A 129,784-nucleotide genomic window follows, 5' to 3' on the forward strand; every position below is an offset into this window, starting at 1 on the left:
ACAGGAGAGATAGCAGTACAGTAATGCCTAATGGATCCTAACGTAGATCTCCTTTTAATTCAAATTTGTGGCACTACCATGTAGTTTTGCTCTCATCAATGAATCAGTTTGACCCCTGTGAAGCATAATTTTGTTTACAACTATGCCCACAGTCTAGCTCTAATGACGCTGTGATTATTTTCAGGACCAGCCCAGTGACAGCTGAATCAATCATTGACACAATTACTTTCCCCATGCGGTGGAGGTAGTGGCGTTGGAAGGTGCTTACCCCGGGTGAAACATTTTCAAAAAAAGTGTATCAGTGTATGTATCTACAGATATTTATTTTTTCTCTTGTATGATCCATTTTGGTTTCTCGGAGATGCTTATGTCAAATAACTCAGTTTCACCAATCCATAGTGGCGTTTGACACCATTTCACCAATCAAACATGACCACACATAGTCTCTGCAGCTCCACACAGAAGCAAAGTTTTCAAAGTGACCTATGTACATGAAACTTGGCAGAAATCTATATTTACATTGCCCACGATTTGAGCAAATACAAGCAGTACAGGAACTTGGAACTGGAGAAAAAAATAAAGAGGCTGTCTTGGCCCGCATTTGCAAAATATAATGCTCTGTGGAATAAAACCAGCAAGTCAACCACAGCATGTGAATACAAATTGCAGTTCATCCGACCCAATCTGTTTGCACTCTTTGTTCCTCACTGTAGAAAGTTTGAGGCCACTCAAAAGGAGAAAGGAGAAAAGTGATTTGCAACGTATGCACCATACTGAAGATGAACAGAAAAGATTTAAGATGGCAGATATCAGGTTGCTTTTGAATAATGAAACATGGTCATTTCTATCATTTCCTCAACTCAATCGTTTAAGACGAAGAAGGTTTATGTTTTTCTTATCCTAGGACATATCTGAAAAATGGTACTAGAGCATTCACATCTATTGGCTTAGCCTCTGACCATGTCTTCTGATATCTTCAGTGAAAAGGTCAATTTATTATGGCTGCTTAAAATAGTAATAGAGTAAAATGCTGCCCTCCAAGCGGCCATAAAGGAGAACAGCGCAGCAATGCCAGCATGCTGAGGTGGACAAAACACTTTACAGTACAATGAAAAAGGAACTAGTGATCTATTAAAATATGGGTGGACACATTCCACTAAAGTATGAGCATTTTGCTCAGGAAAAGTCTGCAGTATCACATCGGAACTCTCAGAAATTTATAGGGAGGAAAAATGAACAGAGAAAGTTGAAAAAAAATAAAAATGGAGCAATTGTAATAGGGGAATCGCTCACATGCAAGGAAGAAGGAAGAAAGCCGTAGAGTGAGCATGCAAGCATCCCCAGCCAAATGGGATTGACGCGCTATGGCGTCACACAAAGGCTACCCCTCTTTTGGCACCACAACAGTGAACAATGTTTGGCAGGCATAGCTGTAATCATGGATACCAGTCACGCAAACACAACACACACACACACTCCTGCTACCAAAACGCAAGACACACAATGATTACTCTGCTCTTGTACACAACTATACCGAATAATAACACACAGAACTACATAGACAAGAAGTCGTCTCCTCTTATAGGTTGCCATTGCCACTATATACTGTAGCTTCACCTCCGCAAAGCCTGTTTTCTGGTTCACACATAACCAGCTTAGATTTGCATCAATAATTCAGCTTGCATTATCTTTACATGATGATTAATATGGCTGCATTTACCACCGCAGTCATGATAGTTCTGTCTTGTATCTTCCTAACCGCCATTAAAATTGCATTAATGTACTCTATACATCTATGCGGATGATTGAATTACAAAGTCTGGGCCAGAATGGTTGATACAGATGATGCTCAATGGATGTTTTACTGTGCCAGCAGCCAGAAGACGTAGGTGTGTGCATTGATGAAGATATGGTGGAGGTTGCAGAAGATTGCCTTTAATGTTTAGTTCATCTTTTGACAAATTCCTTCGATTCATTTTCATCTGTCCTTTACCTTGTGTTATTATATTACCGTATAACTTCCTTGTCTCTTCAGCAAGACTACTTTGGCGATTCTTGACGATGAATGAAAAAAAATTCTTTTTTTAATTACTTTGCCTGTACAATTTGTTCTTACATCAGTAATTTGTTTGTCATCTCTATCAATTATACATGAAAAGCCAGAGGTAATGCTAATTTAATAACTTTGTCATTCCCTGGGTGAGACTCAATCATTTCCCAGGTCAGATCAGCTGTAATGTGTCCATCTTTCTCTGGGTCAGGGCCAGCTGGATGCTCCTGGAACACCTCCAACGAGAGGTATCCGAGGGCTTCACCTGAATCAGATGCCTTTAGCACCTCAGCTGACACCTCTTAGCATGATGGAGCAGCATCTGTACTCCAAGCAAGCCTGAAATGGCTTTTTTCCCAGAGTCAAGCTAGTGCCGTCCAATCTTAGATTCTGCAGAAACAATTTATTGCTCTGTAACAGAGAAACACCGCTTTGGATTCAGCGGTGCGGATCCTCGTACCGGCTACTGGCAGTAAATCACCAGATCGCCTGTTACAGTTCACTGATGAGGCGAGAAAAGCCCTCCACATCGATACAAAATTATCCAAGCTATGCCTTGAGGTCCTATACATCCATCTCTGACATGCTGCATTTTTTTCCATACTGTACAGGCTACCACCATGTTTGTGTGAGATAAGCAGTATTTTGCCCAATTGTAAAACGCCGCCCACTTCATTTTTTTTCTTTACTTTTACACGTTTGCAATTAAAGACAACGAAAGTACACTTTCTCTCAAGTGTCTTCATCCAACCCCAAGTGCTACATTTGCAATTTTGCTTCATCAAACAAACTTTCAGAGATTCTTTCGCACCCAGTTTGATAACCTGCCAGGGCCTCTTTCAAGCGATAAGATTCCCCTGTGATTCTGAACAATGTGATCCCTACGTAGTTGGAGCATGAAATCTGGCCAACACTAATAAGACCAGTTTACAAATCCAAGTTCTAGTTTTAATATGATTGGACAGAGAGTTGTCATTTCAATTGAACCATGTCAGTTCACCGTATCAGGATAAGAACTACCACTTAAGAAATGTACAGTTAGTCTACTTTACTGTACAAATGGGTAATCAACCATTACAGACAGATACTGTGAAACCAATAATTTGGTCATTACCAGTGACGTGCGGTCAGGATAGGCAAGGTAGGTACTGCCTACCCCAGGCTGAAATGAAAGTTGAAACCGTTTGGCTTTTTCTATTTATTTTAATTATTTCTTTCATTTCAGAAAGCCTACAATACCGATAGGTTCAAAAGTGACATTTGTTGATTTGCATACCTCAATTAAAAATGACTCATTACTTAAAACGCCATCTTTTGAAGGATGGGAAACCAACGCCTTAGCTACCGGATCTTCAGCAAAGTAAGGGACAAAGAATTATTCGTACTTTTCACAAAGAATGGTGCAAAAGGAAAGATTGGCCTTGTGGATGTGCTTCGATTAAATGACTGTTTCACTTGACATGATGTTTGGAAATGCGATTGCTATTGCCAGCTTGATTTTGTGAGGAATTAGGCTGTTTTACAGGGAGATATTCACTTTATTACACTCTTACTGGGCGTCCAGGTGGGTTTGAAATTGTCCGTGTTTCGTTGTGCGGCAAATGGGAGGCACTGCAACGTTTACTGTGGCTGGCAGACTGCGCACTGGCTGACCTTGGCACAGAACTTTAGCTAAGTGACAAATGTTGAGCTGCCGCACTGGAGGCGATGGGTACGAACCCCGCTCAAAGTAAAATTAAAATTAAAATAAAGATTGCGTAGCAAAAAATGTAAGACTTTAAAAGAGAGTAAGGTTTTTTTGTTTTATTTTCTACCCATACAGAGGAGGCATATGCTAAATAGTATCAAGTATCTCGAGGTCAGGCTGAGTGTCCTCTTTTTTTGGAAATGAAAATATGGTCACCCTAGGATACGTTGCACACTCGCCTGCCGACACACAAATTTGTAATTGGTGTGTGCGTCTCAATTTGCGACTGCCTGCCGACCCAAACCTAGAGCTCAATGCACGGCACTGGTCATTAACAATGCTTTTTGGGCAGATGTGGCATACACCTTACACATTTTTAGTGCAGATGTTGCTCTAATAAATATGTGAAGTTTTGGATAAAAGGCATGCGCAGTGGGCAGACATGTTGAGGCCTAACAGACAATTACTTCCGCTGGGCTTCTCATGGGTGCTAATGCACGTTGCACAGAGCAGATGGCAGAGAAGAGAATGCAGGCAACAGAAGAAAGACGTTCAATTACAACACATGCACATTAGATGCTAAGGTTTGTGGTCGTTAAAATGAGCATCTTCTTACACCATCAGTTCATTAGTTTAATCTGAAAGTATTTTACTTTAGTGTAGTAATGGCACTGCGATGAAAAAACATGGTAACTGTGCTAGTTGCATTACATGAAGAAAACCAAGTAAGCTTTCTTTGATAAATGTTTCTGGTTTGTCTATGGGCCATCTGTACTTTGAACTGATGACTGCTTATGCTGTGCTTTGATGGTAGAATAGTGGGAGATTTTCAACGCGATGACAATACTTTAAATGGGAAATCCTTTTTCAGCAAAATAAAACAGTCTAACAAGTCTCGGAGGAGAGTTTCATCTAACTGACTGTAATCTAATTCAAAATGGCCGCAAGGAAGACAATTTGATTGCCTTCTTTAATTAGTTTTCAGTTGGGACAAGGGTTTCAAATGATTAATTAGCCACTAAAAACATATTGGTTTAACACAATTAACACAAAAGGCAGTTTGGACCATTGATGTGATGATTCTATTGTATACAGTTTGCAGTTGAAGCAGTTAGTTGCTTCCTCACAATTTCAGTCATTTTCAGGAAACATTAGCATTTAAGCAACATGTGCGTACTTCCATCCAGATCTTCATTTACTGTTAATCCTTTGCATGGTCAGGGGGCTTGCCACATGCAGGTTACATACTGGATACATCTCAGTCAATCACAAGAGTGACACGCAGAAAGACAACAATTCACACCCGCGGGCAACTTCACAGTCCAGGCATCAGTTAACTTAAACTATTGTACAAGTTTTTCCTGGATGGGAGGAGGATGGAGGACTACACAAACAAACACAGGGACAACATGTAAATTCTACATAGAGAGACAAAAATTGTGTGTAGGCTATTATTTATGACTACAGTATCAGAAAAAAAATGTTTATTAAAAACAAATAATTAAAAGACATCAATAGCTAACAAACTAACACAATTTTGTGTTTGCTTCATGCTCATGTGCATTCATGTCAGATAGAAGCTTTTCTAATTAAGCGTTTAGCATTTTATCTACATCGACATGATGTTTACAGGCAGGCTATTTTTAATCTCTCCGCCTTGCTTTGGGTATAGTGGGCAATAAATTATGCCGCAGTGTTCCTTTGCCAAAAAGAGAAGCAATTGTTTCTTTCCAGAGTGCTTTGTGAGGGCCAGGCTCTCAGGTTACTACACCATTTATTCATCCATGAACATTAATAACAAAAATATATGGAACGCAGTAACTACTTCATCCCCTGTGTAGCCTAGAAAGCACTTGATTGATGGAATTAGTGTTCTTCAACCGAATTATTTGCCACTTCATATTATATAGATTTTGATTTCTGATGAAATTCCATCACATTTAAGCTTCTCAAACTCTACTTTTTTCTCAGGTACGCGGCAAAAGCAAAAGGCAAAAGGCTTTGGCGTTGGCCTCAATCTACATGGGGGAGGTGGGTTAATACTTTATTTCCTTTTTCTGTCAAAGAAATATGGATTGGCCCTCCATGGGCTGCAGCTGACGCCTTTCCAGAGAGGGAGGAGGAGAGAACTGCGCTTCAACAACGTGACTAGAGCCCGAGAACAGGGGAGAGGAGGGAGGTTCAATTCGGTTCAATGAGGCCAACACAATACAAGAACGACCCCTACTGGTTAATAGCGGGACTGCCTCCTGCTTCCGCGGCAATTAGGACTCATCTGTAGACTTCAAATGTCATTTTTGAAGCCCCATATAGGATTAGATCACGGTCCATAGAGTTAAAAAAAAACATGTCGGAAGTAAAAATGTGCTTTTAGAATAGAATGTAAGAAAAAAATGACATTACTGAATTTCTTGGGATGGGACGTGCACAAATCAAAAGTTGTTCCAGAACGGTCTAATGATCTCATTTAGGTGGAAACTGAAGAAATAGGCTATATCCTTCTCTTATTTTCCACCAGTTGTTAATTTAGATGAGTGCTTTGGATTTGACATTTTCACTTTGGCTAAAGGTGCTAATGATTTTAGGAGACAATAGGAGTGCGGGTAGCCTACAAGGGCTGTTACATTGATGTGCCTCAAAGCAGCCTGCGTTCTCCTCACTGCGCAACTGGATGAAATATGAGCTAATTAGAGCGTATACCAGCGCCATGCAGAGAGCTTTTTATTTGTTTCATTTGCACCATTGATTGGATTGTTTTCCATTCGGTTGAATTCAAATTAGGCTGATGTGGTATGGTGCGGTGTGAGTGCCGCACTTTGGCTCGGGGACGCCTGTGGGGAACCCGCAGAGCGCATCGGCAACGCGGGGAGAAGGTGTTGGAACCCCACCATGCAACATTGAGAGAAAAATGGCAACTACTTACAACATCTCCCTTCCACAGAGCTCCAAAATAGTAGCGTGAGATGACATTGCAACAGTCCCCTCTTTCCTCTGAGAAAGCGTGCAGCCTCGGATGGTGCTCACTCTCCAACACCGCACAGCAGGGGGGGAAACAAACCGCCCGATATCTGGAAAGCGATAATTTCCAGCGTGTCCCCCCAAAAATGGCAAGAATGGAGTGAAATCCCACGCTTTTCTCACTTTGTGACGGCGCTGCTGCAAAGAACATCAATGTTGTAGTAATCCAGTCTTCATTGTGCGTGCGCCTGCGGCTGATTCTCCACTGCAATCTCTGCCGGCCCCGCGCATGGTGGGGGCTCAAGCAGCCTCTATGAGATCACAGCTCTCGGTATCCTGTCATTGCCGTCCCGGGGCTGAGGAGAAGAGGCAGGCTGGACGCGCACGTTCATGGACCAGCAGAGCTCCTGCAGCCTGCAGAGCGTGCATGCATGGGACCCGCGCTTGCTCTCGCTATCTCGCGCTCTCAATACCCCCCACTCTCCCCCTCCCGTATTCCCTCCCTTGCTCGCTCACAACCTCGTCGAGCACGTTTGTGTTTATGTGATGTGTGCACTGAATGTGCTCTGGTGCGTGGGTCTATTCCTCCATGCGCGCTCACTGCAGATACGCAGGCAGCTGGACTCTTGGTGGCTCTCTCCTCTCTTCTCCCAAAGCTCCTTCAGGACGAGGAGAGTTGGGGAAATCGCACAACCTTCATTCTCTTTTCTGTTGAGCAGCCTTTCTTCTTAGGTGAAGGGAAAAGACGCCGCTTCTTTGGGGAATTTTTATAGAGTGAATTCAGCTGGAAAGTGGATAAATGGTGCAAAGATGCAATGGTGCATAGAAAAGGGATCAATGCTGATGAAACTCCATCTTGAGCCATGAATAGCCTATTGAGCATAGAAGGGCTTGGGTGTTGCGTTGGCTTTTCCCCCTCCAAATCCCTGAACATTTATTCCACCCCATATCACTAATTATTGTTGCAGTGTTTGCTCGGCCATGGGAACCAGTGCCAGTGAGCTACACATAACAACTCCATTAGACCACTGTCACTATTTGTCTCAGAGAGCATCCAGCATTTTATTTTCACTGAGCTCTCAGTTTTAAGAGGGTTAATAATGCACAACATTCAACTCAAATCAAATCAAAGTAGCCTACCATTGCAAAATTAATTAAAAGTGGCACATGGTTTCGACAGATGACAGGAGCTCATTACAGAGGATCACTAAACAAATTATAGCTTGGCATTGCAAAAACATTACAGCCTCACCATTCAAACAGAATTGCAGTGCTGTAAAGGTCATATACCGAATCTTAATATAAGTGGGCCACCACACACAGTTACACAAATGGTCTCTTAAAATGGATCCAAAATATTGCAAAAAAAGCTGTGTTCTGTGATTTCTTTGCAAAATGCACCAAATGCACAAAGCCGATTTACCATTGGATATTTTTTCTTTTTTCTTTTTCTTTTGAGAGAGCTCAGAATTGTTAATTCGGTAATCTTACCAAGTCGACATGTCATCATCATTGGTGTCTCTCTCTTTTTTTCTTTTTTTTGTATGTGCGTGAGTATGTTTATGTTTAGGGTGTGTGTGCATATGTGTATTCATCTAACACTTATTAAAAATCACATACCGTTCACCAAAACCGAATACTTCAGAATCCAGCTAGAGTCGTGAAGTCGAGGAAGGATCAAAGAAAAGAAAGAAAAGTGAAATCCAGCACCGACCAACACCTAGTACCAACCAGAATCTTTCACCAATTCCAGAAACATTTAAATTCCAAAAAATTAGGTAGACCTCAAGAGACCAAAGGAAAGACTGAGGGAAGGAAGGAAGGATAGATGAAGCAGAGTGACATCCACAGACATCAGCCTCCCCGATTCAAAGACTAGAGGAAGAAGCAGATTGTGTTTGAATTTCGGTAGATGCTGGTGTGGTGGATCTGGCATACATGAAAACCTCCACCAAAGAGGGGAGCCGTCGATCTAGGCCAGGACAGAGCAAGCACAACCCCCCAGGGTCCCCCAGGCCGCGGCAGTGCCAAGGCACAACCCCTGGGCCCCGCAGGAGCCACCGGCCGGAGAGCGAACCCAGGAGCCAGGAGCGCCCCCCACCCCAACACGGCCCGCGCCCCAAGCCCATCGCAGCAGAACGGGGCACGGCAGGCCCACCCGGCACCCCACCGACCCACAGCCGCCCCGGATACCGGGGAGAGCACGCCCCAAGAGACCCGGGAAACGGCCAAGGCGCAGCTACCACCCAGCAGCCAACACAGAGGCAGAGCCACCCATGCTCAGCCAGGAAGGACAGCACCTATAAAGTTAACCCACTGGCATGCAGTGATTACAAATATATTAACCCTTGGTGACTGTATGGTGTCATTTAATGTGGTCTGCTCGATCCTGCTGGCAGCAACTGGGTTCCTGACTATAAAAACACAACCTGTTACGGTGTGGTCATGGAGCGGCGTGGTGTCTGTCGGCGTGTGAAGTGGAGGACCCAAAATGTTGGGAGGCAGGAGAACCACAGCAGGAGTGCGGGCGAAACTGGCGTCCTTTATTTTACAGAAAACACTAACCAGGGTACTGGTTAATGCTAACTAAACAACAAACTGAAAAGCTACAAAATCAAAATGACAGACAGAACTAAAATAAAACGATTGGTTGTCAAGTTGAAAGTCGGGGTTATGCCATAGGGGAGAAAGCCCAAAGGGCTCCAATTGGGCTTTTGTAATTTCTAGTGCCTTCCACCAGGCAGTCAGGGTGGCGGAAATCATTGGATTTTTAAAGCAGTTATGTCGCTTAATCGATGTTGTAATAAAGAGTAAATCTAGAAGTCTGAGGTTGTTACAATCCTTCTGTTCTAGTTCCAACCAACAGTTGGTATCTCTGTTGGGTTGTGTCCATATAATTATATATTGTAGCTGGTTAGCTATATAGTAGTGCATACAATTTGGTGCCTCTAGACCTCCTTTGGATTTATTCTTCTGAAGAGTAGATAGACTAATCTTTGCTTTTTTTTTATTCCAGTAAAATTTTGTAACGGCTGAGTCCAACAACTGGAACCAGTTGGCCGTAGGTTTAAATGGAATCATTGAGAACAAATTGTTTATTTTGGGTAAAACTTTCATTTTAATAGTGGCTATTCATCCTATTAGAGAAATAGGAAGATTATTCCAGCACTCCAGGTCACTGTGAATGCTATCCAGATGTGGAGTGAAGTTTAAATGAATTAAATCAGTTAATTTAGGTGAGATTCTTATGCCTAAGTATTTTAAATTACCTATAGGAAAAGAGTGGGTCCTGGCTTGCAGGGTTCCATGAATTTTCTGTAATAGGTAGTAGTGTTGATTTTGTCCAGTTAATAGAATAATCTGATAAATGTGAGAATTTAGTTAATAAGTTAAATACTAACGAGATAGCAGGTTCTTCTAAATAAAGTAAAATATCACCATTACCATAGGATAATTACAACATTATGTTTTAGCAACTGCCATTTTCTCATCCAACATGGAGCTGGCTAAAGCGACTTCTTACCAAAGAATGCATCCTGAATGCTATATGGAGAAGAGTGAAAGCCAGAGACTGGGACATGAGATTTGAACCATTACCTTCCATTGAGCACTATGAGAAATGTGAGGGCACTCACCAATGATCAAAGTAACGGCTGCTAGAAAACAGAAGTTGTTTGTTTACATTCAACCATCATCAGCTGCAGCCAGCATGAAATATGTCATCAACACTGTGATCGTGAGAATACATTTACAGCATCCCTGTGCCTTCACACTGGTCAAAAGAGTCCTCCAATAATATGACCTTATTTGTCCCTAATGAATCATTAGAAAGACTTGCATGCATTGTTCCTGAAACTTTCATCAGTCTTCTATTCTTATTATTGCTAATTTCTAGTTCCTGATCGTAAAGACCTCACAAGAGGGCAGTCGATATATCGGCCACTATTGCGAGTACCAATACCTCCATATTTTCCACCTGTGATTGTTATATATATATATATTTAGGGCTAAATGTAAAATTAAGTTGAGTAATAATAACTAGCAATGGCTAATTTGCATGATATAAGACTCCCTAATTTCAGCAGGGCCAATAAAAGAGGGCAGAATGTTATGAGGTATTCCAATGCCTCTTTACTGGACTGGACTCTTTCCAGAACTTTCTGATGCACATTGAGAAACATCATAAAGATGAGGTGTGGGGTTCACTGACACGAGACCAAAAAAAGAGAAAGAAATAGGGTGAAACAATTTGAGTGGATTTTCATCGCACATCTTCAATTGTGACTGTATTCTCCATAAAAGTTGTCCAATTGAACAGCTGCTCCAATAAGCTCAGCAAGTTTCCATTGATTTGTTTGAATTGCTTTTGTCTGCATGCACCCCGATCACCCACAACATTATGACCAATTATGCAATCTGATGAAATGCAATACTTGACCCAAAGGACACATTGCAAAGCTTCTGTGTCCATCACATTGAGGTTGCCTCAACGGCAGCTCACACCCTGCAGGAATGTCCACTGCTGACATTGACATTGACAACCAGCGTGTGTGTATGCCACTGCATTTGTTTGCATTTAACAATGCTCGGGGTGTCTGTCTGTGACACTCGTAAATGTGTATGTGTGTGCATGTGTAACATAAGGTAGCAGTGGGAGTGCGGGTGTTCCCAGGTCACCAAACAGCTGTCTAGTAGACAAAATGGCCGTAAGGGCTTTGCAATAACTGAGTACACACGCACTCCCACGCAGAGTTCCAGGCACTTTTCTCCAAAGATTTATTTGTATTTGTTTTTAGAAGAATTACTATTTATCACTCGCGTTCATACACAAATGATAACATAAATAAATAAATAAATAAATAAATAAATAAATAAATAAATAAATATACTTTACGTGTGTTCATGATAAGTGGTCCCCAACCACCGGGCAGCCGACCGGTACCGGGCCGTGGGCCACTTTGGACCGGGCCGCAGCGGGCCGCACAGTAGAAAGAATAAAAAACGTACTATACTTCAGGTTAATTGATTAGCCAAGGCTTCAAAATGTTTTATTTTAAAAAGTGACCGGATTCTCTCTGTTTACGACGGACTCTTGACGCATGTTAAGATGCTAATGATCTCAGTCGCGTAGCCCTCATGCTAATCGACAAGTTAGCAAAATGAGTAAAAAACGGACCTATTTGGAAAGTTTCTTTGCAACGGAGAAAAGGCACAGTGATGAGACAACACAGGAGCTTATGACCAAGAAGAAAAAGAAAGTTGCATGGACTTACAGCTACAGGTGATTCCCACGCATGATGGGTTCTGCGGCGAGCGGCTCTTAATTTAGCGTTATGGTGAGTTACTTATGGACTTTAGATTTGTTCTGTGGTGACTTGTTATATTGGAGGCGCCAACATATTGTAACGAACTAAGTGTGTTGTGTGTTCCGGGGTTGCCATTTCTGTTTAGCACTCCATCCGACTGTTAGTACCCACTGAGCAAGCCGACGTAGAAACTTATTTTCTACGTAATGGGCATGCGTAGAAAAGACGTCACATTAAGGTGCAGATTGCAATATCAGATTAGTGACATATATAGAACGTCTGTGCAAAGTTGAAATTGAGTCCAAAACAGGTCGTGTGAGCGTCATTTTGGCGCTTTATATAGACCAAATTATAGGCCTATATTCATCATTTTAAATGACTGAAATAATAGTGGGAAATCATGCATGAAAATGCCCAATAAAGAAATAAAAATATAGCGTACTAATCCAGTTTGTAACAATAGGTTGATTGTTTTAAAGTTGCTTTGAAACGTGTCCATTGGATGGTTCGGTGCAGATGAATGGCACCGTGCCCTCCTTCTCCCACATTGCTTTAGCATACATCTGAAAAGGAGAACATATGAAGCGGTGAATAACTACTTGACCAAAGTATCTTGAAACATGTAAACAGTAGCAACGAGCGGTGGCGTCTGTGCGTGGCTAGCTGTAACTCCTAGCACCTAGCATAACGCCCAGCAGAAACGTGCACTATTTCTCAACTGCATGGCTAAAGAAATAACAACAAAAAACGTAGCTCAGCTGGTCTTCCTGCCATTGATAATGCTAGTGACAGATCCCGATACAGCATTGAAATGAAAAGTATAAATGAGGCTATAAGAAAATAAAAGGGGCATCTTAATGCAACGTACCTTGAGCAGATCAGCAGGACTACTTCCTGAATGCACATACGGGAGAGTCTAGAGTAGAGAGGTGGAGCCTATATACACACCAAACGCAGGATAGAATGAATTTCCACATATGCACCATATGTGGCTTTACATTTTTAGTTATATCATTCATAAGCATTACCATAGTGACCTAACCATATTAGAGCGTTGTTGTTACCCTTGTTATGGTGTTTGTGCTGCTAGTACAGGTACATAAAAATGTGTGCTGCCAAAGTTAAAGCATTAACTGATTAATCACAAAAAAATAGCGCATTAATGATAAATTAGCACAGATTAATCGCAATAATAATTTTGAACAAAGATTATCCTTTAGCGTGACTGCGGATGGCTACGTTTAAGGTAGCACAGGTTGTGTTTGAGCAATAAACATAATTACATGCATTAAAGTAAACCATTTAATAAATGTTTGCATATCACATTTAGAATATATATATGTCAAAATATTGGGGTCATTTTTTTCCATTTTAAATTATGCAAGTAATTAACTGATTAGAAAAAATATTGTGGTCATTTTTTTCCCATTTTAAATTATGCAAGTAATTAACTGATTAGAAAAAATGAGGATGAGCATGTGCAGTGGATCAAAAAATGTTGAAGACGTCCTCATAACATTAAATGTCAAAATAATTAATACATAACCTGGTGCTCTTCAAATTTAGCAGGAAACATTTTTGATTAAAAGAAGCCTTTTTTGTTAAGCAATTAATCGTGATGAATCAAAATTATAAAATGTGATTAATCTGATTAAAAAATTGAATCGTTTGACAGCTCTAATAAAAATACATAGTGGATTTGCGTTTGTTGTTGTAGCCTTTTAATAACCAGCCGCCGCACAGGTGAGCATCCCCCTCAACCCACTTGGTTGCTGGTCCACAAAAGTTGTGGACTTGTTGAACCGGTCCGTGGTGGAAAAAAGGTTGGGGACCACTGTTTATGACAATGAAAGCACACATTCACATGAGCCTAATAAACCACAACGAACATTTCCAGCTTGCCTCATATCTGGAATTGAAGTTTCAGCACCGGACAGCGACTCCTCCTCCCTACCTGAGGACGAAGCGCAGATAAATGCTTGTCATCCCAGACAGCATCCCCAAGCAATATAGCATCACTCATTGGGGGCTACTACATAAGGCAGACTTGGTATTTACAATCCAAGCGGTGCACCACAAAAACAAAAAAGATATAAAATAGCGATTTTGGACTGTGTGCCTCTTTACTCCTAACTTAACCCCCTCCTGTTAGGTTGGTTTCTCAGAAACAGCAATAATATTCCCGCGTCAATTTGACCCAGGATCTTGACGCATTCCAGTAAATATTATTTACTTCTTTCATTGCAAATATTTCAAATGAACCGTTTTTAACAAATTTCACTACAATATTTGTAGTTATTTAACTTTGAAATGGGTCAGTTTGACCAGGGCAATGTTTAATGTTTCAAAAGCGCTCTGATAATGAATTATAGCTGATGATCACCAGTTTTCAATGTAAATATGTCAAAATGAACCATTTTAATTATCTGTTGATAAAAAGTTTCAAATTTTAAAATGGTTCAATTCGACCCGGGCTAATATTAAACAGAATATATTTTGGAAAATGTGCTTTTTTAATAACTATTAATACAGTTGTGCCTTGACTTATGAGTTCAATTTGTTCTGTGATCATACCCATAACTCAAAACACTTATCTCAAATCATCTTTCTCCTTTGAAATTTATGAAAATGCTGTCATGTCTAAAAAGTAAAGTTGAATGTCTCTTGTTTCCTTCCAGTTTTATTTGTGTAAATGTTTTCCTCCTCCTTTCAGACAACTTGCCCTTCCTGTGTTTCCTAATTACCTTGCCCGCCCTGATTGTTTCCACCGGTTCCACATTAATGTGTGTTTTATATATAGGCCCCGTCCACACAAAAGCCAGTTTCAATGTATCCTCACAAGTTTCTTACTGTTTAGGCCATAGGTGTCAAACTCAGGTCGTGGAGGGCCGCAGTCCTGCAGGTTTTGGATGTTTCCATTCTCCAACACAGCTAATATATGATCAGCTCATCAGCAAGCTCTGCATAAGACGGATAACGATCCCGCTGATTGGAATCAGCTTGTGTTGGAAGAGGGAAACCTCCAAAACCTGCAGGGCTGAGTTTGACACCTATGGTTTAGGCCATTCGTCCACATGACGGCGCAGTTTCGGAGCTTGAAACCGATCACTTTTGAAACCGGGCTACAGAGTGGAAAGATTTCAAAACGCGCCACGTACACGCGTTCGTCTGGATGTAATGGTCGCAGCTCGATGACGTATGCGCCAATTCTCGCGTGACTGCGCGTGAACCGTCAGTCTGTCAACAACATTGGCGGATAGCCGTGTCGTAGTCGTTTTGCGCAGCCTCCTTAGCTTGCTTATGCTTTTGCAGCAAAATGTTTTGCTTCTTTGTTCCCACGTTTAAGAAGCGGTGTTGTACTTGAATCACCCGCCATTGTCACTTCTCCTGTGTTCGTCTTTTTCATGTTGTTTTGATGCATGCAAAGCCATGTTTGTTCTGTAGATTGCAATTAAGTTAGAAAAAAAAAGTGCTCTTTTAAGAAAAAAAAAAGTGCTCGTCTTCTTCGTTGATTCTTCTTCTACGCTTTCCGCTAACTCCCTGTGGCTGCGCTACAGCGCCACTCCAGACTTGGCATATAAATTGCTGCCACTAAACGTCCTCAGCGTCTTCTTTTGGACACACGCAAGTCTTGAAAAGCTTCTGTGTGTACGACATTTGTTTGAGGAACGAAGCTGGCTTTGCTTCCGTCTGGATGGGGCCATAGTCTGTGTCTCCATTTGTCCTGTGGTAGGTGGTTGGTCTTGTCCGTTGTGCCAAAGTTCTAAGCCTTTCCCAAGCCACAGTCCAAGTAAGTTTTTGTTTTGATACTTGTGTGCATTTTTTATCACAGTTTGTCCTCTAACGAGTGTTTTTGTTGTACTTCGTCCATTGTCCATTCTCCTCTGATGAGTGACTTTTTGTTGAATCATTAAACACAGGATATGATGGTAAAGCATCCATTGTGCCAATAGATGGTATTCACATGAGGTACGCTTTGAAAGTATTATTTTTTTTTGGACACATCATCAGTAGTGTTCCTTTGAATCAGTGGGTATTTCGGCCTTTCAACACTAGACACCCTCATCAAAGGTGGCCAGCTACAGGGCGATCACGCCTGAGCTTGTGTCTTATACCCAATCAAAAGAGTTACCCAATTTTAAGAGGTGGTGGGTTTTAGCGAGCGGACAGTACCGCCCACTCTTTTGAGCCCAGTCAGGATCTTTCCGCTTTGCCCATATTCACCTGCTGCTTCTCACGGCTGCTTCAGAGACTGATCTTATTGTCTGCCGCAGATCCTGTCCATGAATCCCAAGGCGCTTCAACAGGCTAATGGTGGAAAAAGCCACAAACCCTCTGCATCCTACTTCAGCCGGATAGACTTTTGTATTCCACCCAGGATGTGTTGCAGAGTTGCTGGAGTTGAGCAGAGGGCGCAGGTTGGGTCCTCTCCATACCACTGGTGGAGTTTTTTTGGAAATGGGAGCACATCGTAAGTTGCTCTAAGCTGATGTAGCTTGCTTCCATTTCCCAGAGCTCGCTACAGCTGAGTTTTCTTCCTTCCAGGCCCTCCCACCTCATCCATTGTCCTTGTTTGGCAAGCGAGACAGCAGTGGTGCTTCTTTCCACCTCCTCTTGACGGCGCACCTCTTCCACCACCATTTTGTTACTCTCTGATGTTGAGGCCTTACGCCAAGTTGGTTTACTTAAAGCAAGGCCAAGGCCTCATCTTCCCTGGTGGACAAGCCCCACAATGTCGTTGTGCCTCAGGGCTGATGTAGCTTGCAGCACCGCATTAGATGGTGACCATTTTGTACTTAGTGCATTAAACATTTTGAGAACATCTTTTTTTCTGAGTTTAAATCGTGTGTTTGGGTTCACCCCTATTTCCGCCGTGATAAATGCCACCAGAGCACCAACAGAAAAGTGTTTTAATGAGATAAAATAGCACTCTAGCAATTTACTTTACTGTATTTAATATAACATACATTAATAACAGAATTAAATAGCATGTAAAGTATTAACTAGTTAAGCAACATCAATACCGATTGGTATGCATGCTTGGCCACCAAGGCACAGTGAAATATAGACAAAGAAGAGTTTCACAACTAAGTGAATCAGTAAGCTTTGTTAGAATTGTTAGTTGTTTTTCACTGACTGTAAAAATCATATATTGCATGCTCGTGAGTATTGTTATATTTTCTGACTAATATATACATGTTCAGCATGTAGCTTTAAGGTGTAATAGTTTCAGTCTAGAAAATGGATGGATGGATTTCTGCCATTATTAATTCAAATTTCAATGCTAGTAGAAAATTAGAATTCATATTGGATGCATGCACACACATAATTTTGTGGTTTGTGGCGAGCATATGCGATGATGGTGTTCAGAGCATCATACAGGTGGCAAAAATGTGCGGTTGAAGTGCAAGTGCAGGCTGGAAGTGCGGTAGGTGAAAGGCTTGTGTGAGGAGATAAGGATGCAGACGCCAGACACTATGGAGATGGGCATGAGCCAATCTTTTTAAGTCACACTTCAAAGAAAGTTTAAGCCCAAAAGACTTTAATGGACACTGCTGAAGTCAGCCTCATCAGTTTAGCTCTGACTAATGTCAGATATGGGGAGCAGAGCTGCATCTCAAATCAGCACTTTGCCTTTTAGCAAGAACCGATGTCTGTCATGAAATCAGAACGTGTTTGTTAAAAAAAAAAAAGATTTTACTTGACTCAGTCTGATCCAGTCAAGTCAATAAAATTACTATTAGCTGTTAAAAATAAAAGCCAAACAACTAATGCAGACTTAACGATCATTGAAGACACATGTTGGTTGACATGCCTCAATAAATGTCATGAAATTCAACTCTATATTCTATATACTCTCAATATATTAATTTGTAAAAGCAAACTAACTATAACCTTCCTCCTTCGCCTGCCATGCAATAAAAAAGAAGACAAAACTGAGAGAAACTATAATAAATCATAAATGTGTGCTAATTGTATATATCTATATATATATATATATATATATATATATATATTATTTTATTATGTAAAAAAAAAAAAAAATTCGACACCATACATGAAGGCAGACATGTTAACCATGAAAACTACACCATTGCTGAAATATAAATACTGGATTGTGATTTCTCGTCATGTTGTTTTCACCAGGTTCCTTACTTGATTAAATATTGCCATCTAGCGTTCAAAAACTTACCTGCAGTGGAATAATGACCCAATTTCACAAATGCTGTGATACTACTATACTGACAATAATAATAATAATAATAATAATAATAATAATAATAATACAAATAATAAATGACATGTGAATTGCATTTGAAACATTTGAAGAAAAAAAAAATTGTTCCTGTAGTTTGTTTGTTTACTTTATTATTTTTTCCTGTGCTTTCTGCCACATTTTAACATTTCACTGTCCTTATTGCTTTAAAGCTACAGCTGCATCATGTTGTGAAGTGTTTCTATTTACTTTATGTATTAATTTGAAATGCTATGTCACTAACCATCAATTTAACTAATGACTTGTTTTCTAATAATTTAACAGTACTCTCTAATTGACTCTTAGTGTGTTGTAATTGTGTGAGCTGATGCCATATTTAACAGCTGCATTTCACATAATTATCCGTGGAAATGAGAGTGGATGCACTTTCTACAATTCATGTTCATTTGTTCTGCATATACACAAGCTAAAGTAAATCTTGATGAAAAGACAAAGCAGACAACGTGTTTCATTTATGAAATGTTTATTTTATTAATTTTTTCTTGAACTGATAGGGAAACATCGTCCAGGACGATGAGGCCGTCACACAATAATCGTCAAAGATACAACATGGAGCGTGCCTCCCCTTTGCCTTCCTCTCTCGCTCTCTCAGGGGTGGAAAGAACTTTATTGCAGACTTTCTCAAGACACCAACTCCCCTTGTTATAAGGCCTGGGGGTTTACGGGTGCCTGGGCCAGCCACTCAAGGGGTTCGATGGGGAGAAGAGACAACAAGACTTCTGGTTCGTCCCATTCGGATTTGCAAAATTTCAGCGTATCTGAAACATTGTTGTATTGAAGATGGTCAGATTCACATTGAGGCTGAGTCATTGTCAAGAACAACGTACCGTAACCGTAACGTATCTATTGGCTGTCACAAAGCGTAAGGGCTTAGGCTATTCCTACGTCAAATATATATTGTATCAAGTCACCAGTTTGCAAAGTTCTAATATGTTGAGAGTATTAGGAGGAAAAGCTAAAGTGAAAAATATGTTCACCTTAACAATTAAAGAATGTTGGTTCTGAACAACAGGACCAACAGATTTCCATGTCTTGCTATAAAAGTGTATAATGACGACGAGGTGTCCTCATACAGCAACCACCCAGTATTGCATTGGACAACAAACAACGGGGTCTTTTTTTTTTTTTATTAGTACTATATCAGATACCAATTAATTAGAGCCCAGTGCTTAGGTAGTCAGTCTACATATGGAACCAGTTGCAGTTGAAAATGCAAATACTGTATTAAAAGCTCTAAAACATCCAGATAAGTCTTTTCCAAAAGTTTTTTTTTCTTTCTAAATTAGAACATGCAATGGTCCTAAAATGCTTCCTCAAAAACAGGAGTTAAATACTGAGATCCAAAGATCTGTAAATTGTAAAAAAAAAAAAATACAAATAATAAAATAAAGATGCAGTCGCTCTACCAAACTAAGAAGTTGCTTATGGCAAAAACGTAGATTAGACTGGACTGCATTAGGTCCAACAAAAGACAAAGACCTCGGCTGACCCACAATCGGTGCAAGAAGACATGAAAACAAAAGAAAATTCGGCAGAAAGTGTTTGGGCAACTAGTCGGAATCCATCATTTAGCAACAACATCTTCTTGTTATCATATTCCAATAGTCCAGGAGCCATTTTTCTTGACACATCACATAAACACGACAGAAATTATTTCAGGAACAAATAATCCAAGACTAACAAATATATCTTCTTTCCTTCCTTCCTTCCTTCCTTCTTTAAACCTACATCATCATTTGAGTTCAGAACACAATAGAACAGCAATGGAAAAACGGAAGGTACATGAAGATCTCATAATCATATATCATACTTAAATTTCCAAAAGATGCACCCAATTGATTTTCAATTTTTAAGGCATTGTTTGAAATTGTTCTTAATTTCGAAGCAAATAACACATGGGTCCAAATGACAAAATCCAGACGTACTTTATGATGGTGATATTGAAAATCATTGCTAACACAATTATCATTACTTCTATTTATAAATCTAACATTTAATTGTCTGCTAAAGACTTGTTTTCTTACTCAAATGAACTTTATAAATATTCTTCTTGCTTATGTGACTCTGGACAAAATGAAATATATATACAGTATATACATATTGTGCTTTGCCATGTTCTGTATGGCTTGGGATTGTGTTTGTCATACGACGTCCTCCACACTTTTTGACTGCCGGTTTAGTTTGTGGCCATTACATCCAAATGTTGGTGCAATGTGTTCTCACAAGTAGAAGATTGAACAAAAAGGTCGACAAAAATGACGATTATGATGTTGAAATTTTGCAGCAACATGAGCATCATTGCGGCTGTGTGAGTCCTGCTCTCACATACTCCACAAACACTGAAAATGCTGTATTTTGCCACAAATAAAGTTCATTATTTCAAAGCCAATTTCAGTTGAATCAATAAATACATTTTCAAGTAAACAAACAAAATGTGACTACTACTAATTCAAGTTGCATTCTCATCAAATATTTCTTGCTAATGTTGTGTTGTGCAGCAGATCTAGAAATGTTTCTCAGTCGCTCTCTCTGCTTCCAATAAAACAATTAGTAGTTAAGCCTGAGCGTTTAGAGAAAAAAATCTGAAGGTTATGCTGCCGCCAGCCACTCTGCATGCAAAAGGCCAGAAAGTATCATCAACTCATCAAATCCTCATATTTGAAAAAAATGACGTTATAATTCTGACGCTATGTATGAACATAACAGTGTGGTTGATCAATGTAGTGCGGATTACCATATTGTCCATATATATATATATGTATAGCGTTATTATTGCACTCTGGCTACACATCTAGTAAGTAAGTTTGGTTGTCTTTAGATATACAGAAACACTCGATGGGGTCACAGCTGATTCAGCAGGAAGGCTCAGTGATGCAACAGACGAGTTCACACTTGAAACTTGCTCAACAGCTTGACTAATTGGGTTAGGGTTAGTTAGTTAGCTGTAATACATCCCCATAAGGAAATAATGTACAATATTTAATTTGGTTTCGTCAAAAGTAGAGTGTCAATTCTCAGCGAGCATGTAACGGGTGTGTTTTGGGTTTTCTTTGGTTTGTTTTTATTTTGCGGTCCGTGCGACACCAGCACAGAAATGTAGTACCAATGATGGCAAGGGGAACATGTGATGCTGAACATGGAACCGGAAGCCATTGCAACCTGCAATGAGTATTCAATTGAATTATTTTTAGGTTGACATTTGCATGGCAGTTAGGGTTGTTGCAATGTCGCTTCAAACTGCCGTTGACGATTTTTTTATGATGATCACTGAGCCCACTCCTGAAGACTGCAATCAAGACACCAAATTTGAGACAAAACTACAGAAACACATCACACACTTACATATGGTTCTCTTATTCTTAAAAATAGAAAAATAAAATCCAATCCTCTCCGTCATCTTGTTGAGGAGAATTTGCCTCCTTCATTCTTGTCCCTCTCTAGCTTTTGAAAGGAAACATACATTCACAAGAGGATAACCGAGGAAATATACTTGAAAGTCAAACGTGTGTGCAAAAACACTTTCGATCTCTATAAAAATATGTGCATATGGATAGAGCTATTTTAATCTGACCAAATAAAGTACTTTCTTTATTTACACTGCACAGATACACAGATAAACGTACACTACAGCTCGGTCCTGCTCCCCCTCTCGGTCAAGAAAGAAGTGTAAGAAAAACATGGCGACACAACAACGATAGATGTAGGAAAACATACAAACACTCATTCGGACGAGGTACGAACACAAACACACCTGCTCGGATCAATGTGATCAAGGAGCAGAGGAGGGGCAAGCAGAACTTCTGTAGAAAACCTGAAGTTGCATATCCCACAATCCCGCCCCACGCTTGCACTTCATTAACCACTTCCTGTAAAGGTCAGAGGTTGTCAGCCAGACGCTGCTTCCTGATTGGCTCGCGTGGGTTGTAGACAGTGCATCAAAAAAACAACAAAACTTTGGCTACAGAGTTAGGTGGCTTTAGTCCTCAACTGTTGGGTGCCGCCCAAGTGGAGCTGGATCGATCCATCGTCTGGGATTCTGTGATGGCTCGGTGCCGGTGTTCATCCGTCCGTCTTCTGAATCCATAAAAACAGAATCCATCGGTCAAAAAACGCTCGCCAAGAATCCTGAGGTCAGCATGTTCTCCAGCTCGGGAGAATTTCGGACCAGTGAATTCACTTTGTCTCCCTGATGTTCATTGGGCGGTCCTCCGGTTCTTTGCGGTGAATCCTGCACCGGTTCCCAGTTTGTTGTCAAAAGGTGATGCGCACGGTGCAGGATCGGCGTCCGACAAGCATCTGGACTGCGGTTGGTCGAACGTGAATTGCGGTAAGGGGATGCATTCCCTCGTGAGGGCGGTGTGCCGGGCGCCGGCGGAGACGGGGCGCGTCTGTGCGAAAGGCCTCGGGATGAGTGGGGCGTGAGGCTGAATGAAAATATTGGGGCTGATCGGGATGGGCGGGTGCGTCGGCGAGGGTGTGAGCGTTTGCGTGGGCGAGTGTGTTTGTAGCGGTACAAGAACGGGCGTGAGCGCCCGATGGATCGGCGAGTGCGCCTCGGCATCTTGTTTGTTTGTGTGTGCGGCCAAGTCGTAAGATGGCGTCCTTCGTCTTAGCATCATGCTGCAGTCGGCCAGTTTCGGGGGCGAGGGCGGGTGCTCCCTCTCCAAAGGGGGGTGGATGGATATGCACGGTGGGCTCGTCTTCTTCTTCCGGTGTCCACCTCCAACTGACTGCACCCTCATTGGGAAATTGCTCTTCCCTTTGTGGAGCTCCGCTTTAAAGTCTTGGTCGTCACTGGCAATGCCGTCTTGTGGCAGGCACACCTCAATGGAGTGGCGCCGATGGTCGTCAAGGTAACCGGCAGACAATAAGGACGGCTTGTGCGGGAACACTTGGGGATCGTCGCTGAAGCCCCTCCTAAAGTCCCGGTCCTTCAATTCCGCCCCAAGGAGGCTCCTGGAGGACGGCCGCGGTATTGAAGCGGTAGGGGGTGACGAGGTGGAGTCTGTGTATGGAGAGAGGGAGTGGCTTCGACCTGCTTTCGCTCGGCTCTCCTGTACGCCTCCCAGTTCGGCAATCTGTCTGTGGCGGGCCAAGCTGGTGATGTGACACACCTCCTCGTCAGCCGGGTCAAAGAGGGAGGCGGCAGAGGGCGGCCTGGGCCGGTGGAGGCTGGCGCTGCGCAATGGGAAGCGCGGAGAACGAGGCGGAGGGAGGAGAAGCAAGGGGGAGGGCGGTGGAGGAGCGAGGGAAGCCGGGGAGGACGGTAAAGGAGGGAGAGGGGATGGAGAGAGGGAAGGGAGGGGAACTGGAGAGGGGGAGCAGGGTGGGAGGGAAAGAGCTGAGGGGGAGGAGGGAGGGGCAGGAGGCAGAGGAGAGGGGGCGGGGTTAAGAGGAGAACGTGATGCAGGTGAGGGCAGAGGACGATGGATGGGGTTCGGCCTCTCTTGCTGCTCACAAGTTTGGACTTCTACAGAATCCACTTTAACTGCCACCTGCAAAATCAGATTGATTCATTTAATGTCAATGCTAACAACAAGACAAGTTTACAGTTTCCTCAAAACTGGCATAATGCCACAAATGGATCATTTGACGTGATGATTTTCCCAACAGCAAATTCAGCTATTTGGGGAAATGTTTTTAACTAATCGTACACTCACAGAAATATTTTAAGCCAAACTTAAGATTTGTGTAATATTTTTACATTCCCATTTACTTTTTTATATACATAATTTTAACACAAACCTACCAAATAAACCTTATATAATACATTATTATTATTAGTATTATTATGTATTTAGTATTAATAAAGTATAATTAGTCTAAATTAATAGTAAAGAGAGGTGTTCTGGGCATGTCCCACCGGCAGGAGGCCCCGGGGACGACCCAGGACACACTGGAGAGACTATGTCTCTCGGCTGGCCTGGGACCGCCTTGGGATCCCAACGGAAATGTGGTTGAAGTGGCTGGGTAGAGGGAAGCCTGGACTTCCCTGCTAAAGCTGCTGCCCCCGCAACCCGACCCCCGGATAAACGGTAGATGATGGATGGATGAATGAATGGATGAGAGTATTTATTTAAAATACATGAAGTATATTGCTTGAATTGCATAATAATCAGGTTACATATAAACGATAAATATACTGCGATGTGCAAAACGCTTTCCATTAACTGTCCATTTTTATTTATTTATTTTTACATTTTTATGTTTTTGGGATGAAACTGAATGCAGACATCCCAAAAATGTAAAAGACAAAAAAGTTATTATACTTTATTAATACTAAATACATAAACCTAAGGATTATGCATTTCAAATAAATAGGCTAATGACTAATGAATATGTATCATATATGGTTTATTTGGTATTGTTAAAATGATCCCCCAAAAAAGTAAAAGGGAATTTGTCATGTAAAAAAAACCACATAAATCTTAAATTAGGCTTGAAATATTTCTGTGAGTGATACTGAATGCTTGTCTCACCTGTCTGTGCAGGGCTCGAGGAGAGGGGTGGGGCGTGGGTGGGGCGATGCGGGGCAGGTTGACGGAAGGTAGCGGACGCGGGTGAACGGGGGAAGCATCGGGAACCTGCAGCAGAGTGCGACTCTCACACGGCTGCGAATGGACCGACGTCAGCGAGCCTGAAGGTGCACATGAAGCAGGTTTGGAATACAGTACTCCAAATCAGAAAAAGGGTCCATCTGAAAAAACACTTGAACCTGTCCACTGTCTTAAATCATCATTGCTAATTGCTTTCAAGGAGACATGTTTAGTTATTATGAAGCTTTGGCTATGTCCATTTTAGTCGAGTAGTCAGCCTTTCCACAGATGAGCAGATGAGCCTATGCACTCTAAAATTAGAATTGTTTATCCAATTTAAGATTACAAATTGAATTGTTGACAAATTTAAAAAAAATAGTTCAATTGGTAACACACGGTTGAATTAAATTAATCCAAAGTGACCCTATTAACTTTAATTAATTATGAGTTTATTAAACTTAATATAGTCACTTGAATTAAGATAATCCAAAATTCATTAAATTTAACATATTCACTTTGGATTACCTTTGGATTAAGTTAATCAATTAATTCAAGTGACTGTAGTACGTTTAATAAATTCATAATCCAAGATAATCCAAAATGAAGATGTTAAATTTAATGAATTTTGGATTAATTTAATTCAATTGACTATATTAAGTTTAATAAACTCATAATTATTATTATTATATACTATTAACTTTATTAATCATGAGTAACTCATAATTATTATTATTATGATATGCTATTAACTTTAATTAATTATGAGTTTATTAAACTTAATATAGTCACCTGAGTTAAATTAATCCAAAATTCATTAAACTTGATATGTTCACTTTGGATTACTTTTGGATTGATTTAATTCAAGTGACTATATTAAATTTAATAAATTCATAATTAATTAAAGTTAATAGGTTCACTTTGGATTAATTTAATTCAACTGTGTGTTACCAATTAAATTAATCCAAAATTAATCCAAAATTAATATATTAAATGTAATGAATTTTGGATTAACTTAATTCAATCGTGTGTTATTAATTGAAGCATTTTTTTAAAATTGGTCAATAATTCAATTTGTAATCTTAAATTGGTTAAACAGTTCTCTTTTTAGAGTGTGTGACAAATGGAATGGCTCAGCAGCAAGCGCCTTTCGACAGAGCTGGACCTGCCCACAGCCTGGCTACAACATACCATTAGAGTCCAACTGTAGATGATTACAGTTCTCAGGAAGACATGGTGCGATGGCGAGACCTCAGGGAACATGTTTTTTGTTGTTGTTGTTTTTTTTGCTGTACTAGAATAATGTGTAGTAACTTGCACATCCTTCCTTAACAGTAGGGGGCAGTGGTCCTCTAATTGTGAGTGTGCACAGGGAGTATAATAACCAATGTTAAGTTATTCAGCAGATTTATATTTTTGTTATATTTTTATGCAGACGTGTGTGTTTTTTTTTCTTTTCTTTTTTTTTTTTTAAAGACAATTGATACTTTTTCAGTCATGGCAGAGTGTTGGGGGGCATATTTTCTTCTTCCTTGGGGGGCATAACAGAAACTAATTGAAAAGTACTATATTAGACGAATTAGCAAAAAAGTAAATTATCATCCTGTCACACTGACAACGCAAAAGTGCTAAAGATTGTTTTTGTTTTTTTGTTTTTGTTTTTAATTTAGCGTCTGTATGGCTTCTCAGTCATCCAGTTCCTGTCAAGCCACAAAAGTTGAATCAAGGCAAATGGACTCAAAACATTACATAGGGAATTGTGTTATTAAATTAATAATTTAAGTTAATAATTTAATCAACATGATTTATTTAATTGAACTGTTATGTATTTTTGTCAGGTTATTAAAGAAACATCGATTTTGAACTGCTCCAAATGATGTATAGCTCTATTCATATTGTGTTTTGTTACATTTTGTATTGCTGGTTTCTATAATTATGATGCTGTAAGGGCAGTATTAAAAGGTAGAATCAATCTCCACTGAACAGCCAGGTACCCAATGCACCACCTTTCGTTGATTTGACATTATTTTCTCATGTCACAGGACAACTCTTCTACCTGATTGTTGGTCGTGAGCACTGACGTCCACCTCCTCCAGAGGGTAAGGAGCGCTTGCAGGTCTCACAGGTCGGAACATGTAGCTGTCGTTGGGCAGAGAGTGCATCCTGGATACGGACATCTTCTCAGATACTTGCTCTGCATCCTCACTACACTTCACCTCTTCCTCCTTTAGGGGGAGACAGAGACCAGTCACTAAAAACAATACTGGTCAACCGCAACTATAATCGATTAGAAACACTTTCCCACCGTTTTAGTCCCAACCCGCTTTATATGACCATACCTGTCAATTGTTTGCTAACAGAGAGTAATAAATAAATGAGAGGTGGCTGCTACCTGTCCAGGTGAATGTGGACATGGCCCAACAAAGGTCCCTGCTCCTAAACTGTTGCTGGAAGTGGTGCTCAATCTGCGTTGCTGCTCCATCGCCATTTCCATGGCAATTTCTGCATCCATTTCTGCATCCTCTTTCGCTTCCTATAAACATAAACATGCCTTGATTGTACTCGCAAAGTATGAGTGTGTCAAAAGGGCGTGTTCAGAAGCGTACCTTGTTGCTCTCTTCTAGATGCTTCATCAGCACAGCCACCACCACGTTAACCAGCACAAACTGGGCCATGAGCACGAAGGTGACAAAGTATATGGGAGAGACCAACGGCAGGTAGGAGAGACAGTGACGCTCCTCAGGTTGACATTCTCGTAATGTGTCCTGAGGAAAGGAAAGTTCCACAAGGGAGACAAGGAAAAAAAAGATCATCTTTGGTTTCAACCTATTGTATAGCATTAGTATTTACTGTATATGATCTTTTTTTCTTTTTCTTTTAAAGAGCTCAGTATTGTTCATTCGGTAATGTCTACTGTATATTATCTTGATGATTGCTCTTAATTTTAAATGTAATATATTGCTTAACATTTCATACAATTTCATTTGTTGCTTTATATTTGTTGCCTTATATGGATCTACTTCATTTTCTTATTAGATGCAAAATATTGGACAAAAGAATACACTTGTAGTAACACTGCAGTTTTGCTTTATATATACATATATTTGTTCACTACTGAGAAGACTCGTCTTTTAACACACTCTATGTTCCTGTCTGTGTTTTGTTCAACCCAGCAGCTGTACTTTACATTACACAGAAGAGGTTTACGTCACCATTACGTCACCATTACTGTGAAGTGTAATGACATGTGAAACATTTTCATACATACAGACAGGTACATTTGGTACAAAATTAATTTGTGTTTATTATTATTATTATTATTATTTTTATGTATTTGTCATGTTATTTGATGTTCGGGGCACAATTGCCAGTTGTGAAAGAGTGTCAGTATTGGACCCTGAAGGTTCCTTCCTAATCTACCAGTGTTTGGATTTTATTGCATTTGAGTACCATCTTGAAGTTTTAGTCAGTTCGCCAGATTGTCCTTGCCTTTAATGACATTGTCTCCTTAATACAATTCACATCGTCTGGGATAACATCGTGAGTTACATTTTTGGGTGAAGTAAAAGTCAAGATGTGAAAGTGCTTAGAGAGCTCAGTTCTTTATTATTCCATAATTGGTTTTGGAGGTCATTTCTATCATGAGAATGTGCAAATGTGTGTGCTCATACTTTCATAATGCCATTCCAGTTGTCTCCAGTGGACACTCGAAACAGTGTGAGGAAGGCCATCCCGAAATTTTCAAAGGTAGCATGGCGACTCAGACCCTCGCAGGGATTGTTGTCATTACACTCTAATAAACACACAAGCACAATTCCATTCATTAAATTAACACAAACATGGACACAGTTAGAGCACAGTGTTTCCAAGGCCCCAAAAGTGTAGTAAAACCAAAAGCACTCAGAAGTAAAAAATAAAATAAAAAAATAAACATGACCAATGCAACACATGAAGCAAACACAAGTTTGTTTTTATGCTCTCTGTCAGTCAGACACACACATGTATTACTTTCAGAAACATAGGAGAACAAAATGCCACAAGGTGACAGCATTGCTTTACAAAAATCTTTTTCTCAATTGCGGGTTTGTTTGTGGGGTGTTTCCAGAAGATGAGTCATTTTTCATTTATGCTGCATTTGCATTTGACAGTTAGGAATGTAAAAATCTCCCCATTAATTCAGCCTATCCTCATTAGGGTCATGGCAGGTGTGCTGGATGACTTTGGGTTAGAGGCGGGGTACACCCCGATGTGGTTGCCAGCCCATTGCAGGGTACATATAGACAAACAAGCATTCACGCTCATGGACAATTTAGAGTCTACAGTAAACTTAATTAACGTGCTTGTTTTTGGACCATGAGAAGAAACCGGGGCGCCTGAAGATAGCACGCACAGTCTACACACAATGGTTGAAGCCCCAATTCTAACCGACGACCTCAGAATTGTGAGGTGTATGAACTTTAAATATTTTAATGGTCAAGCCTCATTTGGCTGAACAGAGCCTTTAAGCCTGACTTTGCTACTTTACTTGACTGTTCATACTAAACCTGACTAGAAGGCAAAAGTTACAATTTCACTCCCACTTAATATTTTTACTTGCTTCCAGCCAAAAATATGTATACTGTATAATGCATAATGCATACATAAATAAATAACGTATCAATAATAAATATGGTGACAAAAACAGAAATGTTGTTATTTTTTGAGACATGAAAATCAATCTCCAATTCAGTGTTTTTGTCTGAGAAAAAAACAAAAACGTGTTCGGTGGAAATGGTCTATTGCGGAAACAATTTGTGAATAAAAGTGATGATGCAAATTCGATTTTGTTCCACCGCGGAGCAGCTCCCTCATATTATGGTGGCACAGAAGCAGATGGGAGGAGAGTGATGTGTCTTGACGTACCGAGCTTGCCAAAGAGCTCCACACCCAGGGCGGCGTAGATGAAGAAAAGCAGCATGAAGAGGAGACCAAGATTTCCCACCTGGAGGTAAAATAGATGTTAGTTCCCTTTCCAACACAGTGAATGTGCCAGTGCAAACTGGGATTGACTTTTGGGGAGAATGAAAGATTTTAGTCGACCTTTCTTAATGCATTTGCCATTTTTTCTCTTGATCTCAGTTATAATAAGACACCAGAGCAGAATATGATTAAAATTAATTAAAAGGAACCTGGCCTATTTTATGAATATGTTAATATCATGCCCATTTAATATTTTTAGATTCATATTTGTATTCCCCTGCAAACCCAAAAACCATCATCATCATCATCATCATCATCATCATCATCATCATCATCATCATCATCATTATCAAGTAAATTGATATTTCACTATTGTAGTATTTTGATGTTCTTTCTAGATTTTGCCTTTTTTACTGCACTCAGTAACCTCATCTTCACATGACATTTAGAAAATAGCTGAGCTATCGAGTCAGTAACCGCATGTGCATCATACACTTTGAGCTGTTGCCTGAGCCAGACATGAAGTCCTCCCGGACGGCCATAAATAGAATTAAAAAAAAAGAAAAACGAATCCCCTTGCCCCCTCTACCTGTGGCAGCGCTTGCATGACAGTGTCCAGCAGAGATCTCATGCCTGTGGCCATCTTCAGGAGTTTAAGTACTGCGGAAAAGACAGTGGAGATGCCTTCAACAGTGCACTTTACACAATGGGGTCACTGCCGTCTTTTGGCCAATTTGCCTTCTCAGTGGCTGTCAAACTGTGAGCATCATCCTCGAAAAGGCAACTTGACTTATCATGAAGCCATTTATAAAATTGCTTGTATAAAAACACAATGATGATTATTATGTTTCCAAACCTTGATGGAGCCAAGGCATTTATTTTATAAACATAAACATTTTATAAAGCTCACAGCCACAAATAAACAAAAATGTCACAAAAAGTACCGTATACGCAGTATACTGCAATAGTATTGATCTTGTCTCAATTCACTCATTTACTTACTCAGTGTGAAATCTGGGCCCGTTTAATTGTACACAAAGCTATTTCTCTGTTCTCCTGTATGAATAGCAACAAATGGATACAAAGGTGAGTTGCACCTTTTCTGCCGTCTAATGGAAAATCATTCAATTGTTCTGCCTGTCACTATATGATACATCGTTTGTAGTAATTACATTTTTTTTTGACCAATTAAGTGTCTTTGGATAAATTACCAGTGGTTGGGTATCAATACTATCGCCTGGAAGTACGACTGTAGGTTTGGAAACATTAAGCAATAAGTTAAACAAGAATTCCATGTGAGGTATAAGAATTGGACTTGGGAGAGGATCAAGTCAAAGTCACCCAGCTCATCTTTACTGGACTTTTCTTTGAGCACTGCGGCACAACCATGCTAAAACAGAAAAGGGCCTTTTCAAAAAGTATTTCCACAAGTTTGGAGAAAAAAAATTAAGATCAAAGTGGAAGATAAAAGGTGTGTCCCTACCCCCAGGTGTATTCCAGAAAAAAAGCACTGGTTTATGGCATACTATATAACGGCATATGCAGACTAAATCACAACACAGTATATAGAAGATTAATTCTGGCTCCATTATTTCCTCTGGGAAAAAAACGGTGTCAAAATCTGAACAAAGTGTCGTGTGCTGGTGTGTGTGTGCATGCTTGTGTGTCTACCTCGTGCTATCCTCAGCACTCTCATAATTCGGATGATGGTAGGATTTATAGGAAGAGCCGCACTCATTTTCAGCTCCTCCAGGATGATGCCAACGATGGACAAAGCCACAATAGCTATATCCAGCTGGTTCCACCTAAGCAAAAAAAAATAACAGCATACACACAGACAGTATATTCTGAGCATTGTTGAATGGGAAATTAGTATACGCGCAGCTATACATTTAAATGCTTGTTACCTGTCTTTGAAAAATCGGTGTATCCCAAACGCCACAAGTTTAAGCAGGGCCTCGATGACGAAGATGAAGGTGAAGACGTAGTTGCAGTACTTCAAAACCTCCTCCAAATACTGGACACACACAGGCAAACCAATGTTGCTACATGTTGTCAATGCAAATGTTCACTTGTGAAAGCAATGGGACAGAAAACTATGAATTTAAATTGGACATTTGAAGACATTCACATATTGGCTGTCTTGTTTGTGTGCCAGACCTTACCTGCGGTTGATTGTAGTGCTCGATGCTCATGGTGAACACATTGATGCATATGATGAAGGTGATGAAGAGGTCCAGGTAGTGGCTGGTGCACAGTGTATGGATGGTCAAACGCGGGGTGGAATAATCAGCATAGTAGGGCCTCTGTTTGGCTTCTGGAGCACAGGGAAAGACACAAAAAGTGACACGTACACACAAAAACAAGAGTGTGAGAGAGTTTGAATTATACACATGATAAGCCCGGTGGTGTGCACTGAAACCTGGAGGGCAAAGGTCAGCAACCATCACACTCATGTGGTTCTGAAGTTCTACTCTTTTGCAGCACAGTAGGAGTTCCATTTAAGTTCCATTTTACACTAATGGGACCCATAGGTCTAATTTTTAAAACTCAGACATCTTCCAAAGCCAAAAAGAGATAAAAATAAAGGGGTAAGGACACCCAAGTGACGAGCCATTGTATCCCTTTTTTTCCCCCCCGTCGGGTGCCAGTTATTTTCACCCCCACCCTAAAGACAGTCAGTGCACACCACAGCTTTTGTAAAATCCACAAATAAAGCAGGACATGAGACATCTGCATGAAGCAGCAAGTCAACATAAAGTTGGCTACAGGATTATTTTGACCAAAATTGTGAGGGATTAATTAACATTTTATAGATTATCCTCAAATGTAATTTTAGGTGATTAAACATACTATTATGTGTAAGTGAGGGAGTTTGACTCATTGCTTCTTTATGACTAAAAGTCATTACAGTGCATCGTCTCTGACTCCAAATCTGCAGAAAGTTGTGATCGGAAACAACTACAACCACAATAATAAATTGTTCAATTAATAACTGTCTAGCAGTTCCAATTAAAATTGAGCATTATTGTCTTTAATAAGGCGCATTTTTAGCGAAAGCTACTCTGTTTTGATTGCACATTCACATGTCCATATGAATAATATGGGATGTATGACTCATGCCTTTTGTAGTAAAACAAATGTATGACTGAAAGGACTCTCTGTTTATTCAACAACACACGTTTTCTTTTTAGATAGTCATTCATACTTACTCTACACTCTTTTATTGATTTGCGGAGCCGGAAATCTTCAATTCGAATTGCTTCACGAGTAAACGTGACAAAGTTTTGGATTAAGATTGTGTGAAGTTGAACATCCAGCAGCCACGTGAGCTTTTAACAATCATTGGAATTGCTGACATTCAGTTGTTTAAAACGTGTTTCTTCTTGTTCAGGTGATAGTCACATGACAGTAACTCCATTCCAATGAAGTTGGGATCTTGTGTTAAACATACGAAAAAACTAGAGCTGTCAAACGGTTACATTTTTAAAATCAGATTAATCACATCTTGGAATTTTGATTAATCACGATTAATCGCTTAATAGAAAAGTCATTTTTTTAATCAACATTTTTGTGGCGCCAAATTTGATGAGCACCGTTTATGTGTTAATTATTTTGACATTTAATGTTATGAGGACGTCTTCAGCATTTTTTGACACACTGCACAAGCTCATCCTCCTCTTTTTCTAATCAGTTAATTACTTGCATAATTTAAAATGGGAAAAAAAATGACCCCAATATTTTGACATCAACAAATATTCTAAATGTCATACGCAAACGTTTATTAAATGCTTTACTTTAATGCAAGTATTTATGTTTATTGCTCAAACACAACCTGTGCTAAACGTAGCCATCCGCTGTCACACTAAAGGATAATCTATGGTCAAAATCAATAGTGTGATTACTCTGCGTTAATTCATGATTAATGCGATAATTTTTTTGTGATTAATTAATCGGTTAATGCTTTAACTTTGACAGCACTAGTAAAAACAAAATACAATGACTTGCAAACCATGTTCAACCTATATTTAAATGATTACACTACAAAGACAAGATATTTAATGTTCAAACTGATCAACTTAATTGCTTTTAGCAAATAATCATTAAGATGTGACTTTTGAACTTTGTGTCCATAACTGTCTGGATGATTCTTATCCTCTTTGCTCCGGAGGAGACGACGTCTACACTTTCCACAATTTGAAATGTGGACTCGTCAGACCGGGCGGCACGGTAGATGATTGGTTGGCACGTCCGTCTCCCAGTGCCGAGGACGTGGGATCGAGTCCAGGCTTCGGCCTTCCTGGGTGGAGTTTGCATGTTCTCACCGTGGGTTTTCTCCGGGTACTCCGGTTCCCTCCCACATTCCAAAGACATGCATGGCAGGTTAATTGAACACTCCAAATTGTCCATAGGTGTGATTGTGAGTCTCGGTGTGCCCTGCGATTGCTGCCTGAAGCCAGCTGGGATAGGCTCCAGCGCAAATGTACGTTTAAGAATATTGTCCTTAAGCTGTTCAACTATTTTCTGACACACTTGTTCACAAAGAGGTGAACCTCGCCCCATCTTTTCTTGTAAATGGCTGAGCAATTCAAGGAAGTTTCTTTGATGCACAATCATGGCACCCACCTGTTCCCAATTAGCCTGTCCCCCTGTGGGATGTTCCAAACAGGTGTTTGATGAGCATTCCTCAACTTCCTCAGTCTTTTTTACCACCTGTTACAGTTTTTTTTTTTAAACGTTTTGCCGCCATAAAATCCAGTTTATTATTATTTGCTAAAACAACTGTCAAGTTGATCAGTTTGAACATTTAATATATTGTTTTTGTAGTGTATTCAATTAAGTACAGGTTGAACATGATTTGCAAATCATCGTATTGTGTTTCTATTTGTTTAACACAATGTCCCAACTACATTGTAATTAGATGTGTAATTTCTGATTTTTTTGCCAGCAAAAAGCATCTTCTTATTTTTGCACAGTCATAAATGGTCTCCTTAACTCAACATACAGTCTAGCAAATAGCAGTAACAGCATCTGCTATGTTTCTGAGTCTGCCAGTCAAAGCATGTTAGCAGGAAATGTCCTACCCGTATGACGAGAAGCCTCTGGCTTGCACAAAGTAGGACGAGCGAACATTCGCTTTTGACCCAACAGAATTTCCTACAAAAGTCTAATGAGCAAAGTAGGGGCCCAAATCGTTATCGCATGCAGGGGAAGCTTTTTTTTTCTGTTTTCTTGTTTTGCAAGAAAGAAAAAACATTAGAATAGAATGAAACTCAGAGCCGGTTATTTGCTGTTCAACATTTCTATGACACAAGGTCTACTGTCTTGTCTTGTTTTCATAGGTTAAAAAAGGTTGAGCATTCACATGTTATTATCATGGATGACTGAAATGCAAGATTATATTTCCTGTGATTTTTGTTCATGCAGTGATAAGGAAAGGTTGGGCAGCAGTCATGCAACTCCATGCGACAGAGTGGTGTAGCCCACACCTTGTCAGTAATCACTGCTAGTGTGAGCTCGCCAGTCTGTGAAACTCTCCCTAATTTAATCAATGAACGTCTGAAATGTCCCTTCATTCCGTTTTCTTTTTTCTTTTTTTTTCAGGCTCTGAAAGCAGGCAGTGCTCAGAAAAATAGACTACCGACCAGCCCCTTCATTCTCCTTACTCCTGCGCTTTTTCTCTATGATTTTGAGCCTTTTCTCCTCCCGTAAGCGAGCCTCCTCCTCTTCCTGGTCCTGCCGACACTTGTGGAAATTCTCCACCACAACGCCGACGAACATGTTGAGGACGAAAAAGCTGACGATGAGCAGGAAGGAGATGAAGTAAAGCAGCATCCACGGGTTGTGGTTCCTCACAGGCTGCAAAGAGGAAAGAATGTTTGTTATCTCACACCTTTGAGTCTGTCAGTGCATTTGTTTGATTCCAAGCATGATCAAGTCATGGTCATGGTAAAAAAAAAATATATATATATATGACAAAAGATTATTTTGGGACTTTTCACCACAGGTCAGACTTCTAAAACCTGCAAACCAATTGAAGCATCAAACCACCTACTTTTTTTTGTTTTGAACTTACATTGCTATTGAACCGCAAAAAAAATAAAAAATAAAACCAGTTGGTGACATAGTAAAAGTGTCGTAATAGATTCCAGTCATTATGATGCATCATGAATCAAGATCACTTTACCTGTTGGTCCACTCCCACTGCATCCAGGCCGTCGTACATAATATTGACCCAGCCGTCCTTACATGACAGGACAAACAAAGACATCAGAGCCTGGAGTGGAAAAACAGAAATGCAAGGTCAACACACACAAACCCTGTGTTCGTCCTTCATAGCATTCTGTGTTAATATTTATTTGTTCAAAATTAAAGGTTTGTTTTTCTCAAACCACTTGCAGTATTTTTTTATATAGCTGGGCATTAAGCATCTTATTTCATTCCTGCATGTCTTGTTTTTTTTCCATACCTGAATCAGGTTATCAAAGTTGTACTTCCTTCGTATCCAGCTGTAGTTGGCTTGCAGACAGTCTGACTTGTTGGTTATGTTTTTGGTGTTAACACCTTCACAGTGGAAGAATTTCCCTTTGAATAGCTAGGCAAAAGAAAGAACAACAATGACATTTGTTATATGTTATTTCTCCATCCGACTATTAATTTACAGAACATAAGGATGTCCCATATTTTCACAAAGACGCATTTACATGTCATGGTTCTGTTGCTAATCATACTAAAAGCGTGTATAAAGAACTACCTGCACTCCCAAGATGCCAAACACAATAAAGAAAGCGCAGCAAATCAGGACAATGTTGCCGATGGGCCGAAGAGAAGTGATGAGGGTCTCCACAACTAATTTTAATCCTGGTGCCCGACTGATTACTCTGGAATACACAAACAAAAACAACAACCTTATGTAGGTTGCAGCCTGCATGAGCTATTGAGATACACTGCAAGAAAATATTAAGGACCAATCTTCACAAGACTTTTATCATGCATTTCAGAGAATGAAACAAAATCTGGGTGGAACTTGAAAAAGCTACTTCACATAATACAAAATATATACATTAATCGCCACAGTTTCTGGACAGTTTTTTTTCCTCTGTGATTTGTTTTGCCTCTTACATTATATTACTTTTTTTTTATAGTAAGAACAAGATTTCAAACATTATGAGCTCTAATGTCTGCATGCTTGGCTTCCTTTTAAGGACATATTGGATATTACAAATGTCCAAACTGACTATGTACCTAAGTGGGCGCAATGTGCGTAGTAATCGTAGAACTCGGAGGATGCCCAGGATCCGGTTCCCACCAGAATATGCCAGAGAGACCAGAATGTCCACCAGAGACACAAACACCAACACACCGTCCAGAACATTCCAACTGGACTGAAGGTAGCTCTGCTTGCCAAAGCAGAACCCGAGCGCTACCACCTGACATGGAAGCACACAACATGGTATGAACTCAACTATAACTCAATGCATTTAAACTTAATCTTCAATAGTGAGGCCAAACGAACAGTGATGATTACCTTGATGGCCATCTCTGCAAAGAAGATCACAGTGAAAACATAGTTGGACACTCCGAGAAATATTCGCTCCTAAATGTGAAGAAAGAAATGAAGATTGGGATAGAATTGTTACACGATAAACACAAATACCAGATTTTCATTGTTTTATGTTGGGAGAGAGCCAATCTACTCCCTGAGCCATGTCGCGCCTACTGTGTGTTAGTATATCGCTCGTGTCTGGTCGGTGATGGATTTCACTTTCCTTTCTTTTCTTTGGTCCTTCCTCGGGTCTCCTGACGGCCTCGCGACTCTGATTGGATTCTGGGGTGTTCGGTTTGGGTGAGCGATGTGGGATTTTTCGGTGGGTTTTGGGTGAACTGATACATGCACGATCACACGCACGCACACACGCACATACACATACACACCCACATGCACATACACACCCACATACAAAATAAAAATGTATAAAAAATATATATAAATAATAAAAAAAAATAAAAAAAAGAGAGCAATGATGACATGCCAAATCGGTAAAATTACAGAATGAACTGAGCTCTCCGGAGGAAAAAAAAAAAAAAAAAAGTATATCGCTCATGTCAGCTGGAATCTTCGTACCTCCAAGACCAAAAACAATGATCTCATTTTGGATGTTAGCAAGCAATAGGAGTGGCATAGCTCAGGTGGTAGATTGGCCTTCTCCCAAGCTGAAGCTCATGAGTTTGTTCCTCAAATCTTGTGTAACTTTTGTTTTTAAATAAGCTAGTAAAATGTACTAAAAATAATTCCTTCTAAAATTGACTTAAAATTTCGGAGTGAAAAAACGTTACTAGTTTTTTGTCATGGGATAGGCCAATTCTCTCGTACACAAAATTTACGCTGAATATTTTACTCTCTTCCAAGTGTAAATTGTACTCTGTTTAAAGTGGGACTAAACAGACTATTTTTTAGAGTAAAATGTACTCTACAAAATGTACTGTGTAGTCCTTCAATACATCTTACAGGTAGCATTCATACTCAGTTTTGTGTGGTTCTTGTTGTTATTGAAAAATTCCCAAAGTTTTTTGTGTGTTTAAAAGATGTGGAGATACAGCACATGTTTTTCATTGTACAGCGACAATGCATATTTATGGAAGAGTAAACTATTTTACGATTAACATGAAACAGATTCTATCAGTGTGTCTTACCGTGCTGTTAGGCTTTATATTAGGTCTTTCCAAAGCGATCGTGATGCAGTTGAGGAAGATGAAAACCAGAACCACATGGTCAAATAGTTTGTGAGAGCTCACACTTTGGCACCACACGCGGAATCTAAACAGACACACAGATAAAGAGATCCATGAATTGTAATCGTCATTCCAAGCAAGTAAATAAATGTCAGAGCTTTAAAGAAAGGAAAAGAGACCCACGGGTTCTCTGGTGAAAACAAGTACAACGTCCATTCTTCATGTTCTTTGCACCAGCGAGGTTTCAAGTTGTGGAGCTCTTTCTTGATCACGCAGCAAAGAGAACTCTGCATGAGTCGGACATGACATGTCAACATCAGCTTACACGTCAACAACACACAAACTGTAAATGCATGAACATCATGTTGGTGTTAAACTGGAATGATAAAACACCTTTGGGCAAACAATGGAAATGAGTGGTTCATCAGCGGTGCCATGGTAAATTATCCGGTTCCACTAAGTTACTTATTTATTACAAAGTGCTAAGAAATGAATTAAGGCTGAAAATACAACAATGTGCTCTGCAACAGGATTTGTCGTTTATATGTGTGCTCTCAAATGGTTGAGCTCAGATAACCACAAATACATTCAAGCTGGGACATCATATGCGCGCTGATGCATACTCTTTCAAGTGTACACTCAGAACACACTCCCGCCTGCATGTGCCCAGTGACAGAAGGGTCAGTATGCCCAGGAGGAGGCCTGGGTTTGAGCACATTTTACAGCTAACTAAATTCAATTTGCAGGCAATAAAACCACCCACCTGTCGAGACGGAGGTCATCTACAACCACAGTGGGGTACATTCTTTTGCAGCCTGAATACACACCGCATTTACACACAGAAGCTTTACACCCAATTAACAGAGGAGAAAAGTACAAAGGCTGGCCGAGGGAATAGAAGGGGAGAGGGATAATCACATAAAGAACTCTATGTAAACAGAGTCACAAAGGGAACCGAAAACCTTGTGACCCAGCAAGAATGTTCTAAATTTTCTAAGGGGGCCTCACTTGCTCGCAGATTTGATCTAAGTGAGGAATGCACAATGCCATTAAGAAGATTCCCCAATGCATACATTTGGATAGTTAAGACTCATGGCAACTTACATCATCATCAATGTCATCTTCAGGCAAGGAGTCATCTTTGGAGTCACTGTTGACATTGGAATTGAAAGTCATGCTCCCCCCATTACAGTCGCCATATTGGGCCATGATGGCAGGGCAGAGAGTGGACGCCTGCAACAGCTCCAAGGGATCCGGCTGGATTAGATTGTCGTACCCGCCAGCATCGGCATTGTCACCCACACCGTCTTCCTCCTCTCCTCTCTCCCCGGACAACAGGCTCTCTCTTTCGCCGCTGGTGTCTCGCCTCTTGAGGCTCGGCGCTCTTCCCAGACTATTCCAACTGGAGCGACGGCTTCCCCATGAGCTGGATCCACGAGGAAGAAGAGGCGAGCGGCGTGCTGGACTCGAGTGGCTCTGCAGGAACAGGAATTATGAGGACTCAGTGTTTGTCCATGTCATGGATTTAATGAAAATAACTGATTAAACCTTTGCGTAGCAAAGATGAAATAACTGATGTAATGAATTATAGTGAGTTTATTTTGGATTTAGACATCTACTGGTGTGACTAGGTACAGGCTAAGGCATGCATTTAGTAAATGAGTTAAGAGCATAATAAATGAGTTTACTTCCTGGATTTTAAAGACATTATCAGTAATGTTAAGAAAATGGATGGATGGATGAATGAATGGATGGATAATGACGAAAACAGTGATTCTTTACTTATGTAAGAAACAACTGCTGTGAACATAATTAAGGTGACTGTCCTTCATGGTGGTGGATATGGAGGACCAAAAATGTCAAAATAAATGAATAAATTAATAATGTAATTCAAAAATTTAATATAAATGGACATAAAAACAACAACAAAATAAATACATTTTAAAAAAATAAATACAAAAATGAAAAACGAGATTAAAAAAATTAAAATAAATATAAAAATAAATGTAGACATAAATACAAAAATAAATAATAGGACTGGTTAGGACCACCCCGTCATTTGAATTACATTTCATGACGCATTTCATGCTGACAGTGTCTGCGGCATGAAACAAATACATATGAGAGCAGACCCTTTTTATTTATTTATTGATTGATTATTAAATGTATTTATATATTAATTTTTTTGTATCTAATTCCACATTTATTTTTATTTTTATTTATTTATTTTTATTTTTGCATTTATATTACTTTCATTTATTTATTTATTTTGTTGTTTTTACTTACTTACTTTAATTGATATTTGATTTTTTTCCTGTATTTTTTAATTATCGTATATGTTTTATATCTGTTTTTATGTATTCATTTATTTATTTATTCATGTTGGCATTTGGTCCTCCATTGGTGGATTTGATTGTTTGCCTAGGTCTGTAGTGAAAGATTTAACAGTTGCAGTGATGAATCTGCCACAAATTGCAAGTTGCAATTCTCACTAAGTCCTTGCCGTGTAGTGTATAAACATACATTCCATGATATGTGTGAGAGTTCATCAATTGGCTGAAGAATCAGATATATAGCAAAGCTTCAAGTGAATCAGTCACAAGCTCACCAAAGATCTCTGATCACATGTTAAGGCATCCATGGAGGTGGCACTTCCACGGCGAGACTCTTGGCGGACCGTCCCTGCTTCAGGAGGTCCGACCTCCCCACATTGCAAAACTCCCTCTCTGGCCATGACCTCGTCCTCCAGGTACGACTCTGGCCCTAAAGAGCTCTTTGGAGTGGGCATGGGCGTGGCTGCCGTTCGCATGATTATGGGAGGAGCCATCGAATTACGAGGGTCGACATGACCATTGGCCGTCATCATCAGAGTATACATCTTTAGCTCTGTAGAGGGTATAGATGACATTTTTTTCAGATGCAATAAAGTGTCTGTTTGTCATGAAGCATTTAAGATAAACTTGAATATATTAACCAACATTTCACCTACCGGTGTCTCTGAGCTGCTCTACTTTCTCATCCTCCTCAAAGTTGTCTGACTTTTTGTCATCATCTGACTCGGAGCGATTTGCATCACCCTAAGACACACACATTGTATTGATAGTCAAACTAAAGGATTTGATTTGTTCAACACTGGTTAAATACTGAACAAATGAAGTTTTTCTGACAAATTTATGACAGTATGTTACTGGCCAAAGCAGAAAGACAAAAAAAAAAGCTTTATCCATGGGCCATATAGTCTCTGTATTGCTATTTTTTTTAGACCATCAAACTGCTGTTTAATGTCAAAACTTGGTGCAGTTAACAGATTCAAAAGGTTCAGGAGGGAATCAATCACTGTTGCCAAGTTCCATGCCTGGAGAGGGCTTGTGCTACACGGGTGCTCACCGTAACCAGGTTGGAAGAAGGATTGATCATCAAATTGATTGGAGTTTGCAATACCGGTCGACAGTAATCTTCATCCTTTTGCCCCCTTTTAAAAACAGTGATCCCTCACTTAATGTGACATTTCTGCAATTGAGTGGCTGCACTTGTGGCCCTGCAATGGCTCAACTGGGAGTTTATTAACAGCAAGACATGGCCGCTGCTGTGAATGAGAGCTGTTGTTCAGAAGTGAACATAAATCTGTTCTCTCTTGTCCTGGCAATGCTATCACAATAAACCCACCTTGGCTGGGAAACGGTCTGTTCTGTCAGAAACAATGTAGCATAATTCCAATGTAGCACCTCTCATGTAGCTAAATAAGGTTGGCAAAATACCAAAACTACCTCACATGCAATCCGCTACTGCAAATTACAACCACAATATAAATACATCAATACTTCTGTGACCGTGTAAGTCTATAGAACACTAAAACAAGTCCAATGAAAGTATCTTAAGTTAAAAGAATGCGACTCACCTCAGCCTGAAAGCCCTCAACCAAGATGGCCACTAGCAAGTTGAAAAGCACGTAGTTTCCAAATGTCATCAGGGCAACAAAGTAGAGGGCCGCCCATGGGGAGGTGGAGGCCATACCGTTATACAACACCACGTTCCAATCCTCCTGGGTTAAAATCTGCACATTCCAGAAAAACATGATGAGAATGTGAGTTGTGGAGAGTTGTTTTTTTGGGGATTAAAAACAAAGACACAAATACTGTAAAAATACAGAAATAATCACTTTTACACCCTTGCGGTACTTAAGGGTTGTTCAAAATGAGAAGAGCTACTTTTACTGCCATCATGCAGCAGTACTTCAACTTCTTCCACAAGGGATTACTATAAGATGACAAGCAAGGTCTATGTGAGTGAGTGTGCACGTATAGTGTGTGTGTGTGTGTGTGTGTGTGTGTGTGTGTGTGTGTGTGTGTGTGTGTGTGTGTGTGTGTGTGTGTGTGTGTGGGTGGGTGTGTGTGTGTGTGTGTGTGTTTATGCGGAGTAGCTTTTAAACCAATGCCAGAGATGAAAGCATTTAAAAGTAGGGCACTGTTCATGATGCAGCATGAAAGCTCTCTGCCCACTCAAACCCCGTGGCAGGGAGGTATTTCACTTGGTTGCATCCGTGCGTGTGCTTGTGATGCTAGTGTGTGTGTGTGTGTGTACGTCAGTGTATCGTCCACAAAAGTACAGCAAGTATACAGTACTCCTGTCAAAGCTGCATAAACGCTTCTTCAGCATCTCTCTCCGACACGCAGCAAAGGGAAATATTCATGCTCTGCTGCAGACTGAGCGCTTGAACAGTATCTCCACACAGGTTAGAAAATAGAAGAGTAGTGGGCTAGACAAGTGGTGGGTGCGCATAGGAACAATTTACTTGTCAACCTTTAATGAGCAGAGCATCTTATGTACAAGCAAACACTTAAAATCACCCACGTTTCACATTTTTATTTTAAATGGCAATGTCGCACATGTTGACTTTAGTACGTTTCAAAATGAGTTGTGTGTTGGGGGATTTTCTAAGTATCCTTTAAAAATGGCATGACACTCAAAACGCCTTATAAATGGTTCCAGATACAGAACACACATGTAGAACGTTTGGATGTCAAGCCATTAAAACGCCATATCTACAATCACTGGCTAAAAGTATACTGAGTTCAAATTGATGGCAGATTTAGTAAAATAAATCCTTCAGAGCAACATTTTAAGCATGTCAGCATATCATTGTTGTATTTTGCGCTTCATAATGTGCCACGCATTTTCATTGATAGTCAGGTCTGGAATGCCGGCAGGCCAGTCTAGTACCCATACTCTTTAACCGTGAAGCCACACTGATGTAAGATGTATAGAATGTGGCTTGGTGTTGTCTTTTTAAAATAAGCAGAGACATCCCTGAAAAAGATTGACTTCCTTGTATGGCAAAATATGCTGCCTCAAAATCCACATGTCATTTTCAGCATTAATGGTGCCTTCCCAGATGTGCAAGCAACACATGCCATGGGCAATCACTAACACACCCACATACAATCACAGATGCTGGTTTTTGAACCTTGCGCTGATAACAATCTGGAAGGTCCGTTTGCTCTTTGGCCCTGAGGACACGACATCCAATGATTTTGAAAAATAACTTGAAATGGGGACTCGTCAGACCTCAGCACACTTTTCCACTTTGCGCCAGTCCAGAGATGAACTCAGGTCTGAGAAGCGGACAGCGTTTCTGGGTGCTGTTATGTGAAGTTTGCTTTTGCATGGTAGCGTTTTAACTTGCATTTGCAGATGTAGCAAGTGTTAAGTGGTGTTCTTGAGCCCATGGTAGCAATATGCCGTTTTTTCATGAGATAAGATCGCCCGAGAGATCAAAGGTCATGTGTTTTCAATGTTGGTTTTTGGCCTTGCCGCTTGGGTGCAGAGCTCTGAATCTTTTGATGATGATTATGCACCGTAGATGATGAAATCCTTAAATTCCTTGTAAAAGCACGTTGAGAAACGTCCTTAAACTGTTGGACTGTTTGCACGTGCAGTTGTTCACAAAGTGGTCACTCCTTTCTTGCTTGTGAACAACTAAGCCTTCCTTTTATACCCAATCATGACACTGGCATGTTTCCAATTCATCTGTTTACCTGTGGAATCTTCCAAACATGCATTTTTCCTCAACTCTCCCAGGCTATTGTTGCCTCTCTTCCAGCATTTTTAAAACATATTGCAGGAATTAATTGTGATGTATTCAATTGAATATAGGTTAATGGTAAAAACCATCGTATTCTATTTTTGCTTACTTTATACACAATGCCCCTTCACGTCATTCGGATTAATTGAGATTTGCACTTAGAGCTCTCACTAAGAATATAATATGTTGCCAACGAATACAGCGGTAGCACATTCCAGAGTTTAACTCTTTGACCGCCAAAAACGTTTAATAACGTTTAGTAAAATCCAAATGAGTGCCGCCAAAGACGTTAAGACGTTCACTATGTTTTTTTTGTTTTGTTTTTTAAACGGGTGGAGGAAAACCTTGGCATCTGTGCTGAAAGTATCAAGCAGGTCGAGTTAGTATAATGACTATTTTTGGGCACTAGATGGCAGCGATGACAAGATCGGGTAGGCGTCAGTAGAAGACGTGAGGCGGAGCTAGAGTGTTGAGGGGAGAATGGCTGAGGAGGCGAAAATGGCGACCGGTTTCAAGCAGCTCACGCTTGAGCATTTTTTTCAAAGACAAAAAGTATCGACCAATGCTAAAGAGCACATTGATGATGATGATGGTGACTCCGAGATTGACGCCGAAGTTGGAACCGTTGACGCCGAAGTTGGAAGCGTTGACGTGGCGGCTTCGATCACATCACAAAGCCTCACCGGCTAGCGATGCTAACGGCGGAAAACGAGCACTTCTGCACAGGCGGACGTTCAATCGGACGATGAAGAGTACCCCGAGTCCAATGCATATTCATCGGAGGAGTGGGTACAGTCTGATCACGGAGAAGACACTGGTTCTGGACTACGATGCCACCATGAATGGAGTGGATAAGATGGATCAGAACATCTACCACCCGGTATAGGAACTGAAGGACATGAGGAAGCCATTACTGAAGAACGGAATAAGGTAGAAACAAACTTTTTCTTCTGATGAAAGATGAGAGTTCAATCTTTCATTTGGTAGTATCTGTGTTTCCATAGTCCAACACACAAAATTTTCTGTGGACCTTGAAAGATCAGTCAAAATGCTTAAATCAGCTAGGACTCACATGTTCTCTTTTCTGAAAATGCTTGGCAGTCAAAGAGTTAACTGAGCCAAAATTGATGTATAGTATATAGCAATATGAAAAAAAAGGCAGAAACTGTCTTCTAGCACATTTAGCATTCAAACAGAGCCAATGAAAGTCATCCTACAGTTTGTCTTCATATATTTTACACCAAAAAGCTGAATAATTCTTTGTTGCTTGATTCTTCTTTACTGCATTGTTATTATCATCATCGTCGTTGTTGTCATCATCATCATCATCATCATCATCATCATCATCATCATAATTCATACTTATGTGCAGCTAACCTGAAATACGGTGACAATTGCCCACAAAAGAGTGTCAAAGTTCTTGCGGTCAGGAATGGTGTCTCCGTCATCTGTCTGAAGACTGAATTTGCAACCAAACAGATGCATACCCAGTATGCTGCAAAGATAAAGGTAAACAACAACAAAAACAGGTTCATCATCCGCACAGATATGTTAGGAATATTTTTCTTAATTTTGAACTAATACACACCTAAAGGTGAAGATGAAGAGCATCAGAAGCATGCAGAAGGTAGCCACATTATCCATTGTCTTCATCAGGACAACAAGTTGTCTCCTCAGTGCAGGAAGGAAGCGAACCAACTTGAGAACTCGAAGCAGACGGAAAGTACGCAGGACCGACAACCCGCCGTCAGATTGGCCAATTATCTCCCACACACTGAGAAGGAGATGACATTTAAATAGCAAAGACTAATGAGAAATGTGAACTTAAAATGTTGTCAGTGTCATTAAAGTCAGTAATGACAGCAAACACTCTATAGACAAAACATTCATATCTTTTGTCAGTCAGGGCCAGAGCGGAGGCAGACAATTATACAGTGTACTTCCAAAATGCTTTTCCGGAAAGACTAAACCATAGTCCATAACCCTGAACTCCTTTCAAGCAATTCTTGGTAGAACAACAACCAAGATTGTGAGGTAGTTTCTCCTCAAATATGGCAGAAAAGTATGTGTATTGGCCACGAGTTCCGGGAATTCCACAATCAAACACAATCTTTACATAATCATCAGTTCATTTTATGTCGAGTTAATATCCATAAGTGCTATTGCAACACATTATGCTAGTGCCATTATATTACATTATGGTGGGTTATTTTATGCATTATGCAGCAGTTCTGGAGTGATTCATGAGTTCATTATGAGTTGGTCAGAATATTACAACGATGGATAGCATGAGCCTTGATAGCTAATGGCTGACAAGTAGGAGAAGAAATGCTTTCAGCAGTGGCCTAGGGTGAAAAATACTTGGTGTGGAAAATAATTTGTCTGGTTACCTGATGATAACAATGACGCTGTCAAAAATGTTGTACGGATTTCTGATATATCCAAACAGGCCGAAAGCCAGCAGCATGAATCCCATCTCCAAAACAAACATGCTAGTGAAAACGATGTTGCTGATCTCGAGCACATCCGTCAACTCCTCTGGCTGCAGGAATGAGAAAAGTAGGTTAGGGATAAAGGTGAGACACCCCAACAACAAAAAAATCATCACCCTAAAAGAAGAAGTTAGTTAATCTTTCTACTCTGCTGGGAATCCCTTTGGAGTGGGTGTGCCCTAAATCAAGCTATTATCAATCAAGTTCCCGAGCGGGAGTCAGGCCCAATCCATCAAATGGAGCAGACGAGTTCCAATTTATCAGAAGTGATCTGTTTCACTTAACCCACCGTAGAGTCAGTGATACAGTTGCTTCAACTGAGGGCTTGAAATCAAGTTTGAAGGTGCTTAACAGGTTTGTGTGTTCACATTTGGCTTTCAATCTACATCCACAATGGAACTCTCACAGTACTTTAACAGTGGACTCGAGTGCCATTTTTTATTACCTATGTAGCACATCAACAACATGAATGAACAAACAGGGGAGGTTGCAGGGTCGTCGTTTCCATTTGACTTTACACAGCACATTTTTTGCTTGTAAGTCTTAATATAGTCATTCATTTGTACTATTTACGGAGAAGATGGGATGGATAGCTAAGTTAGTGCTATCAAAGTTAAAGCATTAACTTATTGATTAAGCACACCATAAATTTGACCGCAGATGATCGGTCAGGTGGACAGCGGATGGTTACATTAAAGGTAGCGCAGGTTGTGTTTGAGCAGTAAACATAACTACATGCATTAAAATAAAGTATTTAATAAAGGTTTGCGTATGACATTCAGAATATTTGTTTCATTCATTTTAAATTATTATTTAAATCATTATGATCATGTTTAATCAAACTTCAAAGAAGTGACTAATCTGATTACAAAATGTAATAGTTTGACAGCTCTAATATATATACAATACAGGCCAAAAGTTTGGACACACTTTCTCATGCAATGCCTTTTCTTTATTCTCATGGCTGGTTACGCTGTAGATTCCAGTAACGTGCGGTCTACCCCAGGCTGAAAAGAAAGTTTGGCTTTTTCTATTTATTTTAATTATTTCTTTCATTTCAGACAGCCTACACTACCTACAGGTTTAAAAGTGACAACATTTGTTGCTTTTCATACCTCAATTAAAAATGACTCATTACTTCGTCTGGCCTGCAGGCAAAAATGCTGCAAAAATAATCCTCCTGAAGGCACACCGCTACTGTGCTTTTCCCAGCCCTGTCCACGTAGCGATGTGTGTTCGCGCATGCATTGTCATTTTCCCAGTAGAAAAGTCCTTTACGCAAATAGGCAGATCGCTACGCAGCCTTTTTACGTTGCTGTATTCTTCCTATGCGAATGTACGTTTGCACAGCGCATTTGTGAATTCAAAACACACTTAGTGCACAGCACAGTAAGATGACGCCACTCTGGAGAATATAAAACTATTTTCCCGTCTTTCATTTGAGGGAAAAACGTCAGCTTTTGAAAGATGGGAGACCAACGCCTTAGCTACCGGATCTTCGGCAAAGTAACGGACAAAGAATTATTCGTAATTTTCACAAAGAATGGTGCAAAAGGACTTTGTGGGTGTGCTTCAATTAACTGGCTGTTACACTTTACATGGTGTTTGGCATTGCTATTGCTTGATTTTGTGAGGAATTAAGCTGTTTTACAGGGAGATATTCACTTTATTACATTCTTTTCGGGCGTCCGGGCGGGTTTGAAATTGTCCGTTTTTCGTTGTGCGGCAAATTGGAGGCAGAGTGCACTGCAACGTTTACTGAGACTGACAGATTGTGCACTGACAGTGACGGTGGTCCAGAACTTTAGCTGAGTGGCATGTATTGAGCTACCGCACCCAAGGCGCTGGGTGTACAAAAAAAAGATTGCGGAGCAAAAAATGTAAGACTTCTAAAGAGAGTAATGTTTTTTTTTCTATTTTCTACCCATACAGAGGAGGCATACGTTAAAATTGTTTGAATGTATGGCATCTTGTATTTCTCGAGGTCGGGCTGAGTATCCTCTTTTTTTGGAAATGAAAATATGGTCACCCTAGGATACGTTGTACACTCGCCTACCGACACACACATTTGTAATTGGTGTGTTTGTCTCAATTTGCGACCAACCAAACCTAGAGCTCACTGCACGCGGTAGATTCTCACTGAAGGCATCAAAACTATGGAGTTATGTAATGAACAAAAAATAAAAGGTGAAATAACTGAAAACATGTTTTATATTATAGATTTTTCAAAATAACCATTGCTCTGTTTACTTTTGTCATTCTTTTGTCATTCTTACACCTCGGAAAACCCTTAAAGATGACTACCTTTTGAAGCTCATCGAGAGAATGCCAAGAATGTGCAAAAAAGTAATCAGAGAAAAGGGTGGCTATTTATTTATGTATTTATTTGATAATTTTCACCTTTTTTGTTAAGTACATAACTCTAAATGTGTTCGATAGTTGTCATAGTTTTGATGCCTTCAATGAGAATCAACAATGTAGATAATCATTAAAACAAAGCAAATGTAGTGATGAGAAGGTGTGTCCAAACTTTTGGCCTGTACTGTATATATAGACACACCATTAAACAGCATTTATTGGGATTTGATATTTACATTACCATATGACAGCACAACATACAGAAGTCAACAGCACTGGGACATGTTGTTATAATAAACATAAGTAATAACTGCTTTTATTTCTGTAAAGCACGTTGTGTTGTATTTTTAATGTATGAAAAGTGCTATACAAATACAATTTGATTACTTGTAGATTTTTGTAACCAATAATTAGGAGAAAGTTCCTGTGAAGAAGATTGTAGACATCCCTTTTGAAAAATAAACGTTGAGGTGAACGCAAACATGACCAACATACTTCGAATGCCTTTACGAAACATTCCAATAAACATCCTGTCTCGATCTCTGTTTAGGACTCTTCTCATCTCTCTTTGTGTCTGACTTGTTTCCAACATTCCTACACCTCTGCACACAAGTATGCACTCGTAAAAGGAATACAGAACGAGGAGGACACTTATGCAACATGTTAGTGGATGTGCGATAAGTTCATGGTTTCCCTGTCATTCCTAATGTCTATAACAGGAGCATAGACACAGAAAATCAAATCACGCGCAAACACACTCTATGGAGACAGAATTAGTTTAGAGAGAGTTTAGGTTAGAGATTAAGAACAGAAAGGGCAAAAGACACTACTAAATGGACAAAAATATCGGGACATTAACAAATAACACAAATGCTCAGCACAAACTAGTGCCTTCCTGTGATAAACGATTTACTGTATACATGAGTATGTCAACCTCCTCCTTTTGTAGTTTGTATTGTGTCTTTCCCCAAAAAAATATAATAACAATCCATGTTTCTCAGCTATTTCCATTTTTAAGCTCCAAAACGTGCTTTTCATGTAAACGAATGGCCAAAAGGTATTACCTGCTTATGGTACTCGATCCCCATGCTGAGAGTGTTGACGAGGATGGCAATCATGATCCCTCGGTTAAAGTATTTGCTCTCCACTATTCTCTTCAGTTTCTCCCTGAACTTCATCCATGCCCGAAGTGCTCCGTTCTTGTATTCCACAGCGCCGTGTCGTCTCCCCCGACCTCTCCCGCCTCTCAGATCTCCTCCCTAGAAGTGGACATGTTTAAAAAAAAAAAAAAAAAAAAAGGAACCATCAGCAATGAACCGCAATCAAGTCGGTCAATGCCTACATATGTAATCCATGAATGGTTACTTAACATCCATGCCAAATCAATTTTCAACTAATTGTGATATTATTCATGTCATTGTCGTGTTTCATCCTCTGTAAGACACTACTAGTGTTTGCCATCCACAGTGACCTGGGGGAAGTCATGCAGTCCATCGGCTTCTCCCTTGCAACCCTCCGAGTCTCCCAACTCCAGCTCCAAGGTCTCCAGGCTGCGGGCACAGAGAGGGCAGCTCAGTAGTTCCAGGAGCAGTGGACTGGGTACCACGCCTGCCAGCTGGTACAGCACACTCTGGTGACCTGCCAGGGGGCATGATGGGAGAGGGTCACACGTTGCATAACGCTTGATCCTATTGGTCCTCATGTGCAGGACAGACATAGGTTGTTGTTAGGATACTTTCATGAACTGGACTTTATCTAATCATATTCATTCCCTTCAGTTGTGGATGTCGCGATACAAAAAATGGAACTTTTAATTGCATATGTTCAGAGCAGTCTTTCACATCTTAAGTGAACTGGCCATAGTCAATGTCTTAAACTTCCAAGCACATACGCTTTGATTAATGTATGAGCAGCATCCAAGAATGTCAAAGTGTAAAGCTTAAGGTGACGCTGTAGGTATGAATAAATGCGCTTTGAGTCACCGGTGGATTCGCAGCTCGAGCGTGACAACGATCGCTCGACTTCATCGGAAAGGAAATTGCTGTCTGGAGCTGCAGACTGCGGCCTTACGGCAGTAGCAGATAAGGATGGCATGTGATTAACTTGTTTTACTATATAAAATGTCTCCATCAAGGAGTAATTGATGTGACGCTAAGGTGTTTGCACTTTGCTCTTTTATTCAAAAATATAGCTTGGAAATTGAATGCTTTGTCTACCCCAAAATGAGTGTAATCAATGTGTAGGGACGTGCGCTGTTTGAAGTCTGGGGTCGCTTTGCTGGGTTAATCAAAGTGCAAGCCTGTTTAACAAAGAGATATTGCCAAATAGCTTCATCAGAGCCATAACAGGAGGCCCAGCAATGAGCTGATTATGCTTTTTCAACAAAACACAGCAAAGTGGCACCACACATCAAGTGGCCGAACTGTACAACAACAAACCAAGTACAACCGTGGCGATTCCCTGCCGCACATCGACCAATGAATTGCAATAGCTTTTCATGGGAAATAAGACTCTCCACACTTATCTCGTTCGATAAATGTATGACATTATTATGAAATTATAAATATATTGAAGGGATTTTGTTTTAAAGAATGAAATAAAGAAATCAAGGAAATGAAAAAAGAAATGACACAGTACAGTAAAACAATAATATGCTACAACATGCTATTGTTGTTTGGCGCGACATTGTTCATCTGTGATTCAAATTTCGAACCACAGCAAAACTCGTTGATGACAGTCAGCCACAAATGAAAAACACTTTTGCAACCAAGCAAATTGTGCGACAATTTAGACACATTTGGTCATTTCGCTTGGTGTACGGGAGTGACACTAATTCAAACGTATAGGCAAGTAAGGGGGAGTCTTTAATTAGTACAAGAATAAAAAAAAACTTGCAAGTTGTGATGGTGGGAGGAAATTGGATAGCCTGAAAAGACACAAACTTAATAATGCATCAGATTTCTATAGCGCTTTTCTAGAAACTTTTCATTATTCATGCACTCACACATTCACGCTCTGGTGGCGGTAAGCTACTTAAGTAGCCACAGCTGCCCTCGGGCAGGCTGGCAGAAGCATGGATGCCAGTGTGCGCCTACGGCCCCTCCGACCACCACCAAACATTGGCACCTTTCAGTCACCAGTGTGAGTGGCACTGGAGGCAATGTGTGTCAAGTGTCTTGCCCAAGGACACATGTCTTGGGTAGCGCGGGGATCGAACAGCTAACCTTCCGGTTACTGGACAACCGGCTCTACCTCCTTAGCCACGGCCACCACAACTTCATGCAGGAAGGCCTGAGTCGAGATTTGAACACCATACCTCTCAAATAGGCAGATGCACGATCCGTCTGCCGTTACCTTCAGTTAATTTTCCCTCCCTGGCAACACACTTCATGAGCTTATCAGACCTATTTTTCTGGATTTTTTGCTTCTAGTTACTGATGCTTTCTTGGTTAATTACATTTTAAGGGTCAACTCAGAAGCCATGTATCTGTGCACAAGTTGCGGTCTTCCCAGAACCATAGAACAAAATAGATGAGTTTAAGATACTCCCACTTGTTTGTCTTTACACTAACAGCTTTATATCTTCACAAATGTATTTTCTTCTTACGTAACCCTCCACATTGGTTCATCGGCATTTAAACTTTTAATTGAGTGACATGTATCTTTTTTATATTTCCTTTCACTGCCCACTTGCACTCCTCGTACCAGCCCTTTTTCACACAATGTCGATTGTACCAATTCCCCTGTGTCTCCGCCTCTCTGCAAGGAGGAATGCAAAGCTTGAAATATGGATTTTCTGTCATGCCTTTTTAAGTTCTTCTCTAGACACTTGCAGCAGACCTTTACAGATACAACTTATATCAAATCTGGTCACAGGACTTGGCGTAAGAAAACAAATGCAATGATAAGACACCCCTACTTGCCATATTGTTGAATTTCATTTTGTGGCTGTCTTGTTTTGGTAGCCGTGCTTAGTGCAAGGCCTTGGAATTCATCACCAAGTGTTTTTGGCAGCCTGGGAAGCAGGTGTAGCACCCTATAATGTAGTAATTCCCGGAAAATGTCAAAAATGTAAATAATAATAATAATAATAATAATAAAACTAAATAATAATACAATATTAATTTCACCGGTGAAGCGGACTAAACACGGTATAATAGCCGATTTACGGCAGGCCAAGACTTTCTTACACCGGGGACTGGCCAATCAAATAACGCAAAAATGAAATTTGCCAGTCATGGCAAAATAGCCATCTCAATTTACATCACAGTACTTGTACTTGTAAAATCATCAGACAGTTGGAGGGGATGACAAGCTCAGACCTCGAATTCCTACATTAAAGCCAAAATGTGATGTTTATGTGTGTCATATTGAGGGACACAAGTATCACTGTTTAGCTTTTAAAACAAAGTTGACACAAAAAGTTTTACTTTTCTACTTTTTCAACACATAGATTTAAATTTCGAGAAGTATTTGATTCAAGTTTTGCACATGGATTCCAAGAGAAGAAATATGGTTAATTTTGTTAACTGATCAAATAAAAGCAAAACTTAAGTTCTTGGTTTATGTAAAAAATAAATAATAATAATAATAATAATAATAATAATAATAATAATAATAATAATAATAATAATAATAATAATAATAATAATGAAATCAGGGGAAAATCGTAAATCAAATATTTTGTTAAAAAATCTGAGATTTTATTTTTAGGCAAAATCGCCCAGCCCTAGTATTTAGAATCAATATATTAAAATTCTGTTGTGCTCCGGTAGGCGTTTGGTAAAATAATGAACTGTTAGTAGGATTGAAGGAGGGATATGAGGTCTACAATGTCACTTGTCCTATTAGCCAAAAGTTGATTTATGTTTGATGTTGGTGAATGTTTGAACAATAATCGTGTTTGTCTGTATCATATGTTCCACATGTACTGTATGTCGGTTGTTTGAGTGTGTATCTTCTTACTGTGCTGTCCCACAAGCTGGTAGAGCTTGTTGAGTTTTTCTGTGTGTTCGGACGACGAGTGGTTTGGCGGATGCTGATCTGGACTGCAGCCACCTTGCTGCGAGTGAGGTGGTGGTGTCTTGCTGCTGTAGCTGCAAACAAATGATGGCAGAATGGTCGGGTAGTTCATCCCTCCGTTGAGTCTCCTGAGCAAGGCCCCCATGCCTTGGCTGACAGCCGACTGATGGCCGCCACTGCTATTTCCGTTTCGACTTCCTATACTAACAGGAAGTGCCTTCATCTCCAATTCCACGGTTCCTCCGACGCCTTCTTCTCCAGCCAAATGTTCAGTGCTGGCCACGCTGCTCATGTGCTGCCCCCCATTGGCGAGTCGACAGTGCTGGTGCTGATGGTGCTGCAGCAGGCTGTGTATTGGCCTCAACCACAGAGCGCTACCTGGGCCCGTGCCCCTGCTCGAGCCATGGCCATGTCCATTACCTCCGCCATTACTGCCTCCACCACTGCCGTTGGGGTTCACCTTTTTACGCCGTTTACTGGTAAAGACAAAAAAAACAATTTGAAAGAACAATTGATAATTCTCAGTGTAATGAAAGCGACACATGCACCTTTTTGATTGTTATTTCTGGAATACAATATTAACATTGTGCAAACAAAACTACCTGTGTTGTGTATCTCACTGAGGGCCGAATTCACAAAGATTTAACTGTGGCCGCTATAGCACCTTTAGTTGTATTTCATTTGCACCTACATTTTGCTCCATCTTGACGTCTTATTCACAAAGGACATTGCGCTAATGATATAACAGCAAAGACACAACCGCAAAGTTTGGCAACTCAATGCAGTTTGCCCCAGATTTCCCCCCGACTGCAATAAGCCACACACGGCAAAGTATAAATGCTGGCTTTGCTCCAAGAACACCGTGGCAGAACAATGGCAGTTAGGAAAAGAAAGATGACATTTTCGGAACGCGAGCTTGGGGTCCTGACCGAGGAAGTGCGAACGGGACTAAACACAGTTGTGCTGCGTATGTAAACTTATGAGTGCAACTGTATGCTGAGAAAAAGGACTAATGCCCATAAAATCCATAATACGGTGGCATTTGTTTGTATTTTATGCACATTAAAAGTTGTCCTCATTAATTGATGTTAAGATGCAGTCCCTTACCAAAAAGTAGTATACTTTAAGTACATAATATAGCGTATACTTAAGTATACGTAAGTTTATTTTTCGAGTGCAGTTATTCTAGTATTAAAAGTAAACTTTAAGTAAACTCCTTGAGACTAAATTGGAACATTAAAAAGTATACTTAACTTACTTAAGTATATTAATAAGTATAAGCATACTTTATAGTATATTTAAGTATGCTATCAAGTATACTTGAAAGTATACTTTGTGGTACACGTATGTCCACAGTTTAGTTTACAGCAAAAAGCCCAGTGATTATTTGACAGGTATCGAACCAGCGAAGACTGGTACTAAAGGTCACATCCTAGGGTATCCAGCCACATGATCTTTAGGGCTTTATAAATAAATGTGACCTACAATTTTGGTTCCTTAGCGAGTGCCTTTCTAAGTATATACTACAGCAGGGGTGCCTCAAGAGAGCCTCTATCCAGCCTGCTTTCCATGTTTCTCTCCACTAACACACGTGATTCATGATCAGGATCGTTATCAGGCTTCTGCAAAGCTTGCTGATGAGCTGATCATTAGATTCAGCTGCACTGCAGGAGGGAAACGTGGAAAACAGGCTGGATAGGGGACCAGACTTGGGCACCACTGTACTAGTACAGTATGTCAACTTTTAGTATATGTTTTAGTATGCTTACAAGTACACTTAACATTTACTTGGTGCAGTGTTCTTCCAATAAGTACAAGAAAAGCAAACTGGATGTATACTCTCCTAATTTTGAGTATACTTCAAGCATACTTAAATATACTTTTTTTTGGTAAGGGGTAAGTGCCCTTGGATAGGAAGACGTTACAATGTCCATAACATCCTGAATATTAGTGTGAGCATCTTGATATTTTCTTTTATATGTCAACATACATTTTTGTAAAGACTGATCGCAGTTTTCTGACATCAAGTGACATTATTAGAGGAAAACACTAAACGGGCATAAAATATAGAATAGGTGGTGAATGGTTTGAAGTCAGCATAAGTGGAATTTTTATGAATTATCGTGACGATTGGTCGTAGTTTCTGACATTAACCCATTCCTCAGAACTTCAGGCATGAAATACAAAAGCTTCCCCTTCTTTATATTCTCTCCGAGCACGACTGGCAATACAATGCTATCTCCGTGCTATAATCGCTGCTTGAGCGGAGTGAATAGTTTACACTAGCTTTCTAAAGACATTATTTGCTTCAAACTGTGTGTGGCTATTATTGCTGGTGTTTGTGAGTAAGTTAGTGGTTTTTTTTTATCAATGAAGCTCATTTGCATAAATGTGGGCATTTTTTCTGCCATATATTTGCATACTACCTCATTTAAATTTGCGCAAATAGCACCAGTGCACTGAAACCCAATCTGCTTGGCAGCACAGTCTGTGAAGCATTTCACCGACTACGCGTGCTTCGTGCTTTTATTTGTTTTCTTCATTTTTACTGTTTTGCGCCACACAAAAGCCAGGCAATCCTTTAGTGAATTCGGCCCTGAGTATATCTTCCATTGTTTAAGGTTATGATAGCATGTGTCTACATCAGGGATTGGCAACTTCAAGTGGCCCCTTGATCAATTCCCCCAGCTCCAAAAAAGCTTTTTAAACATATTTTTATTTTTTCAAAAATTGCTGATAAATGTTCAATATACGATAAACATTCAATATACATTTTCCATAAAAATTGTTGGGTATAGGAAAAAACTGGGGAAAACATAATATTGAGAATTTAAAAAAAATTAAAATAAAATCTGTAAATATTCCAATTTGTGGTAACTTTGCTCTGCAAGATGAATTCTAGCGGTATTTGTGAGTTCACAACAGTTCACCATCTCCGGAGAATACATCTTAACACCTAGCCCATTGATTTTCACCGTTCGGACCAATCACAGAGCAACATTGTGTTTGGGGTGTGATATGCAGCTGTGACGAACGCCGGGGGGAAACAAATAGAGGTGGGTAGAGTAGCCAAAAAATGTACTCAAGTAAGAGTAGCATTACTTCAAAATAGTATAATAATAATAAGTAAAAGTAAAAAGCAGTCATAAAAAAAATCACTCAAGCTAAAAATAATACTCAAGCACTGAGTAACTAATTTAATTGAAACTGAAAGTCAGATTTTTTTTTTTTTAACAATGTCATCAGACAAAAACATAAAATAATGTGCAAATTCTGGCATCTTCAAATCATAAAAATAATAATAGCTTTTTAAGCTCGAACAACAGTGCAAGCAGACACGTTAGCATGCACAATTCACCAATCGCCATTCACCAATTGTGGCTTAACTCGCTCGGCGCTGCCTCCAAGTCGAACCACCATAGGTGGCAGTTTCTTAAAGCGAAAGCACCAAGACGTCATCTTTCAGTTGAATCTTTCGGGTTCTAATCGAATCATGCCTGCCAGTCTTCAACCAAGACTGCATTTCCTGTATATAAGCAATATGTATATTCTGTTCTTGCAGAATTACTCACAGTTTCCTTGCTGAATGTTGAACAGCGAGAGGCACTTTGTGCAATTTTCACTGCTAAAGATGTTCGTGCTCCCCCAGCCCCCCTCCCCCTCAACGACATGAACGATGACGACATTTTCATCTGTGGCCTTGATTGGTCAAAACAAATGTGCACAAGATGCCGCATCATCCAATCAGCTCAAAGTATTGTACAGCATGCCATGCCTTTCCCGAGCAAATCACCGCGGAGCAGTCCCAGATTGATATTGTGAGTAACTTCCTTGAGTGAATCACAATATCAATCTGGCTATTGCCAGGTTAAATTTGTAGGTGCCGAACTGCGAAATATGCATTAACTGTAGTTTTAAGTTGCAATACCTCCACTAGACGGAAGACATGGATTAGTTGCATTTCCATATACAACATCATGAGACTCATGAGTCGGCCTAATGAGTTTTTGTGGATTTAGAATGATATGCAGGACAAACTTTTGAAACTGTTCAGCAGTTTTGTGCCGTACATGAATGGTAAATTTTATGCAAGAGGTCCTTTTCATTTGCATCCAGCATTTAAGTTGCCCATCCCTGATTTACAAAAGCTTCCAATTAGGCTATATGGTCCGCAAAAATAATTTTGTCGTACATTGTGTTTTTGAGAACTTTTCCAAATATGCCACTCTCTGTTTTGTATAACACACAGTTCATATCTGACCTGTGCCATCCAGAGTATATCCTCTGCAGTCTGCGTGTTAACTTGCGGTAAAGGTGACTGATGTAGCGCAGCATCTCCTCATAGCATGAGCCGGGTTCACTGTAACTGGCAAGGGTGGAATCATTGGACATGTAGCGAGCACGCTGCTCCCGCATAAGAGCGTTCTCCCGTTGCTTTGTCTCTGAGAACTGGGTGGCGATGACCACGAGGCACAAGTTGATCATGAAGAAAGATCCCACCTAGTTGGGGAGGTAGAGATAAGGAAGCAGCTTGATAATGAAATAGATAAAGACATCTGTCACCACCTTACAATAATTAAATCAATTAATTTATTTACTTTTTACAGGGACTGAATTGTTATCTTTTATGATGACCTCCATTTAATTAAGAGTCAGAGAGCTTCGCTAAACAATGATGATAAAACAACAGAAATCTTATTATTCAAACATGATAAAGTCTCTTAAATATGAAGATAGGTCTTGAACAGGAAGTTAGTCATCAATCCAAATGCTTATTTGGCATATCATGACCATGAGTTATTAATTAACTGGGACAAGGAAATGTGATATGCATGCGCTGAGATTTAATTATTTTCTATGATCTTCTTTTTTCTATAATTTATTATCTTGTTTTTTCAACTTCTCCATAACAGCCTATTTTCTTGCCCCCAATTTTCCCAGCTATTCTCCAAATGCATTATAAGCGCTTTGACATCAAATGACAGGCAGACAGCAAGCTCATAGAGTAATGCAAAATATCGCTTAAGCTGGGATCTTTGAAAACCTACACAAAAGCATGATAAGGGAAATTATATGTGATAGAAGACGGCACAGCAGTACAGCAGAAGGGAGCTGTGCCGAAAGCAGAGCTTATAAAGGTTATTCCGGGTTTCAGAAAGAAGAACTGAACTGCAAGTACACAAGCACATCTTCCAGGGGCAACATGTTAAACATATGCAAATTGGCTGAGAAGTCAAACCCAATAGTGCAGACTATACAGAGCCAAGTGAAATGAATAGCATTGAAGAAACGCACGTGTACTTCTGTAAGTGCTGAGTTCATTGTTTTGTGTCTATTTTATTCTAGTTCCGACTTCAGTTAATGTTTTGTTTTCACATCTGTAAATCTTAAAGACGTCAACCTGAAGTTTTCTTTTTCACCCGTCATCATAAGAGTAAAATAAATAAATAAAATGATTTGAATTGTTTTTTTGTATACAAGCAAAAGCAAGATTGGCTGATCAGTTGCACCCAACAATTCATCATATGAAATCTCCAAATTTACAAATTTTAAATTCAACACAAATAACATTACAAGTGTTTTCTCCAAATTCACAACAACACAATGGGCTCTATAGTCATAGACAGCATGTTTGCTCTTGAGCATAAAAGCTGGCGTGCCTTGATGTTCGTACTCACTCAAGCCTCCATGCATTTGTTTGGGGATTTGGTTCATCCCTCTGCAACATGCTGGGCGTTCCAGCATACTGAGGACATTTCTTTTGAGATGCGCAAGGTGCACCTTACAATTTTTGTGCCTGAACTTTAGGCCTACTGAAAACATGTCTCACTATTGGCACAAGTAGTGTAATGTGGTTTGAAATTGATTAAGGTGCAGGGCGACAGATTCTGAGCTCCACGGACATGTGTGGTGGATGTCATCGTATTATTATTCATAAATATGACAACTGCATGAATAGAATCCCCCGAGTTATTTCAGGAATCAATTCATTGAACACATTGGCACGAACGAGTGGAGGTCTCCAAGTGCCTACTCAGATCTACGATGTCATTAACAAAAACTGTCAGTGGACATTGCTTGTAGTTCCTTAGAATTCGTACTTTGCACACCTTTTTCTTCTAGAAAAAAAAAAGTTTGTGAAAATACCTAAACTTAATCTAGCTTGCCCCTGCGCAGATTTATACTGGGCCTCGTGCCAGACTTATGCTGGATACGAAAATGAAGCCCAGCGCGTTAATTTCAAGAATTGTACATTCTCAAAATTATTCAACCCATACCGTACCTCATGTTAATACGATTTGCTAGCCTGTAAATGTGATGCATATGCAGACACCAGCTTCCGGTAGCGTTAATCAATAATTTTAGCAAATTGATTGTGGGCAATTATCTCCAGTTCAATAATATACTGCTTTTTTGCCTCTTTCTGCCATTGACTGGTCCATGGTATAGTCCATCTTCCTCCCACCAACAACAGGCTCCATGTCCCCATGAACCTGAGCAGGATTTTTAAAAAATGGCTGGAGGAATGAATAGATGGTTTGCCGACTACGACAACCTTCTTCAAATCCCAGAGATTTGCTCTGGAGTGACCGAAAGTCATGGTCATTTTAATTCCCACTTTATCAACAGTATTGACTGCTGCCATCCAATTCTTGAGAGCCACAAATGGCTGAAAAAACCCGCAGCAAGACTTAAGTTTCCTTCACTTTCAGGTTGCACAGTCGGGACCATGCTTGAAACCAAGAGGTTTTCATGGCAAAACAACATTACTGACCCACAAGAATATATCACTTAGCTCTAGTATGGCAAAATTGTCAGTAAACACCTTTCGGGATGCTAGCGATGAAGCAACTGCAACTAGAAAAATGGGGGTTGAATAATTTTGAGTACAACTAGAATTAAACCACCAGTTAATGCATTTTTTAACTAACAGTAAGAAGGGCATCTGTCTGCCATCATTCATAGCAGTGACGTGCGGTCAGGATAGGCAAGGTAGGCACAGGCTTAAATGAAAGTTGAAACCATTTGGCTTTTTCTATTTTTTTTAATTATTTCTTTCATTTCAAAAAGGCTACACTACCTATAGGTTTAAAAGTGACAACATTTGGTAATTTGCATACCTCAATTAAAAATGACTCATTACTTTGTCTGGTCTGCAGACAAAAATGCTGCAAAAATTATCCTTCTGAAGGCACACCGCTACTGCGCTTTTCCCAGCCCTGTCCACGTAGCGATGTCTATTTGCGCATGCGTGGTCATTTTCCCAATAGAAAAGTCCTTTACGCAAATAGGCAGATCGCTATGCAGCCTTTTTATGTCGCTTGATTATTCCTAAGCGAACGTACGTTCGCACGGTGCATTCGTGAATTCAAAACACACTTAGTGCACAGCAAAGCGGTAAGATGACGCCACTCCGGAGAATATAAGTGTACTGCAACGTTTACCGTAGCGTAGTTTACCGCGCACTGGCTGTGACGTAAATAAATAAATATTGCGGAGCAAATAAATGTAAGACTTCAAAAGAGATTCATGTTTTTTTGTTTGTTTTTCTACCCATACAGAGGAGGCATATGTTAAAATAGTTTGACTGAATGGCATCTTGTATCTAAGTATGAAATATCTCGAGGTCGGGCCAAGTGTCCTCTTTTTTGGGAAATGAAAATATGGTCACTCTAGGATATGTTGTACACTCGCCTGCCGACACACAAATTTGTAACTGGTGTGTGCGTCTCAATTTGCGACTGCCTGCCTACCCAAACCTAGAACTCACTGCATGTCACTGGTTCATAGGTTAGTTTGTACACCGTAACAAAAAAGTGGTTACTTACAATAATGAGCAGTATAAAATACATAAAATTGTAGAATGAATGAGCATCCATGACATAGTACATGATATCCACCCATCCTTCCAGTGTGATGACCTGGTTGAGACAGAGAGAGAGATGAGGGAGTATTCATTAGAGTGAATATACAGAATTGCATACTTATACTTTTGAATGTGTGTACCACTTAAATGTGTTACTTTGGCCAGTATTGTCTATTACAAATAAACCATACACTGTTTGCGTGTGTATGTGTGTGTATGTGTGTGTGCGCATGCATCAAAGAACTGACGCAGCTCCTTGGTGGAGTCCGTGTACTAATGAGTACTTGAGATGCTGACACCTGAAATCAGCGGCTGAGCTCAGCCAAGCCGATAATAAACTCACACCTCCCCATTTACACCTCATCTTGCATCGCACACTGCAGCCAAAACTAACCTGGCCACGCAACAATATTATGAGGAAGAATGAAAAATACTGAAAGTCATGCGGGGACAGGATTTTTACAGACATCATGTCATCTTTATTGTATTATGAATGGTCATAATTGATTTAATCTCTTACATACCTATGGTCAATAAATGAGGTTTTAAATGGGACATTGCAGTGGAATGGTATTGTAACATTAAGGATGACATGTTCTAGTTACAGTGCTGGTGTATTTTCAATTTAAATGTGTTTTATATGACTGTTACAAAATAGATAAATAAATAAATAAATACAAAAACTTTTTTTTTTTCAATTCAGTTATTTTACAGAGTGCCTTCAGCGATTAAACTTTGCATAAAAAGCTAAACATTTCAATTAAATTGTAGAGCATCATTTGACGTAAATGACTTGTAATTCTCATGTAAACTATTAAAAAAACTCCACCTCTACTCAAATGATAGTGAACAAGTACTCAGAGGACAAATATGTTAAACATTTGGTACACACAGTCCAAAATGACATGCTACAGGAAACAACAATTTAAGTACAAGTACAGGTAAAGTCAATTGTATAATGTGATACTGTATATGTGCATGAGGGAAATACACTGAAAGCTGGCATTGGTTATTTAAGAAGAAACAGAAGCACTGATCGGCGCAGTGTCTACTTTTGAACTCCTTTAAAGGTGATAAAGCCAGCAAAGCATCAGTTCATTAAATCCTGCCACAAATGTGTATGTGTTGCAGACTATTGAGCCATTTGTAAATGGCTGCTGATCCCAGCATGTGAACTCTTGATCCATCACAGAGTACAGTGTGTGCCGTATTTTGAGAAACAGGTAAACTGCGATGCCTAGGGTCATTGTTAACTTGACTGAAAACAATGGCTCCAAAAAAATTCACATCTTCAAGCAAAGGTACGACACAGCACAGTATGTGCTTGGAAGAAGTGCACATTAAAAATCCATATTATTGATTGTGACTGCTGTCACTGATGGTGTAATGGTACATTTGCAACAATATGCAGTTCATGCGGGTTCTGTTTCCACTGGTTTTCTGTCTTTATACAGTATATACCCTGTCGGTTGACAGACAACCAATCCAGGGTGTGTTCTACCTTTTGCTCAATGCCATTTGTGATAGCCTCCAACTCCCCGTGGTGTAAAAAATGGGTGGTTGGATGATTCGGATGGAATAAGCCAGGTGATAGTGACAACAAGCATCTCGTTTAACATGCAGCTTACTGCAGATCTCTGCTGCATAATTTTCTTTGTGCCAAATAAATAATATCCTAACATCCACACATGAAACAACACACTTTTAACACGTCTTACCTGGAAAATAGCAATCCAAGCATAGCCGATGTTGTCAAAGTTGACAGCTCCCTTGTGAGGGTTGCGATCCCCAGGGTGACACACATTGTAGTACTGGTTCCAATTAACACATCCATTTACACTGGCCCCTCCCACTGTAGGGGCTGCTCCAATCAGATCTGAACTTAGGTAGGGCGCCGGTAACTGGCACTCGGTCTTGGCCTCGGTGTAGACCGGAACATCATGGCAACGAAGCATACCGTTCTCACGAGGTGCCGAGCAGATAAACGGGCTGTCTTCACCATCCTCTGACATGTAGTAGGGACTGATTGACAAGTTGTATTTTCTAGACAGGAAAATAAATAAACAAATGCTGATATTGCTATCAATAGCAATGTGATAAGCGTTCATAACAAAGTATCCAAGTATTCAGTATCCTTTATTATTTCTGTATAGCTGTATATCACACAGTATGCTTTTGGTGGTTTCCTGTCAGATTTTTCTCTGTAAAATATGCCTTGGCTTAATAAAGGTTGGGAACATCTGCTTGAACTTATGTTTCATTCTCTGTGATTTTGCAAAGATGATGACACAGAAAATAAAGAGAGTAAGAAAGCAAGCTGGAAAAGACAGCTAAGGGACAGACTGATCATATTTGCAGAACTCGTGACATGTAATGGTTGTATTCCCGAGGAACAGTGTGACTGCATGAGTGCCGAGAGGTTCATAGAGTGCACTGACTGTTTGTTCTATTTTCAAAACAAAAAGGCTTGTTCTAAAATTTCTCATGGACATTAGTGATGAAGGAGCAGTAGGTATGGCATTTACGTATCACAAGACTGCATGCGTTACTTACGTTCTGATATCCCCTCCCAGAAAGCAGCGGTTGCGCAGAAGCCCCGCCCACAGCTGGACCCCAACAATCCCAAAGATGAAAAAGACAAAGAAGCAGAGGAGGAGGACATTTCCCAACATCGGAAGGGTGTCCAACAGTAGCGTCACCAAGATTCTCATACCTGCGTGGTGGGAAACACAATGTCACTCCTATATTCTAAAATGCATCATTAGCATCTAAAGATGAACGGACATAAACTGTCTTAGAGTATGTGAAGCAAATGGTGACCTTATTTTGACCAATTCGTTTGGCCAAAATAATTACAAGCAATGACAACAGTGAATGTGACAGTTTGACATAAATCTGTCCTTAGGGATCTGAATTAATCTTCCCTGTAGCTGGTGTTACCTAAGTGCATCCGTCAAGCATCCATCTCTACGTGTCACATGGAGTTAACGTCAGAGTCGAAAAGGCTGTCCTTAGTAATGTAAGCAGCCAACGTATAGACACCATCCTCATTCTGTCATTTCTGATCTCCCTTTTGAGATCCATGTAAAAGTATCTGTCCATCTGTCAATTTTCTAAACATATATCAATATATCAATATATCAATTTGGTCTGTGATAATAATATTGTGACTAATTTTTAAATAGAGGAATGAGATTTAGCCAGAGAAACAGCAGAAGCCTTACAAACATGCCAAACAGTGTGTACTGCGCATTGTAACTAAACTACAGAGTGAACATACATTAACATCTGTCTAACAATGGCAAGTTCTCATCTCTTTTGCCAGAAAGGCAAACAGAGACAGAGTGGATGCAAAATGGTTAGTGTCAAACAAAAAAGATGCTAGGTGTGTGTGAGGGCAGCGGTGGTGGCTACGGGCTGGAAATACTTGATCTCTTGATGACAATTGAAGGAGGGAAAATGATGAAAAATGGGACGGTTGGCAGCCGGTGAACATTTGTACGGTTTCTCTTGTTGTGTGCACCTTTGAGGAAACAAGCCTTTGGGTGGAAGTGTGCCTGTCTCTGTCTGGTCTGACTTTGAGTATGCTGCGAGCAAAGCACTAGCTGACCTATATGTCACCTTCACCCACTCCCCGCATCAGAAAAAAAAAACATCACCTTCACAGTAACTATGCTTTTTACTTCACATTGTCCATGGCTGCTGTAAAGATTGTCCCTAAGGTAACTATTGACTCGATGATAAGGTTGCAGGTAGAATGTTCACTCCCTACGGACCAAAAGCAAACATGCGTTCATGTGCATAAGATATAACAGTTGAAAGATGTTGCATTTAGCTGCAAGGAAATAGACGACGCACAACATGCTTTATAATGGAATTTCATGTATTAAAAGTCTTAAAGTGGCCCCCACCCTCACACATAAACAGAAGAAGAAAAAAATCTAGAAATCAGTAATCGAAGTGTAGATTAAAATTACTGGGCACAGCTGACAACTAAAAAAAATTCACAATATTAAATGTCACTGAGCTTTTTTTCATACTGTACCAAAGAAAACTACCAGGTCAAATGTTGAAACATGGACTTACTTGGTACTCTGTTGATGGCCCGTAGAGGCCTCAGGACTCGTACAGTACGAATGGCTGAGAAACTGGCATTCTGTCCATCCAGAGAGTACTCCAACACACTGAGGGCACAGATGCAGGAATGTTTTTTTTTCATTTAATGCACTTACACCATCAAAGAGCTTTCATTACAAAGATGATAATGATATTGTCTATTAGCAATTAAAAAACGATTGGTTCATCTCCATAATTATGTGTAATTTTCAGTTGTTTTGATATTGCTCTCCAGGAGCCTCAAGCCTGCAGGATTTGTTTCTTACCACACTTTATATATACAGTGTTCCCTCGCTATAACGCAGTTCACTTTTTGCAGCCTCGCTTTTTCGCGTATTTAAAAAAAAATGTGCATGCATTTTTTTTTTTACTGTAATGTATACATTTATGAAGGTTTGACCACTGAGAATGTTTAAACAAGGTAAGTGACCTCCAACAAGATAATGCAGAGTTACGTTCTTCAATCGCGGCTGTTTCAGCTGAGTTGGAGACGATTAAAAAGGAGAATAAAACGCTAAAAGAAACGGTTTTGGATGTCCAATCCCGTAGCATGCGGGGGAATTTAATATTCTCAGGCATATCTGAACACCTCTGACAATCCAGTGGCCGAGATAAAAAAAATTATGACGACAACGTTAAAAATTCCTCAGGAGACGGTAAATAATATCTCTTTTCATTGTGTACATCGGCTTGGAGCTCGTAGAGGCAACAAGCCCCGTCCTATTATCACTAAGTTTGAGCATTTTAAACAGAAATAATTTGTTAAAAGTAAAGGACGGGACCTCAAAGGGACCTCTTTTGGAATGAATGACCAATTCCCAAGAGAGATTAATGAGCGGCGAAAGGTACTGTTTCCCATAATGAGACAGAATAGGCAGGAGTGTAAACGGACTACGATGGTTAGCTCTGGTTTCCTGGAATGTGTGTGGCGCTCGCTCACAGGCAAAAAGAATTAAAACAATTAGACCATCTCTCGAAATTAAAAGCAGATATTTGTCTCATACAAGAAACCCACCTACAAAAATCAGAAGAAAAATATTTACTGACAGGAATTTCAGTCAAGTATACTCTGCCTCTTATAACAGTAGACAAAGAGGAGTCTGTATACTCATACATAAGAATTTATTCTTTACTCTAAATAATACAGTAACAGACCCAGAGGGCCAATACATTATTATTTACTATTCACTATTATCGCAGCCTATACTCAGAAACTAACAAGCCCAACCCTGAGTATATTGAGGCATTCCTTAAATATGCCTCAGTTATCTACTGAATATGAAGATATCGTAGATGCGCCACTGACTATAAACGAATTGTATAGTGCTCTAGATAGTGTGCCTAATCGCAGAGCACCTGGCCCGGATGGTTATCTGGCTATATTTTGTAAGCACTTTTGGTTAATGCTTGCTCCAATATTCTTAAGAGTAGTAACATAAATTAAAACTAATGGTTACATACGTCCAAAAAGGCAATTATTATATCGTTGGATGCAGAAAAAGCCTTCGACAAAGTTAACTGGTTCTTCCTCTTTGCTGTTCTAAATAAATTTGGCTTTGGGAAGTCATTTATTCATTGGGTGTCAGTATTATATGATTCTACTAAAGCTACAGTTACTACTAATGGGATGATGCCTCAGAGTTTTACTCTACAGAGAGGCACAAAGCACAAGAAATAGGTTACTTTCGTACACAGTTAAAATGTATTTACCCATCTCGAAATGGGAGACAGACCTGTCTATAGCTCCGGAATCTGACTTTTGGATTCAAGTTTGTGATAACGTATTTAAAAATGACAAAACACACAAATTTACAACTTATTCAATATAAAATTATTCATAGAACACATATTTCTCAATACATGATGAAGAAAATGGGACTTTCAGACTGCGACATTTGTCTCCAGTGTTCACAAAACACTGCCGACACTTATTTTCATGCTTTATGGTTATGCTCTCCGGTTATCTATTTCTGGACCACATCAAATGACATCTTAGTGTCACCAATTCCTCAAGATTCACTTCCAATGGGCACTAAGGGTTAATATTCGGAATCATTGCATGCTTGTTGGTTAACTTTCTAGGTGCTGTCCCCCCTGGCCGGGTGTGGGCGGCTCTGCCCCTCTTTTGGCTGCTGGGTGGCGGCTGCGTCTCGGCCGTTTTCTGGGCCTCTTGGGGGTGCTGCGTTGGGGTGCTCTCTCTGGTGTCCGGGGCGCCGCCGTGGGTGGAGGGGCGCTCCGGGCTCCTGGGTTTGCTCTCCGGCCGGTGGCCCCCGCACTGCCGAGGCCTGGGGGGCCCTGGAGGGTTGTGCTTGCCCTGTCCTAGCCGGAGTCGACGGCTCCCCCCTTTGGTGGAGGTTTTTCATGCATGCCAGATCCACCACACCAGCATCTACCGAAAATCAAACACAATCTACTTCTTCCTCTGGCCGCTGAATCGGTGGTGGCTGAGGTCTGTGGACCTCACTCGGCTTCATCTATCCTTCCTTCCTTTCTCTAGTCTTTCCTTTGGGCTCTTGAGGTCTCTCTAATTAGTTGGAATGTATATGCTTCTAGGGTTGGTGAAAGATTCTGGTTTATAATCCTGTTTGTAGTAGGTGGTGTCTGGTCGGCGCTGGATTTCACTTTTCTCTCTTCTCTTTGATCACTTCTTGGTTCTCCTGACAAATTCACAACTCAATCGGGATTCAAAAGTATTCGGTTTAGGCGAAGGGTATGGACTTTTTAATAGGTTTCAGGTGAATTAATGAGCACAAACTCACACGCACGCACATATGCACACACACACACACATGCACATTTTCACGCACACAAAAAAAGAGAGAGAGAGCAATGATGATGACATGTTGATTCGGTAAGGTTACCGAATGAACTAATACTGAGCTCTCTCGCTCTCGCGCTCAAAAAAAGAGAATGTTTAAACAAGAGAGAAATGTGAGAAAATGTAAATGCCTGGATGAGAAAAGTCTATAAACTGTGTGGTGAGGTGTTTCAGAGCCTTAACACATTTACAATAAATGTATAACATAAAGTTAACTACTTCGTGGATTTATTGCAGATTTATTGCGGAAAACGAGGGAAGGGTTTATATACCTTGACGCCATTATTTTGTATTTTTGTATTGTAAATCTACTTGGCAAGGAAAAATCATTCAGATTCTAAATCTGAGTGACAACCTTACTTTTGTTAGGATCTTGGAGGCTTGCTACAATATGCACAAGCTGTGAAGCAGGTGCTGAAATTGGTTTAAAAAAAATGTCCAACAATGTTTAGAGTCTGAGTGCTTGTTGGATAATGTTGAGGCTAAGTTTGTACTGCATATCTAAGATGCATACTACTTTCTCTTGCTTTTACAAACTTAAGAATGGGGATACGTGTGAGCACGTAATAATGCTTGTTTGTGTAATTTTCTCTTTCGTGTGGAACGATTTGTACGGCATCACAGGGACATCAGAGTGTTATTCAGTCATAGTCACTGTGATTACAGTTTAAATTTTGCGGGCAGAAGACAAAAGCATTATGGGACACCCACCCCGCCATGACGATGACAAAGTCCAGCTGGTTCCACTTGTCACCAAGGTAACAGTTGCTGCCAAAAATCCCCAGAGCCACCATCTTGATGATCATTTCCACCGCAAAGAAAGCAAATATGCAGTCATCCAAAACCTGATGGGAGAGCAAAAGCCGCTTTTAACACTGAAAAGAGTAACTTGTTTTACTTACATGCACATTGATAAAAGATATTGTAAAAACTCTTAGTTTGAAACATCGGGGACTTTGTGCCATTGTATTAATGTTCTGATTAAATGGAAATTTACTGCTTCAAAAAAACTTTATTAGACACGCTCGTCGCATATCGAAACAAATGGCATACGAGTGGTTGCCAGGTTGGAAAGGATGGGAGGACTTTTATTGCCTTTTAACCAGTTGTTTAATATATTAGCACTACTTCTCTTTTTATGGCAGAATCTGAAAGTAATGTCTGACCAAAATGGCACATTATTTATTTACAGTCACTCCTCATGGTGCCGCTCAGTCATGTGCCTTTGAACATTCTCATCTGCTCAGGAATGATTTATACTAAACTGTATGGGAGGAAAAAAAGTAATCAATTTAGACTCATTCAATCTTACCATGACATTTTCAAAAAAAAATGTGTCCAGATTTGTGGGAATTATTTTAGTAATGGGCCTAATCTGATCATAATGTTTTTTCCATTGAGTGTATACGTGATAGAGGAAACATGAAAATGGTGTGCAGGTGATCTCATTGTCGAGACGACTAACCTGGAGTATGCGACACCACTCGGACAGGCAGGTGACATCTTCACACGGCTGGAACATCCCCAGGGTGACGCAGTTGAGGAGGATCACCAACATGGACACATGCTCGAACCACGTACAGGAAGGAGTTAAGGTTCAAACTTATGTGATATATTTAAAAATCCTAACTAAGTGGAAAGGAGATAACTGTAAGTCTTGTTCCAACTTAATCTTGTACAAGCAACTGCCAGCCTGTAGTACTTGTTACTTAAATATTTTACACACTGGATCGACAAGCGACTGTGAAATTGAGCCACTATGTCAAGGTGAGACGCAGCCTCGGGTCTCGGAGTATTAATACGATCTTGATAGTGTTGTGTTAATTAACAATAGGTTGCTGTAAGGATTAAGGCATAAACCATGGACAAAATATCATCATTAAAATGGAATCCACACTATCAATGTAAGGTCAACCGCTCCTTCACAAATGAAGGATTTAGCTGAATAAAAATGAGAGATTTGAATATTTAAAGACTGCGTTCAGTCATTTGCTCCTTGGGCTCTGTTTCTTTTAATTTGTCTTTAATCTCTGCCGTCAACACCTCCTGATCCCCCCTGTCGTCAGCTCTCCTACTTACACAAACGCACACGTGCACATTATAAATCCTGAGAGACAACATGAGTTAACACTCCCCTTTAACTGCGGTTTAGAAGGGTTAGTTTTAGTGTTTTGGAACATTCAGGCCAATTCCTTTACTGTAACCTGAAAACATTTGGGTTGACATCTAAACACGAACATGAGACAAAAGAAGAATTCTATCTTGTAGTGTCAGCTACGAAGGCAGAATAAAGTCTCGAAGGGAAGCCTTGCATGTACGGAAGCGCTCCTTTTCTTGCTTGTTAAGGTCGATTTATGTCTGTGAGAATCTGAACAAATGAGTTCTGTGCAAAAGAGCACCGAGTGGTTCACCATTACTTTTTCTCCTGTCAAGAGCAATGTAACATTTTTATTGCAACTAATACTTCACAAGATGTACAGTAATGTACTTCAAACATTTAATCAGGACTTTATTTATCTAGGAAAGTCTGAAATTAAACACTGAGCCATTCGTCACTGCAACCGCTGTATTATAGAAAATCTAAATACTAGCTCAAGTGTGATTACACTGCATGCATTCAGTTAAAAAATAAACTACCACGGGTACATCAAAATCGGCACAACAAGTGAGTGTCTCATTTATCAGCAGCACACATCTAACAATACAAATAACAATACATTAAGCGTATCTGTTTGAACTCTACCACACTGCATCAGAGAATACTTTCCCTCCTTGAGAACCCGTGATAACACTTAGGGCTGCTGCACACTGCGCAATGCTTCCGAATCTGACTAGGGCCCAAACATCGCAAAAAGTTGGCCACTCACAGTTGGACCACAGCTCACTATTCGCTTTTAAAAATTTACTCGACTCTAGTCTATTCGGTCCCACTAACAGAGTAAAAACCACACCTCTAAGAGAATAAAATGTTCAGAGTAAATTTTACTAAAAGTATTTTTAGTGTGTATGAGAGAATTTGCCTATCCAATGAAAAAAAAAAATATTAAAGATTTTTCACTCAGAAATTCTAAGTAAATTTTGCAAGGTGAGATTTTGACAAAATGTTACTTGTTTATTTTTAAAAAAGGGTTGAGGAACGAACTGATGACCCTCAGCTTGGGAGACTGCCACTCTACCAACTGAGCTATGCCACTCCTACTGTTTGCTTGTATCCAAAAGGATTTTTGGCCTCCTGGAGTCACGATTCCAACTGCCGAGCAAAATAGCACAGTAGGGGCTGCATGGCTCAGGGAGCAGATTGGTTGTCTCCCAACCTGAAGTTGTGGGTTTGTTCTTTAACCCTTGAGTGACTTTTCTACCCTCACTTCCAAGTGTAAATTTTACTCTATGAGTGGGACCAAATAGACTCTTTTTAGAGTAAATGTACTCTGCAAAATGTACTGTGCAGAAATAGATTTTTCCTGTATGAATTATAATATAACATTTTAATTGGCTATAATTTGTGGTGTTGTCACATGGGGGTTATGCAATTCAATTTGGAACCAGTACAAAACCAGTGGTCACTGGTGAAATCTTGTGGCGGAATCAGGCTTACTGACTGTGCCATTGTTCCGAAGTGGAGATCCGCTGCATCGCCCAGTGTGCGGCTTGCCTTACTCGACATTATACAGTACATTAGCTAAATGTAAACATGTGCAACCACAAATGCACACACTCAGAGCCCTAATTTTGATGTATATGCACTCATCAGAAATGCAATACAAGAACTGTACTAAAATGATCTAACAGTCTTTATAAGCAGCAGCGGCTCGTCAATACAGTAGAGGGCACTAGGGTGCCACTGAGTCACATTGAAAGAGACAAAAATGTAATAATGAAAATTAAATATAATAAAAAATACTTCAAAATATATGTTTTGGGTTGAGCAGGATAACTAGTATACAATTATCACAGTAGGTCCTTGTGCATTACACTCAAATTGGGCAACATAGTGAGCTGAATTCCAGCTGAGTTTCCATTAAAGCCGACATCATTTCCTGTTCGGCACCGAGTGACTCTTTCGTTTGACTTAATATCATCAGTTTATTCTGACCCAAACAAGTGTACAGTCAAGAAGTCCATGCACATTCTTCCAATGTGGAGTAAATGTAAACTTTCTATTCCAATGCTTATTCACCTACTGATGACACAGCATCAGTCGTAACCAGGGGTTCAGTATCTTGCTCCAGGATACTTTGACGTGGTCACACTCTACCACTGAGCCACGCCGCCCCAAATAGTATACTGTAAATGTTTTAGTGCACTTGAAATTATTATCACTAAATGTACACAAAAGAATATGCGTATTATGATGAACGTTAACAAGGATTCAGTAGCCCGAATGCCCGGTGCCCACATGAATAAAGAGATCCACACAGTAAAGGTGGGCTCACACACACACACATCAATGGTTGCTGATGGGAGAAAACAGCAATAATACCCTCCATGGATGATGTTGTTGATGCCTGCACAGAAACACGAAGAACGCACTGGAAAGGTCTCAAAGAGTGCATGCAAGCACGCACACACAATTAAATGCTAAGCCCGCTCCAGCTGAGCTGTCAGGTCAGTGCTGGTGCACAGACGAGAGCAGAGCTGAGTTGGTAGTCAACAGCGAAGGGCCACTGAGAGACGACAACAAAGAAACACGGTCTTGTTTGACTACATCTGAGTAATAATAGTAAAGTAATGCCCGTGTTTGTTAGATCCACAATGTTATATTTGATAAAACCACAACAGAAGTGCAAACACAACAAAGTGCTTGTTTAGAGCTGACAAAGTCAGCTGTTAAAGTTTATAGAGTTGCATGTCTCCAACTCAGAGCTTGTTGGCTGGTAAAATAAGTACAAAATAGAAAACACTGTCAGGATACTATTTATTTTTGCTATGACATTCCAGTGATGCTTTAGTCCAAATGTCAGACTTGTAATGCTGCAAGCAAAATTCTCCTGCTCATTTTACTGTTTGTGTGTGTGTGTGGAGAAGCATTGATCAACAGATTAGAAGTTAATATGAATCTTCTGGGAGAAAATCAAATATGAGATCAGATATGGAAAAATAATAACGTGGCATATATGCCAAACAGCATCCAACCTGTTTGCTTTGATCCCAAGCAAAAACTGCTCCCAGCCAGCAGGGGTCTTAATGTATTTTCATGGAATTTATGGACAATTAATTGACTCTACTTGGCATTTTGCATGGCAGCTTCTCTCAACATTCACATACAATTTCTGAGGGAATGCAATTTATTAGTCACATTGGAAGAAAAAAAAGATATCTGCTGACCTTTTCCATTTTTATTTTAAAACAGGACATGAATACTAAGTGTGTTCTGTTATTGACAACAAGGTTAACAAGATATTGTACTCATCTCACCTTTGCTTGACTTTCACCTCTAACCTTTCCTTCCTCACGCCTCGCTGAGACACTCACATCCACAATGTTTCTCACCTTACTCAATTTTTGCTCCTCACACCTCCTCTGCAATCCATTTAGCTACACACCCACACTGTCACTTTTTTTTTCATGCTCCAGTCCATCCCCCTTTCATTAGGCGAGCGCAAACTCAATTGCATCAGATGTAATGACATAGTCACACACCAAACTCAGGTCAATCTACGGGGTGGCTGCAGGGTGAGAAAGTGCATGTGCACATGCTGTACAGAATACTGCACTGCATCAAACTGAAAAGTTTGGTGTTAACCTTTACAATACTAGAATCACCGCTTTAGTATGCTACACGGAAAACTCCGAGCAAAATAACACACATTTTGTTCATGTACCTATATGGAAAGAAAACAACAAATCTTTTACTTACATTTGTCAAAGAAAAAAAACATAATCTTTACAACACAATAAACATAAAGGGTTTTACTCATAAGTTTATATGTCCCTAGGGTATGCAAACTGTATAAATTAAATATGATGACATCCGCCACACTCCGCAGAGCTCAGAATCTGTCTGCATGTGCCTCGATCAATTCCACCAAAATCACGCCACATGCGCCACAACTTAGACCCACTTTCAGCTGCTCCAAAGTTGAGTCTACTTTGAGTGGTATTCACTACCCGCAACTGAGGAGCTGTTTGAGCTGTCAACAATTATTATTATTTTTGTTGAAAACAAATGCACAATGTCTTCCAGTATAGTCAGTTAGCCACAGCACTTGAGCAGCCCATCACTTATTTGTTGACGAGATCAATCTCCGAGGAATACATTGGTGATTCATCCGACAAGCAGCAGCTGGCATCGGACCATGTGAGGCTGCGTGTCCTCCTTCTCTCGCTAATGAGCTGCAATCCCTTTCTGCATGTCCTTACTTCCCTTCTATGCTCTCGTGTTCTGTGTTGGGAATCATCTTCCTCCCCCTCCATTGTTTCCTGTTCCTTTTTTTACGAACTTCAACAAGGTCCTCTGCGCTCCTCTCCTTCTCTCTGGCCATGAATAATGGGACTGTTTCCAGTCCAGACTCTGAGCTGTGTGTGTAAGTGATTGGATCATTGTTCATTTACATCAACCATCTGCCATGGAGAAGACTTCACCAGAAAAACAGACAGACTCTCCCTGTGGCGATCTCTACTTTAAGGATTTCGCCAACGGTACCGCCAGGATGCAGCGCTGCATGAGGCTCGTGTGTTGTGTGTAGGTATGTGCGAGCTTCATACCGGCTCATCTCAGAGCAGAAGTGCCCAAAGATGGCAAGAAACAGAACCTCATAAATCAGCCTGTCCCTGAACTTGCTCCTCTCTCCCACGTCACCTCCCTCGCTCTTTTCATCTCTCTATCCACACACCTCGCCACCTCACCGCCTCGCCTCCGACACCCCGGAGAGGAGGCCGAGGCAGGCGTGACGCGCTTAGACTAGGATTCCCTTTCCGTCTCTCTTCGCGCTCTGCTGCAAGCTCACGCTTTCTTTCATTTCAATGTGAATTCTGTGTCCAACGGCACACGTCAGATCACATGCATAATGGGTATGTGCAGGTGTGCGTGTGTGTGTGTGTCACAGGTGTCAAAAGGGATAAAAGGGAGGACAGAAGGAGAGAGGGGGATACATGAAGCCCGAAATAGAGCAGTTGCATCTGGTGTGGCCTGGCCTTGTACTGTGGCACACACACATGTCCACACAGAACACACCTGAAAAAGGCGTTCAGCGTGACCTTGAGCTGTTTGTCGTACTACATGTTAGATTACGTGACAATGTTACAGTAGGATATGTGCTTATCGTCACTTCAGTCCCGTTTTTTTTTTGGGGGGGGGGGGGGGGGGGGGATTTGTCTGCATTCAGTTTAATCCCATAAATGTAAAAATGTAAAAAAAAAGAAAAGAAAAAAAAGACAAAAATGGACATAAGCGTTATTTACAGGACAGCGCCATTATGCAAGATGCAATGGTAAAATTAAAGACTAAGGGTCTATTTCCGTGCAGTCTAACTGCACATATGGGTGGAGTTTTCTTTCATTAGGTATTTTTGTAGATGCGCACAGCTAGAAAGCGCTTTTGCGCTGTTGTGGGTGTGAACACAACTGATTTGCTTCTGACAAATGGACATGGCTCCACTAGTTCCCTTTAAATTCTGTGCGGGAGTGGTGCACGGTCAACATGGCGGAAGAATAACGGACTGACTGGAGTCCATGCAGGAGATTGACACACGCAAAGTACGTTTATAAGGATGATGTCATGTTGACTGCTATTAAGTGGGCAATTGGAGACCACCTTATACCCTATAGATTGTGTGTCAACCCCCCCCCCCCCCCCCCATCCCTGCCCACACACAAACAAAACACCCGACCCATAGCTGATTTTGAAAATATATTAAAAATGATGATAATAATAATGCATTCAATGAATTGCTTTCTATAATGATTATATGCATGCTGTTATCATACTGTGTATATGAATGCCTGTGAAGTCATGCTTGACAAAATGCAAATGTGAGACAATTGGAAACAACGAATCTAATCCGACTTCGGCTCATCACCACGCAAGTGTTTTTTTTTTTTTAAGCTACTAAACGTAGAATATTCCATTGCGAATCACTACTGCCACCTGCTGACGAAAAATGAAACTGCACATACCGTTCTTCACATACACATCACGCACATGTCGTCACATCCGCAGACAGGGCGTGGGAAATTCTAACCCGAATCAAGTCTGTAAACTATCGGCCAGAGGCTTGCAGTAGTACCCATTGTGAGCAGCTAAGGTCTTAATATACTAATTAGAAGGAAGTTATTTTGAGGGAAAAAAAATTCCATATTGCACCTTGAAGTACGAGTGATGGTGAGGAGCAAAGATTGTGATGACAACCATATACAGTAATTAGGAATGTAACATTTGCAAAATACGAACGCAGTATACACAAATGTGTTCAGGCTGCTCAGTACAATATAGAAAATAAGATAAGCTGAAAGTAATATACAAAAAATATACGCTCTGCATGTCTGTTATTAGGAACCTATCATCTGTTATTCACTGAAAACTGTACATGAAATAAAACAATATCACTTTGGTGCCATCTTGTTGCATAATGATGGCAAGTAACTATGTTGAAATTCAGAGGAGGAGTTTCATCTAGTCAGGCCACACCCTTGTCTAATAGAAGAAAGCGCTTTGACGCCATCTTGTGGCATCCATTGCAATTATCAACATTTCTGGGTGGTTGTCAACAAATTTTCACTATTCATGGCAGGGTTTGGTCCCAAAAGTACTTCTGTCTTCTATTTACACTTGTATGGAAGTTAGAAACTTATAAGTAGCAATGCCCCAAAAATTCCTATATGGTTTTAAAAAAAAAATCAACTTTAGAACGAACCATTACATCGCTGATATGAGTTCAAACTAATATTGCAAGTGATACAGTTCAATAATTACAGGGTGCACTGATTGCATGGTGTACGTAAATGATGCGATGTATTGTCACGATGAAAACGTGACTACCAAAGGAGACCGTCAGACATAAACATGGTAAACACGGTGACTGATTATAGCGATTAGGAGGGCCACTTGGATTATGTTATCTTCTCTCCGTCTGACACAGTTTCAACAGGAATCTGGTTGCTAAGTAACCAGCCGCAGTCCAAACTGTCCACAGAGAGAGAGAGAGAGAGAGAGAGAGAGAGAGAGAGAGAGAGAGAGAGAGAGAGAGAGAGAGAGAGTGAGTTTGTGTGGCTTTGTTGAAGGGCTTTGTGGCTTTTTTTCTGTATAAAAATATCTGTATATTGTTATAGATTTGATCCTTTCTTTTCTTCTTCTACTATCTCTATTGTTGCCATGCTTCACCTTATTCTTATTCCTCCTTTCTCTAAACTAGTTTCTCACCCACTATTGTCAAGGGAGAGGGTGAAAAAAGAACACAGCCCTCCCATTTCCTATCTATGTGTCTCCTGTCCGTCCCTCTGTGTATGAGCTACAGTACCACCATGCATGTTGCAATGTGATACATTACATTTTCATTATAATCTCCTCTTGGCGTTCACATGTGCATGCGAAGATGGCTTCTATATTTCTTTTAATCCTGTTCAATTGTAATATTTCATGGGACTTGTGGGTTGCTGGAGTCTAATTTGAGTCTAATGTGCTCCTGCTGTTTCAGTGCAGGGTTGCAGTGAATTTCCATCGTTGCTCAGGAGCCACACTGCTCTCCAGGGGACTGCGCACTATAGTGCTGACCACCAAATATTTTTCTACCACTTTAATGCGTTTCATATCTGTTTGATGCCGGCTAGGTTTCACTAGCAATTGTCTCATGTGGCTGATTGAAGATATAAGGAAAACGATTAAAATATTGAGTATCATTAGCACTGTATTGACACTCAAGAAACATAGAAAAGGTGTCAATGAATCCATTTTCGACGCCACTCCTGCTCACATTGAGCTGGAGCCAATCCCATCTGACTTGATGAAAGGCAGACTTCACCCTGGACTGGTCGCCAGTCAATCGCAGGGCACATTTAGAGGCCTTTCAGTGTCACTGAGTGGGAGCTGAACCATGCTGCCTGCAGCAAAGTCAGGTAAGTGGACCACTTCATCATCGATTACTCAGAAAGAAAACAGCATGTATTATGAAGTAACATGTCAGTTCTGTTCCTGTGCAATGGGATTTAGCAGGAAATGGGTTAAAGAGTTAAGCACTGCATTTGAATTTGACTATACAGTACTGTATGTTCAAGAAACATGAGCGCCATGAGCCTGGTGCAGTTATACATTCAAAAACAAACAAAGGAGGGAGGAAAAAGTCCAGCTGAGCCAAACAATAAAACATCAGGGACACGCAGTACTAAAACATTATGCTCTGCTCTGATCTTAAAGCAATTTTTAGTTATGGGCTTTGCTTTGGGGCATATTATTTTCCAATCAATGAACAATGTTGTTTTCAACATTAAACGCATTTTATATACATATATAATTATAATGCGTTGGTCGTTTGATTAACTTCTATACAATTCTGTGAAAACAGGCTGAATAATGACAGCAAAGCTATGCTTTGTAAAAGTTGAATATCTGACGATCACAATAATCACACGCACGTGCTTCATAACAAGTGAGATACATCTGTATACATAGCAATGTGAGATACCAAACATTCGAAGTGAGTGATGAGATTTGAGGGGAAGGAAAGAAAACAGAAAGGGAATGAATAAATGTGCATAAATATGCATTTCAAATTGTGCCTTTTGCTATGATAAACACGCTTTCTTTCCCTTCCTAATGACCTCAAAACAAATATACAAGAGGTAAAGTCCTTCAAACACAAACACAATGAAAAATGGGTATCTATTGTCGGTAAAGCAACCACCAATCAATGGAATTGATTGCAAGAAATACCAAAGCAGGCGTCTTTTTAGCTTTGTGGACATTTCCTATTCTGCAAACAAAAAAAAGACTGACATCAGCATTTAATCTGACATGCTTCCTGGCTTTTATTACATTTCTGTCTAGACATTGTATCATATATAATTGAATCACACATCTCCAATGCAAAAGCTTTTAACCACTTATTTTCAGCCCATTTGAATGCACACCTTTGCTTTATATTTTCTATTTCTAAACATACACGCTTGATTCTGCTTTCAGACCAACAGATGCAAATATTGTAAAAGAACAAACCCAAACTTTGACTTCAAATCACATCTTAAAAAGCACATAAGCCACATGCTCCATTACAGGAACCACATCACAGTCAAAGTGTGTCTGTTGCAACCATATGCTAACATTGTAAGCTGCCCTGCCTGGCACCATATGGACATTTGCAGCATGACCCAGCTACATTGAAAGAAAACAACACTGTACATGCACTTGAATGGTTCTGTGTGCTTTTGTCCATTTGCGAGAGGACTCCATGTGAACCAGCATGTGCCTTTTTTGAAGTGACTTCCAAGCAGTCACTGGTTCGAAAGATATTTCAGTGCTAAATAGATTCAGTTCATTGTCCATCATTAAACAGTGCTGCTAAAAAAAAACGATATGACTTCTAAATGAACTTTTTATTGTCCATATTACAAAATCTGAACCTTTTGCAAGTGCAAGTGGGATGACGTAAAACTCTAAATTGAATCACAAGTAAATGATTGAAACAAGCATGTGCTCCCCCAACGTATATTACCCGTACAAGTACTGTGAGATTGTAAAAGGCACATTAGAGACACAGCTCTATGGACTTCTCAGCGAGCACTGAGTACAACGGTAACGACTATAAGTGATGTCACTGATGTGTCAGTGCCATGTTTTTTTTTAAAGTGCGCTACCATTAAATGTAGTAATATAACACTTTGCGCAACACGCTAGTGTGTCAGACCATACCATAAAATAAGATGTAAACACGGATCCTATTACAGTAGGAGTGTATATTCCCATTAAATATGAGTAACTAGTCTTCAGGTTTAAAATGAATTGAAAAAAAAAAAGGTGCTTTAAGATTGCAAAAAGGAAACTGCAAGAATGAAAAAGAGAAATGTATTAACCAAACCACTGTGCTCGATGTTTGCAGCCAATTGTAATGCTGCGCCACACAATCACAATACCTTTCTCTACAAACGTTTCATTTTACTTCCTCCAATCTGTAAAACCGCACCTCTTCATCGCGCTCATCCGCTGCACACGCACAGCCACGCACAAACATACACACGGACGACAAAAATCTGACAGATAAGTGAAAAGTTAGTCTTGCTTCCATCAAAAGCTTCAACAAAGGCACAACTTCCTGTTCCAAATCACCTGTGTGGGAAACGTGAGGAAGAGCAGCAGACTGCTATAAAAAGGAACCGCTTCAAATCTGGGACACCGAAGGGCAAATACTGTATCCGCAAAAGGGGATCCTTGAATTTGTACATATTTTCAGGTTACGTTACCATGGAAACCACACACTTGCAGAACATTACTGTGCAAACAAACACTGCATTCTCTCTTTTCCCCCCTGCTGAGCATGCTGACTCTAGTTTGTCATTCAAACCAGCAGGTGTTGATTGCAATCTACATCCCAAGGGTAAATTACAACTAGGCTTGTAATTGTTATTAATTATAGTACATAGAATGATCTAAAACAAAAAAACACTACTACAGCACCGCCCTGGGTTCAACTGTCTGTTCAGTTTAAAAGATCCCAATAGGAGGGTAGACGGGAGGGAAGATGCACGGATATAATGGTATGCATTAAATAAACTTCAGATCATAATAGCATTTATTAAAAATTAAATCTTAACGAAGACTTGTATTCTAATGTATACATTTCATGATGAGATGTCTCAAATGTATCAGTGTTCATTTGACAGAAATGATGTTCACCTATCCATAGTGGTCAATAAACAAATTGTGTTGCAATGACAGCTGCTGCACAGGAAGGCAAGGGTTAATAATTTAGCTGGGTAAACGTGGTACTCTCGTTACATTATTGCCTTGACTACCTGATGAAATATCACAACTACTTGAAGCATGTGTATACTTTCTTGAGTATTGTTCTTGTACACCTCAATATTGTTTCCTATAGCCTCATCCTTTACAACTCCTTTCCACTATTGGAGCTAAACAAGCTAGTTTAGGCTTCTTCCCAAGAGCGATGCGGCACCTTAAGGACGGCAAATAGGAAGTGACACCACATTCATTACTTCTGGCTCTTCCTCTTATTGGTGCCAATTTGTGATAGGCGTACTCTACAAGCTCCATTTCTCAACCCCCTCTGTATGCCAGCTCCATTGTGGAAAAGTGGATCCAAATCACTGAAGGAAGAAATGTAATCATGCACACCTACACAGCTGTTGTCATTTCACAACAGTTTACGAAGATACCTGTGTGGAATTTTCTCAAATTGCATTTGGAGTTTGGTGCTCGTACTATACAGTAAAAGTTAACTGCACATATTCACAATTGACCTAAGCTATGGACAAAAAAAAATTAGTATCTTGTAGCAAGGATTTACGTTGTCGTGAGTAGCGCTTATCTTGTAGTATCTTAGGAGAAGGCCTCAAGTAGTAGTAGAAGGAACAACTGTATGGTGAAGTGAGTTGAGGAGCTTCGTTAAGACAAAAAAAAAACGCCTTTTCTATTTCTTATGCTTACTATTCTCGAAAAATGCACCCAAAATTTGTAATTCTGACTCTAATGTCTGTGCCTCACCAGATATGAAATTTGGCACACGACAGTGAATGTAGCAAATTTAGACCAAATTTGCTTAGATATTATATGTCGCAGTAGATTACATTACATTTACCTCTAGTGTTTGTCTTATGTGTGCTGTTGGAACTGACACTTGCGTATATACAGTTGTGCTCATAAGTTTACACACCCTAGAGGTATGTAAACTTATGAGCACATTTCCTACTTACATTTCCTTTTGGAGATGACAAGTCCACATTGATGGGGTATATCCTTTCCGTGCATTTAGATGCACTCAAAATGGAAGATATCCGATAGGACTGATACCAATCTAGCATTTCACTTTCATTTCATTTCATTTCTGGATTTCACTTTCCTTTGTTTTCTTTGGTCCTTCCTCGGGTCTCCTGACGGCGGTGTTCGGTTTAGGTATGGGATTTTTTTTAATAGGTTTTTGGTGAACTAACGAATACACACACACTCGCACGCACACACCCCCACACGCACATACACACACACATGCTCACCCACATACAAAAAACAAAAAGAAACAAAAAAGGAGCAATGATGATGACATTACCGAATGAACAATACTGAGCTCTTTAAAAAAAGAATGAAAAAAAAGAAGAAAAAAAAAGACTGATACCAATCTAAAGAGATTAAATTCCATGCAATTTTTTATGACTCTTTATGTCATTGTATCACTTGAACACTGCAGTGTAAATGTAGCCACCTACTTACCTTTAATTTCCCAGATGTTCCACTCATTGATTAAGTAAATCGTCTGTAGTGAACACACTGTTGCACCATCTAACTGCCGAGTCGATCCCTGCTAAAATAAGATTGAGCACAACAACCAACAAATAAGCAGACTCCGAAAGCCAAGCACTGAGCACACTGAATGCAATGTCAAATACGTGACATTAGAGAAATCATAACCTTTTAAGAGTAAAAGCTTTTGCTGATTGAAAAAGATTAAATGTCTGACGATAAGGTGCACACAATCTGTCTATATTTTGACATATGTGTCACTTATCTCCTTGTGCATTGAAAGCTTGAGAGTCAAATGATTTCAAACGCAAGTATGTCTCAAGTCAGGTTTCCATAGAAACAGATACGGTAGTCACTGTGTTACTGTTCGTAGCAGACAGCCTCAGATCCAGTTCTACATGCAGCAAGCTGACGCACCAGGCTGGCAGTCAGAGAGTCATCTGTAGTGACACCATGTCATCGCACATGCACAGGAGATTGCAAGAATCGTGTTCACAGTAGCTCAGAGATTTCTAGGCAAGAAGACCTTAAGTAGATCAGAACTTAGCTTTTTAAAGCAATATAGATGGATGGAAAGAGAAATACATAGTAGTCTTCAATGTCAAATGCTGGTTACAGTAAAAAGCGAAAACAAAGTCACCACAATCATCAAAAAAACTGTATCAAAAAAAAATCAACGGCGGCTCTCAAGCTCCTCTCTCTGACCTGCACAATTTGTGCAGTGCAAAGAAAAGTGGTTTGCATCAACGAGGACTTGTCACATCCCCTTCATCACTCTTTTTAGTTATTCCCCTCAGGCAGCAGTTCCCCTTTACCTCTAGTCAAAAAGAAAACTTACAACAACTCTTTTATTCCTACAGTAGTGTCCTTTTTTATATAATAACAACAACAAGCTGAAGCAATCACGAGTGCGTTTAGCTTTTTAGGTAGATTTGTAATATCTTCTCTGAGCCTTAGCACAAAGACAATTTTCTGACAGTTTGAGAGATGTTAATAAAATTGCATTGGAATTATGTTGGAGATAAACAACATACAATATTATTATTTCCTACAATGGAACCTATAAAGTTAAATGCCATATTGATTGTTAGAGTTCTTTTCTGGAAACGTACACAACTGTGGAGTTCGATGTTAGCTAAATTGAGCTCCCACATTAACCCGCTCCCGTGTTTTGTCTTTCCTTTGACATGTTGTTGTTTTTTGGGCACTTATTCCAAAATGGCCAACCCTGAACAAATGATATTCAGAGTCGATGAGCGAGAAAAGGTGATAGGCACTTTCAATCATTGTTAATGTAGAACAGTAGATCATTGTTTTTACCTCGACCTATTATAAGTGGATTTTTTTTTAGGCACATCAGTGACACAATTCGCCTTTGCATTATGCCTTCCAAATGTATCGTTAAAGACAGACGGCTCTGTAGTAATAGAGAGAGCAGGTGCACTTAAGTGTGATAACTGCCTCATCTTGATTTTCATGCCGGTTTAGCGTGCTTGCGAATTTGGCAGACAGCTCTAAGCCATGCTGGGCATTCGGCGTACTTAATTTGTCACGCCCCGGCGCAACTGACAGTTTGGTAGTTGAAAGTAAACTAAATGTTAATGCTAAAGTGCTTCCACATTTTCTGCAACTGCTTTATAACACGAAGCCTCGTAAAAATACACAGACCGAGCACCGACTGAAACAGGTTTACATCCATTGATCGGGGTCAGTACAGACCTATTCATTCCGTGTATTTTTATGAGGCTTCTCATCATAAAGTGTTCGGCAAAAATGGGCGTTGGAATCCGTCAATGACGGGCTGTTGTATTGAATGGTTTCGCCTACATCTGCTTTATTTCATTCATAAATATAACAAATGTTTGTGTGTGCATTATTGTTATAATCATCTTTATTATATCTTTAAAATCACCCTTGCTGCGGCACTGCTATGGGGTCACACAAGGACACATACTATCGGGGTGTAAGGCGATCTCTAAGGCCCACTTCTCAGCGGTGACCTGTGAATGCCCTGGACAACTTTACATCATCTGCAGTTTCTGAATGTACCTTGTGTGCTTTGTACTCCACGAAATCAGTTTCTGCTTCTGCCATGTCAAGCACTGTGTTCCTCTCCAGCCCCAATTTTAAAGGGAATTAGAGGAAGCACTTTCGTAAATGAAGCCAGCTGTGTGTACAGCCACAACGGCGCAGACTGCCTCTTTCTAACTTAAGTGAAGCACCAACACTTGGTGTAGCCTGTCTTTTCACACAGTTAGATTGCACTTTGCACCAGACTTGTGCTAGCCGGTGGCGTAAATATCGACGGTGCACCGGGGCCCAGACACAGCGCAGGGGCCCATGACAGAAGGGATAGAAAGAAAGAAATAAAGAAAGAAATAAAGAAAGAAATGAAGAAAGAAGGAAGGAAGGAAGGAAGGAAGGAAGAAAGAAAGAAAGAAACAAAGAAAGAAAGAAACAAAGAAAGAAAGAAACAAAGAAAGAAACAAAGAAAGAAAACAAAAACGAGGAAATAAACGGCCAGTTATTTTGTAAATACAATGTCAGAAATGATAATTTAATCACCCGACTTCGGCATCTGTCAGTCACGATGAGTCTCGATGACGTGATGCGAGTTGAAAATAAAGTGGTATAGTGTGCGTGCCATCGTCGCCGCCATGCTTTGCAAACGAACAACAACAAAAACAGCGCGCAAAAAAGAAAAGACAAAAAAAACCATGACGTTAAATCTATTGGAAGAGATGTGATAGACGTGGTTTGAGTCCAGGCCATGAGCAAAATCTAGTGTCCCGCTCCCACCGGAGTCGAGCTGTAGCTTGCCGGCAGCTAGCTCCATCGCAGAAGCGACCCTCCAGCCGCGTCTCGCTTCTCCCGGCGGTCAAAAGGCGGCTTCCCCGTGTCCCCGCCGCCTACGCAGCCTTAGGGGAAGAATTTGACGCCAAATGCAAAAAGCTAATATTGCATTTGGCTCAGGCGTTCTGGATCATTCTCCAGATACAATAAACAAGGAAACAGGTGTTTTAGTGCTGTTGGGGCGGTGGATGGGGGAAACATTGAGGGGGGCCCGAAATTATTTTTTTCACCGGGGCCTCTCAGCATGGTGTTACGCCACTGGTGCTAGCCATCAAAAGCCCTGAGTGTTTTATTGTTTTATACATTTGACTATTTACAGTGGGTCACATATTTTACAAAACCAAATGTTACAAAACCAGTGGTGGGCGGTGCTTTTCAGAAATAGGCTTTCGCTGAACGCCGCTGTCGCCACATCCCCCCATAAACTTAAACTAAGACAGACATTTCCCCCTATTTACAGTGGGAACATTATATTCAAATCAGAGGTTTTTATTTTGAAAATCCTGACTCTCCTTTCGTTTCAGGTCATTCGCCTTTCCTCATGTGGCATAAATGTCAACCCTGATTCCTGATTGTGTCAACCTGCTTCCCATTAACCTCACTTGTTAAATAGTCTGCGTCCTCTCTTGTGCCAAAGTATTTCGTCAACATCACTCAAGTTCATCCACAGTCTTGTTCCACAATCTTGCTGTCTTTGTCTATTGTGTGAATTAGTGATCATGGCTTATTTTCATAGGCACAGAATAAAGTTTTTTTTAATCGTAAGGTACATTCAACCGACCGCGATTTTCCCCATTCACGCTATGTGATCCCATTGAGACAATGCAAAGGCACGTTATTGTTATTTCCCACCCTCACTATGCCTTTTTAAAACTTTCATTGTGCTCATCTCCTGAGTCTTTTTCCAGGCTCTTGTCTTTCATTTTGCTCTTAGGCAAGCCCACCTCACCGCCCCCGCTTGTCTCCGTACCTATCGCCTTGCTCTTGGCATTCCTTTCGCCTCTTCATCCTTATCTCTCTCCTCTTGTCTGGGGGCTGTCTTATGCTTGAGGAAACCCAACAGAAGACTGCAACCCAACTTGACAGCCTCCTGCTGCATGTGCACTTATGTCCCAACGTGTAACAAAATACAGATTATTTATTTTTTCGTACGGTACCTAACGGTATAAATATGCCGTTGCAAGCGCAAGTAGAAGTTACTAGCTGGACATACATATAATAGATAGTAAGCAATTATGTATGCATGTTTGGATAGATAATATTAACCGCATACAAGGTTGGAACCAAACTTTGTAATGGGTTCCCTAAATATGCACCCAGACACTTGCTTTGTTCTTTACACACACACACATACATCTTAATTCGTTTTTGCATAATTTTTGCAATGCTGATAGCAATACAAAACAAATGCCACGTGACGTGGGGTAGTACATGCTTGTCCAAAGAGAGGACAAAAAGCCAAATTGTGTTTATCCCAGTGTTTAACCTGAACATGGCGCCACACAGATGTTTTTTCCCCCCAAATTCAAGCTTTTAACAAACACTATAATGTCAAAATAATGACCAAGTCACGTAGACAGCATTATTAGACACCCACTTAAACATTTCATCAGCAAAAATAACAAAACGTTGATTTGGTGTGTGTGGTGTGTGTTTTTTTAACTAGATAAAGCAATTGTTGGAGAAATTGCATGTGAATGCTGAAATACTGAATGAAAAAAAATATAGAAACGTTAAATCATATTGAATGAGATGGAATTATTATTATGTAATTATGTCATATGGTGAATGATTTGGAATTATATGAATTGATATTGAAGAATTATAGAATGATCTTGAATGGTTGTGGTGAAATTGCATGCAATGAATGATATTTAATTATATGGAACGAGGTGAACTTATACTAGTGAAAATGGGCAATGTGAGGAAACAGCGGGGACATTTTGGTATGTGGGATTTGTGGGTATGTTGAAAATCATCTCCAAGATATACTGAATGAGCATTTAAATGTGGAATGGGAACAAATTGTTAAATGTTACATTGGAAATGAATGAGGAAATTGAGAGTCAAAAATGTAGAATTGTGTGGAATGTGGAAATATTTTGCATGGGTAAAATATATCAGTAAATTGAATGGCAAGTTGAATTAAACGGAGGTGAATATTTTCTATTTGGAATAGAAATGATACTAAGTTTGGAATAGGAACGATACAAACCCTAACCCTAATACTTACCCATACATCTAATCTAAGAACTTTTGTTGTGGAAAAACCTGCAATATTTAGTGGAAAAATATGGAATTTTGGCTACATGACAATTGGGGGAGTGCTGAAAATCGATCCCAAAGTTAATTGAATGAGCAGAACAGTTTGAATTTTGAATTTGGAACATGTTGAAGTTGGGAAATGTAGAAGTAGTTGAAGTACAAAATATGGCATAATTAAAATATATAATAATAAAAATAAAAGTAGAATAACTTTCAGCATTCACACAATCAGACTTGCATTAAAGGAATTAGATTCACTATTTTTTTTAAGTTAGAGATGACATGTCTCGCCCAAGTAACAACAAATATGAAAATTTAGCCATTTTTGACTATGAAAAAAGAGGACATTATTGGATTAAAAAGAAACTCAAAGTAAAGTACAGACCAAATAATTAAAATGTAAATGTAATCATTATTTTGTTTATTTTTTACTCAATGCAAATGAGGTTCTGCCTACCCTGCCTCTACTGGCCAACACTAGCGGTCCCTAATAAATATCATTAGTCTGTTCACGGTTTGTGGAGGACAGATTTGTACTTCTTTGTACTTTTTCACACAGTTGATGAATACAGCGAGACTAATATTTCTGCAGTGCTTTTGATATTGCAGAAGTTCCAGTGAAATTCCCTTAAGAGTACATTGTTGCAAGCTGCAGGCCAGCAGGGCAACATATGGCTTTACAACAGAGTACAGTAAAGCTCCTCTGTGGTTATGTTTCTAAAGCATGGTTCTGCACTGAATTTGTAGTGATATAGTATGTGATGGTTTAATTTCAATAAATAACGCATGCAGTTGTAGATAAAGAGGAAGAATGGCAGTGATTAAAATAATGATATTAAGGCGGCGCAGCAGTCATTTGCAAAGGCACATTGTCAGTGTATAGCCTGCATATTGAGTGGTGCTTATTGCTTGATCAAGTTTGCCACAGGCACTGTGGCATCCTGCCTAATAACCAACCAGCTGTCATACGCTTTTAAAAGCACTTCGTTTGTGTAGTTCCTTTTCAGTTCCACTCAAGAATGCTTTTCACTTTCACATATTTCCACTCAAAATGTAGTCCACAAAATCTCTTCTTATGCATGTTCACTACCAATAGTTTGCATTTGGGAGTTCCTAGTACAGATATAATTACGTTCTATGCTTCTCACAAACCAGATCCCCATCCTCTGCAGCTAGCCCTCCAGTGAAATTAAAGGTCAAATCCTTCTCGACCTTGGAGATAAATCAGCTTCCATCAGATCACTCAGAGTACATTGTGATGCAAATTGTCCAATACACACCGCAATGCTGCTTTGCTGAACATTCAGTACATCCCCCATAGGGTATAGATGCATTGGGAAGGTCAACATAAATGAGGAAGTCTTGCATGCTCTTCCGGTATTTTCATAGGACTTCCTACAATAAGTAAATCACAGAAATGACTCGTATACTGCCATATACAGTGCTTGACATAATTATTAGATCATCTGTCATAAAAAGAAGAGACCAACCAATAGGATGTGCTTTCATACAGACTCTTTTTTTCAAGTTTGAACCAGCTTAAGAAGTCAGAAAGCAAAACAGTCAACCACCACAACATTGCCTTTCTGGTCAGAAATGGCACTTGGCACTTCTCCACCTTACAAGGCCCTCAAAGCGCTTTACATTCAACTACTCATTAACCTACTGATGAGTGACGCAGCATCAGGAGCAACTTTGGGTTCTGTTTCTTGCTCAAGGATCCTTTGATGTGGTCACAATGGCATGGGATCAAACCCACAACCTCTGGGTTGGGAGAAAACCACTCTACCACTGAGGCACGCCGCCCCAGCAACAAACAGCATTAAAATCAACATTAAAAAGAAAAACTGATTATGTGCTATTCATTGAGAAGACACACACACACGGACAAATGATGTGTTTAAAATGTTGTCATTGTTAGCTCAGGAAACTGCTTTGAGCACGTTAGCTGTGTTTTCAGCTGAGAGTGTCTTTGTTCATGTGTAACCTCAGCATGTATTTTATGGTTTAAAAAAGATAAGGCACAGATTGATAGTGATGGTCATTCAACCTTGCAGACCCATTACTCTGCTCTCTGCACTCTCTGGCTTGCCCTCATCACCGTAAAGTCATTAACCTGACTTCACTTCCGTTGCTCTAGAGTGGAGCTTTTTACTTAAGATTGTTTTGTTTTTTTCGTCTTCGTGTTCAAAGTATTCTAAATGTATTTTACAAAAAAAGCAATGTAAAACTCATGAGAAGAACACTAGACTTCGTTTTTAAAACTGACTCATTATGCACAGTTGCTTTGGCACAAAATTTCCTCAAAAGCATTTCCACAAAACTGAGAACCAGATGAATGGATTTCCATCTGAAAGATATTTCTATACCTGGAAATATTGAATATCACACAGCAAGAAGAAAACATCACCACAAATCCGACTGGCAGAAAAACTACGAGAGAGATGCAATTAACAGGTTGTTACAAGTGAAATGGTAAGCCCCTTAATTCAAATGAAATAAAATAAAATAAAATACCAAAATGCATCACTCTAAGTCCATTCATTATTTATTGGAATCATCTTTATGTAAGTGCGCACACCAAGTGGAGGTTCCAGTTGTTCTCCACAAGCACACAGTCACGACAAACGTTATAACGGCCCATACTGAGTTAAGTTTTGGTGTGAAACAAAATTCATGCATTGTTACTTGGGTGCCTCCCAAACTGCTCTGTATCTTGGCTTTCACACTTTTACACTTCTACATCTCTCTTTTCTGCTGTACAACATGATTTTAAACACCTAAGCATGTACACACACTCATTCCATCTGATAAGAATCATTGAGAAAAATACAAGATACGATAAAGTAAACACACACATTCTTGTTCACACATGAGCAAGGAAACACACGCACACACACCGCATGGCTCACCATGTCAGCTACCAAATTAGGAAATAATATGCAAGGTCTCCCAAACATCAAGATGTGCTCAGTTAGGAAAACCTCACACGCACTTGAAAGCAAATACAAGAGGTTAGAGCTTCCAGTACGGTAGGGAAGGCAATGTGATGCATTGCTGCATTTGTAAAATAATAATAATTATTATTATTATTATAAATTAATAATAATAATTATAATACTACTACTACTACTAATAATAATAATAATAATAATAATGATGATAATAATGATAATAATAATAGTAATAAATTTGTAATAATAATAATAATAATAATAATAATAATTGTCCCTGCTACACAGGTAAGCTGGCAAGAATACAAATAATGCACAACTGGTCTGCTCAAACCAGAATCCATTTAGTGACGGCCCAGGCATCTCAAGGTTTCAAATGGGTGACATAAGGAATGATGCATTCAAGTGAAAGGAGTTATAGATTGCAGTGAGAGAGGAAACCAGAATGAATTGAACTGTCCGTAGCATACAACTGTCAACAGCAGATGAATTTGCCCAAAAATACAAGTCATGTCATTTCTTACATCCATTTGGTCAAAGTATAAACTGATATTGTTAAAATAAAATAAAAATAAGAAAAAAGAAACTCATGAGAAAATGCTGGCACCAGTTTGGAGGTGGTGAAGGTCAAGTAAAGTCAAGTCTATTTGTATAAGCATTAATCAGAAAAGGGCTTCAAAAACCCACAGTTAAAATATCAATGACATCCCTGATTTGGGAAAAGTAAAAAAATCTTTAAAATAATGAAATAAATTTAATTAAATGTGACATAAACAACAGTTGCCAACAATGAGATATACTGTACGCATGGCTAAAATGTTAGCAGCAGTGCTATTATGACTCAACAAAAATTATTAAAATAAAATTAGCACTACTGTAAAGGTTTTCAAAACTTCGGATTGGGAGCCAAATATGTTTAATGGATGGCTATTATTTTGTACAAAAATCTATTTTCTTGTGATGAATAATCCATCCATCCATTTTCTCGTATTCTCACCAGGGTAGTGGGTGACCTTGTGCCTATCCCAGTTGACTTTGGACGAGAGCCATTTTGCACCTTGGACTGGTTGCCAGTCAAACAGGTCACATACAGTATAGACATTTTCTGAATGTTTGGAATGTTTAAGGAAGATGGAAGACACAGAGAAAACTCGGCAAAGAATCATGCAAACTCTATTTAGCAAGCTTGAATCTGAGATTCAAACCCCAAACTTCAGAACTGTCTGGCAGACGTACTAATCACTCAACCACCATGCTGGCAAATTTTTATTATGACTTGCAAATGTAATACATTTGTTATTTGTTAACTTTATGGAGCACTTTCTGTAGTATATGTGACTGTGAGCTTGAGCGCTGTATGCCCTTTTATTGTATGCACTCTGCCTAGCAACAAGTGGCCACGTAAATGAGATACTTTAGAAGAAGCAGAGCATGTGTGTTGATACCCAGAAGGCATCTTTTTAAATGAGTGCTGAAGTTTTCCCGCAGCCCACCCCTGTTGAACGTGCAGGTATCTGTATGGAAAACTGAGTGGTTTGCAAGTGAGCTTGCAAAGTCTGGCAATTATTGAAGATGAGGAAAGTTTGCAGAGTGTGCCAATTTGAAACACGAGAGCTGAGAATTGACTCCTCCAGCTGCAGGGTGATGTTCTAAAGCTCGCAGCCCAAATGTGCAGATCCATTTCAACTATCAGTGTGAAAATCTTATCTTTTGATAACTTTTAAATGGTTTCTTTGCATCATCTCTGAGATTAGGGGAACTGATTTTCCACATTTGATTCCGCTACCCAGTGGTGGTTGTCAATCGGTTTCCTAAGTAACAAATACATGACACTGAAGATGATGACTGCTCTCACTAATTCATGGCTTGTACTTGCAGTATGTAAAGCAAGATAACATTCCTATCTGGGCTCATTTTTACTGTCCTGAGCAAGCACATCATGATACTGGTCATGATTTCAATGGTCAATTTATCATCCATTCTTTCTATGCAGGATTCATTGATTCCATGGTGACACTTCTATTTGTGACATTAGTAACAAGGATGTGCGAAGACCCATTAGCACAGTGTGAACCTTGTAGTATTCACACCCACGTGTGCAATGCACACGCACACACAGTGTAATGGAATGTTGCCTTTGAAGAAGTGAATGAATCCTGCTGGGTAATTAAAGGTTAAACTGAATAAAAACGACTTTGCAATATTCATATTTCAACATTTACCTGCCTGAGAATCGTGTATAACATATTGTAATACTGGAGTAGAGCTCTATAGTGCATCCATCCACATTAAAGTGTATGTTTGTTTAGGAATTTCAAAAATGTTCACAGCTCTCACCCTTAAATTATTTTCACCAAATACAAGTTAGCAAAGATATGGACAAGAACAGCAATTAGCAACAGCATCAAATAGTGAAAATATGTGTATAAACATTAGCAGTTTGTTGGAGTTGCATTGGAAGGAAAAAAAACATAGGGATGGACGAGTACTGATACCAGGTATCGGTATCAGGACGATACAAGGCCGTATTACTCACAACGGTGGCTAATACCTATTGTGGCCATTTTATGAGCAGAAAATAGAAATTTGAAGAATAGAAAATTGCCATCAATTTGGTGCAATTTAAGGGAAAATGTGATAGTGATAAATATAGGTGTTATTTAAAATGATCTGTCGTTGTTTTTTAGGGGGATATTTATGTATAAAAAGTACTAGTGGTGTCAGTACTTGGTATTGGTAATTACTCAGGAGTTGAGTTCTCGTAGTGGTATCGGTCTGGGAAAAAAAATCCCAAAAATATTCCAAAAAAATGCTGATGAACAGTGAATTTAAATGAAAATCAGTGTTTTGGGGGAATGGGGAAAAATAAATGAATACAACTTTTCTTTTTTTTAATACAGCAAATATGAAAGTTCATGGGTGCCGAACCGCCATTATTTGGGTGTCCAATGTACATGATTGACCAGTTGCAAGAAACGTTCATGTTTTTAAAACATCTAATATTAAAAGTTTACTAGTTTGAAGAAAAAAAAACTTCACCATACAAACCTTGAGTTTTAACAGAAACATTGCAAGGATAGAAATGTGGCCATAAGAGTACAACATTGTATGTAATACGAAGGAACAATTTAAAACAGCGGCCAACATGCTGTTCTGCTGGTTTTTGACAACTTAATTTCCCGAAGGTTTCCCAGAATGCTTTATTGCACATTTTCATGCCACTTTTGACCATGCTCATTCATCACAAAACAGCGAATAAAAAAGTGATTACACTGCTACTGTTGTTATGACTCCATAATCCTCACATCATCTCTCAAAGTAGGCAATAAATTCAAGTAGCGTGAGCACTAAGTTTAAGTGTTGACATGAATTGTGGCAATATTTAGCTCGACACTCACTGGAGCGCAAAGATCATCAAGGCAAAACATTCCTGAATTAAATTAGCTCCAAACTCCTCCCACTTCCTGCATACTGTAATTGAACAGATAGTGTCTGGGTGCAGGGTATATCTACTCAACAGAAGAGGCAACCAGAGGCCTTTATTTGTTGGATAGTATAAATAAATATATAAAATATTTTCTCACCTATAAATGGTGGTGCTTGATTCTAAAAAAATATATACTTTACACTTGATGACAAGTCAAACTGGAGTTTAATAGAAAATGACTTTTTATCAAGAAAATGCAGAGAAATTGCAAGAATGCACACAACACTGGGCAGAGTGTGCGCTTGCAACATCCGAGTGGCACCCAGTAAGACTGCGCTGAGGTGATAAGAGTTACACCAGGTTTATTTTTATGAAGGGGGGGGGGGGGAAATGAGGCTTTTATTGAAGTAAAGTTTCTAAATGCATTTGTCTCAAAAATTCAAGATAAATGTTGCCAAATGAACCCATCCACCGTCACGAAAAGTTGAATCAGTTAAATCACTTTGCATTACCAATCTACATTTCTGCCCACTAACAAACCAATCATAATCAGCTGTAAAGAATATTGTACATATAACAGAAAACTGTATAAACGGTCTCATTTCCTTTTCCAGCCATTTGTGCTGATGATAATTGACATTTAATATTGACACCACTTTTATAGCATGTAACTGCATGTTGCACAGTGCAATTGTTCGCATTCTTCTTATGCTGTCCTTGTTTAAACAGTGTTTTGTTGTGTGACGCGGCCCCTCAACACAAACAAATTAGGAAAGGGCAATACGCAGCCACTTCAGCTAAAGTCAGGCTTTTTAAACGCATCCTGCACCCCACACACTCCAGCTGGGTCAGCTGCTTCGTGACACTCTTTAATCTCGCTCAAGTGCATATTTCTGTATGTGTGTGTGTGTGTGTGTATGTGCGCACTAAGGGAAACGCAGTGTGCCCCAGTGAGTGTGTGTGTTTGTGTTTGAACTGTGATAATAGAGGTCCATTAGAGAACAGACAGGGGGCCACTGAACGCAGCGTTTCTTCATTAGAGCCTAACTGACATTTAACAGGAGTAGGACGCACCAACACACACACACACACACACACACACACACACACACACACACACACACACACACACACACACACACACACACACACACACATACATATATACATAATACAACAAATAAGAAATAATTGCCATGGCCAAAACTATTAAGAAGAAGAATCCATCCACACTGACTCACTTGTCTGTGTGGATGATTGAGTTGACACAAACAATGCCAAGTCTGCAATGGATCACTTGCAAGACAAACGTTTTTTACTTTAATCACACTTGCACGAGGCGAAAGGCGCACACACGCTGGAATAAAGTGTTTCCAGAATCTCACTGGAAGATACTCAGACAGATGTGGATCGTTCCGTACCCCAAATTGGGCTGAGTTGTGACACACTGTACATTTAATGGACTAAACATCACATACTCTTGTTACGCACGAGGACTGCAAAACAGACGCGCTGTCTGCTGCTGTTTTATTGCGCACGTGTCTTTGTGGGTTCATTGTCAGTTCAGGTCGGTGCGGGTTACACCCTTCAACGGATGTGAAGTCTGCCAAAATAAATTGGATACCGTACGAGCAGAATCAGAAAAGGTGAATAACTAAATTTTGTAACTATTGTTTGTATAATACACAGTCAGCTGAGTGCAAAAAACAAAGTGGATGGATTTGTTTCAGTCGATCAGCTATCATCCATTCAGAATATGGAGTAATTTATCTATTTAAACAACTCTTTTTATTTACTCTGGTCGACTACCGCCATTTGCGAGGGATAAGGACTGACTCGGCTCACGATTAGCTAAAAAAACAAAGTACACTCTAAAAATTGATTGGTTAAAAAAAAAAGTCCTGCTGGTTTTCGAGGTTTCTCACTTCCAACACAAGCTGATTCCAATCAACAGGATCGTTATCAGGCTTATGCAGAGCTTGCTGATGAGCTGATCATATTTCAGCTGTGTTGGAGAAGGGAAACATCCAAAACCTGCAGTAATCCAGCCCTAGATGCCCACCTCTGGTCTTGATAGATCACTAGGCGTGACCAGCTCAGTGGCCTAGTGGTAGAGTGTCTACCCTGAAACTGGAAGGTTATGGGTCAGACCAAAGACTATCAAAATGGGATCCATTTTACTACCTGCTTGACACTCAGTATTATGGGATGGAATTGGTGGGTTAGATCACCAAATGATTCCTGAGCGTGACCCCTGCTGCTGCATCCCTCAGGGGAGGGGTCAAATGCAGCGAACAAATTTCACCCCACTTAGATGGGTGTGACACTCAAGTGGTACTTTTTTTTGTCAGCCTCTAACACAGATTAACCAATATCTTGGTCAGAATGGCCAATGTGTATCGGTTGGCCCAATCACCAATATATATTACATATATGAAAACACCTACGATTCTAGTGTGGTTGTTTTAACCAAAGGATCTGTCGGACACATAACTACCAGCTAGATTGGTCAAATGTAACCCTTTTTTTTGTGTGTGTGTGGGGGGTGTAAATTTGAACAATCCGTTTTTAAGGTGTACATTGTAATTGATGCCAATTGAAATGCATGGGGAAATAAAAATAATAATAAAAAATCTTTAAAAAACGCTGCCAAACATCAAATATAACTTGCAATGTTTTATTTAGCCGATCAATCAATGACGTCATTGATCAATCTGGCAAATCAAGAGCCGATGGAGCCGATCACCAATTTGGCATGAAAAGCAAAATATCAGCCAATCCGGATGCAGCCAATCAGATGAGTGTAAAGTCTAATGTTTACTCATTGAAACATGGTTCCACACATCAAACAAAAGCTTCCACCAGCACGTTCTGCAGCAGTACTACTCTGTTGCCTAGTAACCAGGTAGAGTTTCTAGTCCAGCATTTGTGCCAAGACAAGCCAACTGTCCTAGACTTCTCCCTCTACCTCTCGCACACACTCGCTCTCGCATTACCCTCTCTCTCTCTCACACACACACACACGCACACACACATAAACGCTGTTTGAAGTTGTTTCAATGATTGGGCTTTCAAATTCAGCCGACGCGCTTCTTCACCATCAATAGCCACTCTGCCGTCAAACTAGGTTGCTCCAAGTCATACTTCTTTGCTCCGTTTTGCAGAAAAGTGCAAGGCAAAAAATCTGCATCTCTTGCTGCTGCTGCACGCACTCGCTCGCACCCGCGGAGGTCGGCCCATTTTTGTAGACAAAGCGAGAGGCACGTGCTGCGGAGAGCAAGAGAAGCTGCAGTTTTCAGAACTCTCAAGAGATATACAGTTAAGTATTCAGCTATATGCATTATTGGTGAACTGTAAAAGCCTCTCGCACATGCATAAGCTTTTATACAGCCGCCCAGTGTAAGGTAAAGTAAAGATGCTTATATTTGTTAAATAAAACAGATTTAAGGAGGATTTTCAAACAATACCGTAGTGCTATTTTGGTTTGCTAAGAGCATTTGATATGATTTTTATTTATTTTTTACTGATATGCAGTATAGAGAAAGAAGTGAATTTAAATTGAAAGGATTTCTGGGTTGAATTAGGGAAGGAGACACAAGCTGGAACATTGCAGTGATAGGATCTCAAGCTCTCCATCGCTCCTCACACGCACACACACATTCACTCGTGTGCTGTCTGCATTGCCATGACAACATAGTGCTGGATGCTGATGGCTTTCCCAGATCTTTTATTTATTCATCCGTCCCCGCCTTACTTACTTTCAACCCGACAAACACACACATGGATGTGGATCCTCACACACGTGTTCATCCACTCCCACACATGCCCCATTTAAATGCTGGTTCCAACATCAGAGCTGACTCCGCACAAGGAATGTGCAAAGCGTTCCTCCGCAGGAGAGAACGCGTGCCAGTGTTTATGCACGTGAGCGAGCGCTTCTGACATCTTGCTTCCCCAAACATTGTTAGGCAAAATCAAAAAGCAGTCGTGGCAAAATGGGCCAGAACAAACAGACTGCCTCGCTCGGCACGCGTTTCTATCATCACAAGCATCTTTTAGGCGCTAATGTGATAAGCAACCAGGCGAGGGCTGCTGTGTTATTCATGATTGTGGGGAATCGACTCAAAACATCCGGAAAACACACACACAAACATGCACACGCACGTCACAAAAAAAGCTCATTAAGGACAGCGGTTCAACTATTCAACAGCAAAGGCAACAGAGAAATGTGACCTCAAAACATAACTGAATATTAAACACACTCTTGATGGATCAAAGACAGTAAGGAGCTCCTGGCAAGGTTCCGCTCATGACCCCTGACCCTGCCAGTGTCCTTTAACCGACCTGTGCTGTCATTTCCTCCTCAACACATGAACTTCCGTTTGGGTTAATTGGCATTCTTTAAAGATCCCAATTGGGGAGTATGAATGTTTAAGTGTACCTGTGTAATGTCTGGAGACGCACTCACCTAATTACACTTGGCCACTGTCTGTCCTACGGTAGATTTAATCCCACTGCATCATTACCTCTGCCAGTTTATGCCAAGTTAATTAAAAAAAAACGAGAAGCACAATGACAAGTCTCTTCACTTTTCCAGCTTGTGTTTTTATTTAGTCACCCTTGAAAAAGCATCCCGATTATTCTTGATTCTGAATGTGTGTGATTGTGTGTGCGTGCAGGTTTTAGTATTGAGGGGAGGGGGTAAACATGCATAAATGATCCACTCCCCTCGGAGCCACCACTAAAATAGATAAGACAATCCACAAGTGATTTGTTGCATTTGCAGTCAACACTGACACAGAAACAAAGAACAAAGACACGAGAGAGGGGGGGGGGGGGGCAAACAGAGCAAGCACCTGGTATTGGCTGCAGCTTTTTGGGAGGGGGCGGCGGTTTGGAGAGAAATTGTTGTGTCTTGAAGCTTGTAGCACAAACAAATAGGATTTTTTTTAGACCGATACCAATACTCAAATCTTCAGTACTCAGCGATATTAATACAAAGTGGCAAAACCATTAGTACTTATGATGCATAAAAATTTCCGGAAAAACAATGACAGATCTGTATTTTTAAATGACACATATATTCCAATTATAAGCAAATTTCCTTAAAATTGCATGAAATTAATGGCAATTTGATTTTTTTTCTCAATTTGCTTTTAAATTTCCTTTTGCATAGAGCATAGAAAAATACTGGCCTATTCACATTTTTTATAACATGGTGAAGTCATTTATTATCATGGCAAAATACTGTTGACGGTATTTAAGATATTTATAGACAACGAATGGTCACTGTCGGCCACACATGCTCAATCACTCCGCTTGGTTTCGGATCACCAAACACTGTCCAGGCATGGCAGCCTACGAAGCGGTGGACTTTCCGATCAGCACTTTCCGGCTGCCCCACGGAGCTTCAGCACTCGGAACCATCAATGTTACTCCTACGCTTTACTGTGCAGGAAAATGTTCATTGTTTTCCACTGGACAGCACCGCAACAGTAATTCATCATTATCATTGATGACATGCGCATAAACAGTAAGTACTGTGGGCGTACGTGCTAAGATGTAAACTGGTTATCGTACTCTATTTTTAAGGGTACAGTAATGTTTGAAGATGTTTGTAAGCATGTGACATAACGATTCGATGAACATATCTTTTGAACTGTTCTTTTTAATGAATCTAACGATTCAGTTCACTTAAAAAGAACTGTCATGCCCATCACTAGGGTCAACTGTATTCACAGATCTGAAACTTCATGTCTTCTCGTTTCATCAATTTTTCCTCCAATCTTCCCTTCCCTTCATAGACTTTTTTTTTTTTAAGTATTAGTAGGCTAAGTCTGATTTCATTATATATTTAACAGGGTTCCCAATCAGAAAAATATTTCCATGACTTGACTTGACTTAATCTCATAATATAACTTAGGCAACAAGCTTTGGTAATGGTGGAGTCACACATACTGTATACATGACAATACAATGACCTACAAGATGCGTCCACATTACCCAACAGCAACAATTGAGACGCTGCCATAACATGGATTATTACAGACAACGTTAAAATAATTACCAGGCAGACATAGAGAGAGAGAAAGGCCACTGTTAAATCAGCATTACATCAGTGCATTCTGTAACAGTCTATTACTCGATCAGCATTACTGGCTGTGTTTGTGTTTTTGTTTCTTTGGACGAATCCACGCCTGAACATGGCCAACCTGGCTTGTCTGGTGATATCAGGCATCAGGCTGCAGGACAGTTTAGCTGGTGACAAGTGATGCATGTCTCACAGGTGGCAGATGTCTGTCTACAGCTGTTCTCACAGCAGCAGCAATGCATTTTATCAGTGATGAGCACACTTGCGGTAGACGGGAAGATGGGTGGATAAAATAGCTTAGCTATGGACAAAATATGTAATTTTGTGCAAAATCTTAATATATTACATTTTTATAATATTTTATTTTTAATGCATGTACTACACTAGCCCAACATTTTTTTCCCCAGTGAAAAGGGCTCTCTTTCATAAAATATACCATTCAAGGATGGTACAAAACTGCTGAAAAACACACAAACATTAAGTGCAAGAATTCATTTTGTGCATTGTTTCACAAAAATAATCTCACTCAAAATTGTAATATTATTACTTATTATGTTTGTCATGAATTTCATTCTAAATTTACGAAAAACTGTTAAGACCCCGGTGCAAGTATAACTAAGCCATCTGCCATCTAGTGGTGATTGATGATATCACAACTTAAAACTACAGTAGATACATATTCGTAATGTTGCCAGCAAGATGCTCCCGCTGATACATTTGCAGCCGACCTTTTTTAGGTCGGACCAATCAGGAGTTGTTTAGGCAGGATGAAACAAATAAGCATCGATGGCGGGTAGGAAACAAACAAACCTAACAGACAAATGGTTGCTGCAATTAATTCTGTTCTCGCAGAATTACTTTTTCACCGTTTCCTTGTTGAATTTGAACAGCGAGAGGCGTTTTGTGCATTTTTATCTGGTAAAGATGTTCGTGCCTCACATTTGAAGCGACAGAGTTCGGAAAGTAAACATACAACTGTACGTTGTCGCTGGCCTCTTTTTTTTTTACGTCATCTTCCTACTCTGCTGGATTGAACTATTTTCTCTTATAAGATGTAAAAAAAATTGCATTGCCACATTGTTATAGTGTGTAACTGTCATAGAAAATGGACTCACGCAAAACGTTTCCATGTAAAGAAAACTTTGGTTTAGGTTAACACTGGAAGTGGCTAGCATAATTCATGCAAAGGCCTATGGGGTGTAGGAATAAGGTGGATATAATTTTTATCAGCGTTTTTTTTGGGGGGGGGGATTATTTTTGTTTGTAAAAACATTGCCTTATTTATTTATTTATTTATTTATTTGTTTGTTTATTTGTTTATTTGTTTATTTGTTTATTTGTTTATTTGTTTATTTGTTTATTTTTTATTTATTTTTTATTTTTTTGTACTCAATGAATAAATAAATAATAAATAAATACCTATTTATTTATTTATTAAATTTATTTTGAAATTAAATAAATACTAAATAAATAAATAAATAAGATCTAATATTGCATGAAGACTTGCTACACATCCATCCATCCATCCATTTTCCGAATTGCATTCCATTGTTATTAAGTTTTACTAATAACAACAGTTTACTTGTTTAATAATAAATTTCATAGTGATACCATTTTCAAAACATTCCCTGTAGAGTATTTAAAAGCATTTCTTATGAGGAAAACTCTAAATCTGAACAATTCCAAGAGGGAATCAATCCATTCATTTTCCAAATGGGTTTCTCCATGCATATCCGTGTTGCAGGTAAAAGCTGGAGCCCATCTCTGCTGACTTAAGACAAAAGGCACACTACACCCTGGACTGGTTGCCAGAAAATCCCAAGGCACATATTGAGACAAACATCCATTCCCACTGACTTTCACACTGGTACTGTGTAGGAACGGAACCTGCATTGCATGCATTGAAGTCAGGCAGGTGAACCACTACATCAGTCACCTGTCTGAGGGTAATCTATATTTTAAATTATGACTGCACTCAGGAACAAGAGGGCGGGAACGGGAAACCCAATATTGGATTCTGTCAGATTAACCCTGTGACCCGGACACAGGAGCACCTCCCATGTTGACCTTTCACCTCTAATACCACTGACTCATGTATCCTGTGATGAAGTGCAACCTAGCTAAGCAGTTGTGGAGCAAGCTGACAGCATGCTTTCCTCAGCATCCAGTTAATGGTGGATACACCTACAATGCTTTCCTTCGATCAGGGCTGTCAAATTCCTTTTTATCACGGGCCACATTGTAACTATGCTTTCCCAAAGAGGGCCATAATGACTGTGAAACCATATATATGTATATGAACATTTACCTCCAGCAAGTAGTTCGTGTGGCTGTACACATACAGGTGAGCGTTGGGGCTACCTTTAATTCCAGATCACTTTGTGAAGCAGTACGCAAACAGTGGGCCTGGGGATAAATAAAGATCTCCTGAACTGGAAGTAATACCACAACACATTAACAAATCCAAACACACATTCGCCTTTTCAACCGTGGTGGACACACACTTGTCTATCTCCGTTTTACTCAAGCTTGTACGCACAATCGCACACTGTAGATGAAAACATTTGAGGGCTTTCAACCGATTGCTTAACATGATGCAATTGCAAACAATGACGAGTGACTTTCATTTCACATAAATAGGCGTTTTAATTAGCACAGTACCTTTGTTTGCAGGATTGTTATGTACAGCGGAAGCTTATTAAGGTTATTTTGAAGCGTTTGAGGCCAAACTGTGAACATGCTGCACAAAAGTAATGGCAAAGGGGGGGGGGGGGGGCTACTTACATAATTGTGTACAAAAGTTGCCTTATTTGTTTTTTTTCCTGTGCTTGTACTGTCCCGGAGTTCATGGTAAAGTGTGCAATACAGGACATCATGAAATCTAATTTGATTATTGAGTATGCGGAACAAATGTTGTGTTCAACTTCATGATCTACTGTAAGCTACTTGATACAATTATTAAGATTGTTAAAGTGGAAGTCAGCCTTAATCATTTCTTGACACTAATATGTTATATGTGACATCAATAGTCTAAACATGACATTCTGATTAATATAAATTTTTTTGGAATATGAGTTGTGAAACAAAATCCAGCCGTTTTTATCCATCTCAGGGGGCGGCCATTTTGCCACTTGCTGTCGACTGAAAATGACATCACAGTTGCTCAGGGATCAGGACACAAACAATCAGAGCTCACCGGTTTTTTGAAGCTGTGCTGTGATTGGTTGCTACATGAGACCTGGGCAAATGTCATGTCATTTTCACCTGACAACAAGTGGCAAAATGGCCGTCGCCTGTGATGGATAAAAATGGCTGGATTTTGCTGCTTAGCTCATATTGCGCTAATGCAATATAAACCAGAATGACATATTTTGACTAGTGGGGCTGCATAAAACATAATTGTCCAAAAAACATTGTGTGCGTGTGGGGGGGGGGGGGTGTAGGGGGGTGGGGGGGGGTTAGAATTCCCCTTAAAGCAGGCACTGTTAAGCTTTTTTTAGGTTATGTGATAATTCTAACTTGCTTCTGAAACCGTTATCAACTTTCCTTTGTGATATTTTCCCAGAGAATTTATATGTTGTTCTTGACACAACACGGGGTGTCAGTGTGCTGCTACTCCTCCATTTGCTAAAACGACACGACTTTTACATCCGCTAATCACACAATGGCCAGATATTCATTGCTTCTACATGAAAGGTATCGCCCATTGACAACATTACAAGACTTAAGAGAAGCTTGGCAAGATAACCCTGCAGTTAATCAGCTTCTGAACAAAGACCGGAGATAGAATGGGGAATAAGGGAGATAAAACTTTCTTTCAGAGAGTTATAGCGTATGCAGATAGAAATACACGCACGCACACAAACTCAAACACATAAAAGGTGTGGATTGTGCCAGCACTTCATACGTCAGAGAGGCAGGGTTGCTTCGTCTCCGCCGCCATGCGCACCTCGTGACCTCCAATCTGCTGTTAGCACAAGTACTAGCCAAATATAATGAGTCATCAAACACAAACACAGACCAATATGCGGAGATAAATACACACGGAATACAGCAACACTAGCACTGATGCACAGACCTGTGCAAACGCATCCCAAAATACTGATAGGAGGTGAGCCTCAACCTGCTGATTTGATTTCAAGGTCATTGCAATTTGTCACATACACACAAATTCCACCCAAAATAACACTTCTAAAAATCATCTGAGAAGAAAAAAACATTGAAATGTTTAAATACTCTTGATTTAGAGCTCAATTTCCCAACATCCAATAGGTGTGATTACATCTATGAAATATTCCAATGTGATCATGTAAATGATTCAGCACAAGAGCCACGTAATTTACGAGTGTGCCTTCTACAGCCTTCGCTTGGATTCATTTATGGAGGAAACATGAGGCCATCTTGGCATGCTCACTGACTGTATAGGGTGACAAATAGAGACATGAAAACAGGACAAATCCACTCATTAAAATCGATTAACCTTGTCTGGCCCCGAGAATCTGATCTAATCAGCCGCAGTCATCTTGGGATTCTATTACACAGGCTGTTGTTTTGATCGGAAGAAGTCATTTTTTTAAGCCTTTAAACAACAAATCACTTAAAAATGGTTAATAAAAGTCTATTGGCTCTTTACAATGCCATTTTTATTGATATAATACTGCAGCGCTAGAGCAAATAAAGCCTGATTTTGATACTATTTACTTGATCAGAATTGGGTGCATGTTTTGTCTCTGTAAAGAGGTTATAAAGGTTGATGTTATATCGTGTCCAATTCAAACAAAGACAAATGTCCGCTGCTAAATAGTGTGCACGCCTCTGCCAATTCTGAATACAAATTACAAAGTGGGTGCACACTGCTACATGAAGGAAGCTTTTTACCGCCGCAAGACCAATACTGGATTCGGTGGGTCACTGCCGCACTTAACCCGAATGCAGGCAGATTAAATCTATAATTTCTTTGGGTACAATTTTATTCGTATCTGCACCAAAATGTCAGGTCTCCTGGCTCTGCTCGTTGGTGGGTGCTGGGACCACGCTTCAGTCATCACCAGTCACAATCAGTGGCCTACTTAAGATGGTTCCAAACCCAACCTCATCGCCAAATCAACAGTGTCAAACCAGAGTTTGTGCTTCCGGCCATTTTTTTTTTAGCTTCATCAAGTTCTCCCAGCTTTTTGACCCTGCCTTATCTCTTGCATCCTCAGATCGCCTTGCACTTTGGCACGTGATCTTGCGCTCTGCAACCAGCTTACCACTAGCGACACTTGGACTCGATTTTGCAAACCGGAACTGGACAATCCACACCGTGTTCAACTCAACATCCAATAAATACCTTGACTCAACAAAATCAAATTGTATTGTTCACGTGTCTTCAGTTTCAGTTTCTGCATTTGGGATTCCTGACACTAAATGCCCTGGAATCACATTTATTACCTTGACTTCCGAGTTTAAAAAATTTCTCTGGCCAAGCTCATAATTCAACGTACTTGTATATTTTCTCCTTTGAAATGAACTGAAATGCCATTAATCCGTTCAAGTGTTTTTAATGAAGAAAAATACTGTGTAAAAACAAGGAATGTTCAATACCACTGTTTTAGACCGATACCAGTTGGAGTAGGACTGCTGCTCAAAGTACTGATATCCCTAGTACTTTTGATACATAAAATTCCCCCAAAAAACAATGACATGTAATTTAAAAGAAATACCTATACTCCAATATACACTTTTCCTTAAAATTGCATGAAATTAATGGCAATTTTTTATTCTTCCAATTTTTTAATTTGTAGTTCTTGATCATGAAACAGCCACAAGAGGGCGGCTGATACAAGGCGCGAGTACAAATACTTTTAAATAAGGTCAGGTATTGGCACAATACCAATACCTGATATCGGTACTCATACATCCCTAGCATCCCTTTGGGATGTAACAATATCCAAATGTCGCATTCCAATATTATCACAATATGAACCTCACGATACGATAATTATCACGATATTGCGGGGTGGATGGCAATATTAAAAAAGGTCACGATATTGTAAAAAAAAATTGCTCATACTGAAAAAAAAGCACAATATTGTGCTTTTGTACACAACAGCTATGCACATAAACAACATACAATCTCTAATAACACTTCCTTCACATATTGACTCGATTCACAAGCATATTATATTCATCTTCATCTGACGATTAGCGTGGATTTTAAACATAGAAGGGCCAAAACATGCCATAGAAAATTTAACTGCACAAAAAACTAACCACCACAGGGTGCTAGAACTGCACAAATGGAAATCAACTTGACATTTTTAACAGATGTGTTGCTTTTACAGTTTTTCTCCATAGGTTTGGCACATTTCTTGAAACTGAGATGACATTTTCAAAACTGCAAGATTATTTGGCCAAACAGACTTACATTCGTGCACAACCTATCACATCATTAGGAGAAGCACAAATCTATCCCACAACTGCTCACACATGCTTCACTCCAAGTTCCTTTCCCAAACAAAGAGCTGGTATTGTCACAACTGCAAAGATCCTTCTCAATTGCTTTGACTCATCTGCATTCACTTTTTTTTCGCTTTTGCCAAAAGTAACTTGAATGATTTTGCACAACACCATGGATCATCTGCAAAAGCTCATATATCTCCCAAAACAGCTTACCTATGTGTCAAAATCAAATTTCTATGTCATACAAGCAGTCACTGCCCCCAAAATGAATCTTCCCCTTGGCATTCTGTGAGCACTGCAGGTCAAAATCATTAGATGTTTTATCACAACAGCAGAGGTGCCGCTAACAAAATACTTATTATAATAAGGAACTAATCATATATAAAACTGAGGGTAAAAAAATAATTTACAAGAGCAGTTTTCAAAGTTTGCGGTTTGACATACTCCACTCACAGTCAAATAGAGTCAAATTTACTCTACAGAATTTACTGTGCAGTCACTATCGTCACCTCCCCTGTCTTGGTCATCCATATGCTGCTCTTTGTTTGGCCAAAAGTTTTCATTCACGTCACAGCCGATATTTACTCTTGCAATGCTGCGAGGGAAAAAAACGGCATGAATGTCTCAACCATCCTCTTCACTGATCCCCTGTTATATGCTGGACTAATTTTGACAATTGAACCGATGATTTTACATATTATGACTTACACACTGAAATCCTGTTGAGATGTTTTCATTTGGAAAATGTGCTAAATGTGGGCACGTTGTAGGCTAAATGTACACAACCATTTGCACAGATCCACTGAGGCAATTGAGACATTGGCAATTTGATGAAAGCAATGAGAAATGCCATTTAGTTGAGACCAATTGTAAAGTCCTTTTGGAATTTGTCCATGGTATTTTGAAAATGTTATCTCGTTTTCAAAAAATGTGCCAAACCTATAGAGAAAAACTGTAATATCATGACATGACATGACGACGATGATACTGTGGCAGTTTTGATATCGCGATATCACGATATTGCCGTTATCGTTACATCCCTAATCCCTAGTCCGTAGGATTTGTGTGGTGGAGGTGTGCTTAGTGAGGGGCTGCATGATCTGGAGTTGGTTAGTCTGCATCATTTTGCATTTGTGGAATTGACTGCTTGTCTCCCTGAAATTGCATTGACAACTACATCGCTCCTTGCTCAAATGTGGGGGCGTCACAGTACCTTTAATGCCCCATTTTATTTCCTCTTCACTCAAGCATGTCTGAAGCTCGCCTATTCTGCCTCACATAGCAAAGCAAAGCCAAAAACATCAACCAAAAAAACGGCTTGTAACTGGAAAAACATTGGGGCACTCTCAACCTAAACTTAAAAAGGTTTCAAATTTGAACTCCAGTGGCAGAAAATATGTGCCTCATCAGAACTCACGCACCAGTTGCAGTACAGACACGTTTTTTTTCCGCCTTAGCTTGAAGATATTTTAAGTTAAATGTTGGCCTCTCTTATTTTATTTAGTGTGAAAGAATTAAAAAAAACATGATCAAAGTTGTATCTCTCGTCCCTCTCTTGCTCTCCTCTGTACAGACCCAGCGTCCTGAGCATATGTCAAAAGTCCATTACATGAATAACTGTAATCATTCGCAGATGTGATTGCAGCTTGAACTGAGACCTGCATCAGCTCGGATGTTTTGTCGGAGAGAACAGCACTCGATCAATGATGCCCAACATCATAAACATGACAAATGAGGCATGTTGTGTGCCTCTAATGCCGTTCTGTTAATTGTGTACCCAACTATTAACCAGTTTTTACCTTCACGCATGATCGATGGCTTTCAAATAGCAAATCAATCATTTGCCGGATTCTAAATGGTAGCCCACCATCTCTGCACATCACACTCTCTGAGTTGCAGATGTCCTGTGAGTGAGTGCAACCGCGTGATATAACCTTCCAGTTTAAAACAAATAGTTATCATGCAAAGTCAAGTGTGTGACAACACGTCTCATTAATTAGCTATTCGATGCTGGTACGGACCGTCCTCACTGATGCTCAACAACAACATCTAAAACATCACAAATCAGATGCAAGTGTAATATGTGGCCGGCATGAAAATAACTACCACGAAGGCTACTAAAGCACAGTTATTCAGAGTTTACGTTTTCCTGACTTGAAATCAATGCTAGATCATTTTAGGATTTCATGCAGATCTCTGCACGACACTTTGCATACACACAGCAGCTTTGTGTTGGAAAGCTGACGGAAATACAATATATAATACGATATTCGGGTAACTGCCAATAATGTAACCCTGAGTATGCTCTCCAAATGTCCACTTGGGTCTGCGAAATTACTCTACTTAGTTTTAAAATACACTCTCGATGATGTATCAATTTCACCCTCAAAGTGAGCTGGTCGCGTCTTTCGTTTTAATGGATAGGTCATTTGGCACTGAACGTCCATATAAATCTACAATATTAATCTCAAGAGGGTATTTTCTGCTGGCAATCCCTCAACTGTTGATACCTGCTTATTTTGTGTTGACCTAATGTGTTTAGGAATAGCAGGAAGGTGATTGAGGTGTATTAAAACGAGTATGTCTCTTTTTTTCTTCTTTTTTTAGGAATCTCTGCAATGCATTCTGACATGTAAATACATCCCTGATGTGCACAACAAATACTCTCATGTTACACAGCTGTTCAAGTTGTATGGAGGCAGCTTGTTAGAGCAGCGTTTAGCATGTTTGCCTAACAGCTGAGAGGTTCTGGATTTGAATCATCCCTACCTTTGTGGAGTTAGCATGTCCTCCTGTGGCACTACAGCATCCTCTCACTTTCCAAAAACATGCATGTTAAGTTCATTGAACAGTAACTAGTGCATAGGTGTGAATGGTTTGTTTAGATGTCCCTGCAATTGGCTGCCAATCATTCCAAGGCGTATATAAGTATGTTTTTTTTTTCACAAGTGTATAGTAATGCTTTTTAATTTTTATTTTTTATGTTTTTTTAACGCTTGGATGGTTGACAATTTTTTCACAAGTTTTCAACCCTTTTTGTTCTCTAATCTCTGAAGGAAACCCCCTTGAAAATAATATTCAGAAAAACTGAATTTTTTTTTTTGTAGAAAAACAGGAAAATAATTATTTTATAAAACAGGGGAAAATTACTCAGAAAAACTGAAGAAAAAAATTTCTGAAATATTAATTAATTTAAAATATGTTTTTTTAAACAGAAAAAAATATATAAAAAAAACTGGAAAAAACCATCCATCCATCCATCCATCCATTTTCTGTACCGCTTGTCCTCACAAGGGTCGCGGGGGTTGCTGGAGCCTATCCCAGCTGGCTTCGGGCAGTAGGCGGGGTACACCCTGAACTGGTTGCCAGCCAATCGCAGGGCACACAGAGACGAACAACCATTCACACTCACAATCACACCTATGGACAATTTGGAGTGTTCAATTAACCTGCCATGCATGTTTTTGGAATGTGGGAGGAAACCGGAGTACCCGGAGAAAACCCACGCAAGCACGGGGAGAACATGCAAACTCCACCCAGGAAGGCCGAAGCCCGGACTTGATCTCACAACCTTTGCACTGGGAGGCGGTCGTGCTAACCAGTCAGCCACCGTGCCGCCTGGAAAAAATCATTAAAATAGAATACAAAATACTCAAAAAAACACAAATTAGTCAGAAAAAAATTACTTATTTTTGTTTTCAAGTGAATGCAATACGCTTCTGTACTATTTGCTCTGTTGGTCCATTTAGAAATGTATCAATTGAATGACCCAATATGTACAATATATAACCGCATTCATCATTTATAAGTAGCCAAAATAATGATTCTGTTTCTGTTCCTCCTCTTTATGTCAAAATACATCACATTTTATTGTCTTTGCTTCATGTGGTTTAAATGTCATTTAAATGTTAGGGCAGTTTCACATCCCATAGAAGGCCAGCCAGCCTCTAATCGGTAACTAAGCCCGGTCAAACACAGGTCGTAAAGGAACTGTCACACAGAGACCAAAACAATTACACAATACAGCAGAACGTCATGCAGGATTTTTACAGAAGAGAACTGAGGACATAGCCAGTAAGACCTCAGAACCAAGCAGCTACCGGCATCTACTGCTGCTAAACACTACAATAAGGAATCAATGTCTGTCCCGTCAGACCTTGTCAGATGAGGTTCCAGGTACACCAAAAATGTAAGTGGAAAAAAAGTGTGAATCACATCCCAATTTTGTTTTTTCACCACCCACGGAGCCACATCAAGAATATTGATGGTGCAGTGGTTTGTCTTCAAGTTATTTTCCTGATGTTTGGATTTGGATGCACATCATGTTCTTTTCTGTCACTGCTCCCGAATGGTAAAACATCCCACAGATGAGAATTGTGCAGGCGGCGTATTTACTTGAGGGCTCATAAAAGATACCAAATCGGACATGAACTAAAGCTAAAAATTGATTTTGCATTGCATCATAATATAAAAATGAATGGTTCTTAAGCGCAAAATGGCTGCCTGACAGAGATGTGCACACCATAAAACATATATGAGGGATGAGTGCATTTTGCCTGCAGTTAAAACAGATTCATCCTGTAAAAGATGTACCCGTAACCTGTTCCCTTAAAGTGGAAATAGAGCATAGAACCAAAATATATAGTAATAATTATACAAAATACCTGCAACGCTATGTAAAAAAAACAAAAAAACAAGGAAATATGTAGCATGTAAAAGGCACAATGGGATGTTTCCTCTGAATAGGCTATGATGCAATAATGTGAAAGTCAGGCAGAGTTTGGGTTCCCTAGTGACTAAAGTCTCTAACTTTAGTTTTTGCTTACATTTTTACTTTAGCCCAGCCTATTCTCGTGAGAATATAGCGGCATTTTACATTACAAAAATGCACTCTAATTAGTGGGAAAATAACTCAGTAAGCATACTTTGAAAAAAAAAGAAGAACTTTAAATTTTTTGGGTTAAAATATTGTGATCGAATCACAAATAAAATGATGGCAAAATATAATGGACACTGCATTTTTTCATGTGATTTATTTTTCCTCAGTTGCTTCTGTGCTCTTGTTGGATGGAGCCTATCCAAGCTGATTTAAAGCGAGGGGTGTCCACCATTCAAACATACTGTCACTCACATTCTGCCTACAGACAGTTCTGCCTTCAATGTACCTAACATGCATGTTTTTTTATAATGCGGTAAGAGGTTGAAGTACCTGGAGAAAACCCAAGCAAGCACAAGGAAAATGTGTGTGTAAAGTCAACACAGGTAGGCCTATGCCAGAAATAAGAAAATAAACTTCACTGAACACAACCTAATTTAAACGCACATACCGTGCACAGAAGAATCCTTATAAAACTACAGTTGTGAATTTTTAGCGAGTGCAGTCTGACCCTTTTAAAACAATGGGGGGAAAATGTAATGCAAAAAAAATCATTACAAGGTCAAACAGTCATAATTTGTGCTAAATTGTTAACTTTCAAAGTAATGTAAAAAATAACTTAATAAATGTTAATATTGCCCTGCGGTTGGCTGGCAACCATTTCAGGGTGTTCCCCGCCTACTGCCCGAAGACAGCTGGGATAGGCTCCAGCACCCCCCGCGACCATTGTGAGTACAAGCGGTTAAGAAAATGGATGGATGGATGTTAATACGCAGGCATAAAAAGAAATATTTACAATGGATTAAAAAAAAGTCTACACACCCCTGTTTAAATGGCAGGTTTTTGTGATCAAAACAAAAGAGATAAAGATAAATCACTACCTTTCCACCATTAATCTGTCCTATATAACCTGTATATATTTAAAAATAAAAAATAAAAATAAAAAAAGTTTGAGAGAGAGAGAGAGAAGAAACTTATGTTTGAATGTGACTGGTTAATTTTGAACACAGCAACACCCCAAGCTAAAAGAGGGCCCGCACACACAATTACCTTACTCCTCTCTAAATATTTTTTCATTGAATTGTACAGGTCAAAAGTCACATTAATGGTGGAAAAAGTTTTGAAATGATTTATCTTTGTCAAAAAAAAATTACATCACTAGCACCCGACATTTGGACAAGGCTGTGTGTTTAATATCTACTATAGCGACACGTGTAATGCAAAGGGGAGCCTCATCAAAAAAAAGTGCAAGCTTTCATGCTTGCTGAACTGTGCTCTTGTGAGGTACACTGACGCCTCACATCCCAACCTTTTTTCCCCCCAAAAAATGATTCTCCGACTCCTAATAATATGACCTAGCTCAGGAGGCATTCGACCAGAGGCTCCACTGTAGCTGGATCGCAAAAACGATGTGTCAAATTTCTCAGGGAGCAGCTCAGGATGAAGCCAAATTACTACATGGCTGCAAAGCCAACAGCATGACTCCAGGCACACTTGTAATTCATGACTCACAAACGCAGAAGTGACGACAAAGTTGGTCTTACCAGATGTCAGGCACACTTAATTTTCCATGTCATGAAAGGATATGGGTTACACACAACACGAAGACACCAGTTGCGAGGCCGTGTGGTTTGCTTTAAGCAGAAGAAGGCCATGGGGGCCAGGGCTGGGTACGGCTGCTGCTCCTCCTCCTCGGAAACACAGTCTGGATCCCGTATGGGAGCCATGATGCGAACTTCCAGTGTTGGTCCAACATCCACTTCCAGCTCCGCTTCCTGCACTTCGTCCTCCTGCTCAACTTCAGCTTCTCCTCTGTCATCATTCCTCCTCCGACTACTACGGCTACCGGTGCGCTCCATGTGTTCGTCATCACAGAGGCCTCCGGGTTCTACATCATTCTGGTAGGATTTCACTATAGCGAGTCTCACCTCCTCCAAGACCTCCTCCTTCTCCTGCCCCTCCGGGCTATCTGCATACTGAAAGTGCACTCTCCCGTCGCCATCAGTCATGATAGAGCATCAGGCCGAGCCACTCTGAGGGGAGGTCAGAGGAGAGGAAGGTTAGCGAGAGGTGGATATTGGGAGGGGTCGCAGGGACGGGAGATGGACGTGCAAAGATAATCCAAAAACCAGTCAAAGCAACATTTATGCTTTCTTTGAACCTTATATGAAGCTCCCTTACTAAAGACTCATTTCCTCAGGAGAAATATTAAAATTCATGGAGAAAAAAATCCATTTGCATATAAATTAAAGTATATTATACGTACATAATTAACCACAATTGGGTGGCTTCATTTAGGAAGCGTTGTAACTGAAGGTAGCTGGAGCCACAGAATGCCAGTGTGATGCTGTGGAACTAGTGTGATTTCTCTCTCTCTCTCTCTCTCTCTCTCTCTCTCTCTCTCTCTTTTCCTGTTGCTATGTGATGAACAGATGGACTGCTCTGTCTCTAGTCTGGTGGAGCTTTTGGAGCCCACTCCACGCAATGGTGGCCAAGAAATGCGCAAAAAAAGGAGCGAGAGAGAGAGAGAGAGAGAGAGAGAGAGAGAGAGAGAGAGAGAGAGAGAGAGAGAGAATAAAGGAACGCGACTCCTGATGTATTAAGTAAAATGCAATTTTAATTTAAAAAATTGCCAAATAAAAATAAAATACATCGTCAAGCGAAGTACATTTCATCTCACTAGCTGCGTCTTGGCTTTTGTTTAGAGAAACGCGCCTGGCAAGTCGTAATCGTTCCATATAAGGACAATATAAAAATATATTAATCTTCACATAATCACACTCTGCTATCTGTTCAAAAGTCATAAAATAATAATGTCAATCGGTATCAAATAATTAGCCCTCGTGGGGAAGAGGGAGCGTCCATCATCGTTTTGCCATTAAAAGTGCACACGTTGAAACAACACATATAAAACCCTTTTTAGATTGCAGACAAACAGGTATAAAATAAAAGTGTGTTCGAAAATGATACCTTAAGGAGACGGAATAGGAAGTTCCCATAAGCATGATCCGCTACTTTGCTTGTTTCCAGTGCGCCCAGCAACCTGGATCGTGGTTGTGTTCCTCTCTTGGTCCACTAATATCCTACTTCGGCTCTCGCTCGGAGATGGAAGCTCATCTCACAGAAGTTAAGAATCACAAGGCGAAAATGTCTTGCTGTGTTGTTCAATGGAAACATCTATGCGCATCCTTCAATCCGCGCGTCCATCTTCTCGGGTGTGTTGGCGCAGCGTGGAGCGGAGACGCACGCAGACTGCGTGGGCTGCTCGGCTCAGGCTCTGTGGAGGATCTGAGAAGGGAGGGTGGGAGGATCGGGGGGACCTTGCCTGACTCGGGAACCCTGACATGTGACGTTATGTCCGGCTTTGGAGATGTAGTGCAGAGTAAGAGACACGCACGCATGCACAATAAAAGGAAAAGAAAAGAAAAAACCAAACCAGCATGCATGAGCAGCGTGGGCGCACGAAGCAACGCTGGGTGACGTGCGTCTCTATGGAGTCGGCAGATAATTGCAGTGGAATCAAAAATGTATTAGGCTGCAGTGTACTGTTCCTGAGTCAGACAAATTGGAGTTACATGGTCAACGCACAAGTCAAAAATACGTTTTGTCGATACATTCAAATAAGCCTTTACATTATGGCAGTGTATATGTGCACTTCTTCATCCCTATTTGAAAAAGCTCTTGTAACAAAATGAATTGTTTGCCACAGTTTTTTACCCATGACGTAACATCAAGCCTATCAATTTCTTATCTGGATTTATTACCAGTAGTTGCTTGATATTGGAGCACTGGCTGGGAGTCGAACCCTTGCTGTTTGCACAAATGACAGCATACACTAGAAGATCTTAATACAGCTCTCATTAGATTGTGCAAGTGTACCTTTTATTATTCACTCAGTCTATTGTAACAATCTCTTTCAGCACTGCACAATGTTATTGTCATTTATATTCATTATAGTTAGTGAGTGTTGTCCAATTTAAAATCTGTGCTTATTTTTGAGTGTGTTGCATTGATGCAAAAGACTACATATGCATAAAGTTTGACGAGAAGAAAAAAACAAACATATTTTGCTTAACATGTTGTTTACCAAGACTCACATATTACAAAAAGATTTAACAATAGGCCTATAAAATGAATTTAAAAAAATATAGATGCAATTGTGTTTAATTGTAATAAAGGAATTGAATACTATTACCAAAACAGTTGAGGTATTTTTGACGCTCAGCATTTGTGCCTATTAACATCCCTGCTGTCAGAAGCTTGTCTGGCAGCCCCTCCTGGATCAACACTATATCAAGAAGCTGCCAGACACAACATAGTCACAACTACAGCTGCCCACTATACATGAAAATCTAAGCAGCAATCATATACCATAAGTTTGCGAGAGAGAAGACAGACAGACAAACAACTTGACCATTTGCTAAAATGCAGTGGAATGCAACAGTAAGAAAGGAAACATTTATTTAGAATCATAATGATTCTCATGAGCTGAGAAAAAATACAATACCAAGAAATCTGAACTTATATTAGCGAAACACTTCAAATGACTGCTAAGTGCAGTTCAAATTCATCAAAGCCACTGTAGATTGGAATAGCAGTTGAAGTTCAATAGCGGTGAGGTATCCATGTGACTGAAGTTCCTGCTTAAAAACAGTGTGTAAAACATTCTATAAACTGCACATTCGGGTATAATTATATTCAACAGGTCTTTTGACACACAGTGGTACCTCGGGGTTTGAACATAATTCGTTCCTGCGAAGTGTTCAAAGTCCGAATTGTTCAACCTCCGAAAAAAAAATTCCCACAGGAAATCATGTAAATGCAATTAATCCGTTGCCAAGCACGAAAAACAAAGAAAATCCTATTTTAATTTCTATATGTTTTTTACATTTACAGTACAGTACAGTATTTAAACAATAAAAATACATTACCTTACCTGTTGTGGTGTGATGGCATCAGTGGATGATAAATGCTATGTTAATGCTAGCTTTAGTTCAGTGCTGAGTTTGTGTATTTTACATTGGGCATATTGTTAGGGCTACAAAGCGGTCCTTGCGTGCGTTGTTTAACGTCAGGCACGTTGTTGAACAGCTAAGGGAGGTCCTCGTGCCGGTATTTACAGAAGTAGTCTCGGTAGTTACAATGGCGCGATTATCTCCTTCCTAATTCCACTGTGGTTGGTAGCACTGTATGTTTTTCTTTGCTGCCACTGGCGCTGTTGTCTTTCTTTGGGCCCATGGCAAAGAAAATTGTCGTGGAAAAATCTAAATGCACTCGCGAGTATGGGGCACCTCCGGGAGTATTCATGCTCTGACTGGAAATGAGCAGTGCATCGCAACGTGAGCATTCGGCATTGCTCAACTCCGCTCGGCTTTTCTCGGCTACCCGTTTTCGAGGTACGTTCGGCTTAGCTTGCTTTGCTTGGGTGTTTGAACTCCGAAAATTAGTTCAAAGTCCGAGGCATTTTTTACTCAGATTTTTGGGTTAAAGTCCAAATTGTACGAGTGCCGAGACGTTCAAACTCCGAGGTTCCACTGTAGTTTAATAACAAAATGAGTAAGACTTAATAAATGAGAATAATCCGTAGTTGGACTACTTCAACGACACATTTTGGACAATTGCATGCATAGCTGCAATGTCAATAAAAGCCAGTAACACTTACAACTGCAAAGGGGGACCAACTTCATATTTCTTCTGACTTCCTGTCCAGGTGTCCAGATAGATATGACAGACAGCCTTGAGTGACATTGACCTTAACATCCACCTCAACAATAGTGTTCTATTTGTGATCAACAAGATGAGAGCAAACAATGTAAATCAGCTGTGAAAAACGGACAAGAATAGCTTTTATTTGCATTTCTGTGAGTGTGTCTTACCAGTGGAGGATTACAAGAAACCTCAAGACCTCACCAGTGAAAATATGCAATAGAGACAATGAGATTCTGGAACATATGTTCACTAATCCTGGGTCACATAAAATGAACCTGTTCTGTTAAAGCCAATTAAACCAAGCTAATTACTTGTAGCTGTGGAGATGAGACCACCTAGACACATTTTTTGTGGGTTTCCCCAATCTTCTTTTAGTATTAGATTTAGGCCATGCGTCACTCAGTGATTACAAAAATCTCAGGGCCTGCTTGTGGCCCCAGTGAGTCACCTGTCTTGAAGTGGATGCTGCGTCTTGTCGACGAATTGCAATCAGAAGCAGTTTATGGAGGAACATGTTCTGTGTGGGGGTTGCAAGCGCTCATTCTCAGCTGTGCGCAATCGCAAGCGGGGCACTGACAGATGAAACCTTCCTCAAGCACACACCCTCCTAACACCTGTCCAACTCTCCCACCTGTTGGCCTCCGGTCCCCCAGGATTTAACACACATAACAGCCAATCGTGGGCTTTTCCTATGACAGCCATCAGCAACAACCAAATACTTGGCCCCCTAAAAAAAGAGAGAGAGAAGAAAAGAACATCTGGAAGAAACTGTGAGTTTTCGCCCCGAACGCTCCACGCTGAAGGGAAGATACAAACTAAAAGGCGCTGTCAGAGTAAAAAAAAGTCAGGGCTCTTTGTCCTTAACCTTACCAGCAAGCTGAATTCTTCACAAACTCCGGAGAATACATCTTGTACCCTTCCCGCTGATACGTTTGCAACCGACCTTTTTTTAGGTCAGACCAATCAGGCGTTGTTTAGGGCGGGAGGAAACAAAGCCTAAAAACCTAACAGACGAATGGACGCCGCAATTAATTCTGTTCTTGCAGAATAACTCACCGTTTCCTTGTTGAATGTTGAACAGTGAGAGGCGCTTTGTGCATTTTTATCTGGTAAAGATGTTCGTGCCCCAGAGACCGACGACTAAACATTTCCATCCGTTGCCTTAATTGGTCAAAGCAAACGTACAAAGTATTGTACAGCAAGTCCCTCCTTTCCCGAACGGATCGGTCGAGTGAAGTCCCAGATTGATAATGTGAAGAAGTCCCTGGAGTGAGTCGCAATGATCAATCTGGCTCGTGAGGTTACTTTGCATTCATCTGGGCGTTGGTGGATCATGCATGATGTAGGAAAAGCTTTAGAATGACCCTTTTGAATGGTACAAGGCAACTTTACGTCAGCAGACACACATTCAAAACAGTAAGATTCCAGAGTACCCATACACATTGTTACCATCACATGCTTTTCAAGTTAAGGCACGATATATCATTGCTTTAACATTTTACTGTGGTTAGCTTTTTTTAAAGAATATTTGGAAACAACATCTGTGAGTTGTGCTTAAAAGTATTAGCGGTTAACTTATTTCTATAAACTTGTTTGACCACTAAGAATGTTGCCTAACAGTTCAAGGTTTTATGAGTTTAACCCTGGAAACCTTTATGTCTATTTATATTGTTTGCGATGGGAACATTTCTTTTTCAAAATAGCCACCATCCTGAAACAGATTGTTTTCAACCTTCTAAGTTCCATTGTATTGTATGTGAATTTACATTGTGTTTGGGGGCAGTTTTCTGTCTTTCAAGAAAGTGGGTGTGGCTTGCCAGGCTAGGAAAATCTTGACGGTGAATGTTGTTGTTTCCCCTCGTAAGTATACCTACACAAAACATCTTTGGATGTTTTTTTTTTTTTTTTTTGTAATGCCAGGATATCTGAAATATATTGAAAAGGATCATTTAAAAACGAGAGTGCGCTGCTATCCAAATAATGCATTCAATCATTCCATAAGAGGGGAAATAGTCACCTAGATGAGAAAATATCTCTTGACAGTCTTTAATTCCTGGTACGTTTTGCCACCCATCAAAATGAAGTGGAATAGGCCTGTGCATCTCACATGTAATCAATACTTCTCTGTCAGCCTTCTCGCTTGCACGCTATGTCCCAACCACTTCCCCATCCCCCAACATCCCATCATCCAGTATCCGCCCTTCCACTTGGACTCCCACGCTTTTTATCATCCCGCCTTGCTTTTCCCATTTCCATGTCTCATCTGTGACCATCACGGGTGCCTACTAAATAGGATGACTGAAGGCAGCGGAGAAAGAAGAAACCCTGTGAAAAGGTTCACAGTTCAAAGGATAAAAACTGGGACGCACAATGTCACTTCCATTTTACACTTTACACTTTACATTTTAATGATGTCTGGCTGCAGTGCCATGCAATCAAGTGATGAATAATCTAATAATGGTGGAGCAAAAGCAAAAAAGGGCCTGAACACACGCACACATAAACAAAAAGGAGAATGTCAGCAAAATCCTATCCAAACAAGCTTGCTTTGTGATCCTCGCACAAGGATGAAAGATGGTGACGACAAACCACACGGCTCTTCAGGAATAACGCTTGAGATGCACATCATTTTGATGGACTGCTATATTTTACTCAATACGCCCTCCCATCCTCCCACACCTCTTCCTCAGGGGGAGCTAGACTTCCCATTAGGTTTTCTGACGTATTGGAGGAGGGGGAGATTTGGCATGCATTAGTTCAGAGGGTTCCCCTCCAACAGCAGCACAGGCATTTTCAGTATATGCAGTACATGTGTGCAAAGGTGACGTTTGTATGCACAGAGCCACTGAAATATGCATTCCTTGAATGCATTATTGAGCTCAAGGAAAAGTACACTGAGATAGATGCCAAAGTGAAAGAGTGCAATAAAAGTAAGAGAGGGGGAGCAGGGCTCTTCAATTCCGTCTTTTCCGCCCCTCTTTCTAGCAACATAGCAATGTAATCATTCTAATTAGGGAGAGGGGGAAATATCTTTGCAATCATAAACACAACAGGAAAAGAGGAAGCAGTTACATAATCCCAAACGTTTACACACAGTATGGAACGGCATCATGTACAGCATTTGAAGGCAATCTGTGCCAGGCAGTAGCTTTGCCTTACATGTTGACATGTACATTACACATGAATGTACAACTGATACACTTTTAAAAAGTATACACACCCCAATTTAAAAGCCAGCTTTTGTGATGTAAAAAAATGAAACCAGACATATTGTTTCAAAACTTTACCACCATCAATGTGACATGACGTATAACTTGGAGTATAAACTCAATTGAAAAAAATATATTAATAAAATAATGTGGTTGCACAAGTGTGCACACCCTCAAAACTGCGACGTGTTTTTTAACCAATCCCATTCAAACGTTAAATTAACAAACACCTGTCACCAAGTGCTTCTGATTAGGGCTTGGCGATATGGCCCAAAATTCATATCATGGTATAAACTGCATCTCTTCATATCTTCACGTTAGCGGTATATATCACGGTATAGAATTAAGTGGGTTTTTTTTTTATAATTTGCTTACTGGTTTACATAGTCCTTTATAAAAGCTATATGGATTAAAAAAAAAACCAATAAAATAATTATATAAACCAGCAGATTTATTCTTTATTTTTGATTCATTGACATGAATTCCCAAAAAGATGGGACACTATACAAATTGTGAATAAATACTGAATGCAATTATGTGGAAGTGCCAAATTTTAATATTTTATTCAGAATAGAACATAGAGAACAAGTCAAAAGTGCAGTGCCGTTTAAGGGCCCGAAGATCATGGGCATCCAGTATGCTTTTTCGGCCTTGACCCTTACACACAGAGATTGTTCCAGATTCTCTGAATCTTTGGATGATGTTATGCACTGTAGATGATGATTACTTCAACCATTTTGCAATTTTTCGCTGGTAAAGACCTTTCTGATATTTCTCCACTATCTTTCTGCGCAACATTGGAGGAATTGGTGATTCTCTACCCATCTTGGCTTCTGAGAGACACTGCCACTCCGAGAAGCTCTTTTTATACTCCAATCAAGACCTCATTAGTGGTCTTCCAGCTGTTTTTTTATAAGTGGAATTGACTTTTCCAGCCTCTTATTGCTGCCTGTCCCAACCTTTTAAAAATGTGTTGGCACCATGAAATTTACAATCAACATATTTTTTCCCTAAAATTATACATTTTCTCATTTTAAACTTTTGACCTTTCATCTATGTTCTATTCTGAACAAAATTTCAAAATTTCAAAATTTGGCACTTCCACCTAATTTCATTCAGTTTTTATTCACAATTTGTATAGCGTCCCAACATTTTGGGAATTGGGTTTGTAGAATAGAGGATGAAAGCCTAGTAGATGATTATGTATTGTAAACAGAAGTGACGAGTTGGACCATTGATTGTAATTAAGTAAAAAAAAAAAAAAAAATGTAATATCACACCCATCATTCTTCTTAAGGTGTGCCAGCTTTTATAGATTGATAGAAAGCTTACATTGTTTAGAGAATTGCAATTATTAACGGTTAATGCATTGATGGACTTTTTTTCCCATCTGACTTTGAAATGTCCGACAGTATTTGAATGCAGCTGCAGTTTGGCTCGCCGAACGCTGTCATTTGTTTACGCTCCCGTTAGTGGCTCGTTTCTAACGCTGCAGACATATCATACAGTGACAGACTAATTAAAAATGTTGGCGTCCTTAATTGGCAATTAAATATAATTTTGAGGTGGCAAGTTGACTATTGCGTGAGGGCGAGTCAAGCTGGCCGCCTCAACAGCGAGCCGTGCGCCACGCCGGGACGCAGATACTATGACGTCATCAACATGCGCTATGCGGTGACGTCATCTACCTTCTGCAAAATGTATACCTTATATTGAATATACCGTTTATATCGCCCAGCCCTACTTCTGAAAAACCCCAAATAAAGTTCACATGTTCTAGTAGGCTTTTTGTTTTCTTGTTTTGGTTTCTAGAAAAAGCCTAACAATATTGTGCCAACACTGGCTGCTACTTTGACGATGCTACAACCACCAAGCTTCGCTGACGGTGTGGTGTGTTTATAGTGATGCGCAGTGTTTTTTTAAACTTTAGCTGAGAATTTGAATTAAATGAAAATATGATTGCCACAGTGTATTTATGGTTTGATTTTCTTGGCACCATAAATGATGGAGGAGCAATTAGCTTTATGCTCTTACTGATAATACTGAATCTGGACAAACCTAACTTTTTTTGTTATGATTTTAGGGGCTGACAAAAGTTGACTGACAAGTAGCTGAAGTCAGCGGGCAAATTGGTACATGGGCCATGCAACCTATACAGTATACTAATCAACTGATATACAGTCCTTTGGATTATTACTTCCCGGAGAAACAAGCCTATCAATTTTGAAGGAAATCAGTTCCATGTTGACCAATATGGCACTGATATGTGGTTGTAGTTAATGATTAGCTTAATGTGAGCATTCAGCTTTAGGGTCACGGTAAGCAGTAGTGTAGGTAAGTGTTAGGTTTAGGGTTAGGGTTAGAGTAGAGTGAGGTGGAAGATGGACCGTACGCTTGGTGAATTAAGCAATTTTGAAGCCTGAAACCAACATGAAAGAGTGAATAGCCCCATTACAAAGCCAATGAATCATTTGCAATTAGATTTAAATGTTGTTCCGCTAAAGCTCTTTTTCCCCCATATTATTATGGCATGTTATTTTCAGAGTTATATTATCCCCTAAGTCATAGCTGCGAAAAATGTAGGAATATCTGATTTGGACTTTGCTGTGCCTTTGCATTGCGACTGCATCCAGGCAGCTTAATGTGCAGAAGACGAAAAAAACATAGGCAAAAAGGAGGGGGCAGACTGCTGCCCCCTTTATGCAAAACATAAAACTAATTTTCAATACAAAGTCCTACACCACTACCTCCCACCTCCCAACACAGCCCGATGGCAGACTTCAAACCACCTCAGTGACACAGGGAGGTTGAAGTGAGAAATATGGATGGATGGATGAAAAAAAAAGAGCAATGTGGCACATAAAATCCCCTCAATTGTCAAGGCAAAAGGACTGATGCCATTCTTGTATGGGTCTCATTAGATTGCTCTGATCTGAGTTTGACATCAATTTGAAATAAAAGTGATAGAAGCTATATATAGTATATATGTTTATGAACTGAAATAAGGGACCAATTGAAGAAAATTCATGTGCAGAGGGTAACATTTCTGTTATGACTCAAAAGAGATATCTGACAAGTAGTAAGGGCTGATGATGGTCAGTCCAGTTTGCACCCCCCACCCCCTCCCACTGCAGCATAACACAATAGCAGCAGCACAATTATCACAATGTCAGTAACGTTTAAGTGGACATAACAGGTTATCAGTCATTGAGGTGCTGAAGGCAGAGAGACCTTGAGCCAATCCACACCAGGCGGTGGGAGGAAGTCTCCTTCACATCAGAAGCACCTGAATCCACATGACTGCACTCCAAGGCAATCAAACACGGTGTCTGTGCACCAAAGTCTGATCCTCTTGCTTACATTAAAAAAATAATTACACTTTCAAATGGGTCTCTTCAGGTTGAACTGAGTTTAGGCAGGCTTCAGCACATTCAAATTCAATACCCAAGTTGTAAAAAGGCTGATGCCCTTCCTTACATTAAAGTATTAATTACACTTTCAAATTGGTCTTTCTAAGTACGAACTTATTATTGGTGGGTGTGCATTCAAATTTGATGAAGCACATTTAATAGGAGACACATCGGGCACTAAAGATGACTTGACTTGACTTTTTTTTCAATAATTAAAATAATTACCAGGTGTCTAAACATGTCTGTAATGTGTTTGTCGAAATACACAAAGGATCTGGAATAACATATTTCAAATCAAGCCGTTTTAGGTGCCAGTTCCACATATACTGTGGCGTAGCTCAGTGGTAGAGTGGCCGTCTCCCAACCGAGAGGTTGTGGGTTTGATCCTCAGCCCTTGTGACCATGTTGAAGTTTACTTGAGCAAGACACTGAACTCTAATTTGCGCTCAGTGGACATGGCAGCAGCCAACCACTGGTGTGTGAATGTGAGGCTTTGAAAAGCGTTTTGAAACAATACGGTATAGATAAAGTGCAATATATAAAATGCTCCATTTACCATATAGCACTACTGCAATAATAGCAGGCATTTCATTAAGTTGACACCCAGTGGGCCAAATTTTGCTGAAGCGTTCCTACTGGCACTCGGCTGCCTCCACTTCAGCCTTGCCCGAGTGTGAGTGTGCACCGCGGCTTGCTTTTACTACACGAAGAAGAGCCCCTAGAGTGGAAAATAAGCAATGTCAGTGAAATAATTTCATACAGTGATGGGCATGACAGTTCTTTTAAGTGAACTGAATCTTTAGAATCAGTTAATTAAAAAGAACCATTCAAAAGTTCGAATTGTTCGTCTACGCAAACCCCACGCCCCACCCCTCCCCTTCCCCCCCGGCGGCACGGACGTAAAAATAATTAAAAATATATATATATATAAAAAATAAGACACACGGTTAATGTTATTTGTTGTCATGAGTGTGTTTCTATCAAAAACAAAAGTACGTTCACTCACTGACTCGTTCACTCGCTGATCCACGTTGGCTAACGCCAATAGCATGGGAGTACGTTGGCCCGTGTCTGACGCTGGCTGCTGATTGGTCAGATTGACGACATGAGCCTGGCTGAGCTCAAATGAACTGAGAAAAGGACGAATCACTTCAGGAAGTGATCCGTTCACTGAAAAGATTCGTTATTTTTGAACGAAACGTACGTGAACGACACAACACTAATTTCATCACATAAATGCATCAGTCTGTGTATATCACACATGCAGAATATAAATATCCCCTCACCCACATTGACAAATTAGCTGAGCCTTATTACATTATTTTGAGAAGCTAGCTAACGCTAAGGTCATGAACCTGACACGCCACGACCAACTTTTGTCCATATAGTATCTATATTGAGATTTGAGGGTGTGCTCAACAAAATTGTACAACAAAAGGTGATGGTGAAATAATAAACAAAAAGCATGTAAAAGCTTCCAAGCGCCGCTGCTGAGTCATGCGGCCGTTTGAAGCCTCCCCCGAGCTTCCCGAAAACGTCTGTGCAGTCCTCGCATACTCAGCTGTGTGACAACACGTGTGTGCATATGGAGTTGTATATGTGCTGGGGCAGCTGTGCATTCCAATCAAGGAGCATTAACCCTCTCGCCCCTACGCGCGCCACCAAACCCCCACCGCTACCGTCTCCGTCACATTATCCACTAATATCCGCTTGCTTTGGCACCATCTGGACCAGTCACAGCTACCAGTCAGGATATGTGCGTTTGCATGTTAAGTCTGTCTGGGCAATGAGGAATTAGCTGGTTTGTGTTACATCTCCTCCCTTCTTATGAAATAAATTAGCGGGCAAATCTGGTCATGGCAACTCTCTTTGCCATGTCGCCATATAATGATTACTTGTTAGGTAATCATTGGATGAATCGTATCACATGAAGGTGCTTGATGTGATTTCAACGTTTTATGTATTTGTATACTCATTATTTCATTTTTATTAGTAATTGTACACTCTAAAAACATTTGGGATCAAAGTAACCCAATTTTGAATCAGAAATGGACCGATCCAAATTATGGGTTAATTTGACCCAACTTTCTGGGTTGTTTGAGACAAAATGACCCAATTTTTTGACCCAAGGATCGGACCAATATTTATTTGTTTTATACTAAAAGACTCAAAGTTGGGACAAATTGACCCAAGTAGGGGATTGGTCCATTTTTTACCCATACTTTTTAGTGTAATATTCAATGTATAATTTGCTATTTTTACTCACATAGCTCAGTGGTAGAGGTTGTGGGTTCGATCTCTGAACTTTGTGACCATGTCGAAGTGTCCTTGAGCAAGATAAAGAACCCAGAGTTGCTAATGATAGTGCACCGTCAGTAGATGAATGTGAAGTAGGCCTAAGTCAAGCCACGGCAAGTCATCTGTTAAGTGCTTTTGAGTGCCTTAATAAGTGGAAAAGCAAATGAAAGACCATTTACTGTCATATAATAATACATACAGTATGTACACACACATACAATACTACATGAAATATTTTTGGGGATACTTTAAATTTTTGTTTACTTACACTGACGGTTGAATGGCTGTCTGTCTATATGTGGTCTATGATTGATGGGCAACCACTATGTGGTCAGCTGAGATTGGCTCCAGTTGACCTGTGACCCTGAAAAGACAAATAGAAAATATAGATGGACCAATTGATTTATTGTTTTAATTAATTAAGTTATTGGGGGGGGGGGGGCAATTCTGCCTTACTAACCTTAGTGGTGCGATGTGAGTTTGCAGGTGCAAATGATGGAAAAGGGCCCATTTCAGCATCTGAATTTTATAGATACTATTAAGAATGTTGTAGCAACACTGAAAATTGCAGACTGAAGCATTTTAGTTCTGAATGAACCCAAACAGACAAACGTGACACATAACATTAGGAAAAAAAACTCACCCAAAATGCATATCTGAGTGCCGAACACTGTGTATGAACGGGACGCATGTGTGAGTTTGTGAGTTCTGCACCGAGAGGCTTCCTAACAAGTTCTGTGGTGACATGGCTCACTTGACACATTCTCACTAACGAGACAGTGACACATGCACACAGCGCAGCAGTGGTTTGAAAAGTCTCTGGATAGCCACATGGTGAATTAGCATTTCATCTGATGTGCTTTCAAATGAGCCTGCTCACTAATACACCGTTCGCTGACCTCGAAGTGTTCTGCACATAAGGCCACTGGGGTTCATGTAACGTTCCTCTCTCATTGATAATCTTCCTATCTAATATATCTTCTTCCCTGTGGCACCCCTTCTGTCTTATTTGATTCATGTTCCAGGAATCATTTGATCGATGTATCTGTTTTGACACGTGGCATATTTAACATGTGGGATTAAAACATATGTTCATCAAGAAAGGATTACTGTTCAGTGTTGTCCTCTAATCTAAATACTGCCTTGACAGGATAACAACATGTTCATACTTTTACTTACTCACATGCGGTGGCTTATGCACACATACACAATCCCACGCGGTCCTGACCTACAGAGGTTGCGAGGTTGGCAGAGCTGGGTCACTCGACCTACACGGCATCCAATGATAATCGCCATCACATCCAGTCGACCAATCAGAGGGCTGCATCTAGGAACAGATGGAATCCACTCGCTAAGCTGGGTGTGCGACTTTGTTTTGAGCTTTGATTTATAGTATTTCTTAGAGAGAAAAAAAGTCAAATGTGCTGACATTGAAAGCATTCTGATGAACCCACTTTTGACACACCTGAATAATCTAATAAAATCCAATACTGTAGCAATTAGCAAATAGTATGCCCTAAAATAATAATGCTCCGTTTAAACAGTTCAACTACTTTATTAATCAGCAGGAGAATATTTAGAAAATACTCTCAGTATGTTGCAGTGCAGTTCGACCCATTTTTTTATATCGCTGATCCTCATTAGGTATCCCAAGCGAGCTGGAGCCTATCACAGCTGACTTTAGGCGAGAGGCGGGACAGCCTGGATTGGTCGCCAGCCAATCACAGGGCACACATCAACAAACAACTTTTTTTTTTAACACATTTAGAATCTAAGGATAATTTAGAGTATTTAATAAAGTTGCATTGCAGAGTTTAAAATGTTGAAAATGTTAATGCTGTAAGATGTTTCTTGCTCTACCATTGCCCAAATAAGTACAAAGAGCCCTGACTTTTTAACTGTGCCTGCACCTATCAGTTTGTATCTTCCCTTCAGTGTGGAGTGTTTGAGGCAGTTGCGAGTAAAAAAGTGACAAACTCCGCCATGCACACCTTGAACCTGCATACCTATGTATGTTTTTTGAGTAGAACATGCAAACTCTGCACACACAAAGTCAGAGCCCGGATTTGAACCCACAACCTCACAACCTCAGTGGCCGCCTCTACTCCACTGGTATTACAATAACACATAGAAGTAATAAAATACCTTTCTAATATCAAAACACAGCATTAGCATCTTTGAGAATGCATAATTTATATAGAGCTCTCAGTTTTTTGTTCTCGTTATTAGATTGATAGTGCTTATGGAAAGCTGTACCCGAAGTTTCATTCTATTCATTTACCGGGGCTATAAAACAATAAACTTGCAAATGGCTCCATCTAAACCTGAGGGCACGCAAGCACATCAACATTCCACAATTTCAGCATCTCGCTCAAGGACACTTTGATGATGGACTCCCATCTCGGCCACCTGGGTCACAGTTGTAGAATGTAGGCGACATTAGCAGGCAAGGGTAAAATAACCACGGTAACAAATCTCACAGACAAGACTGTTTTTTTTAAGTGGTGCCAGCCTGTGTCTGAAAATTGTCCTTGCACTTAAAGGGTTATTTATACTGTCTTCACTTAACTCAACTGGCTAAAGGGCCACCCG

The 129,784-nt window shown here is 40.0% G+C and overlaps 2 protein-coding genes across 3 annotated transcripts in view; both read right to left on the minus strand.

The window, feature by feature from the left end:
* Positions 1–7,153, minus strand: part of grin2aa (glutamate receptor, ionotropic, N-methyl D-aspartate 2A, a) — a 143,233-nt gene extending 136,080 nt beyond the window's left edge. Inside the window, exon 1 of the mRNA XM_086061170.1 lies at positions 6,661–7,153. Coding sequence (XP_085917296.1) covers positions 6,661–6,906 — 246 coding nt within the window. The 5' untranslated portion in view covers positions 6,907–7,153. The remainder of the gene's footprint in view (positions 1–6,660) is intronic.
* Positions 7,154–18,724: 11,571 nt separating this feature from the next.
* cacna1ha (calcium channel, voltage-dependent, T type, alpha 1H subunit a) lies at positions 18,725–115,941 on the minus strand. Of its 2 annotated transcripts, none has more exons than XM_086061354.1 (38): positions 115,537–115,941; positions 114,154–114,599; positions 70,724–70,835; positions 69,970–70,103; positions 66,411–66,508; positions 64,878–65,037; positions 64,043–64,367; positions 62,287–62,379; positions 58,719–58,957; positions 54,401–54,933; positions 50,907–51,073; positions 50,500–50,694; positions 46,976–47,127; positions 46,174–46,359; positions 45,963–46,080; positions 42,402–42,557; positions 41,493–41,580; positions 41,112–41,389; positions 39,608–39,979; positions 38,687–38,790; positions 38,465–38,588; positions 37,299–37,367; positions 37,016–37,200; positions 36,525–36,651; positions 36,240–36,365; positions 35,958–36,047; positions 35,437–35,629; positions 31,936–32,087; positions 31,678–31,787; positions 31,442–31,575; positions 30,360–30,430; positions 29,714–29,792; positions 28,483–28,604; positions 27,418–27,576; positions 27,204–27,344; positions 26,868–27,036; positions 24,758–24,915; positions 18,725–23,773 (listed from the first exon to the last, which is right to left on the minus strand). In XM_086061354.1, the coding sequence occupies exons 2-38, from the start codon at positions 114,573–114,575 to the stop codon at positions 22,472–22,474; spliced, it is 7,443 nt and encodes a 2,480-aa protein (XP_085917480.1). In that variant the 5' UTR covers positions 114,576–114,599; positions 115,537–115,941; the 3' UTR covers positions 18,725–22,471. The 2 variants fall into 2 exon arrangements, with proteins under 2 accessions (XP_085917480.1, XP_085917405.1); XM_086061279.1 differs by having other exon boundaries at positions 35,416–35,629.
* Positions 115,942–129,784: the final 13,843 nt, after the last annotated feature.

This window comes from Leptonotus elevatus, chromosome 1 (assembly GCF_054856555.1).
Source record: "Leptonotus elevatus isolate MCC_2025b chromosome 1, RoL_Lele_1.0, whole genome shotgun sequence".
In the NCBI taxonomy this organism is placed as follows: Eukaryota; Metazoa; Chordata; class Actinopteri; order Syngnathiformes; family Syngnathidae; genus Leptonotus; species Leptonotus elevatus.

Coding starts and splice junctions, on each gene's coding strand:
- cacna1ha (XM_086061279.1), bottom strand. CDS start 114,575: ATGACTGATGGCGACGGGAGAGTGCACTTTCAGTATGCAGATAGCCCG. Junction 38,791..39,607: donor AAGATGACATTGATGATGAT/GTAAGTTGCCAT, acceptor CGACTCATGCAG/AGTTCTCTTTGCTGCGTGAT. Junction 37,368..38,464: donor ATATAAAGCCTAACAGCACG/GTAAGACACACT, acceptor CTTCACATTTAG/GAGCGAATATTTCTCGGAGT.